At 37.6% G+C, this 144,179-nt stretch overlaps 1 protein-coding gene across 3 annotated transcripts; it reads left to right on the top strand.

Annotated features, from left to right (window-relative positions):
* The first annotated feature begins 49,415 nt into the window (after positions 1 to 49,415).
* Positions 49,416 to 140,402, top strand: UGT8 (UDP glycosyltransferase 8). Of its 3 annotated transcripts, XM_017680643.3 has the most exons (7): positions 49,416 to 49,986; positions 69,348 to 69,389; positions 73,986 to 74,809; positions 128,453 to 128,595; positions 130,116 to 130,192; positions 132,675 to 132,894; positions 137,809 to 140,402. In XM_017680643.3, exons 3-7 carry the CDS (start codon positions 73,988 to 73,990, stop codon positions 138,170 to 138,172), a joined length of 1,626 nt encoding a protein of 541 aa, XP_017536132.3. In that variant the 5' UTR covers positions 49,416 to 49,986; positions 69,348 to 69,389; positions 73,986 to 73,987; the 3' UTR covers positions 138,173 to 140,402. The 3 variants fall into 3 exon arrangements, with proteins under 3 accessions (XP_017536132.3, XP_036857089.2, XP_017536131.3); XM_037001194.2 differs by lacking the exon at positions 69,348 to 69,389 and having other exon boundaries at positions 49,416 to 49,908; XM_017680642.3 differs by lacking the exon at positions 69,348 to 69,389 and having other exon boundaries at positions 49,431 to 49,986.
* The last annotated feature ends 3,777 nt before the right edge of the window (positions 140,403 to 144,179 follow it).

The following is a 144,179-nucleotide window of genomic DNA, read 5'->3' as shown; positions in this document are numbered from 1 at the left end:
GTTTGGTTAACATATATGTTTGGGTTAACGTCTGGTGTCTCTATTCTGTTCCACTGACCTGTGGCTCTGTTCTTGTGCCAGTACCAAATTGTCTTGATTACTAAGGCTTTGTAGTAGAGCTTGAAGTTGGGGAGCGAGATCCTCCCCCACACACACTTTATTCTTCCTTCTGAGGATTGCTTTCCCTATTCAGGGTCTTTGGTGTTTCCATATGAATTTTTGAACAATAGTTCATTGAAGAATGCTATTGGTAATTTTCTTGGCTAGGAAGAGCCTGGGATGAGTTTCCATTTGTTAGTGTCCTCTTTAATTTCTCTTAAGAGTGTCTTGTAGTTGTCAGGGTATAGGCCTTTCACTTCCGTGGTTAGTTTATTCCTAGGTATTTTATTCTTTTTGATGCAATTGTGAATGGAATTTTTTTCATGATTTCTCTTTCTGCTAGTTCATTATTAGTGTATAGGAAAGCAGCAGATATCTGTATGTTAATTTAATATCCTGCAACTTTGCTGAATTCAGATATTTGTTCTAGTAGTTTTGGAGTGGAGTCTTTAGAGTTTTTTATTTACAATGTAATGTCATCTGCAGATAGTGACAGTTTGACTTCTTCTTTACCAACCTGGATGCCTTGTATTTCTTTGTTTGGTTTGATTGCCATGGCTAGGACCTCCAGTAATATGTTGAATAACAGTGGGGAGAGTGGGGATCCCTGTCTTCCTCCCAATATTAGAGGAAAAGCTTTCAGCTTTTCACTGTTAAGTATGATGTTGGCTGTGGGTTTGTCAGATATGGCCTTTATTTTGTTGAGATACGTGCCCTCTATACCCATTTTGCTGAGAGTTTTTATCATGAATGGATGTTGAATTTTGTCAAATGCTTTTTCAGCATCTATGGAGATGATCATGTGGTTTTTGTCCTTCTTTTTGTTGATGTGGTGGATGATGTTGATGGATTTTCGAATGTTGTACCATCTTTGCATCCCTGGGATGAATCCCACTTGGTCATGGTGTATGATCCTTTTGATGTATTTTTGAATTTGGTTTGCTAATATTTTGTTGAGTATTTTTGCATCTATGTTCATCAGGGATATTGGTCTGTAGTTTTCTTTTTTGGTGGGGTCTTTGCCTGGTTTTGGTATTAGGGTGATGTTGGCTTCATGGAGTGAGTTTGGGAGTATTCCCTCCTCTTCTATTTTTTTGGAAAACTTTAAGGAGAATGGGTATTATGTCCTCTCTGTATGTCTGATAAAATTCCGAGGTAAATCCATTTGGCCCAGGGGTTTTGTTCTTGGGTAGTTTTTTTATTATGCTTCAATTTCTTTGCTCATAATTGGATTGTTTCAATTTTGTGTTTCTTCCTTGGTCAGTCTTGAAAGGTTGTATTTTTCTAGGAACTTGTCCATTTGTTCAAGGTTTTCCAGCTTGTTAGCATATAGGTTTTCATAGTATTCTCTAATAATTGTTTGTATTTCTGTGGGGTCCACCATGATTTTTCCTTTCTTGTTTCTGATTCTGTTGATGTGTGTTGATTCTCTTTTTCTCTTAATAAGTCTGGCTAGAGGCTTATCTATTTTATCTCTTGGTTTCATTGATTTTCCTATTGTTTTATTCTTCTCAATTTTATTTATTTATTCTTTGATCTTTATAATGTCCCTCCTTCTGCTGACTTTAGGCCTCATTTGTTCTTCTTTTTCCAATTTCAATAATTGTGACATTAGACTATTCATTTGGGATTATTCTTCCTTCTTTAAGTATGCCTGGATTGCTATATACTTTCCTCTTAAGACTGCTTTCGCTGCATCCCACAGAAGGTGGGGCTTTGTGTTGTTGTTATTTGTTTCCATATATTGCTTGATCTCCATTTTAATTTGGTCATTGATCCATTGATTATTTAGGAGCATGTTGTTAAGCCTCCATGTGTTTGGGGGCCTTTTTGCTTTCTTTGTACAATTTGCTTCTAGTTTTATACCTTTGTGGTCTGAAAAGTTGGTTGGTAGAATTTCAATCTTTTTGAATTTACTGAGGCTCTTTTTGTGAGCTAGTATGTGGTCTATTCTGGAGAACGTTCCATGTGCAGTTGAGAAGAATGTGTATCCTGTTGCTTTTGGGTGTAGAGTTCTATCGATGTCTATTAGGTCCATCTGTTCTAGTGTGTTCTTCAGTGCCTCTGTGTCCTTACTTATTTTCTACCTTGTGGATCTGTCCTTTGGAGTGAGTGAGTGGCATGTTGAAGTCTCCTAAAATGAATGCATTGCATTCTATTTCCTCCTTTGTTTCTGTTAGTATTTGTTTCACATCTGCTGGTGCTCCTGTGTTGGATGCATATGTATTTATAATGGTTATATGCTCCTGTTGGACTGAGCCCTTTGTCATATGTAATGTCCTTCATTATCTCTTGTTACTTTCTTTGTTTTGAAGTCTATTTTGTCTGATACTAGTACTGCAACACCTGCTTTTTTCTCCCTGTTGTTTGCATGAAATATCTTTTTCCATCCCTTGACTTTCAGTCTCTGCATATCTTTGGGTTTGAGGTGAGTCTTTTGTAATCAGTATATATATGGGTCTTGCTTTTTTATCCATTCTATTACTCTGTGTCTTTTGATTGGTGCATTCAATCCATTTACATTTAGGGTGATTATTGAATGATATGTACTTATTGTCATTGCAGGCTTTAGATTCGTGGTTACCAAAGGTTCAATATTAGCTTCTTTAGTATCTTACTGTCTAACTTAACTTGCTTATTGAGCTATTATAAACACTATCTGGTAATTCTTTATTTCTCTCCCTTCTTATTCCTCCTCCTCCATTCTTTATATGTTGGGTGTTTTATTCTGTGCTCTTTTGTGTTTTGTTTAACTGCTTTTGTGGGTAGTTCATTTTATTTTTTTGCCTTTAGTTAGTATTTGATTGGTCTGCTTTCTTTGCTGTGATTTTATTTTCTCTGGTGACATTTATTTAGCCTTAGGACTGCTCCCATCTAGAACAGTCCCTCTAAAATACCCTGTAGAGGTTGTTTGAGGGAGGCAAATTCCCTCAACTTTTGCTTGTCTGGGAATTGTTTAATCCCTCCTTCATATTTAAATGATAATCATGCTGGATACAGTATTCTTGTTTCAAGGCCCTTCTGTTTCATTGCATTAAATATATCATGCCATTCTCTTCTGGCTTGTAAGGTTTCTGTTGAGAAGTCTGATGATAGCCTGATGGGTTTTCCTTTGTAGGTGACCTTTTACCTCTCTCTAGCTGCCTTTAAAACTCTGTCCTTGTCCTTGATATTTGCCATTTTAATTATTATGTGTCTTGGTGTTGTCCTCCTTGGGTCCCTTCTGTTGGGAGTTCTGTGTATTTCTGTGGTCTGAGCGATTGTTTCCTTCCCCAGTTTGGGGAAGTTTTCAGCAATTATTTCTTCAAATACATTTTCTATCCCTTTTTATCTCTCTTCTTCTTCTGGTACTCCTATATATTGTTCCTTTTGGATTGGTCACACAGTTCTCTTAATATTGCTTCATTCCTGGAGATCCTTTTATCTCTCTTTGTGTCACCTTCTCTGTGTTCCTGTTCTATGATTTCTGTTCCATTAACGGCCTCTTGCACCTCATCCAGTCTGCTCTTAAGTCCTTCCAGAGATTGTTGCATTTCTGCAATCTCCTTCCGTACTTCATCCCTTAGCTCTTGCATATTTCTCTGAAAATCGATCAGCATGGTTATGATGTTTATTTTGCATTCTTTTTCAGCAAGATTGGTTGGGTCTATCTCCCCAAGCTCCTTCTCAGGGGTTTTCTCTGTTAGTCTGGTCTGGATAAATTTCTTCTGCCTTTTCATAGCAATAGAGGTAGTTGTGGGGAGCTGGCATGTGGTCGGCTGGGAGAATGTCCCTTCTTGCTAGTTGTGGCCTTCCTCTCCTGGGAGAACAGCGACCCCTAGCGGCTTGTGCTGGGCAGCTGTGTGCAGACGGGGTGTCTGATTCTTGCCCGGCCACTGTGGAAGAAGCTCTGCCCCATTGCTGTGGGCATGGCCACTGCTACTATGGCAGAGTTGCACTGGAGGGGGAATGGGTCAGAGGCTGTTTATCACCATGAGGAGCCTCTGAGCTGTGCTGCCACCCAGGGGGTTGGGGTACCCAGAGTTCCCTAGGATTCCCAGCTACTGGGCTCATTGTTTCAGGGAGCTTCCATCCAGTTGTGGGGTCCCTGTCCTTTTAAGGTTTTCAAAAGGCACTCACTTTTCTTTTGTCCCAGGGGCACCAGCTGCGGGGACCCGTTCACAGGTCTTACTGTCCTGTTTCCCTAGTATGCAGCACACCACGCACTGTGTGTCTGCACTCCCAGTGCAGATTGCTAGGGCTGGCTATTTAGCAGTCCTGGGCTCCCTCTCCCTCCCTGCTCTGACTCTTCTTCTCCTGCTGGGAGCTGGGGTAAGGGGCACTTGGGTCCTGCTGGGTGGCAGCTAGTATCTTACCCCCTTCGTGAGGTGCTGGGTTCTCTCAGGTGTAGATATAGTCTGGCTGTTGTCCTGTGTCTGGTCTCTCTTTTAGGAGTAGTTGTATTTATTGTATTTTCAAAAATATATATGGTTTTGGGAGATCTCCTCTACTCTACTCACACTGCCATCTTTGTTCCACCTACCTATATATGTTTTTTAATGTCCATGCACATAAGAGAAAAAAAAGTTTTCACCAAAGGATAATTTCCAATGACCTAATTTACTGTCATAAGTTATTGCCAAGGGGTGGATAAGATTCAAGAATTTCAAAGATGTGCCTGTAAGTGGGAATTAGCTGCCTGGCACCCCTGACTGGAACAATCAGGGTTTCATTAGTTCTCCTTCAAGCTATGCCTTCTTTGTCCTTTAGAAGGGTCCTGTCTATTTTCTCTGAGTAGAGTTCTTGACGATGTCAGGGCACAGACACTCTTATAAAGTGACTGGATCATTTGAACCAAAAGCATGTTATTGTTAGCTGGACTCAAGGTTTGTCCCAACAAAAATGCTCCGTGGCCTATAGCAGCAGTACTTTGTGCTCTTCTAATTTTTGACACTGACCTCATGCTCAATAGACAAGAACTTTCTCCAGCCTCCTATAAATCCAATTGGCCATAGTGAAATGAGCACTTTTTTCCAGATCATGCAGTCATTTTTAAAAATACATTTAAATATTTTCTGTAGTCTGTTCTGCTATAATACAACAGTTGAAGAACTAAGAAATCCCCATTACCAAAAATTAAGTTAAAAACAATTGTTTTAGTGTTTTAGAAGGAAATGTATTAAGGCCTAGAGAATTTAAGAATGCAGTTAATTAAATAAAATTATTTACACTATAGCTATTTCAAAGGAGTTTTACTGCTCTTACAACATAGTCATAAAATTCAAACATCATTGATCAAGTCCAATTCAATTATAGTGCTCCTATTGTGCATTCTAACATATTTTCACATTGAAATAAAAGGTCCTCAAGTTAAACAACTTTTTTCATACAAATGAAAAAATGCAAAGTCTTTTCCTGATCTCTGCTAATTCTGGATCTTGCTTGTTTATAACCGATATCATTAGCATAAGCAAATAAATAAATAAATAAAGTATCAACCTAATCACTTGAATCATATCTAATTCTGGTAATATAAGATATCCTACTCTGACACTCCTGGTGGGGCAGTGGCAGGTAGCTGACCCTCCTAACTACAGCAGATGCTCTTATTCCACAAAAAGATGAAATAAAGGAAAAGGGTGAAATAAGGATAGAATAATAAGGGAAGCATATTAAATGGAAAACTTGGAAGAAAATTTTCATTTGAATTCCAATTTGATTGGGAGAAGGGATATATGTGTGTGGAGGAGGGCATTAGTAGAATCCAGAAGGATGACAACCATTCCAGAGCCCCCAGGGGGAAAAAGAATACATCTTTCTAAACAATAACGACTTAGGATTCAAACACCATTATAATTAGCTGGCACACTTTTAAACTTAGAATAAAACTATGTGTCAGTTTTGAGGGAAGTGTGATAGGGACTCTCCTAGCACAGAATTTCTAGACTTCTGTTGATCCAGAGATTATCTAAGGATATATTGGACCTCTATCAGCAACTCTATGCTTTTATACTTAGCTTGAAGATGTAGAAGAACTGGACACACACACATACACTCAAATACATTTTTTTTCATAAACTGTTGCCTCACTGTACTTTGCTAACATCCCTTCATTGAAAATATAAGATCACTTATTACAAAATACCAGGAACAATTCTTATCTCTGTAGTTTAGAAATTTAATGATTAAAAATAAAAGTTAGTGAAATATTTTTCCAGAGGAAGATTACTCAGTGTCATCCTTTTAAGTCATACATTGTCAGATCACAAGGAGGGGAAGCTGCAGTTGGCTCTGACCACTAATGAAATGTTCTCCTTTATATTTCACACAATTCCTATAGTTGGAATTTATCTCTTTCTATTACAACTACGGTGTAGATAGTGATCAGCTAGCTGGTGGTTTTCACCTTTATAATGAACCATCTAAGTATGTGGTCACCTGCTGTTAAGCTACTCAGCTTTCTTCAGGCTTCTTTCTTTGTGCAATGCCCTTATTGTCCAACTCATGTAAATGTATTTGTGGCCACATTTAAAGGTTGCATGAAGTATATAAGAACCCAAATTATCTTAATTAGCTTTCAAAGAGTATATATTTTTTTATTGAATCAGATTTGGCATACAATATTATATTAGTTCAAGGGGTATACACAGTGATTTAATAATTATATATATTTTGATGTTCACCACAATAAGTGTAGTTTCCATCTGTCAACATACAAAGCTATTACAATATTATTAAACATATTCCCTCAGCTGTACTTTTTATCCTCATGACTTATCTATTTTATAATTGGGAGTCTGTCCTCTTAATCTCCCTCACCGATTTCACCTTGCCCCATTTACCCCTCCCTAATGACAACCACAAGTTTGTTCTCTATATTTAAAAATGAATTTTCTGTTTTATTCATTTGTTTATTTGTTCATTTGTTTTATTTTTTAGATTACACATGTAAGTGAAATCATACAGTTTTTGACTTTTTCTGACTTATTTCACTTAGCACAATACATTGTAGGTCCATCAATGTTGTTACAAATGACAAGATTTCATTCTTTTTATGGCTGAGTAATATTCCGTTGTATATATGTACCACATCTTCTTCATCCATTGATCTACTGATGGACAGTTACATTGCATCTGTATCTTGGCTATTGTAAGAAATGCCACAGTAAGCATAGGGATACATACATCTTTTGAAGTTAGTGTTTTTGTTTTCAGGTAAATACACAGAAGTAGAATTACTGAGTTATATGTCACTTCTGTTTTTAATTTTTTGAAGAACCTTCACTGTTTTCCATAGTAGCTGCCCTACCTCACATTCCTACCAACAGTTCATGAGGTTTCCCTTTTCTCCATATCATCCCCAACAGTTGTTATTTCTTGTCATTTTGATACTTGCCATTCTGACTGCAGTGTGATAATATCTCATTGTGGTTTAGAAAAATGTCTATTCACATCCTCTGCTTATTTTTCAATTGGATTATTTGAGTGTTTTTTTTTTTGGTGTTGAGTGGTATGAGTTCTTTATACATTTTGGATATTAATCCCTATTGGATATGTAATTTGCAAATATATTCTCCCATTACTAGGTTGCCTTTTCATTTTGCTGATAGCTTCCTTTGTTGTGCAGAAGCTTTTTAGTTTGATGTAGTCCCACTTACTTATTTTTGCTTTTGTTTCCCTTATTGGGAGACACATAGCCAGAAAAAAAATTGCTAATGCTGATATTCAGTAGTCTACTGCCTATGTTTTCTTTTAGGGGTTTTATGTTTCAGGTCATACATTTAGGTCTTTAATCCATTTCCAGGTCATTTTTCTGTATGGTGTAAGACAGTGACCCATTTTCATTCTTTTTCATTAGTTGTCCAGTTTTCCCAGTACCATATGTTGAAGAAATTGCCTTTTCCCAATGGTATATTCTAGCTGCCCTTGTCATAGATTAATTGACCATGTAAGTATAGGGTTATGTCTGGGCTCTCTATTTTGTTCCATTGACCTATGTGTCTATTTCTGTGCCAGTGTCACACTGTTTTGATTACCAAAACTTTGTGGTACAGTTTGAAATCAGGGAGTGTGGTACTTCTTCTGGCTCTGCTCTTCTTGAGAAAGAACAAAAGCACATATTTCTTTTAATAATCGTTTAGAAGAAAAATATGTAACAGCTCCTTTGGACTGGATCAAGGGCAAAGGGATAAGAGGAAAGTTTTTCCAGTCTGTCATGGCTTCTTCAAATTCAGGATCTTCCTGACTTGGGGACCTGCACTGTATGCCCAATGCCGACTTCCAGGTTCTGGAGGGAAGCCTGTATCTTGGTGGTGCTCCCAGCTGTCCCAGAACCCTGGCAAACACAGGTCGTCCTCAGTAAATTTTCAAATGAGAATTGTCTATGGAGTTTTTTAATTTCTCACTTATCTTTATTCTCTTCTCCATCATATTTTACACCTCAGAAACCCATGTTCTCATGTTAGTCCTCATTCATCCCCCTTATGCTTATGTCACCTGTCAGAGGCTACTATGAGCTATAGAATTAAAAAAGGAGTAACAAACAAGATAGCTAATTTAATGACTACCTCATTCACTATTGCATATTCTAAAGGCAAGTGTGATAAACACAAATCTATTGCTTAGCTCAAAATAATCAGATTTAGAGGTTAGGTTTTAGACAGAAGTATAAGCAGGTGAAGAAACATCCCAGAGAAAGAGTCATTTTCCTAATCCCTTAAACTCTACCGCATAGCAGGTTCTGATTTCATTTGGGCATGCATTTGGCCCTGCTGGGAGAGCTACCTGACTTAAAACTAACGTGTGGCTCTTATCTATGTCATCACTATGTTAGTTAATTTAAGCAACATTCTGGGAATCAGGAACCCCATTAATCTCTGGAACATCCTCTTGAAGCTCTAGCCAGAGAGAGGATCTTTTGACCAAAACAGCTCTTTTGGTAAGTCTATGAGAATACTAATTTAGGATTACGGTGAAATAGGCCGTGGCCAAGATGGCCAAAGCAATTATCTATTTATAGTTTGACATTTAATACATGTATTCAGGCAAGTGCCCAGATCTAAGATGCACATTCAGGCACCTCTCTGGGCAAAGGGGAAGTAAGTAGATTCCTGCTTGGGAAGAAAATGGAAGGATGTTTTACAGATTAAATTGAACAAAAAATAATTGTAATTTTAAAAACTCAGGGTGACATGACTCATCCAAGAAAAGGTGACTGATGAACATTTTGTAAAATTGGACACTAAATCACTAAGAGGCAGTTCGTATAACATAATAGGTATGGTCATTCTCTGTTAGATAGAAATGTGGTGAGATAGGACATAAACAGTAATGTGATGCAAGGGCATATGTAAAACTGACTCTAATCAAATAGAAAACTGAAAAGTTAGCAGGAATGGCTTCTCAAAGGGTATTGATGAAGTCATGTAAAATTAATCTTACTCTAAGAAATGATTGATGGATGACAGGTGACTGATAGGAGGGTACTGTGTTTTTAAAAATGCCACAGTGACATCTGACAACTTAAGTGGTCAAATAGAGACTATGGGGTAACTCCTATCACTATTTAACTTTTCATGTTGTCAAAGTCCAGGACAATATGGTACAATGGGATGGACATGGCAGCAGGCACTGGAAGACTTACGTATCATAAGGTTATGGCAGCTCACAGTCTCTCTGGATTTTAGGCACAGGACTAGAATGTGTATGTTTTTCAGCTCTATAATTCTATGATTCTGTGAATATGATAGACATGAGATCACACCAAAACATACTGGCACAAAATCAAAGAATTTTAAATGAGTACTTCATTGTGGTAGAGAATAAATTTAAAAATGTGTTTTATTTGTGAGTTTTATTCTCAAGAGTTTTCTAATAATAATTAGGAATTCCTTGATATTTTTATTTTCCATCCTTTGTCAAAAGAAAACCAAATATATGTTGCTACAAAGCTAAGAAATGTGGTCAATGGATATTTGAAATAATTGAGTCTTAAGCCCATTCTGGGAGTTGAGTTACCTGCCAGGGACCCAATCTCTGCCATCAGAGAGAGAATGTCTTCATCTGTGTGATCATAAATCCTGTGTAAGGAGTCTTGGGGAGCATGGAGGAGTAGAGAGATAATGTTCATTTCCTTTTCCTGCGTAGAGATGCCTGTCCACTTGGCCTGGTCTGGCTAGCTTTTACTAGGATAGGGAGAGCTTTGGGGCTGGAGAGCGAAAGCAGCTTGAGAGGGCCTCTGCACCTGTGGGACAGAAGCAGCTGGAGGAGCCCTTCGCTCTCGCCCCATCCCAGTCTGCCTTCCCTGTTAGCATGTCAGGACCAAAAATACTTACCAGCACTGACATGAAGGAACTTACAGGCTTGGGGATAAAGTGACTCACCACATGCTTAACATCAATCCAAAATTATCACTTCTAAAAACACTATTGAGAATTTAAAGAACTTTCTTGATCTATTTTAAGATAATTTTTATCAATGTAGTATAGCTTAATGCATAATAGTTCAACTCTTATTTGGAGTCAGATTCCCTGGCCTCAAAAAGCACTTCACCATTTACTTGAGCAAGTTATTGAAACTTCCTATGCGTCAGTTTTCTTTTTGGTAGAATGCCGATGAAAATATGTATCCAATAAGATGGCAGAGAGGATAAAAGGAGTACTTAGCCAAGTGCCTATCAGAACACTAATATTTATTAGTAACTATTATTATTGTTATTACATGTTATGTAAAGCCAACTCTTCGGTACAGATTTTTATAACTAAAAACCTAAGGCAGCTGGGAAATGTGTTCATAAAATCTGAACTCCACTAGCATTTCTTTTCTTTTCTTTTCCCATTTTATTTACAGTTGCAGTTAGTCAGATGTACTATCCCAGAAATCTTTCAAGATTCTAATTGTTCTCAGTGACATCTACCTTTGTGCCTGTCATTCAATTTTCTGTAATTCCCCATTTTCTCTCTCTTATCAGTGTTAAGCAAAATTGTGAAATGGATGAAGTTAACAGATACTAAACAGAACCCCATTATCTCCAACTCTGAATTATAAACTTTAAGTGTTTCTCCTTGCCTGTATTGAAGTATCCCCCCAAGAACCTTCTAATGGTATCATGTGGATATTTCATGTTATTCTCTGAATTATTATAAAAACTTAGCTAGTATGTATCTCTTAGAAACCTGTAACTATAAAGCTTAACATTTCAAGCCCTTTATTGTATAGATGACCATTTAAGCCCCCCAAGGAACTAAGACTCTCAAAGTCCCACAAATATTTTCCAGCTAGTGCTGTGATAAAATAAACCTCAGATTCTTGTGGCTTTCCCCATTTCTCTTCTTAATTCACGACCTGTTTTCTGCTCCTATTCATGCAAAGAGTTTTTAGCGGTGAGTAGGAAGCTCTCTCTGGCATTAACAAGTCAGAAATGACAACATTCCTGTGAATTCTTTCCTAATAGGTACAAGATTAGCCTACAAGAATGCATGATGATTTTGACATCACAGTAGGCAGGGTAAATGATAGGTTCGGATGCTGATAGCATCTCAGGACCATATAAATTATTACACACAGGTACTACTTACTCCATCAATGTCATTGAGCAAATTACCTTTGAAGATAAAACATGTTCCCTATTTAACATCAGTTCCTTCTAGCATGGTATTTTACATGAGCTTTACAAAAGACCCTGTTAAGACAAGCTAGTTCTAAATTATGGTTCTACTATAATTTTTCACTGCAACTAACTCTTTTGGGTAATGTTGCTAACATATATTGTGTGTTGATAAAGGCAACAAATCATTGTATCATTTTAGAATCATGTCCTCTTTTACATAAGCTTCTATAAAGACAGTACCTGGATTGCTATTTACCTTTCACCTACAACATCTTGCTAACAGTAAAAAATTTTCTGAAAGGGGGAAAAAAATGGAATGAGAAATGTGTTCACTCCTCTGTTCTTCAGAAAGAAGAACAATAAGTATTTCAGTAAGCATTTAGAGCATGCCTGTGACTCTCCAGGAATTGTGGTCTATATATATTTTAACAAAATATTCTCCTGTTTGTGAAGTAGCTGATAACCTATTAAGAGAAACAGAAAACATCAAAAACTACATGTAACAATATGTTAAAGGTACAGATAATCATGTAAGAATAGAAGTGTGTCCAAAGTACAGTAAGAGTTCAAATGGGGGGCATTTAATTCAGACTGTAAGCACCAGAGAAGCTTTGCAGAGTAGGTGACTTTCACCGAATTTGTGTGTGCATGTGCATGCATGCGTGTGTTAGGAGCTGGCTAGGCACAAAAAGTAGGAACTCATTCTGAGAACAGGAAAACAGAACATAAGCAGTGTCCATGAAAGTAACACGGGGCCCAGTGGTTCTAGTGTCATGTTAGATGCTCCAGGATGGGATGGAAGATGAGGACAGTAGAAGGAGACGAGAATCTATCTCATCAGGCACCCACAGGTCGATGGCCGGGCATGCAGCAGTGGAAAGGGCAGTGGGTGTTGTGGATCCTTCTTGCCGTCACTGCAGCTCACTGGTGCCACTCTCACCTGGGCCTCATTTCCTCCATCTCCAGGTGCCAGGCAGCTCCTTACACACTTCTGTGCAATCTCAGTGAAATGTCCTACTTTAACACTATCAGTGGCATTGAAAAGAACCATTATCAACTTATAGGTGGTGTAAATCCCTAAGGTTTTTAATCACATTGCTTCCATTCTCTGCACTGTGTGCATTCTTCATAAATGTAGGTTCTTCCCTGTCGTTTTGGTAATGCAAGCCCACTGTGACTAAGGTCCTATTAATATGGACCCAACATTTGGTTGGCCCTACCTAAATATTAAATATTAATGAGAGCAGATGAAGTAGAACAAGAACAAGAAAGTAGTTAAAATGGATCCTAACAGATTCCAGTGTGTTAGAAAAATAAGAGGAAAAAGTGAACACTTCTTACCAAAATATAAAATTGAAAACATTTCTAGGAAAGTAAGAGCTATTTAAAATCATTAGTTTTGAGCTGAAATCCATTAAAAATATACAACAAAAAAGATAGATTCCAGATGTCTTTTATACTGATACTGAGAGTGTAAAGTATGTTTCCCTTATGATTCTGATTTTTAAACAATTCTCTATGAACACACTAAATCACGAAGTTTTATTTCTCACTGTTTCAGATAATCTTTTAGTCAGGTAATGAAGAGCACATGGTACAGGAAAAGAATATATATATATATATATATATATATACACATTTTAATTTTCGCTTTTCTGAAGCCCCATTGCACATTTCAGGCTGCTTTAATGAGAGTCCTTGCACTTAACGCCTCTGGTTGCATTCCATCCAAGACAAAGGCATATTTTAGGGATGTACCTCTCACAAAGAGGTATTGATGGGCCAGGAATCAGAGTTTGGACAAACGAACATTTCATTATAACACAGCCTAATTGTTAAAGCTCTTCTTAATGAAAAGAATAAAAATTTCATTAGTCATCACAGTAGCTCAGCACAAACTCCTCCTCTTTTTCCCCACAATGCAGAGAATGAATGGCAGTTTTAAGTTTATCGTTGAATATTTTGGAACCTTTGGCTCTTCCTACTTTTGCTCCAAGTGCACTAAGAAGTACTTTAGTAACAATTATGAAGTAACTTTGGTAACAATTTTAAGCTAAATGCTATGGATGGAATTGTTGAAAAAAAATTCTCAGCAGTCACAACCAAACGTACTTCAAGTTAAGAGCTGCCTGGAGGCCCTGGTCTTCTATGTTTAGGGTCCTGGATAATTTTTTAGGATTCATAGGACCATCCTGAGGTTCAAGTAAGATAATGACAAAAGTGCTTTAGAAACTGTAAAGGTTTTATAGATAGAAGGGAATAAAGTGGACATTGGCAATCCTTATCTCTACGCAACTTTTAACTTGAGCATCTTCTCAGCTTCTCCAGGAGAAATATGTACTGATCACTGCCCTGTGTGTAAAAACTGAAACAGGGAAGTGTGAGATCCAATGAAGATCCCTGATCTGGGAATCAGAAGTCCTGCCTAGTATTAATTAGATGATAATGGCCACCTGCTGGAAGCTCAGTGTGTCTCAGCAGCAAAAAGGTGAAGGTTAGATAAGGACCACAAACGTATGGCTATCAAATAGCCCTTACCCCTGAGCAGGCACAGCTAACTGGTCAGAGCAAAGCTGCTGGCTTAAGCCAAGGTATGGTCGTAGAGCCTCTGCCCACATAGTAACCCAGGGAAAGTTGGCTTTATGTTTAATCCTATTTGACAGGCTGGGACAAGATAATCTTTCAAGGTTTCTTTCTTCTAGGCCTAAGAAACAATAGTTGCCATCTGTGATTGTAGATAACTCATATTGCTCCTCTGCTCAAAGTTTTCCAGTGGCTCAACTTTTCATTCAGAACAAAAAACAAAGTCCTTATATCTCACCTAAGGTGGCCTCCCTCCCTCATCTCCTACCCCTCTCTCTCACTCAACGTGCTCCAGTCATACCGGCTTACTGTTTGTTCCTCCAACATGCCAGGAATGCCCTTGTGTCAGAAACTTTACAATTGCTGTTCCATCTGCCTAGAATGCTCTCCTACATATCCATATGTTTATTCCCTTATCTTTCTCAAGTCTTTACTAATCTCAACCTTTCAATAGTCTGCACAGGAGATGGCAAACTACAACCCATGGGCCAAATCTGGCCCCTTGCTTGTTTTTGTAGTGCCCACAAGGTAAGAATGGCATTTACATTTTTAATTGACAAATATATAACTCAAGTGAAGAACTTCTGTGACACATGAAAAATTACATGAAATTCAAATTTTGTCATTCACAAATAGAGTTTTATTGAAATACAAGCTGTTTTTGTGTTAAAATGGCAGAGTTAAATAGTTACGGCAGAGATCTTATGGTCCACAAGGTTTAAATATTTACTATCTGGCTGTTGATAGAAAAAGTTTCCCAACTCCTCAGATAGACTTACCAAAAATTGCCTGATTCCCTTTCTTTTCCTCTCAATTAAAAAAATTAAAAATTTATCACGTTATACCATATTACATAAATTTTTTGTGTATTATGTATATTTCTTGTCTGTCTATTAGAGCACAAATCCCATGAGGTCAGAGAATTTTATTCATTTTATTCTGTGATTTATTCTCAGTACCTGGAACAGTGTCTGGCACATAGTAAATACTTAATAAATATATTTTAGAATGAATTATATGGAGACACTTACATTAAGTAGAAATAGATTTGATGGAGAAGCCAGAGAAGGCCTCTGGGGAAGGTGGTATTTGAGTGGTGAAGGACAGTAAGGACTTGGAACAGAAACCATTTTTCCTAGAAAGGATACTAAATAAACAAAGAACACTTGTGTAGAGTAGTCCGAACATAAAGTAGAAACCATGAGGTGGGGAGGTGGTAAAAAGTAGGTTAAGCCTAGATGGTAGAAAACCTAGAATGTCTGATAAAGATGTTTGTGTTTAATCCTATAAAAAAGCTGGATATTTTAAGAAGATTTGTCTTATAATGATTATGATATACAGTACAGGCTAGGAGTGGGTAAAAAAACAGAAGAATTGCAATAGCCCAGATTCAGATTTCTAAAAATTTAGCATTGGATAGTGGCAAATGGGATGAAAAAGAAAGGATGCTGGGATAAGGGAGGGGGGACCAATGGCACCTTCAAATATTTTCATCCTTGGTGAGAAAATGTCACTATCAAAACTTGAAAGCAGAAAAGAGAGAGCATTCTTTGCAAATAAATCTGCATCTAAGTCCCATGTGCAAGATTTCTGTATATTTATGCCACAGAGAAAGCATAGAAAACCCCAAACCTGGCAAAAGAAAATAACTAAACCAATGAGGTTTTAGTAGAGTTAGATTAGTTGAACTACTTCAGAATGATGTCAGAATAGGTTAGTCTGCTAGACTTTCAAAATAATTTGTGCCATTTGTAAAATATATGTTGAACAGAGATCATAAATCCAAAAATCTATGATAGTTCCTAAAAAAATTTTGTAAGAGTAGTAGCATGATATACATCTTAAGTGAAAGAACAAAATATAATTTGATTTCATTTATGTAAAATTGTATATGTATTTTTGATGGGATTTTAAGCTGTGTTTTCTTCTCCATATTTTCTTTATTAGTAGAAGGTATTTGCAATGAATATATTAATTTTTTTACAATCACAAAAAAGATATAAAACTTTTATATATTGACTTATAAGGAAATGACAGCAAGTTAGAATTACAGCAAAACATTTGCTCATTTGATTAAAAAAGACTTGTGTGCATACCAGTTATTTGCTGTGAAGTGAATTCATAGTTAACAAAGTTTGAGATAATAGTGTTCAAATAAGCCGACTGTTAAATACACTTAAGTATTTTTTTAGTCTAGTAAGAATAGCTAATGTGACTGATTAAGTTAAAGTTATGGATTTTGGAAATTAGACCTGGGTTCAGTGCCAAAATAATCACTTGCGACTTGCCTTGTCTTTAAAGTAGGGATGACAATCTTTTTTCAAAGTGTTATTCAGTGGAGTTAATATGATATTGGATATAAAGCACATAACCTACTGAGTAGCTATTCCAAGGTAGCTGGTTTTGTGAAGAACTGGGTCAGTACTAAGGTAAAGTACAAAGGATTCAGAATTTGAAAATTAAGCTACATTTATTTAATGTCTCACTCAATTTCTTTCACTTAATGCCCTGAATGGTGCTAGGTGCAGGGGAATACATGTCTTATCAAGGTCCTGCCTGGATTTTAAGGAGTCACCAACATGCTTAATAAGGTGCTGCAGATGCCACGGCTCAGCTCCTACAGGGCAGAGAATTCACACCAGGCCATACCCCAGTGGAAGTTCAGCAAATAAAACCATGTGCTTTTGTATGCCTGATGCTTTTCACTAAAAATATATGTAAAAGTACTTCTATTTGGAGGTTATTTATTCATTCACTAGTTATATATTGAGCACCTTCCATTTTCAAACGTTCTTCTTGGAGCTAGCCTTCTAACAGTGAAAACAAACAAGATTTCTTCTCCCATTGAGGTTTTAATCTAATAAAGAGAGAAAAATAAATCAGGAAACAAATATATAGACAATACCAATTCAGTTAGTAGTAAACACTATAAAAAAAATGAAACATGGTGGTGTGACTAACTGGGCTAATTTAGCTTAGGCAGTTGAGTGAGGCTTCTCTGAGCAAGAGATATGTGACCTAAGACCTAAATGATGAAACTCCAGTCATACAGAGAAAGAAGATTTGGAAGAAGAGAATTCTAGGCTCAAGAAATAGCTAATACAAATCACCTAATAAAGGAACCAATGTAATCAGTTCAATAAACAGAACTGTTTACCAGTATGGTTGGAGAAACAGGGGAAGCAGGGGAAAGCTGTGAAGTCAGAGATGTGCTCTAAACTATAAACCCAAATATAAGGTCCTCAACATAGCAGAAAGTTATAGAGAATACTGACATTTCTTAAATCTAGGATTTAATACAGTGTCCTAGAAAACTCTATCTAAACATATAGTTCATTTATTTATTCAATCAGCAAATATTTGTAAACAACAAGTGCAAAGCCTTCAAGAAACTTAACCCATAGGAAATCTCAGATATAGACACTTGGTGTCTGCAGTTAACATCTAATGAAGCAGGAAAAGGTTACTTGTAGCTGTGGGCAAATTCGAGAGTTCATGGTCAAGGTGGGTTAAGTGGTAGGATTTAGAAAGAAAATGAGATGCTACTGAAGGAGCACAAAAGGATTATAGGAAATAGCATGAATAAAAGCATAGATATAAATTTTTTAAGCAATAATTGTATATCCAAAATGCTTATTATAAAACATCTTTGAGTTTTAAAATTGAACATATCATTGTCAAAGCTCAACTTGACCTTTTCATATTTTTGTCTCCCACTTTCCTTAGCAGGAAATTATATGTATATTAATCAGAACTCTGGGAGCCACATCACAGGTCTTCCGGATGCATTGAGCAGTAGGGCAAGAAGAAATGAGTAGGTCTTTTCTCCTAACCTCATTGTAGAGTTGCGCTGGACTTTCTGCACAGGAGTAAAGTGCAAGAGGAAGGGTGAAAGAGTGAGGGTCATCAGCTATGGAGTTCCACAAGGTTCTGGAGTATCATCAAGGCTACAGGTCACTGGGGCAGCCCTGGGCTCACCAGGCCCTGTGAACGAAGTGAGGTTAAGGAAATGGAAACTGGTTTATTTGTATGGATTTGTTTAATCTATTCTCAGTGGGTAACATGACTTACATTTGTGACACACTTAGATTCAGAAATGAGGTCATTAGATCATTAACTTCATTCTACCCTTCTCAAAGCACGGACCTCACCCATGAGCCCACTTATGAAGTAACCTTCCTAAGTCTTATTACCTGTCTCTGTTGTGCCTCCTCACATTCACAAAGTTACCTCTGTGTTTTTTCTCTGGTATGTTAAGTTTGCAGTGGGTTCTTACTGCAATACTTTAGATTGATTAATGTGTGATCAAACAGATGATAAGGATTTAAATTTGCTGATCCCTCATGGATGGGGTGGAGCTGCTGATGGTTGTCAGTAGATACAATAGCTGAAGACAGAAAAAGATATTTATAATAGAGACATGGTTTTTAGTTCCTAAGTAATAACTCCTTTAGATCTGTCCTTTTACACAACTAATACCCTCTTGCTATTGTTAGGCACCTATTATATGTCAAACAGTCAAAACAAATAGGGTTGATGTTTGGGCAAATTGGACAGAGAAAGATTTTAACATTTAATCTTCTAGAGGTAGTAGTAAGGGCAGAGTTTTTATGACATTAGTTCCCTAAAATTTTCTCTCATTCTCCCAGTGGCAGCAATATTCTTCCATTTATTGTTCCAAGAAGTGTTTATTGACAACCTAACTTAGTAAAGGATAGCCACAAGTTAAGGATCCAATGTGACACAGAAAAAGGAAAGAGAGAATCCCTACATCACAGGACTACAGAAAAGTAAAGAGTACAATACAAACAATAAGAAAACTGCAGAGGACAGAGAAGCACCGAACCCTGGTTTTGGGTCTCAGAGCTGGCTTCTTGGATGCAGTACCATACAGGCTGAGACATAGATGAGCAGGTGGTAGTGAATTGACGGAGAAGGAAGAATCAGTTTCATAGATGCAGAAACACAGCTCTTTTCAGGAAAGCTATGGCTGTAGGTGTCAGGACTGGGGTCCCTGGATAAACAATCTAAATTAAGGCACTTATAATACTCTTTCAATGTGACTTCTAGTTTTCCTACATGACACTTAACACAATGTGTAATTCCATGTTTATATGATTTTAAAAATGTTTCTCTTTCCATTGTCTGTTTTGTTCACCCCACTGTTTGGCACACAGTAGGCACTAAGTATTTGTTGATCAACAATCAGGTAAGAAGAGAGGGAAGGAATAGCAGAAAATACACTAGAGAGGTAGATGAGAGAGATTAAGCAAGGCTTTCTTGACCATATTAAAGAGTTCTTACCTCCCTTCTAAGAGGATAAAAACTAGAGAAAAGATAAAGCTACAGTTTGCGTTTTAGAAAGACTGTTTTGACTACAGTGTAAAGAATAGATTGGAAAAGAGCAGGAGTTAATCTGTGAGTTACTTAAGCAAACAGAATATACCATTGGGGATGAACACGAGAGACTGTTGGAGAGAAATCAATAAGGCTTGGTGTTTCGTCAGCTAAAAAGGAGAAGAATAAAGTGTCACAGGTTCTGCACTGGGCAGCTAAGTGAATTATGAAGAAAAGCAATCTTTAGTCTTTGTTTTTGGTGATGAGAGAACTGATAGACCCTTTTTTGAGCCATATTAAGCCTGTGATATTATCTAAGAGATGTCCAAGAAGAAGTTGGATATATACCTCTGAAGCTTATCAGATAAATTTTGTAAGTCAATAGAAATATATATAATAAAGTTGTCTTTCACTGATGCAGCTGAAAGCACTCTTGCAAAATCTGCTTCCATGGATAAGCTCTTAAAAGTCTCTCTGCCAGGCTGATCACAAGCAGTCCATAAACTGACAAACTTTGGGAAAAGTCACCCAGTCTTTTTCAGCATTATAAAGGCCAAGAGGACAGGCAAGCCAACAAAGCAACAGCTGGATTCTCTAGGTCTCTATATCCCAGTTCAAAGTTCACTCTTGCAGCAACTTGCTGGGCGACGATTCTCCATCCCTGTTTTGTGTGAGCCTCTTTGAGTGAGACACATACAAAGCAGGGAATCCCTCTATGCATCATTATCCTAAAACAACTAATCATGTTATTCTACTATTTACACAAACAACCACCTTCCACCTGAAATTTAAACTGCTTTTCTTATTTACTACTTACCAACACTCACTTCTCATTTCAGTTATGCTCTGTGAAGTTTGGCAGAAGAGGACTGTATGTGCCTTGGATATTTTTTGTTTAATTGTTTTAAAAAGCAGTTTAACTAGTCGGTTTGTACTTATTTATAATACAAGCACCTAAGCATGAACTGCTCTTCATCCTATTTCTGACATTTCTATTCAACCAACACCCTCTGTAGATAGTTGGTTTTTGACCCTTACCCTATAGTGTTAAGATCAACAGTAAAAGCATGTTCACAGTATAAAAATAGAAAAGGAAAAGATGAGTGACATGTGTGTTGTGCATTGGGAAGAGGAATATTTTGTCAGAAGATTCCTGAAGAGGTTTTAAAAGTAAAAATGGGTTTTCCATTTTTCCAGGTAGACCTGGCAGAGGGAGCTACATAATCTGTATGGGCAGCATGGTGTTAACAGTATATAATGGTTGTAGGCAATAATAAAGGACCCCAAATGTCATGGTAAGGGTTGTGGAATTACCTTAGACAGTGGTGAGTTAGGAAAGAGTTTGATGCCACAGAAAAAATATGATCCAACTTTCATTATAAAAAGAGCACCTTGCCACCACTAGAGATCATAGACTGGAAGGCAGTAAGGCCAAAAGAACTGTTAGGCCATTTTTCATGGCATTCATGTCTACACAAAGTCCGAATCCACTACACTACTAAAACCTTGATCTCTGAGATGTGTTACCATAACCTCCTGCTCTTTAAAGTCTCCCCGTAAACACAGCCTTCATTATTTGTAAGGATCAAGAGCCCCTTAACCTTTCTTCCTTGCTCAAGCCTGTTCTTCCTTCTTGGCTTTACTCCTTTCACTATGAATCCTTCAATGCATGGAGCCACATCTCAACGGTACACTCACAAATGCCTCAGGTTCTTTTGGCTCCTTGACCTGAGCCGAACCTTTTTGCCAATCGTCAGTTCAAGATACGCTCCACCCACCAAATACACCAGTCCCCTGGCAGTACACAATGTTATGAAAACCATGCAGTGAGATTATCTTTCTGTTGAGCCTTCAATGTTACTTTCCAATCTTTTTACTCATTCCTATCTCTGTGTTTTCTAATTTCCCACACTTGGAAGTTGTATAAATCTCTCAAGAGGTTTGTTAAAATTTTAGATTCCCAAACCAGACCTAGAGAAACAGAATCTCCAAGGAAACTTGTATTTAAAAATAATACGTATCCTAGTTGATTCTTATAATCTGGTAAATTTAGGAAACAATACATAGATAATTCCATGATTTCCAAATAGCAATTCCTCTGAATTTATTTCACAGCTTTAGAGCTACAGTTCAGCTCTCCTTCCTAGTGTGTCTAAATTTAACACTAAAACAGTGAAACATCATTATTTTTTATTCTCTTGTAACATTCCTTTATCCATTTTCCCTTTCTGCCCCTCTTCCTTTCCAAGCCTAACCCGTTTATTATTGACTTTTCTCTCCACTGCATTCATGCCAATTCCCTTCATTTCATGATGTCCAAGACACTGAAAAGAATAGTCTTCAATTTATATTCACCTTCCCTGCTGACTTTTGTCTTAAAGAAAGGTATTATAATCTATTGTTTGAAATGTTCACCTCTCCCCTCTTTGGTTCATTTCTCTCCATTCTGATCACTACTTCCCACGGCTACTTGATAAAGTATGAAGTCTTGCTCCAATTGGCACCTTCCACCATTTTTACCCAAACCAAGGAATTCAGGGTCATCTTTTCATACTATCTCCTTTCCTTTGACCTGACATGCTTTTACCACCTCCATCTCCACATACAAAAGAAACTCTTTCTAACCTACAAGAACAAGTGACAAATCACCCTTTTTGCGGAGCTATACCTGCCACTCCCATGGTCCATTTCCTCTTGGGTCCCCCACTGGGAAAACTGTAATGCTATGTTTATATATGTTCATATGTTTAGTTGACAGGTAGTATCCCTTATTTTTTATATTCCCATGCCAGATACTGAATATTCACTAAATATATGTATTGAATGAACAAATGAAACAAACTACCTCCTTAATTCTATTTTGTACCTTATAATCCTGTGTACCATTCAGATCAAACTAGCATGAATATTGGTTTCTTAATATGTTCCCTTACATTCCTTACTCAATCTGGAACATATTGACCATCCCTGACTTGCTTGCTGAACTCTGAAGGCAGCACCTTCTTTATCTCTAAGTTAAATTAAACATGAGTATTTTTCCATGTGACAGATAATGCTGTTTTAGTGAACCTGAATCAACAGTGCTGGATTTAATGGTAGAAAATCAGATTTAAAATTTTCTATATTTCAACTCCAATACTACTACTACCACCACTGTTTTTTGATCATCTAATATACACCAAACACTATTCTAAGTGTTTTTCATGTGTCACTAATTTATTCTTTATAACAACACTATGATGCAGAAATGGTTATTATCCTCTTTTTATAGAACAGGAAATTAAGAGACAATAACTTGTCTAGTAAAATGATCTAGACCTAGAGAACTAGGATTTGGATCTAGGCATCCTACCTCTAGAGCTCGAGCTTTTGACTAAGAAGTTGTATGCTATCCCCATTTGCTAAGTCTGTATAAACAAATCTCATGCTTAAACAAACTGCCCTCAAGCAATATATAAATAATTTTATAGTTATCATTTGATAACTATATAGGACTCTCAGTCACTTAAGGATAAGTATTATAACAATTATGAAATCTGTTGGAATATCTTATGATTGTTCAAAAAAGGGAGTATAACTTTATTTTGGCATGTTTATTACTTCACAGAAGTAATTCTGCATGATGATTTTAGGACATGATAGAAAAAAAGTATAGATAGGGCTTCCTGCCCTTAGTGCTACTTTTTACACTGTTTTAAGTTGTTTGGCGCGAAGAAGTGGATCCAAATCAGCAAAGTATCCAATTACGATAAAAATCTGGTCTGATTACTGTGGAGTCTATCACCAGATGTTCTTAATGATGCAATTATTCCCCCCATTTTCTTTACCCGACCTACTACAAAACTTTTCTTCCTGCGGCGTCCTGTGTTATATTTGCCCTTCATTTGATGAGACCAAATGAAACTATGAACACAAACTCAAATGTGGTTACTGGGATAAAAGGTTGCCTTCCAAAATGCACAAAATGCAATAAAATTAATTGTAATTTCTCATAGAGAACCTTAGGACACCAAGGAATATATACCAATTGGAGAAATTCTTACCTAGATGCAAAACAGGCCATTCACAGGAACGCATACCCTGTTCTTAGAGTTTTAACATAACAAAGTCTGTAGTAGAAATGAGATGAGCAGAAATAAGAAAGCAAGGGTCAAAAAGAAAGTGAAATCTCTTTAAAGGCTAGAACACAGCTTAATAAACTTGCTCACGACTTATCTTAAGATTCAAGGGGATGGGAAGATAAGAAAGCTATTCAAAAGACACATCACAAAGACTTTTAAATTTTTCTGCATCACAAGAAAAGTGCCATCCTCTTAGCGCAATATTATCTATTTGATGTTTTTACTTCTCAGAAGTGAATAAGAAGCATATTAGATTCCCCTAAATTACTAGAGTTTGGAGTGATTAATAACAACTAGCTGAAAGATGAGTGGGTTGGAAGAGAAGACAGACAAGGATGGGGATGTAGAGTCTGTGCAGAGAGTCCTAAGGCATGGAAGCCAGGCACTGACTCATAGTGTGACTTGAGGCAAATCAGTTCATTTCTTTGTTTCATCAGTTTCCTTTTCTTTCAAACATAGCAGTTACATCAGACTAGAGGTCTCTGTGGTCCAAACTCAGATCTAAGGTCTTAGGATTCTGCAAAATGATTACAGAACATGATGGCAGAAATCATAGTGAAGGATTCCTAGAATCAAGCCACAGAGTTACTCTAGTGTCTATAGTGTAGGTTATCATTGAGGTATTTTAACAAGTAACCCTCTGCCTTCTTCGATACAGTTTAAGACATGTTCCACTGTTGTCAGTGGAATATATATTGCGTTCCAGTTTATGTTTTCTGGACAGAAGGGTGGAACTTTTTCTCCTTGGGAACAAATTGTTACACCTTGCTATTTTTTTTAACATTTTTTAAAGGTATTATTGATTTACACTCTTATAAAGGTTTCACATAAAAAACAATGTGGTTACTACATTTACCCATATTATCATGTCCCCACCCATACCCCAGTGTAGTCACTGTCCATCAGTGTTCTACCTACCTTGATTTTTAAAGGGTTCAGTGGAGATGAATAGCAAGCTTAAAACAGGAAGAGCAATTTTAACCCCACACCCTAAAAAAAAATTACCTTTTAAAGAAGCAGAATTGCACCACATTTGTAAAGTGGCAATAAATCTTATTAAGAAAATAAGTTGTCGTTTGTGTGTTAGTCCTTATTGCACAATTTAAGGTTACAAATGCTATAGTGTGTGTGTATTTAATGCAGTTGTTTTTATTAAATGCAGTTGTCTGTGACAACTAAAAGTAGGCAGTTTGTGCTAAAAAAAGAATCGGCAACCTCACGAGAATCCTATTTTCTGCACTGTATATTATATAGTCAAACAGGGATGGTTCTCTCTTAAACTAATTTGAAATAGATCCTTGAATACCAAATTAATAACTTCCAAACTTTGTGTTTGCAAGAATCACCTGGAGCTCTTGTTAAAAATACTGATTCTTGGTCACCATTTCCTGACTTCTGAAATCAATCTCTAGCACAGTCACTCAAACTCCTGTTGCACACTGGGACTATAGGTGAGCTTAAACAATACTCATGTCCGTGAAGTAAGTCAGACAGAGAAAGACTAATACCATAGAATTTCACTTATATGTGAAAGTAACCCTTCCCCACCAAACAGAACTCACAGATAAGGAGAAGAGATTAGTGGTTGCCAGAGATGGGGTGGGGGATGTGGTGGGTAAAACAGGTGATGGGCACCAAAAGTACAAGCTTCCAGTTATAAAATAAATACATCATGAAGACATAATGTATAGCATGATTGACTGTAGTTAGTAATACTGTGTTGTACATTTGAAACTTGCTGAAGGAATAAATCTTTCAAGTTCTCACCACAAGAAAAAAAATTAACTGTGTGTGATGATGGATGTTAACTAGGATTATTGTGATCATTTCACAATTTATACAATTAATGAATCATTGTATTACACACCTGAAACTAGTATGTTATCAGTCAATTATATTCTAATTAAAAATAATTTTAAAAGATTCAAGACGGTGGCGTGAGAGGTGAGATAGAGAACTCCTCAAATCACAAATAGTATGAAAATATAGTTCATTAATACAACTAACCCTAAAACAGCACCAAGAAAGGCTGAACCAGACAGCATACAGACCTCACAAAAGAGCAGACCTCACGAAACAGGGTAACATACAAAGCTTTAATCTGGTGGGACCCAAGCCCTTCCCCCACCCCAGTTCACTGGCGGGAGGAAGAGCAATGGAGCAGGGAGGGAGTGGAAGCCTGGGACTGCTGAAAACCTGGCCCTGGAGATATACTTTGTGAGCAGAAACCTGTATCGTGCTGTGCTCTGGAGGGTGGAGCTGGGACAGGCAGAGTGCTTGAGAGACAGAGATTCTGGCCGTTTGTGGAGGAGGGGATCCACATCCAGTCCCACATCCAGCTCTGTGTCAGAGGAAAGGCAGATGGTTTGAGAGGCTTCCTAGCAGGAATAGGGTTGCTGAAGGGGTGGGATTGCACAGAGTTTGGTGCGTGGTAGAAGGAAGAGGTGGACAAGGTTGTCTGGGTGCACTCTGCCAAGCTGATTGGGAACTTTGAGGAGCTTCAGGCACTCCATTCCCCTGGTTGCGTACTCAGCTCTAAGGCCCCCCACTGTGACATTCAGCCTGCTGCGCCTTCCTCCTGGCCTGCTGGTACTGGTTCTCAAACTGGCAGTCACTGTGCTGGCATCAGGCAAGCCAGAGGGAGGCACTGCCTACAAAAGCCAGAGATGCAAAGCAGAGAGGCTTACACCTGTGTGCTCGGCATACTGGCTCTGACACTGGAGACAGGCACTGCAGACAGAAATCAAGGAACAAATTTTTCTTACCCCCAGGCACAAGCTCCACTCCCCTATGACCCCCAATCTCACTCCAGGGGCTGAGCAGCTCCAGGGACTGTAGCTTCTGGGCACTAGTGCACACCACACAGAAATATGAAATGTCAACAGAATATGGTTCAGACAAAAATCTCACAAACCCCAGAAAAAGGGCCAAATGAAACTGAACTCACTAATCTTCCTAAAAGAGACTTCAAAATAAAAATTATAAACATGCTTATGGAGGTACAGAAAAATATTCAAGAACTCAGGAATGAATTTAAGTCAGAGATTCACTCATTAAGAAATTCCATATCTGAAATGAAACCTACTATGGAGGAATTTAAAAGCAGATTAGATGTAGTAGAAGATATGATAAATGGAATAGAAATTAGAGAAGAAGAATATAAAGAAGCTAAGGCACAAAGAGAAAAAATAATCTCTAAGAATGAAAGAATATTAAAAGAACTGTGTGACCAATCCAAATGGAACAATATTCGCTTTACAGGGGTAGCAGAAGAAGAATAGATAAAAAGGGATAGAAAGTGTCATTGAGGAGGTAATTGCTGAAAACTTCCTCAATCTGGGGAAGGAGATAGTCTCTCCTGCAATGGAGGTACACAGATCTCCCAACACAAGCGACCCAAGGAAGACAACATCAAGACATATAATAATTAAAATGACAGAGATCAAGGGTAAAGGCAGACTTTTAAAAGCAGCAAGAGGGAGAAAAAAGATCACATACAAAGGAAAACCCATCAGGCTAACATCAGACTTCTCAACAGAAACCTTACAGGCCAGAAGGAAGTGGCATGATATATTTAATGCAATGAAGCAGAAGGGCTTGGAACCAAGAATACTCTACCTGGTAAGGTCATCATTAAAATTTAAAGGAGGGATTAAACAATTATTAGATAAGCAAAAGTTGAGAGAATTTACCTCCCACAAACCACATCTGCAGTGCATTTTGGAGGGACTCCTATAGATGGAAGTATTCCTAAGGCTAAATAGGTGTCACCCAAAGGACAGACAAAGAAAACAGAATATGATTCATAACATATAAAGAATAGAGAAGGAAGAAAAAAAAGGGCAAAAAAAGAAAGAATCTTTAGGTTGTGTTTGTAATAGCATACGAAGTGAGTTAAATTAGACTGTTAGATAGTAAGGGAATTACCCTTGAACCTTTGGTAACCATGAATCTAAAGCCTGCAATGGCAATAAGTACATACCTATCGATAATCACCCTAAATGTAAATGGTCTGAATGCTCTAATCAAGACACAGAGTCACTGAATGGATACAAAAAACAAGACCCATCTATATGCTGCCTACAAGAGACTCACTTCAAACCCAAATACATACACAGACTGAAAGTAAAGGGATATAAAAAGATATTTCATGCAACTAATAGTGAGAAAAGAGCAGGAGTTGCAGTACTTGTATCAGACAAAATAGACTTCAAAACAAAGAAAGTAACAAGAGACAAAGAAGGACATTCATAATGATAAACGGGTCAGTCCAACAAAAGGATTTAACTATTACAAATATCTATGCATACAAAACAGGATCATGTACATATGTGAAACAAATACAGAATTAAGAGGGGAAATAGAATGCAATTCATTCATTTTAGGAGACTTCAACACACCACTCATTCCAAAGAACAGATCAACCAGACAGAAAATAAATAAAGAGACAGAGGCACTGAAAAACTATTAGAAAAGATGGACATAATGGACATCTACAGAACACTCCATCCAAAAGCAACAGGATACACATTCTTCTCAAGTGCACATGAAACATTTTCAAGAATAGATCATATACTAGGTCACAAAAAGAAACTCAGTAAATTAAAAAAGATTGAAATTTTACCAACCAGCTTCTCAGATCACAAAGGGATGAAACTAGAAATAAATTACACAAAGAAAATGAAAAACCCCACAAACACATGCAGGCTTAATAACATGCTCCTGAATAATCAATGGATAAATGATCAAATAAAAACAGAGATCAAGCAATATATGGAGAAAAATGACAACAATAATTCAACAGCAGAAAATCTGTGGGACACAGTGATGGCCATGCTAAGAGGGAAATATATTGCAACACAGGCCTACCTCAGGAAAGAACAACAATCCCAAATAAACAGTCTAAACTCATAATTAGTGAAACTAGAAAAGGAAGAGCAAAAGATGCCCAAGGTCAGTAGAAGGAGGGACATAATAAAGATAAAGCAAAAATAAATGAAATTGAGAAGAATAAAACAATAGAAAGAATCAATGAAAGCAGGAGCTGGTTCTTAGAGAAAATAAACAAAATAGATAAACCCTTAGCCAGACGTATCAAGAAAAAAAGAGGGTCTACACACATAAACAGAATCAGAAATGAGAAAGGAAAAATCACTATGTACACCACAGAAATACATAGAATTATGAGAGAATACTATGAAAAATTATATGGTAAGAAACTGGATAAAGTAGAAGAATTGGACAACTTTCTAGAAAAGTACAACCTTCCAAAGCTGACCCAGGAAGAAACAAAAAATCTGAATAGTCCAATTACCAGCAAAGAAATTAGATTGGTAATCAAAAAACTATCTAAGAACAAAATTCTTGGACCAGATGGTTTCACTGCTGAATTTTATCAAACATTTAGTGAAGACCTAATACCCATCCTCCTTAAAGTTTTCCAAGAAGTACAAGAGGAGGGAATACTTCCAAACTCATTCTACGAGGCTAACATCACTCTAATACCAAAACCAGGCAAAGACACCACAAAAAAAGAAAATTACAGACCAGTATCCCTCATGAACATAGATGCACAAATACTCAACAAAATATTAGCAAACCGAATTCAAAAATACATCAAAAAGATCATCCATCATGATCAAGTGGGATTCATCCCAGGCATGCAAGGATGGTACATTTGAAAATCCATCAACATCGTACAATACATCAACAAAAAGAAGGACAAAAACCACATGATCATCTCCACAGAGGCTGAAAAAGCATTCGACAAAATTCAACATCCATTCATGACAAACACTCTCAACAAAATGGGTATAGAGGGCAAGTACCTCAACATAATAAAGGCCATATATGACAAACCCACAGACAACATTATACTTAACAGAGAGAAGCTGAAAGCTTTTCCTTTAAGATTGGGAGCAAGACAAGGATGCCTACTCTCCCCATTTCTATTCATCATAGTTCTGGAGGTCCTAGCCATGGCAATCAGACAACAAAAAAGAAATAAAAGGCATCCAGATTGGCAAGGAAGAAGTCAAACTGTCCCTGTTTGCAGATGACATGATTCTGTACATAAAAATTCCTAAAGAATCCACTCCAAAACTACTAGATCTAATATCTGAATCTAGCAAAGTTGCAGGATACAAAATTCATACACAGAAATCTGTTGTATTCCTATACACCAACAATGAACTAGCAGAAAGAGAAATCAGGAAAACAATTCCATTCACAATTACATCAAGAAGAATAAAATACCTAGGAATAAACCTAACCAAGGAAGTGAAAGACCTATACCCTGAAAACTGCAAGACATTCTTAAGAGAAATTAAAGAGCACACTAATAAATGGAAATTCATTTCATGCTCTTGGCTTGGAAAAATTAATGTTGTCAAAATGGCCATACTACCTAAAGCATTCTACAGATTCAATGCAATCCCTATCAAAATACCTAGAGCCTTCTTCAATGAACAAGAGCAAATAGTTCTAAAATTCATATGGAACCACAAAAGACCCCAAATAGCCAAAGCAATCCTGAGAAGGAAGAATAAAGCAGGGGGAATTATGCTCCCTGACTTCAAGCTCTACTACAAAGCCATAGTAATCAAGACAATTTGGTACTGGCACAAGAACAGACCCATACACTCATGGAACAGAATACAGAGTCCAGATATAAACCCAAACATATACAGTCAATTAATATATGATAAAGGAGCCATGCATATAAAATGGGGAAATGACAGCTTCTTCAACAGCTGGCGTTGGCAAAACTGGACAGCTGCATGTAGGAAAATGAAACTGTATTACTATCTAACCCTGTACAGAAAAGTAAACTCAAAATGGATCAAAGACCTAAATGTAAGTCATGAAGCCATACAACTTTTAGAAAAAAACATAGGCAAAAATCTCTTGGACATAAACATGAGCAACTTCTTCATGAACATATCTCCCTGGGCAAGGGAAACAAAAGCAAAAATTAACAAGCGGGACTATATCAAACTGAAAAGCTTCTGTAGAGCAAAGGATATAATCAGTAGAACAAAAAGATATCCTACAGTATGGGAGAATATAGTCATAAATGACATATCCGATAAGGGGTTGACACCCAAATTATATAAAAGCTCATGTACCTCAACAAACAAAAAGCAAATAAGTCAATTAAAAAATGGGCAGAGGAGCTGAACAGACACTTCTCCAAAGAAATTCAGATGGCCAACAGGCACATGAAAAGATGCTCCACATCGCTAATCATCAGAGAAACACAAATTAAAACCACAATGAGATATCACCTCACACTAGTTAGGATGGCCAACATCCACAAGACAAACAACAACAAATGTTGGTGAGGATGTGGAGAAAGGGGAACCCTCCTAAACTGCTGGTGGGAGTGTAAACCAGTTCAACCATTGTGGAAAGCAGTATGGAGTTTCCTCAAAAAGCTCAAAATAGAAATACCATTTGACCCAGGAATTCCACTCCTAGGAATTTACCCTAAGAATGCCGGAGCCCAGTTTGAAAATGATATATGCACCCCTATGTTTATCACAGAACTATTTACAATAGCCAAGAAATGGAAGCAACCTAACTGTCCATCAGTAGATGAATGGATAAAGAAGATGTGGTACATGTACACAATGGAATATTATTCAGCCATAAGAAGAAAACAAATCCTACCATTTGCAACAACATGGATGGAGCTAGAGGATATTATGCTCAGTGAAATAAGCCAGGTGTAGAAAGACAAGTATCAAATGATTTCACTCATCTGTGGAGTATAAGAACAAAGAAAAAACTGAAGGAACAAAACAGCAGCAGACTCACCCAAGAATGTTGTTAGTGCCACCCAAGAATGGGCTAACAGTTCCCAAAGGGAAAGGGACTGGGGAGGATGGGTGGGAATGGAGGGATAAAGGAGATAAAGGGGCATTACGATTAGGGCACATAATATAGTGAGGGGGGACACGGGAAAGGCAGTATATACAGAGAAGACAAGTAATGATTCTATAGCATCTTACTATGCTGATGGACAGTGATTGTAATGGGATATGTGGGGGGGACTTGATAATAGGGGGAGTCTAGTAACTATAATGTTGTTTAAGTAATTGTACATTAACGATATCAGAAACAAAATGTGCAGCATGCCTGGCATGTAGAAACAGCTCCACAAATAAAATAAAATAAAATAAAACAGCAAGCAGAATCTCATACTTTGGCTGAGCCCTGGAGATTCTGATTCACTCTAGTATGGCCTGGATATCTGGATTTTTAAATGCTTCCTGGGTGATTCTACAGGGCAGAAGAAGTTGGGAACCACTGACTAAAAAGGTAAATCCAGGAACAGTCGCTTTGCAGAGTCACCCAGGTAATTCTAATCATCAGGCAAGTTTGGAGATTAATGAAATTCAGATGATCATTTTCAATTGGAATTATCATTTTCCCAAGATGTCTTCAGAATCCAAATGGATTTAATGTATATTATCATCCCAGCCTCATATCACACCTATCTTTAGCTAGCTAGTCTTTGAAGCAATGGTTTCGTTGCATTAGAGCTTCCCAATCAGTAGTTGCTCTTAAAAATGCAAAACAAATGCTTGAGCCACATCTACTGAATGGGAATCTCTAAAGGTAAAGTTCAGAAATGTGCATTTCTAACAGGCCTCCTGAGTGATTCCCGGGTACAGCAAAAGTTGCCAGCTACAACTTGAGTGCAATAGGAAGCAAGAGAAACAATGAATAGTAGGAGCCCAAAAGGCTGATATTAATATCTTGTTCTCATTTCCTCCCAGTCACAGCACATTACAGAGTGAAGCTAAGCCACACTGTTGTAATACTAAAGAAAGTTTTTGAAAAATGTTTAGTGTGTGCCTTGTGAGAACTATACATATGAAAGGAGCTAGATATGACTCATGCAACAAGGAAATCACACCCTGTTATTCCACAAATATAGCTGACTACATTTCAACATTTAGGTTTGGGGGACATTGCCTAAAATTAGGAAAAATAGGGTTATCAGCACATAGTCACTTTATAACCCTTTGATCTTGCCTCTTTGAGGTTTCCATGTAGCTCATGAACTTGAATGGATAATGAATTCATTTTCTAGAAAAAAAATATTAAAATTTTGATTACTATTATCCAGTTGTATATTGAGGTGTTTTCTTATTTTTATCAAAGAACCCTGCAAAACTCAGAAATTAATGACCTGAAATTAAATGCTTTTTATAAAAATATTCATTTGCTTAACATCTATTCACCCTGCTAGACTCATATGATGCACGAACTGCATGTTTATCTTGTTTGCCACTGTATGACTAGCACTTGGCCCTGGACTGAAACTATAAATGATTAAAATATTTGATAATCAAATGAGGACCATATATATCACTGGTTGAAAATTCTCCTGTAAAGAAAATGAAAGTGACTATAGCCATGATTCTCACCTGACCCTGGTTGGCTTGCTCACTGAACATGTGTGGGCAATATGCTATTATGGACTCTATATAAAGAGCTCTTTCCAGTGCTCTGGGCTGCATGACTGCAGGAGAGCAGAGGCTGGAGTGGTGGCAGTGCTGAGAGCAGAGACTGAGGCAGCTGTGGGGCCAGAGGACCCCAGAGGCAGAGACTGGCTTGCTGTATGCAGACTTGCTCTGAGGATGAGATTCTACACTTGACCTGCCAACATAAGAATAAAGATGGATATAAATCCTTTCACCCAAGGGCATTCCGTTGTCATATTTCAGTCTCAATGAATCAATAGTGAACTTGCCCAGTGCTGAAACCCATTGGCAAGACAACTGGTGACATTAGCAGGATTTGCTATAGACCAAAGAATGGAACAGGCTGCCCTTAAGGAAAGGGGTAATTCTGCAGGCTTCCCCTATGGATGGGGAGACATTGAAAGTTCCCCAGTGGACATGTGGTCCAAGGTGGCTTACCTCCTAAAGGACTGGGACCCTCCCCAAGACTGGGAAGGGGTGGAGGCAACACCTGAGGCAGTAAAGTTGGCCTTCAGCAAAACAGGGAATTCCTTAGAAACACAGGGTACCCGCGAGGCAGCAGGAACCATAGGTTGGCTTTTTCTCACAATATTGGGAAAGGCCATAAGGGAGACAGATGTCCTCCTACACGAGAAGAAGAGCATGAGAATATGAACTGTGAGGTGCTGTAGAGGAGGCAAAAAACTTGTTGATGACTGAAATGGCATCACTATGAGGTGCTGTGGAAATGGTAAAGAATGTAATGGTAACCGAGAAGCAGCAACCTGAGACTGCAAGCTGCATGGTGCTGTGGGGCAGGTGAAGGACATAGTGGTGCCATTGGTCCCACAGATGAGGAGCTGAGGTTTTACAAGCAGGTGGGGGTGGAGGTTGTGCTGGAGGCTTTGGCCTCTCCTCTGTTGAAAGCCCACATGGTTGTAGTAAAAAAAATAAAGATGCAGCAACTGCAGGGTCCTCCAGGAGAAGTGCAAACCCCTCCCCAGGTCATGGAGCACTCTATGCTCTGCCTCTATACTCAGGCTGAGCTGGTAGATTTGGGCTCCTGATTTCAGCAGAAGCCATTGGAATTGATACCAGCTTGGCTGCAGCATCTTTGGGATGTAGGCATTTATGGAATTTATGGAATTTATGGAATGTCTGGGTTAGAAATGAGAAAACTGACTCACTCTGCCCTAAGGCAGTGATTGCAAAATGTGCATCACACCCCAGGCAATTACTCTCTCCTCAACCAGACTCTGGCCACGCTTATGATGTATGGCCCAATCAGGGTGATTTACCATCCTCCCCGACTAGCTGGTAGACATATGCTGAGCTCCAACAGCTGTTACGGGAATTAGACATGAAAAATGCCATCTATAGTCTAGAGAATTATGACCCAGATGAGGAGGCTTTTACTGAGGGAATGAGAAATGCAGTGCTTCAAATGGCTTCCATATCCCTCTTTGGGCCCCTAGTGGCCATTTTTGCCCCTCAGTTAAGGCAGTCCGTAAGTGAGGTTACCCATATGGTAGCAGATTTGGGAGAGACTGAAGCAATGAAAGCACAGAAGGAAATACAGTCTGCTACTCAGAGGGAGAGTTTAAAGGGCCCTGTGAAGGTCATGAGGACCCAGATGTCAGTTGACTTGATAAAGGCAGGATCAGACAGAGAGAAATTGTATGGAAAGTCAACAAAATCTTACTGGAGCTGCGGCAGCAACTGAAACCTGAGCAACAGTTTTGGCAGTTGGCTAAAGCAAGGACCAAGAAATGAAAGGCAGAGACAAAACCGTAAGACTGGCTTGTGTGTCTGCAAGACTTTTAGGTAGAGAGGTTGTTGAAGCCCTACAGGGGCTGGAGAAGGTGGGTATTGTAAGGCTTGCCAGTGTCCTTTTGGTTCACTAAAACATGTGTCTTATCGCCCTTAAGGTTAATGTCCCCTAAACTCTGTGTGGATTGGGCACACATCCTAGCAAAAACTGCTGCTTGCTGGGTGTGCACTCATGACTCATCTGAGTAGAACTGGTTTGAATACAGTTGGGATGACCAATTGGTGGCAATGATCTCCTCAGGCTTGAAGGTTATTATAATTTCTGTTACCTGTTTCATAATCTCTGTTGTTTTTATATTGTTGTAGCCTCTGTTGTTGTGGTGGAATTCAGTTACAATGTCCAGCTTTCTTGCACAGGGATCATGATGGAAGGTAGAGGGTGCACAGATTGTGAGGTGAGAATCCTGGAAGGGTGGGGTGTGGAGAAAATTGAAAGTTCCTACGGCCTGGATTCTCATCTGGCCCTGGTTGGCTTGCTCTCTGCACACATGTGGGCAATGCACTATTATTGACTCTATATAAAGAGCTCCACCCAGTGCTCTGGGCTACACAGCTGTAGGGGAGCAGAGACTGGAGTGTTGGCAGTGCAGAGGACACAGACTGAGATGGCTGTGGGGGTAGAGAGGCCCAGAGGCAGAGACCAGCTCGCTGCTTACAAACTCACTCTGAGTGGATGGGATTCTAGTGATTGACCTGCCATGGTGGAAATAAAGATGGGTATAAACCCTTTCACCCCAGGAATGTTCCACTGTCATTTTTCAGTCTCACTGAATCAAGAGTGAACTTGCCCAGGGCTAAAACCCAATGGTAAGACATCGCCATATATGAAAACTTGAAAAAATTTTCAAATATGCTTACAACTGGAAAGGAATGGAAACCAGTAACAGCGACAGCAGCAACAAAGTAGCAAACTTGGAACTTGGAAATACAAACTCACAGATCTCCTGTGGAATTTATTCTGCATAGGAAGCAGAGACATTCTAATTATCCATTTTAGATTTGAAAAGTGATGACTCACCATCCTATCACCAAACATCTCAAAGTCCAAAGTAGGAGAAGGACTAGTTGGTGATTTCTAGCTTTATATTAGCTGTATATTTAATATTAGCTGTATAATACAGCCCTCTATCTATATCTATATACAGATACTAGATATAGGTAGTTGGTTATTTAACTAACAAGACATTGATTTATATATATCACCATATTAGAAGTGAAAAGATTAAAGAAGTGTCTGTGATTGCGTGACCAACAGTAAATTTAAATTTGACAGTTTGTAAGCTTTATAATTTGTGTTTTTGTTAATTTCTTTGCTGTTTTTTATTACTATTTAGGAAATAATGACAAGTTAATGAAATTCCAGGTAGGGTAGTACATTGATACGAGTATTCTACAGTAGGTAAGAGCATTGGCTGGTAGACTGGCCCAACTCTACTTCCTGACTATCACTTAATATCTGTATGACCTTGTATGGGTAAAGATCCAGTCAGGGGAAAGAACAAAATTAGCTTGAATATTACCTAAGTATAAAGTTGTTATTTATAATTGTGTATAATTATGTAAATGAACCAGAATTCTAGTTTTCTCAGAGGTTGCAAGTGTGAGAATCTGCCCTCTTCCCGAATACTGGGGGAACAAAGTGATTGAGTTATCTAAATTTAGAACGTTAGAGGCAGGGCCCGGAGGGCATGGGCCCTGGACTTCTGAGGAAAGGGGCTTAATAAAGCTGGTTCTGCAAGTGTTGGCCAACTGCCCACTGGATTCTCATGCAGCTAGACAAAGGGCATGTGCTGCTGGAGTGAGGAACCCACAGGGCTAATGCCACAGCATAGGCAAGCACGCGGGACGAGAAGCCTACAGGACACTGGGAGGAAGTAGCTAGGAGAGAGGATGCCCCTTCTTCCTCCTCCAGCCTTGCAGTCACCCTCTTGCTCCTTCCTGGCAAAGCCTTGCATAGACCCAGCTGGAGAAGCAGAAATGTGGCTTCCCTGTCTCAGACTCACAAAGCACAGATGAGAAGAGCAGTTTGAAGCTGACAGATAAGTTAGTGACTGGCACCAGAAGCAGAGTGAGAAGTATTGCATGGTAGATAACAGCTGGAACTGGTAGATTGCCCAAATTTAGTTTCTGACCCCATTACTTAATAGGTCTGTGATCTTTCATTCTTATACTTGGTTGGTAATATTAATTTGTCCTAGGTATAAAATGGGAACAGTGTTAACATCTTGAAGTTGTGAGAAATAAATTAAAAAATGAGATAAACTGCTTAGGCATAGATAAGTGTATGACAAATGGAAATTATTATGAATTTTGTTTGCACTATGTAGCAAGATAGTATCTTGATTCCTTTTAAGTAAAAACTAATGACTATAGTATAGACCAGTGGTTTTCATCTTCTAAGACTCCAATATGTGGGAAAGCTTGGGTTCATACTAAGATACCTGTAAATTAATATGCACATTTCCAAAGGAATCTGAAATTGTAGATTTAATCTACAATCATTCATTAATTCATAATTTTCCCATTATGTATCATGTCCCTGTCATTACAGAACTTAGAGTTTAGCAGAGGACAGAGACAATAAGCAATTACAATAAAGTAGTATATATAAAGGCCAGGATGAGGAAGATAGGGATATAGTAGAGATGGGCACCCAACCTCAAAGAAGGCTCAGAGGATATGTTCCAGGGAAGAGACCTGAGTAGGCTAGCCAGGCAAGGTTTGCAAGAAAGAAAGTCACTCCACATACTTTATAAAATTACAAACAAGCAAAAGGTTTGGCACTATTAGGACAATGGAAAAGCTAGCATTGAAGGAACATATTAAAGAAGATTTTCAGATTGCACAGTGAGAATATTTAGTCCCATTTCTTGAAAGGGTTTGGACAATGTCATATGCTTTTTTCAGTCCTCCTGGTCTGCGAAGGATCAAAATTCAATATATTTTTGTTGGGAAGAACAGTTCTATAGTTTTATATTTTTATAATTCAGTGTGTCTGGTGAGATTAGTCCTATCACACACTGAGGTCTTGAATTATCAGATGAGCACCTTGACCTACTGTAACAGAGGTTATGAAGTTGGAAAAGAAGTGAACTGTGTTCTACTAATCCAGTTAATAATAACCCAGTTTATCTGTCTATGATATACTTTCAGAATTCTGTAATCTCTATATACTAATACACACAACAGTTATGGGGTCATACTTCAAAAACCAGATGCTTCAAAAGCTGTTGCATTACACTTTTTTCCTCTGGTCCTTGGTTTTGACTGTCTACTGTGTTACAGAGATAAAAAAACAATTGCTATGAATGTCTTGGCAGACCTATCACTTCTGTGTGAAATGACTCTAGACATTTCTGACTTCTCAGAATTGAAATAACAACTTAATTATAAAAGATAAGTTAAATTTTTATGTTTAATTTTCATACATGATGCTATTTGTTGTACAACATCATTAGCCAGGAAACCTAGATCTCTTAGTTCAACTCTAAACCTTCCTTTATTGAGCTCTTATTCTCTGAGCTAATAAGTCCTACTTTATCTTGGACCATTATTTTTTTATAAAATACATATGATATTTATCATCAGTCTGCTTCCAACAATTCTACAAATGATTAGTAAGACGATTTCAAAGTGGGCTGTTGTTCTCTGGGGAGATTAGCATTAAATAGGAGAATACATTTATATGCAATGAGAAATTATGATAATCCTTTTTGCTTTGTGTACTCTTTGTTGAGTAACAACACAGTGTTTTTATAATATTCTATATCCAGAGGGAAAGGTTGATGGGCTATAAATGTGTCTATACATGTATGTATGTTTTGAGCAGAAACTAGCATGGGGGTGAATAATAGAAAAACAGAGATTCTTTGATGTCTTCATTTTAACAGAGACAGTATACATATGCAAAATAAGGCTAATCATAGCATACACAGAATAACCATAAATTGCCTAATAATTAAATGAGGAAAGAGACTCAAAAAAGGAAAACAATTTTTTCCAAAGTCACATAAATAGAGAGATGGCCAAGAGAGGATACTTATCTCCTAGTGTAGTCTAAATCAACAGATAATAAGCTTGTGCTAATCATCCTCTTTGAGAAAAATGGGAGTAAAGCACAGTTCCTTGGGAACATATGATTTAGTATAGTTTCCAGCTTTTTATACAATTATACTCTATTAAGGGAAGCAATTTGAAGAAAGGCATGAACTGAAGGCCCTTGTGATAAAAATACATCACTTGAGACACACAGAGTGATGTGTTGTGTTATATATTTGTACATGTTATATTCCTATATAAATGGGAAAGTTAAAATAACTCGTGGGGAAAACAAAGCAGGGAAATGCAACTGGTGGAAGGCAAACAAAATTCGTTATAGGGAGTTTTGCACTGAGGTAGGATATTCATCAAATTAATATAAGCACAACACACCGAGATACTATGTCAGTTATATTTTCAAAATACATAATCATATTTCATTATTTTATATTCACTGGTTCTTATTGTGTAGTGAGTTAAAGATAGGAGTAGCTTCTGCACCTAGAAGGCTCACTCATATGCAGATAAAAGTCTTACAGTATAGGTCACTGCAGATGGGTAATGCAGTGTTACTAGGTGAATCCTAACTGGTACAATGAAAGAGAGCAGCAGCTCTTGGGTGATCACTAAATGGCATTATGATGATGCGTAAATATTGTTTATTCCAGAGCCATCAGAAACTGAGGTATAGGCTCCCCTGAGAAAAAATCTAACATAAATTCCCTAATTTTGATACAATATATGTCTACTGGTATCAATGAGTATTCTCAATATTACATCATGATTTTCACATCACAAATTTTTGGTTCTTTTTGTTTATTTGCCATAGTTGCTTTTTGTATCTTTCATTACAACCATAAATCCTGCATCAGTATTGCTCTTTGGATTCCTCTTTACTCTAGAAAATTTTAAGTATTTATTTCCCCTAAGTATATCATGTTATAGTTTTCTTTCAGTATTCACTCAACAAATACTTAAGTGTATGTTTCTTTGTGTGTGTAAGGGGAAGTTCGAAGATTTGGAGTCAGATACAAGAATAGAAAGGTATAGTTCATGCACACAAGGTACTGATATTCTAATAGGAATTTGGTGTGTATGTAAATAAGTACAGATCATATTGTCAGAGGAAAAATCTCACCGAAGACCTACGGGTATAAGAAGGAAGGAGAGCTCATTTCTGGAATGCTTCCTGATGGAGTTAATAGCTCAACAATGGTTAGGATTTTTTTAATGGAAATGGGGAAGAGTATGGTCTATAACTCTGTAATAAAAATTCTCCCACACAGCACATGTCCATAGCTTGGAGACTGGTTTTGTGGGAGTGAAGATTTTACGAAGGGATGTAGTCAGTTTGGCATGTATCTCAAAGAGCATACTGAACATCTGCAGCTGTTCCCACTTCTCTTTATTCTGTTTCTGCTCAACTGTCTAAGAAGTTGTTCTGTATGAGTTTTTATCATATCATGAAGCTTTTGCTGAATTTTAGCCCAGCCCAGCAGGCCCTGTAAGTGTATGTTCGGAATGGAAGAAGCAGGTCTACTTTCCTCTTTCTCAACTTCAGACTACTTTTGGGAAGTTATTTGTTCTTACCAGATTCTTCTAATTTCCTAAAATTCTTTATGATCCCCATGGAAATTCAAAATGTCAAAGACTGGAGTAACTCATTTTATCAGCTTGACTCTGGCTGTATTTGAAATTATGTGAAAGCCAGTGGTGTCAGGAGCTGTTACATATATTTAGATATGATTCAGCTGTCTAGGGAGTGTTTTCCCTTGGGGCTTCTGATACTAAGCAGCCATTCATTTATTTCTCCATTTAAGACAAGATTTTTAGCATACCATGAACCAGGTAGTGTTGTAGGCACTGAAGATGTAACAATGACTATAAAAACCAAAGTTCCTCTTCTCATGGAGATTAAATTCTAATGGTAGCTACAATTAGCTTAAAAGTAAATTAGTTACCAAAGTCAGCTCAAATGTCATTTAGTCAAGAAAGATTTATCAGCCATTTTTTTTCAGTCTCTGTTCCCATATTAGTGTGTTAGTTCTCTGGTTTTTCTCTTCCTCTATAGCAGTATTTGCTGTTCTCTCTGTCCCTGTTTTTTCTGTCTCCGTCTTTCTTCTCCTCATCCTTTTCTTTTCCTTTACCCCCACTCAGTAACTTGTGAGGTACTTGAGGGCAAAGACCAATATCTCATCATCTTTGAATTTAAAGAGAATATATTCAATAGAGGTTTATGTGAATGAATGTAGGTAATGTTTGGTATACACTATATTTGTGAGAACTTTAGAAGCGTCCTCACCAACATCTCTTAGTCAATGTGTCATGGATGTCCAGTGTGTGGATTTTCTAGACTAAGAGCCAAACTTGAGATTCTAAAACACAGCATGGAGCTTTGATGATAGATTCTAATTAGCAATCATCTTTGATGATAGATGTTGAATTAGTAAAAAAAAAAACAAAGAAACCTTAGCTTGAACTTCTGGTCTATAAAACACACACCTTTTGAAATACCATTGGAGTGAAATTTAGGGAATGGCTCCAAATGTTTAATGAGGATAGTTCACTAAACTGAGAATTTCGAGAACTTAGTGCTAACACAATGATGCTATGTACTGGCTAATTGTAGTCATGCAGCATCATATTATTCTTTATTCTATTTTGGCATCAGAATTTGTAGGATGTATACATGAAGAACGTATTTTCCAGAAATGAAATTAAAAATGAATTGCAAAAGAACATGGTAGTTAAAGAGTCTACCTCACTTCATCATGCTTAATATATTGGGGAAGAAAAACATTTAAAGCCTCAGTAGCAACAACCAATGAGACTAACTCTGGCTTTAGTTAATCTAGAGTCGGCGTTACCCAAGTTTACTGTATCAAGACTTAGTAAGACTAGGAAAAAACTGACTGGACTGCTGAAAATCAATGAGAAATGAATGCATTTTTCCCCCATGTAGCAAACATATAATTTCCTTAGAAAGTGGAAAACATTCTCAGAAATGACATTTGGTGACATGTATCTATCAGAGATTCTAGAAAGTTCTCTTATGTGGTACCTCACTTAATCTTTCCAACAACTCTGTAAAGCAGTTATCACTTTGCCATTTTGCAAGTTGGAAAATGAGGCACTGATCAATTGTGTGTTATACTTAAGATCACACACATCTAGCAAGTGGCAGTACCAGACTGAAATTCTGAGGCACATTTCAAGGGAGAGTTGCCTAAATGAGGGAGCTTAATATAAAGGGAGGCACTCTGGGAGACAGAGCAAATTACAAAAATCAGTTCTGACAACACACCATGCTGGTAAGTGGGGAACTGTAACCCTTTTGTGTGGAGGTGATTCTCTTCTATGAAACTACCAGCAAGTGGGTAGAATGTTTTAAGGAAATACTTAAGGGGACAGGATTTAAGGAGAAAAGAGGAAGTAAGAAAGAATGTCCTATTCTTTTAAGAATGTATGCTTCTCATTAACTTTACATGGCATGGTACAGAATTAGTATTTCAGCAACAAATTTTAATGCTATTTAGTATTAATGGAGGCTGATTTTGCAATCCACTGCAATTCTCATTACCATTTTAAGAGTTTTAAAAAATAAGTATTGTAATTAAAGTACAATTACTACACTGCCATTGTTCAGTTATAGCTACAGAATCCAAATCAGAGTTAATTCCAAGATATTTCAAAGAAACTTGTAATCACAATTTATAATGATCAATTTAAGAATTTCTATTATCTTTGAACATTATTAGAAATGGCAAAAGCTTACAATCAAAGTACTGTAGTTTTCTCACATGTAACATGCAGGATAAAAATGAATTCTGAAATTTGGCTGAAATTCTGAAGTTAATTTTAAAATTAGGAGACTTTATTTTTGCTACCTTTAAAATTTTGAATAATTTTTGATGTACTGAAAGCTTGAGAAGATAGTTCACAGAGCTCCCATTCAATCCACATTTCTTTCCCTTTTTTCATGTTCTTGGGATATGACTGCTTTACAATTTCAAAAGGAATTTATTTTGACATTTAATATATGTTATCCTTTATGCTTGAAGCATGCAAAAATTTGCGCTTGAAGTCTTGCGGTTTTGTTTTACTTTCTTAATAGAGTTCTTCACATGCCTTGGATTTTGACGCACGTCGTATTCTGGCTGGAGAGGGGTGCCGTTCTGCTGCTGGTCTCGCCTTTGCTAATAGTTTTCAGGGGCGTAGAACAGCTTTCACCTGGCATTCCTGAGCCACCAATCCAAAATCAAGTTTTATAACAGGATTTTAAGGCTCCTGCTCTGGGGAGACACTGGGTATCTCAAAGGTCCAGCCACTAGAGTCACCTTTACTTGACCTGATTCCTAGTTTTGAGTCCTCACACATCCTTATAGCTAACTGCTTTCTATGCAGTCATTGGGCCATTTTATCAGTCTCTATTCCTATGCGTGGGAGTCCTGGCCCAGCTCCTGGTTTCCAGCAGTGAACTTGGCCTTAACCCATTCCTGTATGGCACACTGAATTAGGTCTCTATTGCTGTGTAACACATCACCACAAACTCAGCAGATTAAACTCACGTTTATTATCTCACAATTTTGTGAGTTGGGAATGTGAGCACGGGTTAGCTGGTCCTGTGATTAGGGTTTCTCAAGTCAACAATCAAGGTGCTGGCCAGGCTCCCTTCTGAATGGGGAAGAAGGAATTTTAAAGTTCATTCAGTGGTTGGCAGAATTCATTTCCCTGTAGCTGTATGACTGCGGACCCCAATTTCTTACTGACTGTTGGTAGGAAGCCACTCTCAGGTCCCAGAAACTGACCCTAGTTCTTTGCTAGAGGGCTTTCCCAACATGGCCAATTATTTCAGTAAGCCTGCAAGGACTGTCTCTCTTCTGAGGGAGGGCCCAGTTCCTCTTTTGAGGGTTTTCACTTGATACCCTTCAAGTCAAAGCCATGCCAGATAATCTTACTTTACACTAGCTCAACATCAACAGATTTGGGGCCGTAACCACATATGAAAAATCCCCTTACTTTTGCCCCATCTAGTGGCTAGAAGGAAGTCAAGGCCTCACCTACACACAAAGGGAGGGAATTACAGAAAGCATGATGCCAGGGGGTGGGAATCACTGGGTGGGGGAGGGAAGTTATCTTGGTCTATCTGCTGTGGGCACCTTTAGTCCCAGGACCACCATCTGTGTCCAGTCCCAGAAGTCACAACCCTTAGCTCTTTGCTTTGCTTATCTGTTCTATTTCTGGGTCAGGAAGATGTTTACCTTGTTTCTTGTTCTTCCATGTCTAATTGGTGCGTTTTTAAATTTTTGTTTTATCAGTCATCAATTTTTGTTTGAAACAGAGTGGTTATGTAAAAGTATAAGCTCATGATGCCATCTTACTCCAACTGTGTTTTTTAAAATTTCTACTTGGTCAAGGTTAGGATGGGTTTCTGAAACCCTGGGTATATTTTAATGATGGGGAAGCTGGTCTTGTAGAGCGAATTTTTTTGGGTATGAAAAGATAGAGAGTTGGTAAACATATCTAGGGGCATCTTTTAATTAGCCATTACATTTTAAACACAATTTTAAAAGTAGTCTCTATCTAATTACGTATGTGTACCCTACCTGACTTACCTTTTTTATGAGATACTCCTTCAGACTCCTTCAATTTATTTACTACACCATAGTTCTTTATTACACAAAAATAAGAGAGGCAATGAGCGAAAAGCAAGGCAAGAAAAGAGATATGCAAAGCAGGATTCCAACCATGTAAGTGTAAGTAAAATACATCCAGGTAACATAATAAGTCTGAGCACTAGGGGCAAAGTCCTTAGTGTTTATTGTTTTTCATTGATACAGAAATCTACTTTTTTTTCAGACCTTGGGAGGGTCAGGCTTAGGGCCGACATTTATGAACAAACATTACTTAACAGTTTCCTCTGGGAGCTAGAGCCTAACTTAAGAAAGTGACTAGGCACTATGATTTTAAGGTAAGCACGTGAAAAAGAGTCACAGATAATACTTGCACCAATCTGCCAGGGAAAGTCCCTTACTTCTTCTATGAAAACAATACACTTAGTTCTTTATGTTAAAAGGCAGAGGCTATAATCCTAAAAAAGAATTGTGCATTCTGGTGGTCTTCCTCAGCCTTTCTAATAAATGCAAGTTTGACTATGCAGATAAGTTAATGCTTACTTTGGGAAGCACAGAGACCACGGTACCAAGGGGATGTAATACAGGTCAAGAAGTTTTGATATGTTAGAATAATGTTCAGTGGATCTGAGAGCGGCTGTAGAAGGGTGATTTAAAAAAAGAGGAAGATTAGCATCTATAAAAAGCATAAAGTAGATATGATGAAGATGACCTCATTTACCTAGTGCTGGAATGTTAAAAACAGTTAGTATTGCCTGGAGATTGCAATGTATTTAGGTCAAATAAATTATGGTGCTGTAATTGTAATATATTATGAAGCTCTTTATTCCCAGGAGGCATTATAGGCTAAATATTGAAAGGCTGTAATAAGTAACACCTGTAAAATGGGTGGAAAAGGAAGTTAGTATGGATACACCTTACTCTCCTTTAATATCTTGGTTGGTATCACTGACAGAGACTCAATATTGGTCTATATTAATCCAGTATAGCAAACTTTCCAGTTCTGAAAGGCCAAAGGGTGTAAGACAGATTTCTTATTTCCACAGTTTTCTAACACTATGAACAGGAATCATCATGAAGTTTTGGAAATCATTTGAGAAGATTTAACTTCTGAGGTACTAGATTGGGGAACAACATTTCATTGATGACATTTTCTAATCATGAAAATAAATATTGCTTTAGAAGTACATATTGAATAAGCAACAATGTCTTATTTGATTTTAATAGTCAAAATTATTAAAAGTATAAGCTTTTTTTTTTGGCATGCACTGGACAGGAGCTTTTCCTTCAGACAATTAAAAAAATATATCTTTGATGAGAACCTAGAAGTTGTCAGGCTATGTAGCCATTTCCACCACTTCCTCAGTTCCAGAAATCCCTTTGTTCCTTCCATCCTTTTGCTTCAGTACAATTTGATCCACACACATTTTCTAATGCAGTCTATAATGCATAAGATAGAATTATGATGAGAAATCATTTTGCACATATCAAAGTTATGAAAATATAATTCGTATAGATAAAAATGTAGAGCAGGCACACACAAGTACAGAGTGTTTAGTTGAAACAGAAAGCAAGAGCTAATGTTTGGATGACAATAAAAGATAATGCGAAAGGAAAATGGGTAGAGCAAAAAAGAAAGGTGAAGCTGTGATGGTGCGCCCGTTTGTATCTTACGGACTTTGTGCACCACCTTCATTCGGCTCCTCTTCGTGTTCCAACAAACAGGGAAAGGCAGAGTCCACAGGAAACAGGAATTAAAATAATGGCAAAGATTTTAAATCAGGCAATAGGAAATTAAGCCCCTCTTATCAGGAGGCATCTTCACATTGTGGCTTGCCTACTAAGCAGTTGTTCTGAGGTGAAAGAGGAGACACAGCAAGGGTGTGTTGGGTGCTTCTTCAATTTCAAGGCTTCCTCAAATGGCCAGCCTGGATGGATGTACTTCAGCTTTTTCTCTGACCAAAATTTACACTGCACTGTAAAATCTAGTCTGAATAGCTCGAGTAGTTCAGGGCATGATCTTTGCCTCAGATAGATTTCCATTCCATTCCCAGTTTTTCAACTTTCCAGCTGTGAACTTGGAAAAGTTTTACTCCTCAATATGCTGCTATACTACCTTCAAGAGGGAAAAGAATAGCACCTACCACCAGGATTTTAATGACTGAGATCACTCTTGTTAACTACTTAGCATTGTGCCTGGAATACACTTTCAAAACTTAAGTAGAAGCCATAATAATCACTATTATTATTATGGAAAGCAGCATCAAATTAGACCTAATGAGTGTTTGTGTACAATTCAGGCTATGCTTCTCAGAGCTTCAAAATGGACAGTCACATTTCAAGGGAATTTAGCAGAGCTCCAAGGCTTGGTTCATGAAGCCAGTGAGGGTTTCAGTCATGTAATGCCCCACTGCAATATATTCAAATATTTGGGACTGTTAACAAAGGGGTATTGAAATGTACAAAATCTTCCCATGACTGAACTTAAATCCACCTAGCCTAATTCTATATTATACGACCTACATTACATGGTCAAATGACACAAAATTATGCCATTTATAACTGAAGTTCAATTCTAGGGAGGCTGGTTCCAGAGATCATGGTTAATAATCACTAGGCAAAGCTAGTATCTCTCATAGGTTGTTTATTGTTTTCCAATGAAATCATGTGGGCGCAAGTGGATGAAGAATCATAACAAGCATTTTTTTTAAATTAACAATGAGTATACTGATATACGTAGCCTACAGAAATGATGAGGAAATTTTGATATCATACTCTACGTTGACTAGAACTTCCTTACTACAGATATGCTGTCCAAATCAACATCTATAAACTAAAGATAGGGAGATTTTTGTGTGAATCTGGATGGGAGCTTGGGAGATGGATTAAATATGCATTCTACCTAAAGAAAAGTAGCACATGCTTTCATTATTCACTTTAGCCTGTCATTAAGTCAATAATATTCAGTGCTGTTGGTAAATTTTGTTAGAGAGAAACTTACCATTCTTTTATAATTTCAAGTTCCAAAAATGAAATTCAACTATTTATATTTAATTATTGACTTGTCTTAAGTTGTGCAATGGCCTTTGCGTGCAGAGCTGTGAGAAATTCAATAATCATATAGAACCTGTGGAAGAAAATAGAGAGACCATAGAAACAATAAACATGGATATATCCATGCCTAATATAGTAATATATTTTCTACCCAAGAGTCTAAGAAAAATCTTCTATGATGGTCAGTTTGCATGATTTCATTAAGAAAAGGTAAAAGGTATGTGATACAAATTTTAGAAGTATTTTAATAAATTAAAAAAAGGTTAAATTCTAATGATTTTTTTTAACCAAGAATTTACATACACATTACCAAACGCTTGCAATTCCTTCAATAGCTTGATGCTTGACGCTTGACGCTTGAGATATCAGTTTTTAAAGTAATGCTTAAATTGTCTTATTCCTGATGGTTATCCATTATGTTCAATTATTTTTAAGTTTTCCTAATGTAATTTAAATAAGAAATATAGGGAATAGTAAACTTAGGTCAGATACAAAACCTGGGGAAGTATATACCCTGAGTTTTTCATATTTGAAATTTCTAACCTGCAAAGGAAGGCCCATTCTTTTTGAAATCGGCACTTGAAAAGACTCTCCATTCTTGATCATTCTTTAGTGTATGGACTTTAGTCTCGGCACTTTTTAAACACAGAAACACTAATACAGTGAGAACAATGGTGTATGTTATTGTTTTTTCCCTATTTATCAAGTAATAATATACACAATAAAATATAATTTTCGTTTTCTTATCTAAGGACAGAAAATATCAACCTATTTCTGAAATTGGTTTGGAGCAAGAGGGGAAAAAAAGGCTGACTTAGCAGTTTTTGATTCCCAGGGTTTAAATGCTTAACTTTTGGGTGGAGTGTTGCTTCTTCGCTTCTGGAGTTTATGCCCGACGTTGAGTTTTGCTTTTGTGAAAGTTCAAACAAACGGTTCCGCTCATGTACATATATTTATTGAATACAACGCCAGTCACGCTCAGAGGAAAAGCGAACAACATTATTAGATTTTCCTGGTTCCCAGGAAGCTCACAATCTACCATGAGACTCTTAAAGGCACTGGCCTCTCAGATGTGAGGTGACACAGGAAGGCCGCTCCAGGAGGCCTAGGTGCAAAATCGCTTCCTGGCCGGGAAGCCAACTAGGCAAAGATCTGCTGCTGGCAAACACTGATTACTCAGGATAAAGTCGCCACAGACTCAACCAAGCAAAGCATAAATGGCCCTTTAAGCACGAGCCTGCGAGGAAGGGTGTTACTGAGCCCCGCAGCCCAGCTTACTTTTTCCGGGTTCCCTAAAGTCACATTTTCTAACGCTTTCCGACTCACGACGCAGATGCAGATCACCTAAACCTCCTTCCATCCCCCCTCCCACCCTTCTTTCGCATTATCTCCTGCACCTCCCACGTCCAAGTTCGACTTTTTAAAGGGTTTGTGTGGAGAGAGGTAGGCTAGGAAGCTGGGAAGGTGAGAGAAGGCGCACTACCACCACGCAGATAAGCGCCTCGCTGGCACGCTTTAAAAAAGGCGGGCACGGGGAGCAGACGGGTGGCAGAGCGAGCACAGGGCAAGCCTCTCAGGGGGAGCGGGGGTGGGGCCACGTGCCAGTCCCAGGGTTCCCAGTTCGTGCGCGACCGAGGGCCCGCGAGCGTCTCATCTGGCCCGCCGACCGCCGCTCCGCAGGCGAGCATCCTAGTCCCAGCCGGCTGACCGCGAGCGCGCGGCACGAAGGCGCGTCCGCATCCGTGCCCCAGCAGGGGGAGCACGAGGCGCTCGAAGCACCAGGCGTATGATGCGAGGCTGAGCGCGTGGCACTCGCGTCGTGCCCCGCTGAGCCAGGCGCGGTAGGAGCGGGGAGCGCTGCAGCTCTGCTCGCTGCACGCGGGGCGGGGCGGGGCGGCCGGCAGCAGGGGGTGCAGCGGAGGAGCAGGCGCGCTGCCGCCCGAGGGAGGGCCCCGTTAGAGCTTTGCCACCAATTGTGAACCCAGAGCGTCCGTCCTAAGCTAACTAACTCTGCAGACTCCCTCACGCCCCCAAACAACCGGAGGTGGCGACATCCGATCCAGCGCACAAACACGGGTCTCCTCTGTCCCCGGATACAGTTACGCGGCAGACACGCACTCACTCAAACTCACGCGCAGCAGCCAAGAGCCGAGGTAAGCGAAGGGACCACGCCGCTCCAGCGGATGAAGCGGAGCGGGCCGGGAGGAGGAGACGGGCGTTGTTTGCTGGAGGTGAGTGCTGGGCGAATGGCTGCGATCCAGGGGCGGGGGGTGAGGATCGGAAAGCGCAGACGTGGTCGAGCTGAGGGAGTTTAAGAGTCTAGGAAGTTGGCGGTGGGGTGCGTAGTGGAGAGAACGCCGGGGGTTGGGCGGAAAGGAGATCTTCCCGGGATTTCCCCGATCGTGCTCGCACTCCTTTCCCTCCCATATGTCACTGGCTTGAGGGTCCTCACGGGTTCGTGCGTGCCGGCGCAGCGGTGGGGGGAGAGCCGGGCACGGGTCTGGCTGAAGACCTTGTAGCTGGCCCTGGAGGGATGGGCACCACTGAGGCCCGAGGCCGGAGCCGCGCCTAGGCGGGGATGAGGAACTGCGAGGTGCTTCGGGACGTCTCCAACTCTCCTCTACCTCCATCCCTAAGGGGGAGCTAGAGCTGGTGCGTTGGGGGTGGGGAGTGTCTCGGGGCGCTACACACACCTAGTCACACACTCTGGGACCTTCCAGCACCTGCGGGGCCCACATGCTCACCCGACCCCCGGAGTGATCCGTGGTGGCCGGGTCGCTCCCAGGTTCCCACGCGGATGAGAGAACCGAACGGCGTGTCCTTGGAGTCGAGCGCGGGGTCGGGCCGCCGGGGCTGGAGAGGAGATGAGAAGGACGCGCCGCGTGAAGTAGGGCGCCTTCCACGGGCGGGAGGAGCGGCGAGGGGGCCTGAGATGCCTGGTTTGGGTTGTAGAAGGCAAACCGCGTCGTGCAGGGCGACGGGGCCAAAGGACAGTGGCAAGGGAGTACGCAATCATTAGGTGTAAACTCACTGATTTAACAAGGATTTATGAAGTTGAGTACGGTGAATGTACCAGTCTGCATCACTTCTTCAGGTAAAGGACCGCCTCTGTAACTACTGCTGGTTTCCACCACCTTTTAAAACATGGGGGTGCTGGGGAGCAGTGAAGGTGGGAGAACTTGAGAGGTGGAACTTGAGAGTCCCGCAGACTAACTCCGAAAGCTCAATTGTGTTAACTAGCCTTTTCTCAAGGGTGAGAGGTCGTATTACAAGGGGACGGGTGCGTGGAGGTCTTAACCAGGTTTGACCCCAAGTCACCTCTATTATTAGTCAATGTTAGTTAATAGGGAGAGCCGTGCATTTCAGAAGGGTTCTACCCAGAAAAGATTAAGAGACACACACACGCACACGAAACAGCTACTCTAAAACCCTCCATTCCCTCAGGCTGTCACCATGTATAATGAACTTTTCAAGATTAATGACATGAAGGTGTGGCCGTTTGGCAGTATGCCAATGTTGTTTCTGTGTATGGTAATTTCATACACAGAAAAGCCATCACTCAGAACTGGTGTGGCTTTCTTTCCACCTATCCCCAGAAAAAAAATGACTGCCCTTTGAGGGAAGCATAGGAAGTACTTTTTAAGTGGTATTTTATTAGTATTAGGAGTAATCACACTTTGTTCCCTGGAGACGTTTAAATTAATTGAAGCATCATGCACTTTGATATTATATGGTAAACGAGTCCAGAACTTTGTGATCCTAAGTCAGCGTGTGTTTTTTCTATCTCAGAAAGGAAATGGGAATCAGTGAATGAAGTTTACTCCTATAGAAACTTTTGGTAGTTTGAGGTTTTGCTTTGGATATGTATCTCTGTTTTAGAACTATTTTAGGTAATTCCAGAGGGAAATACTTTAGTATTGTTTGATTGGCCTGCCACTTATTGTTGTGTGATTTAGTCCTGCTGGAATGTTTAAAACTACAGTGAAGCATGGTACCCTGATAATAAGTAAAAACTTGGTAGTGTATTAGTACTTTGTGCCCCACTGAGTGGAAACTGTATTTCAGACTCTCTCTGGGTAATACTACAGTAGAGTTTCAAACTCTTAAATCTAAAGTTTCCAGAGCTTATGCTTGTTGTAGTAATACCTAGTACATAGTAGAATAAGTAAGTAAATGGAGTAAATACATTTGTAACAAATGTTATTTTTTGTATAATCTATTTTTCATGTAAAGATTTGACAGTTCACATTTAATTTAAATTTTTAAAACATTTTATGGTACCTTATAAATAACCATCAGCTTAATTACTATTGAATATTGATCACAAAGGAAAAAAATAAGCACACTCTTATTCTCAAACTCCTTTTCGAAGTTATTTATGTGCTTATTTATCAAATAATACTGATTTGGTTCTGTATAATTCAGACTAGATTCCCAAAGTACACAGGAGAATAAGAACTTCGGGTTGTTTATGTTTATATACATATATAAAATAGTATCTCACATATTTTACACCATCAGTGTTGTTGCTTGTTTACATAAAGCACATTTTATGAGAGACTTGACCCCTGATACCATTAATTGCTAAAACTTAAAAAAAATAAATTGGCTGTTAAAACAAGCAATTTCTAAAAGTTAAACTTGCTCTCCTCAGTATGAGTTAATTTTTTTTTTAGATTGTCTTTTTTGAGCATGAAGTCATAAAGAATTGAACAGTGCTAATCATTGAGGTGTATAGAGCTGTTTTTGTTTATAACAAATGGTCTCAGCCTACATAGTTGAAATACTAGAATGTAGACAGAAGTATTATTCTTTCTATGGTTTTTCCCAGTCCTCTTTCTGTTCTGGCTGTTACCATTTTCTACTTTTGTCAGGCTGTGAGTAGGCCCTGCTGCTATATTATCTGTTGTGTTTTTTAACATGAAATGATGTGGGCTAGCGCCTGAGTATAAAGGCTATGGACATTGTGACAGATACTTGCTTTTCTCATGCTTTATTTCTGGGCTGGACTGTGAGCTCAATGGCTGACATTCCTAGAATGGTGGCTGCTATAAAAATGTTTTTTATTTGTTTATTTTTTTAGTAGAAAATATTGTCTATGAGATCTTTAGAAGGGTGTCTTAATTTCAGACAATCTTCTGGAAAATCCTTGCTTTTCTGAGAAATTGAAACAGCCCTTAAAAAAAGTTAACTTTTCTTATAGTAGGTCCATAACGTCTTTGTTTAGTAATATGTATGATGTGATATTTTACATACCACTAGATTCTGCCATTGAAATTCACTGCCATATATGATGTTGGTAATATTTCCTTACTGTGGAAGCCAGGAATAAGTATGATTTGATAATTGTGATAACCTGCTTGAGGCTTGGTCAACCTTTTCAATATTCCTTTGCATACCTACCTTTGGAGGAGCTACATAATCACATTAGTTCATATAAAGTAGTTTAATTTAGTCTTGGAACAGTAGGAATCATGTCTTCCTAATCTATTCACATTCGTTCTTTTATTCAACAAATATTTATTAAAAGCATGCAATGCATCAGGCACTATGCTCTTGTGCTCTGAGGATACACAGACATTTAAGACCCTGGAAAGGTTCTGGGTTTAAGAGGATTAGATAGATAACAAATTTGTTACAGTGAACACAATACAGTGCCGTGAATTCTGTGAGTGCTGTGATAGAGGTATGTGCAGAGCACCCTGAACTGGCATTTGGAAGTAGCTGGTTCTACACGGGGGCAGGAGACTAGATAGGCATCACAGAGAAGACGACACAACAGACCAGTGTAGGCAGAGGCAAGATCAGGGAGGGCTGTTCACCATCCCAAGGAGTATGGATGAACTTTCCTTTTAAGATTATTTCAAACAAAGGATGACATGATGAGAAGACAGCTCTAACAGTCTACAAGGGTGGCCTGAGGAATGTGAGACAGGAACAACTGTTTTGAAGGTAACAGGGTGATGGTATTAGAGAGATTGAAGACTTTACACCCAAGCGGTAGCAGTGAGATGAAGAAAACTGTGTGATCACACAGATGTTGAGGTGGAAGAATGTCTTGCATTAAGTGAGTGATTAGATAGGGGTGCTACAGAAGGATGGGACAGGACTTTAAAGAGAGGGAGGCTGGAGGAGCAAGGATGATAGAGTTCAGTTTTGGACATGTAGAATATGATGTGCTTATAGAAAATCCAACTGGCGGTGAGTGCCTGATGGATCACTGCATAGAAGTTCTGAGTGGAGAGGTCTGAGCTAGATAGGAAGGCAAATAAATGTGCAGCCTGATTTAGCAGTTTTTAACATATAGGTTGGTTGTAGAATAAAAGAAGTCAGGTCTTCCAGGGCTGGTACAAAGAGTAAGAGGGAAATAGAGACCTAGAGAGATCCTAAAAATTAAGTGTTGGGTAGAAAGATAGGGAGCAGTAAAGAATGAGAAGGTACAGAACGAAAGACAGGAAGAGAATTAGGGGAAAGCAGCCTTTTAGTAGTTGAAGGAGGAAAGTATTTCAAGAAGTAAGAGGTCAGGTAGTAAAATGGGGAGTATTAAGACAGTACTGCTTCTGTCCCTGACTAGCTATGTGGCCTTGAATCAGAATTTAGTTCCCTTTCTTCATCTACAAAATGAGGATCAAAGCACCTACTTCATAGGGCTACTGTGAGGATCAAATGAGATGAAGTCTGCCAAGCTCAGTGCCTGGAAGGCTATACTAGTTTGTGGTCATAGATGCTAGGTGTTTTTATGAGAAGCAGAATTTGGATTTGGTGATGAGGAAGTTTGTAGAAACTTACTGCTTTCAGCAGTACTCGCTCTCAGGTCTTGGGGAGGGTGATTAAAAGATACATTTAAGATGAAAACGTCATCATATTTATAGTCTTTGGGAAAGAATAGAGGTTGCTGAAGGTGGAACAGAGAAAGCCATTGGAACACATTTCTTAAGGTGAGGGTCGGGGCTGCATCAAGAGCTCTTAGGAGATGTTATGTTAGCTTCTTCTGGAGACACGATGCTCCTACCAGCCTGGAGGGATCAGTAGCATACAGGTTGTATTTTTTCAAAGCATCTGTTAACCAACTCGTAGACATATTTAATATCTTGTTGAACAGATTCTTGGAACTCTAAGTGAACTCTAATTTCTTAGGTAATCTATTAAAAACAAAGTATGCATTTCAAAAGACTGAAAACAAAAACAACAAAACAATGATGGTACTAAAACTGAAAAAAATTAAATATTAATGATTCAGATGGTATTTCCATATTTTATGGGGGTCCAAGACTGTGAAAAAAAATTATTAACCTGTGTAATAGGGGAAGGACTGATTTGTAGATTTTTTTTTTAAATTGAACTTGTAGTTAATATTGAAAAACACCTACTTTTTCCCCTAGGATTCTATTTGGATGAAGTAATGCCTTATATTAAAAATCTCAAATTAGGTTTCTAATTTAATATGTCTATGGATTTTTTACCCTGTAGTTCATAAGTATTTTGAGAAAATGTTTACATCAGTGAACTGGTTTGGGAACCAATCCACAATTGAACAGTGCATATTGTTTACTAATTGGTTATAAGGCATATTGGTTATTAATTGATTAGAAATGATATCTATTGTCTATTTAAATTCAAATTAGAACATCTGTTTCAATACATACAAGTTGTTATACACTAACAATCATTTGTTTATAGAGCACATAGAGTAGTACATAGTTTTTAGGACATCCAGTAACTGTTTTTTGAGTAAAATGAAATAAGATATTCAGTATTTTGGGGTGAACTGAAGTCTACTATGTATGTAGATTTTAATCTTTGATGATATCTTTGTCTGAAATTTTCTAGCCACACATTTTCCTATCAGGACCTCTCCATTTTAGTGCTGAGTTTCAATGAGTTTTAGTGCTGAGTTTCAACTCCCTCACAGTATATGATCCTATCTTGCAAAGATAATGATCTGTGCAGGTGATTTATAGCTTAGGACTTCTGACATCTCCATGTTGTATATTCACCAACTCAATTTTAGGCCGTGTACTGTCCTGCTCAGCACTCCCGTACAGAGATGACAAAGCCAAGCTGAAGTTGGCTTAGACGTGAGCACCATACTTAGCTCAGCATTCAGGAGTATGGAGCCAGAAGGAAAGGAAATTTTAGCTTTAGGAATGGCAGGGTATCTAGGACAACCTAGGTCAGTTCCTACTTTGGCTGGAATTTATGTAAATATTATAGCATGTGGATTAAATGGAAAGAATGTATAGTTAGGAATATTTCAGAAATAGTATGTGTTTTGCTCATAGTTTGTGCTATTATTTATAAACTTCATAATCGAAGTCATCACTGTATTGGCTTTATTTTGAAGGCATACTCAGTTCTCTTTGACAGTTTAGATAACAAATCCATTTGCAGGTATTCTAGTTCACTGAATACATTTACATTATAGCTGATTTGGTTAATATTTGCTTGATTTTGGAAAATCATTATTATAAAATATGTGTACAATTATTTTGCACTTTTCAATTCTCTGTTGAAGAAATTTAATACCTGAAATATTTTCAAGACACTAAGCTATAATTTTTTGGCTATTATATTGGTTTCACTTGCTTTCATAAATAGTAACCATGGGGCTGATTTTCCTCCAAGTGAGACATTTTAGTTTAAATAATATGTTCCCATGAATTTAAACAATTTTAAGAAAAGGAAGTAGAATAAAGTGTATAAATGTGCTGTGTATTCTATATGTTCCTGAAAAATTTCATAAAATTCACTTTTTATAAATTGAATTGTATTTATAGAATTTAAAATTTTCAAAGCATCCAAAGAAAATAAGGCAAAATTTTAACACTTTTTAGATGTAGGTTGTAGGTATGCAGATGTTTGTTCTATTAATCTTTATATTTTTCTATATGTTTGAACTATTTTACAGTTTAAAAAAACGTGGACAAGGATTTTAAAGCATTTCATACCCTAAATGTACCAGAGACTTTCCTATTTAAAGCAGCATCAAAGTAAATCTTTCTATAAAAAGAATCCTATCTTGACCCTGTTTTGCAAATTCAAATTCTCCTAGTTGTACATAAGCAAACACACACATCAACAATACTTGGGCACGACTCTACCACATTTTGAATGTAGTTACATCCACCAGAATTATTTAACCTTTAAATTTAAGCTGAAGGCTTAATCTGATTCTTAACCTCATCCTCATCATAATATCCCTTATTAAGAAGAGAAGGCCTGGACTGGGATAATTTGTTTTGCTTAGGAGCATGGGATGAATGATTCAGTGGCCTGTCCTCCCGGCTTAGCGGGAGCCACTCTTAAGACTGGGTGGTTGGTGCTCAGTCCTAGGCTCTTCGCTGTTGCTCTCTTTATGAAGAAGGTTAAGGCCTTGGGCATTCCATAGCTTTTGCATTTGTGCTACTGTATCTGTGCATTTGTACTCAGCGGCCAATCAGGAGAGTAGAGCTGGAGGAAAACTAGTCAAACAGGTTTGCTTGTCTTTTTAAAAGGGGGGAAAAAGCAGTGAAATTTGTGGATAAGGTCAAGGCTGAAACTGTTTTAAGAACTATTAATGCTAATCACTGACTCATTCATTCTCCTGGTTTTGAAAATACTTTAGTCCTTTGTGAAGATATATCTTAATGGAGCTAGAGTGAGTTGTAAGGGAAACTGGAAGGAGAAGTAAATAAGAAATAGGAATTGTAATAAGGTGGACAGAGGGAAAAGCAAAACAATAGTGGAGGAAATAAAAAGACCAAGTGTTTCAATGTCCCTTCTGTGCTTTGTATAAGCTGGTGTGTGAGAGCAGGAAACCGTGGTATTAATCTGACAAGGAGTTTTAAGTAAAGTGAACAAGCTCCCGTGGTCTTCAACATCCCTGACAGGAAACACCCTACCAGGTCAGGGTTGAGGTTTACTAGGAGTGGTTGGTGTGTTGGTGGTAAAATGTATTTCCTGTCTCCAGCACTAACTTTGCCTTGGAAATATTCAATTCCCTTGAGCAATAGTAAAATATTAACATTCAGTGCAGCTTTTTTGTAGTTTACAAATCTCTTACACATTTTATCCTCATTCTTCCTGTGAGCTTGTCCAGTAGGTAGTCACATTTTGCAAACCATTATTTGGGGGTGCAGGACTCTTAAGTAACTTCTGGAGACCGCGGGACAATCTGGGGGATTTGATGTTGGGACCCTGCTTTCTTGCCTAGAGTAGTGACCTGGTTCTGCAGCTCACCATCTGCTGGAACCTTGATGCCATTGAAATGGCCTTTATGTAGTCACTCTTTAGTCCCTGCCACACACTTCTTCTTCCCACTTACTGAGGTCTTCTTGCCCTTTACTTCTGGAATGGTTATTCCTGCTCATGGATTGGATCTTTATCTATAGATGATTCACAGGTCTGTACTTCTAGCTCTGCCCTCTTAGGTACTCTCTCAAGACCTCAAGTTCCCAGCTCAGCATCTAAACTGAGGTCTGACACCATCATTTGCACCAGTCTTTAAAATAGAGACTTTGGCATTATTTTGGAGTCCACCCTCTCCTCTATCCCTTATATCTAGTCTGGTCCCTAATGCCACCAGAATCGTTTTCATTAAGACCCTTTACACACTGATGTTGATGCTTCCCACTCCCCACCTGCTGTCTTTGTGCAGTCCCTGTCCCATGACCATGTTAGTGCCTCCTCCTCACCATCTCCTTGGTGGTTGATTCCCTCCCTTCTCCACTGGTCAGATGTCCTTACTGGGACCCATCTGCCTCCCATGAGCACCATTCACTAATTTACCCAGGGGAATTCCCGACTTTCCAGGCTCTTCGTGTCCAGCTGCACTCTGATCATCCCTATTTATTTCCTCCAGCTCCCCAGCAGGATTGCATTTATCCTTGCAGGCATTTGCTTCAGGATATGCTCCTACCTGAATGGTCCTTTTCTCCTTTGTTCTTGCAAATTCTTAATCTTCAAGGTTTTGGTACTCAAGTCCCACTTCAGACTATTGCTCCCCAATCTCTTGTACTTTTCTTTGACTCTCATTTTATGTATGTTGATAATCCATTAAAACTTGATTATGTTGATTCTCCCTCTAAGGAAGTATGAGCTCTTTGGACTCACTCTTTGTTTCCCCATAATGACATAGACAAACATACTGATCAGAAATAAGATGTTGAAGATGTCAAATATAATAGAATGGTACCTTTAGTGACTTATAAGATAGCAAAGGAGGTAAGTTCCCCAGTTTTCTGTATGTAAATTGATGCTTTTTTCCTTTTGATTTTTCTTAAACTCTATCATTCAATCTTCAAATGCTCCCTTTTTGGTTTTTAAATGAAATGTTCTTTATCGACTGCTGTATCATTTAGTCACAACAGAAAAAAAAAGTGTGATCTGTAGAATGGTCATATTATAGGTTCTTTGAACTCTATATATTCCCTTTACCTCCATCCCCCACCCCCCACCCAGATAAAATCTTTTATACCAAGATATTCAAAGCACTAGCCCAGAGTTCTTTTTTCCCACTTCTCTGTTTATTTCCTCCTTTGGTAATCGCCAAAATTCTTTCAGAATGTCCCTTCTGGGCAAGGCAGTAGGAATAGGAGTATATATATATATATATAACATATTATGAGTAATATAGACTAAATATGTGTAATAATATGCTATATATTATCCTATAAATTTTATATATATTATATAATTTAGGAATAGGAACAAGCACATTTTAAGAAACCTCTTCGGGAAATAAAAGGGAAAGAAAAGGCTATGTAAGACTGTTAATAAGAAGGAATGCCTGGCTCTCATTTGCCAGTTTTAAGTAATTCTTGAGAGTATGGAGAGGTAACTGTTATTTTGATCAGTTAGACTTTATCAGAGCATATTCTTTGAAATATACTTTTTGTCCAGATTTCCAGGTGATATAACATATGCAGAAGCAAAGGCCCTCTGGCTGTCCTCCCTCTCTTTGCTATTCCACTCTTTTTTTCCTTCCTTCCTTTCTCTCTCTCTCTTTTTCTTCCTCCCCACCTTCCTTTCTTTGCCCCTCCTTCCTTCTTCTTTTCTTCCTTTACTCTCTTTTTTCTTTCTTTGTCCTCTCTTAACATCTGTCTGCCCTCTTGGAGATAAAGCCCTTGCCTTTGGTGGCGAATCAGAGGAGGATTGTCTTACAGATTGGAGTGGTATTGGGTAGAAGTGGAAAGACAGGGGTCTGTCCATCACTAGCATAGAGTCTGGCCATTTTATTCAAATCATTCTGTATAGAGGTTCACCAGCTTCTATATGGGCCCTAAATGCTTTGTGCTTTCTCATTAGTTTTTCCAGTAAAAATAACTCAGTATATCATTTTGATGCTACTCAAATGCATTCCTACTTCATTCCTACTTGTCCTGCGCTGCCCCAAAGGGCATGAAAGGGGAGACATTTTGAACCAGATGTGTTGACTTCCTGGAGGTTTGTATAGTGAGCATCTGTAACATATAAGAATTAATTTAATCATTGCTCAACAAGCAGCCTATTTTATGATAGAATTCTTTTATGGTGATTTTTAAATCTGGTATAAAATTTAAATGTTTTTTGTATAAAGATTTAAGAAGGTCATGACTAAGGCTTTTTAAAGACTGTTGTTTTGATTTATGCATCCCAGAATTCAAGAAAAAGTCTATCTATTATCAACATATGGCAGTGGCAACTCTGAAGGGTCTTTATATGGTACAGGTAAGATATAGTGCATTAGGACCTAGGAAACCGGACTGCTAGTTCCGACTCTGCCAGTGAGTAACTGTGAACCAGCCAAGTGATGCTCGGCAACCACCCCACTGAAGGCCTTGGTCCTTTCTCTACAAATGAGAGGGTTTGAATTCAGCTATCTTTAGTTTGTAAATTGAAATTCTAGTTTTCTTTAAATGAAAATGCATATCTTAAAAAATATTTGGTATCATTTATAACAAGTATGTTAAGTATCAGTGTTTAAATATGTTTGCAAAACTAATAATAATGACAGTGAGATACAAAAGATTTCTCTGCATTTGCTTCATTATGCTGAGCATCAGGTATAATCATGCTTAGAAGACATAAAAATACATTTTTACTTGTTAGTAAGGGAGCTTCAGAGAAATGCATTCTGCCTTTCTGAAGAACTGCCAAAATCTTTCTTTTCTGGGGAATAATTTAACTTTTCTGTTCTAGCTAATACTCCATGACAACCTTTCCTTAGAAATTATACTGGCATTTCATAAGACAACAGTTGGGAAAGTTTATTTAGTCACTCTGTAGGACTTCTAAGGAATTGAGTAGGGAAATATCCTGACTTTTTTTAGTTTTTATTTCTTGGGGGTTATATTTGGCCAAAAAGCTTTGGTCCCCAAAACTGTTAAAGACATCACATGGGAATTTATTTTGTGACTCTTAGTAAGGTTAATGTAGATAATGTTAAAAATCCAATTAAACTAGTGATATTAAAGAAAAGATATTACTAGTAAGTTAGGGAAATAACCCCATGATCTATTGTGATCCTGGTTCATTTCTTAAACCTTAAGAATCTCTAAGTAACGTGTTTTGAAAAGCAATTTCCCCCATATGTGAATTTGTCTCATTGTGGGAGAAGATGAAAATTTGATCTGGATTTCCTCTCATTCACTGGTTTGCTGTGGTATTCCATTAATTAAAATCCCAATAAAAGAGATATATAAAAAGCCTTAAGGAAACATTTTGAAACATTAACCATCTTTTTTTTTTAAGAAAGCATATACCTATCAGAACTTAAAGCCTAATACAATCTTAGTTAATGATTAATGAAACTTTTCTCATTTGTTTAAAGATGAGATCAGAATTAAAACAAAGAATTTCCTTATTCTTTGCTGAATGTAATCATGTGATGCAGACACATGGAGATAACTGGTACCAAGCTGCTCTTGAGGAGATGTGGAAAAAGAAATCCACACCTTATTCTTGTAGAGGATATGTATATGTATTCTCTCTATATATAAAATAGATATATGTACATAATATATATATATATATATATATATATATCTTAAAGCTAGGTATGTAATAAGGGTTGAAAGTATTTAATGCCAATGTTTACATTATTAAAAAAGAAAATTTCAGTTTTTAAAATTGCAAACTTTTATCTCTGTCAGTAATTCTCAAAATGGTCCCTGGTCCAGCAGCATTAGCATCATGTGGGAATTTGTTAAACATGCAGATTCTTGGGCCCATCCCAAGAATCTTTATATGGTACAGGCCCAACAATGATTCTCATGCATGTTAAAGTTTGAGAACCACTGATCTATAACGCTAAATATAGTCAGTTCCATTTTAACATATGATGACAGAAGTTCTGATCATTTTAGGGACAAAGGAAAGATTCAGTTTTGGTGTCAAAATGCTTCCCGGGTTACCACTTTACTGATTAGTTTTTATAACTGAAACTTATGTTATTGTATTCTGTTTACTAATTGGTTATTTAGACAAATGCAAGTATTTTTACTTAAGTTCAAACACACACACACAAGCTCCTCAGTTTATTGAACAAAGTAGCAACAAATGGATTGGCTCAGTTGTTTACTTTTATATATTTCACTATGACTTTGTATAATTGTAGTCCAGTGGTTCTCAATATTATGATCACTTGAGGAGCATTTAAAAAAAGTAAAAAAGTACCAAGACCTAGGCCTCCTCTCCAGAAATTCTAGTTTAATTGACCTAGATTGATGCCAGATATTCAGGCATCTCTAGTTTTAACAAGCTCCCCGGGTGATTATATTAGGTAGTCAGAGTTGAGAGCCACTGGAATGTAACCATATGTTCAAAGATTGGCTCGTACCGTATATCATTTCCTTAAATAAATTGTATTTTAGGTCCATTAGGTCCTTTCATTATTTTAAGCAAATTGTTTCTTATGCTTCTGTGATCAGAAAATAATTTGTTTTTCAGTAGGCAATTGGTATTGTTGACTGGTTGGCCATGTTATTGATCCTGTTTTATTGTTCTTATTCTACCTCTCGGCTCTACTCTGACTCCCTGTTTCCTTAAAGTGCAGCAGTATTCCTTATCACTAGAGAGCTTGTTAGAAATAACTAACTTGGGGCCCCACACCTAAGATACTGAGTCAGAATTTGGATTTTAACAGTAACTATGAAATTAGGCACAGAGAAATCGAGTGACCTGGCCAAAATTACAAAGGCTACTAATTTGGGGATCCATAAATACATGCCATATATATATATTTTTTCTTTCATTTATGACATCACTTAAAATGATATTATTTTAATAATATAAACAACTTGAAATGTGATCTACCTGAGAAGACAGTCTTAAATTACCCAAATATGACACATACACAGAAAACCAAAATTTCCAGTACACATTGACATTTAAATGATCTGAAGTGATATTTATAATACTTTACCAATACACTAATATTTCAAATTATCTTAAAATTTGTGTAATTAAGTGATATGGGAAAGTTGAATATTAATTTTAAATTAAATGAAAAGGGAAAGTTACCGCCGTGTCCTTATAAATTACTAAAACTGTATTCATGTGCCCCTGAGGGATCACAGGTACTTTGTACCAGGACATTAAAAAAAAAAAAGGGATTATTTGTTTATTCTGAGTTTGTCAGGATCAGGCCTGGGCATTATGCTTTTCTGAATTCACCAGGACAGGGCTTTGTGTTTCAGTTCCACTTGTCCATTATTTGTATTTGTACTTCTGTTATTGCACAAAAGGATTAAGTATTAGTTCCTTGTCTGTCCAAAATCTCCAGCTGCTTATTAAAAATGCAGACTTGGTTTTTTTTCCTCAGCTTCATAAAAGTGTGCAGTGTGCTGAAGAGACCCTGGAAGCTGCCTTTTTAGTAAAGCACCACAGGTGATTCTTCTGGCACAAACATTTGAGAACCATTTCATGAAGTGATTTAAGTTTTTTGGTTTACTATAAATGTCATCACCATTGTCAAGCATTAATTGGATACATATTATAAACAAGGTGCCCAATTCAATGTCTGTAGCTATTTATATCATCCTGTTTTTCTCTTCTCTCTATTTTCTTGTGTTGCTCTAACCTTCCCACCCTGATGATTTCAGGGATGTGCCCCAGGCAGGCCTGAGCCAGCTCTCACTGATAAGCAAGTAGCATTGAGTTTCCCATTACAGCTTCACCACCTGTACTGTAGATGTCTGAAAGGAGATAGCTGCAGGTACTGGCAGCATAGATGAGTGGTTAGTGCCTCCAGCTTTGCATGCTACAAGAGCAAACAACAACAGAAACATTTTTTACAATGTTTCCTTCAAGGTGAAGTTTTCTGCATGTCTCTTGGCAGTTATCAAAGTCCCAGATGCAGAATTGCACTTCTTGAATGGTATTGCCAATGGTTTATTCCATTCAGTATTTTGTATATATAAAGAAAAGTTCTGCTTCTGTGGGATTTCTACAAATTTATATTAGTTTTATTTTCTTTAAGGTGATATGTTAGTATAAGGAATGTAGTAATAGAATTTTTTCCGTTATGCCCTTTTTCACTTGATTCTGTTATTAGACAAAAATATTTTCAAAAAAGCAAAAGTGACTGTGTTAGAAATTTTGATTAAAAACTTTTGACAGTTAGCTTTGGATTATTTTATTTTGTGAAATTTGTAAAGTGGAACCAGATTTCTTCCTTTGCATTCAGTATATTCCAGTTGTATTTCTGTAGTTAAGCTGTGCACTTCCATACAAATAAATAAGCTTCTTTAATTCTATTGAATGAATCAAAAACTAATTTGGTGAAGTTGCAGATATGAAAATCTGAGACTCAACCTGTCATTATTTTTTAACTGCTGACAGCCAGCCTGAGTTGTTTTACTCCCAATGTGGGGTTTTTACCCAGATTGCACTCTTAATTAAAGATGCCAGACTATTGCCAGATCACCAGTTTTTGCAAGGTGGAGGGCTCATTAACCAACAATAGCTTGCTTTAATTTGAAAAGCTGTCTCCTCATCACGGCACCCCAAGTCAAGGTGTTTCCATTTCACAGAGTGATTTTTGAGGATTCCTTGCATTTAGTAGTTTACTTGAAAATATAATCATATTTATTTCAGAAGAGAAGGTTTTGCCTATATATGAAAGATAAGTGTTTAAACCTGGGCTATTTAACAACTCTGACACAAAAGCAGAGTTTTCCTCCTATTTGCCCATGGTTACATCTTTTTCAGTTTTACTTTCTTCCTTTCTATACGTGGTGGGATAAAAATGGGTTAAAAATGGAGAGAAGTTCTGCAACATACTAGATCCTAGATCTTGCTCAAGTTCAATCCTCCTCAATCTTACTCTCTCTATAAATGGGAACAACTCTTTTTGCCTTTGAATGGTCTCTCAGTATAAAATGAGATGAAGCGCAGGAAGGTACACAACACATAATAGAGGTCTTTTTAAGAGCTTCTGTTGGTAGTTTTAAGTTAGGACATAAATTCCAAGCTATAGGATGCCTGGCTTCTTCTGGTGTGCCCAGGACTTTCCCAGTTTTAGCACTTCAAGTCCCATATCCTGCAAATCCCCTCAGTTCTGGGCAAACCAGGATGGCTGGTCACCCATGTGCTTGAGTCAGAGACTGAAAATAACTGGCTTCAAAAAGGCAGTTTAGTTGCCTCACAGATGTGGGCATAATGGACATAAGCAGGCAGGGCTTATATTCTGGGCCACACTGTCAACCCAAGTGTCTTTGTTGTTACACCTGGTTTATACTTCTGCCTGCATGGTCCAGGATGTTAATCATTACCATGTCCTCATTCCAGCCAGCAGGAAGGTGAAAAGTGAAACCTCTAAGGGCATAAGTTAGAAATCGTCCTTATCACTTCTGCTTCTACCTCATGCCCATTTACTTGAACTTCCTTAGATGGCTCAAACTCTAGCTCCTGGAGAGGCTGGGAAATGTCTGAGTCTTTTTGACTTTAAGCCAAGCTGAAGTAGAAGATTCCATTACTAGAAAAGAGGAGAAACTTACGACAGTCATCTCTTGTATGCTTATGTATGGCATTCCCCAAATTCCAGCTTCCTGTCATATACTTGTTGCTATTTAATCTAATGGTAATTTTCTTGGTTGCTATTTACTCTAATGGTAATTTATGACATTGCAGTGAGTGTCTAAGAAGTTAACAAATGAAGAAAGACCTCTGGCCTTCAGGAAATGCTGTAATGAAATCTATACTTTGACTTGTTACTTTCTTCCTCCAGCTGCATGTAGACCCTTACCCGAGAGATTTTCTCCTTGATCTAGATGTATGACTAACTTGGGTGCCTCAGACAAAAGGTTTTGATTTAGAATTGTGTTCATAAGTAAGACCATTGATAAACTTACAAGTTCACTCATTTAAAATTAAAAAAAAAATGGGGTTGTTTGTGGAAGTGCCTGTGGTCCAGCTACATATCCTGGTTCAAAATCACTTACTACATGGTGACCCAATGGGGTTAAAACAGTAACCAACTTTTACTAAAATCTCTACCCGTAGGGCCTTAAATTGTGTTGGAAGGATACAGAAAATAAATTTTTAAAGTAAAGTTTATATAAATTAAAATCACTTGTAATGATGCCCAAATAGGCTTTCCTTTGGTGGGTTGCTTTATTTTTTATTTTACTGGATGATATTTTCCAAGGCTTACCTGTAGACAGTGCTTTGAAGAGAGATGAAGTTCTTCTAGCAGTATTTCATATAGTTCCAAGTTGACCTTTGGTGGCAGTCAGTTATGACTGATATATTTTCTCACGTTATTGCCATACTCATAACACTAAAAGTGAAGGCAACTTAAAAGTACTAAGAATTTCAGCTGTTTGCCAGACTACATAATCTGCCATGAGACTAAATCATCCACTTCATGTTTCTAAATAGCCCAATTCACCGTGTACAGACTTGATTTTCAATTTCTCATGAGCTGTTTTTTGGTTTTTCTTTTAATTCAAAAACGCTTTAATTCTTGCTGAAAATGATAGATGTGAATCGCGATGGTAGGCTGTCATAACCTCAATTCTCTCCTGTAGTTTTTATTATATGCTTGCCGTTTTTTGCCTGTGTAGTTCATCCTCGTGTGCTTTCCAGTTCAGGGTTATTAATGATCTATCCTCAAAAAGGAAGAGCCAGAGAAAGAATTCTTTCATGTGGTGGCCACAGGTGATTCCTCCACATTTTCTTTTTCTTTTTTTTCTTTAAGTAAGTAGATGGGAACAGCATTTTAAAGTAAGGTTGCCAGAGGTCTAGTATGGTATTAGGCTCTGGTATCTTACACTCTTGTTTGAAAAAATGGGAAAAACAAGTGATGTATAAAGTCTGTTTTCCATCTTAAAAAAAATCTCACTAGTAAATTGAGGTGAGCCTGTGTCCAATTTCTGTCTATTTGAACCACTGATGCTTAGAACTGGAACAGTATAGCTAATCTAATTTTTGTTTGATGCTCTAGGGGTTTAGAGCCTTGGAGCGGTCACTTTTGCAAGTGAGTGCTTTGGGTATGCAATACGTAAGTGAGGTGCAATCCCAATAGCCTTGTTGTTTTGCCTAAATCAGTTCACATTTGAATACTGACTAGCTTCCCTATATGGTTGGGGTGGGCGCACTTAGTAAAACTCGCATTCTTTCTTGTCTGGAATGCAGGCATGGAAATAATTTTTAGTATAAAGAAGAAAGGGTTAGCTTATAAAGAAAATGAAATATGTTAGGAGTCTTTGAATATGGATCTTCTTCAGTATTCCAGTAGTGGGGTCCAGTCCAGTAACAGTAGCATCTCAGAAGCCAAAAGAGGATTTGGAGGAGGAGGGGTTCTGTGTTGTCTAGTGTTAGAAGCCCAGTCAGATAAGTGCTGGAAAGGAGAGCAGTGAGTGCACATCGGGGGGTATTAGTGCCCTTGACAAGGAGTGTTTGGGCAGAGGTGCAGGGAGTCAAGGGCCCACTGTGACCATCTGGGGTGTAAGTAGAGCCCAGCAAATAGAGATTGCTGTTTTAAGAACCCTGATACCCATGGGAGAGTGAGAGTAAGGTGCAGGTCAAGGGGGGTGTAAATTGAATAAGTATGTTGTAAATATTATGTATTTTTGGTAGAAAACTTCAAAAAATCCAGAAATACAAAAATAAGAGAACAAAATCAATTTGGCAATTCAAACTTACTACTGATAACAGTTTGATATTTATTTTGTTGTCATTATCATTTTGTGTATATATATATATATTGTTTATTATATATATATATATATATATATACACACATATCATTTTCTTAATCTTAGGAGGATGTTATTATATTAGAATTTTTTTAAACATGGTTTTTGATGATTCCATAATGTTTCATTATAAAATATACTATACTATGATTAATCCTCTACTGCTAGATTCTTAGTGATTTCCAGCTCTCTGCTGTTGGAAGTGAATGCAGGGAACATCCTTGGACATGTGTGTCGGTATTTCTGATTTAGAGTAGTTTCATGAATGGAAAAAAAAATGTGCCAGCTGTTTTTCAGAACATTGCACCAATTTACATTTTTCAACAGCTGCCTAAGACCGTGGTATATCTTTGCAAAGGCTGAGCATTACCAGTAAAAATGATACCTTGTTACTTTTATGAAAGAAAAGTCTGGTGGTTTGTTCATTTGTTCAGTCATTTAGCAAGTTTTAAGCTCCTTGGACTACCTGGAGATCAAGTGCAAACTGCGTGTATGGGTGTGGCTTATTCAATGACCAGTGCCTTTATCTAGGGTACACGGATGAGGAACTGTATGTTACTTCCCATATACCAAAATTAGCAGGGTTTTCCCCAAGTTATCAGTTCTAATCCCTCTTCACGCAGATGACCCACTCTATCTAGAGAATTGGTCTACATTTTTATTTTTGTGAGTAAATGCAGTATGTCCCTGGGGGAGTGAAGGGAAAATGGGATAGATGTGGAAAACTGGCAGAGGGAGCTCCTCATGAGAGAGCTCTTCCTCTTGATTGCTTGCTCTGCCCAACTCTTATTCTCAGGGTGTGTGCACTTGGACTCTTAGTTGAGCTGGAGCAGTTTTCATCTCTGCTGCAGGCTTCTCCTCTGTGTTTTGGGTTATGATTTTCTCTGTTCACTTTTATACCTCAGTAAGTTATTCTTAGAATTTGTTTTCTAGACATTTGTCAAAAATCCATTCCACTGATGATGTAGCCTCATCTCCTCATGCTAATTCTCAGAGATATTAGTTATTTGTTCTCTTTGGTATTCTTTGGAGCTTTGGGGGAAGGAGTAGAAACACTGTGCTCAGTCAGCCATCTTGAATTGGAAACGTTTGGTCCAAATGTTCCAAATAATTGAAGAAATTTAATGATTATGTAATTGAATCTAATAATATTTGTAGTAGTGTTTTTTTTCTTTGCTTTGTGCTCAGAAAGATTTTCTCCTTCTAGAGATCATTTAAAGCTCCACATTTTTAATGGCTTTGTTAAACAATTCTGTCACACACAATTCTATCTGAAGGTAAGAAACTTCAGGTAAAAAGCTTAGTGATTTTGTTTCTCAAATATAAAGCCAATTTTTAACACACCATATTGACTATGTTGTTCCTTCCTCATCTACTTGTTGTATTTACTTGACCCCAAATCATGTTCATATTTATTCAAATAATTCTTACAGGCTACCTGCTCTGATCCATTGATTTTGAACTAGGATTCTTGGGTGAGTTTCATAGTATTTTAATTGCTTTTTAAAATAGGTTTTAATATTTACTTTGCTGTCCCACATCATTACTGTTTCTTTATAAAAAGTGTATTCTGTTTTCTTGCCTATTCCAACAAATGAATGGGTATAATTTGGTCAAATTACAAAGAGAGAACAAAACAAACCATCAGGTGGGATTTTGAAAGGAATTTATTCAAGTTTATTTATAATGGGAAAAGATTGGCTTTTTTAGAATATTGTGTTCTGTTAATATAATATTTCTGTACATTTAGTATTATTTATATGAATGTATCTTCAGGGAAAGTCTTGCCATACTTAATATAGCAAACAAATATCCTTCCCAGTTAATGTTAAAGGTATCTTATGTACTTTCTTATTATTGTGAATGAGTACTTTTTTCATTACATATTATTTTTAAGTAATATTCTTTTAATTAAGAGAACATGTTCACTGTAGAAAAAGTTAAAATCCCTTATAATTCACATTTTCCAGAAAGAAAAAAAAAACACTGCTCTTTGGGTGCTTATCATTCTTATGTATATATATATATATATATATGGTACACACTATGTATATTGTTTAGTAGACTAATTTTCAGTCAGTAGTAAATGTTGATTGTCTTTTCATGCCATTAAATATTATTTTACATATTATTTTAGTGGCTGCATTGTATGAATGAATGAATGTTTATTTAACCAGTCTCCAATCATTGAGAATTTAACATATCCCCAAAGGTTTGCGATTAGTAACAGTCCTCTCCTGCCCTAAATAATGACTTCATGAAAATGCTCGTGGAAGTTAAATAATCTATTCATATTGCAGGTGTTTTTCTAGGATATCATTTTCCATTTAATTTTGTGGATAGTGAATTTGATACAGTCTCATCCATTTTTTAATTGTCTGGTTGACTTTCTTTTTATTAATTTAAGTTTTTGTTTTTCAGCTCGCTTTCAGTTTTTTTCTTAAATTCATGAAGTCCATTTTTGTAGAGTGCTTTTAGGTCTACAACAAAATTGACTGGAAGTACACAGAGTTCCCATACCCCTTGCCCCCACATATTTATTCCTTTCTCAGGTATCAACATCTTTCACCACAGTGGTACATTTGTTAAAATCCATGACCCTACATTGACACATCATTATCTCCCAAAGTCCATGCTTTACATTAGGGTTCACTCTTGGTTTTGTACCTTCTGTGGGTTTGGGCAAATGTATAATGACATGTATCCAGCATCGTAGCATCAATACAATAGTTTCAATAATAGCCCTAAAAATCCAATGTTCTGTCTGTTCATCCCTACCTGTCCTCACCACCCCCAACGCCTGATTTTTTTACTTCTCCTTAGTTTTGCCTTTTCTAGAATGTTATATAATTGGAATCATACAATATGTAGCCTTTTCAGATTGGCTTCTTTCACTTAGCAAGGCGCATTTAAGTTTCCTCCCTCTCTTACCATGACACAGGCTCATTTCTTTTTAACACTGAATAATATTCCCTTGTCTGTATGTACCACAGTTTATTTATCCATTCCCCTACTGAAGGACATCTTGGCTGCTTCTAAGTTTTGGCAATTGTGAGTAAAGCCACTATAAACATCCATATGCAGGTCTTTGTGTGGACATAAGTTTTCAACTCCTTTGAGTAAATACCAAGGAATACAGTTACTGGATCATATGGTAAAAGTATGTTTAGTTTTGTTAAGAAACCAACGACCTATCTTCTAAAGTGGCTGTACCATATGGGGCATTCCCACCAGCAATGAATGAGAGTTCCTGGTACTCCATACCCTCTCCATCATTTGGTGGTGTTAGTGCTCTGGATTTTGGCTCTTCTACTAGGTGTGTAGTCATATCTCATTGCTGTTTTAATTTGCATTTCCCTAATGGTGTACGATGTGGAGCATTTCATATGCTCAATTGCCATCTGTATATTTGCTTTGCAAGGTACCTATTAAAGTCTTTGGCCCATTTTTAAATCAAGTTGTTTCTTATTATTGAGTTTTAAGAGTTCTTTGTATATTTTGGAAAAAAATCCTTTGTGAGATATGCCTTTTGCAAATATTTTCTCCCACTCTGTGGCTTGTCTTTTCATTCTCCAACATTATTTTTCTGAAAAAGTTTTTAGTATCAATGAAGTCCAACTTATCAATCAGTACACTCTGGGAACTCTGGACCAGCAGTAATCTCACCATTTGTTCGCAGTTGTGTTACACATTTTGTTATCCACCACAATGATGTTTATGAGATTAAAGTGATGCTGTAGTCCTTCATAATTAACTTTGAACATCAGAATAACACACTTGTACATGTGACACTTCTTTGTTGATGATCAATATTTTTTCATAAAGACATAAGATTTAGTGGACATTATTTTTAGAAGTTATTTTGCCACATGAATATTGGTATTTCTGAGTAGTTACCTTGAGAATCTATATTACAGAATCTATGTGTTTTTTCTAACATTATTTTAATATGGTAGCCCTTAGTACTAGGTTAATTGAAAATTTAGTTCCTCAGTCATGCTAACCACATTTCAGCTGCTCAGTAGTGGCTGCTGTGTTGGAAGTGAGGGTGTAGAACGTTTTCAGACATCACAGAAAACTACTGGACAGTGCTATTCTAGAACTCTAAAAGTTGTGCCTTTAAAAATATAACCATTTTGTGTGATTTCTTTTTACTTTGTAGTAATTATTGAAATAAGATCTAAATAAAAGAGTAAAAGAAGAGACCCAGTGAAAAAAATTGTTTCCCTACTATTATTTTTTGTTTTGTTATTCATTTATTTATTATGGGTAAGGTAATAGTTGTAGCTGGGCTGAATGAGCTGAGTTGAGTGTGCCGTCTCTCAAGTGGATGCGGAGTACCACAGGCAGAACGCTGCCTCCCATTGGCCCATCCTTCAGTGTGTCTTCCTGGGTGTATGAACAGGGACAGGCAATATCAATCACAGGAGTGGACAACAGCTGCTGAAATGACTGTTTTGCATAAATCTCATTCCTGGAATTAATAACATGTCTTCTTAACATCCCTGATTTTTTCTTCCTTGGAATCAGAAGGACACACCAGAAAGGCACATTGGAGAGGCAGTGAGAAAGAATAAAAGTTCTGCAAAGTTTTCTCCAAGATGGGCTGCTTAATTTTCTTCCTTCATTGACTTTGTAATAAACTTTACTTCATTGTCATAGACAATGTTTTTTCCAAGTTTATTTGTTAAAGCCCTCAAATTCAAGCAACATTTACCATAGGCTTTTATATGTTTATAATATGCATTGCTTCTGTTTACAATTAATGTTACAGTGCCAGTTCATCTAGAAGTAGTTTGAACATTTCCCTGGTCTGAGAGAGGGAAGCTGTACCTGGAAGTAGAACTTTTTTATTTAGTTTAATCTTGATATTGAAAGAATTTATCATTTGCCTGATATTTAATTCTTTCTTCTTTCCTACATTTTTTCTTTAGGTTGCAGTGTTTGAATGTTGAGAAGATATAGTTGTTAAAACTGCATTTAAATGGTGGGCATTTTTACAAGTAGGAAGGTTAATATATGATAATGAGTAAAAATAGATAATGATTTTGATAATGTGCATATAAATTTATTCCTTGAAGTAAAAGTGCCTGGTTTGCATGGCTACTCTATTTGGACATATATTTAGAGTCTAAGTAAAAATTTTATTTGGTAGCATAGGTGGAGTTTGCACACTGTATGGCCCCACATGTAGTGTACTTATTTCTAAAAAATGATAGACGTTGACTCTAATTATTGTACATAACCCATCAGAATGAAAGAGTAGGAGAAGTGTTAGCCATCAAGTGTACATCCATCATCTGACTTGCCATTTGCACCTGAGTTATAGGTACAACATAGGAAATGTGGTCGGGGACATACTCATTCATCATTCACCTCTACTGTAAGCATTTACAGAGATCCAGTTAAACCCCTTGAACTTTCCTATTAAAAGTTTCTCTTGTAGATAATGTCCTGAAATGAATCAGCAAATTACATAGAGATAAAATTATATACAGAGAGAATCTATATTACAGCCTACTTAAGTGTATTTAGCTAAAGAGGACACTCAGATTAAAGAGCATTTGTCATGTAGGAAATATATTTTCTATAGAACTGCTAATTGAATTATTTTCTAAAACATATTCTTTTTTTGGTATGCTTTGGTCATAATTGGGAACGTAACTGCTATGGTAAAATGACTTACAAAGAGACACACACATATGCTGATATACCTGGAAATCAAAAACTTTGTTTTTTAATCCTGGGGTTAACATTGCTATTATTCAAGAAGATCTTTTTTTGTCCAGTCTTATAGATTATATTTTCGAATTCTAAGAGATGTAGTTCTGCATTATTGATGCAGTTGTGTGCTCCAGAACGGACACATTTTTAATTAATTTCAGTTCATGTCAGTTTTGCTGTCAGTTCTTTCACAAATACAAAGGTAATTATACTGGATAATTTTTTAAAGTGCACCATAGACAAAGAATTGTATCATCGGATACTTTGATAAAAAGTCTTTTGTGATTGTTGTTTTGAATGGCAAGGATTTCATGCTGTTTTAAGTCTCTTTCTGGTTGTCATTTCAGCTATGAAGTCTTACACTTCCTATTTCATGCTCCTGTGGAGTGCTTTCGGGATAGTGGAGGCTGCCAAAATCATCATCGTGCCGCCAATTATGTTTGAAAGCCATATGTACATTTTCAAGACACTAGCCTCAGCCTTGCATGAGAGAGGCCACCGTACAGTGTTCCTCCTCTCAGAAGGACGGGACATCGCGCCATCTAATCACTACAGCCTCCAGCGCTACCCAGGGATATTTAACAGTACCACCTCAGATGCTTTCCTGCAGTCCAAAATGCGGAATATTTTCTCTGGGAGACTGACAGCAGTCGAACTGTTTGACATATTGGATCACTACACAAAGAACTGCGATATGATGGTTGGCAACCGCGCCCTGATCGAGGGTCTGAAGAAGGAAGAGTTTGATCTGCTGCTGGTGGATCCTAATGACATGTGTGGATTTCTGATAGCTCACCTTTTAGGGGTTAAATATGCTGTATTTTCGACTGGCCTTTGGTATCCTGCTGAAGTGGGTGCTCCTGCCCCATTAGCTTACGTCCCAGAGTTTAACTCACTCCTCACAGACCACATGAACTTGCTGCAAAGGATGAAAAACACCGGCGTTTACCTCATTTCCAGACTAGGGGTCAGCTTTCTGGTTCTCCCCAAATATGAAAGCATAATGCAGAAGTACAACCTGCTGCCGGAGAAGTCCATGTATGATTTGGTCCATGGCTCCAGCCTGTGGATGCTGTGTACCGATGTAGCACTGGAGTTTCCAAGACCCACTCTGCCTAATGTTGTTTATGTGGGAGGAATCCTAACCAAGCCGGCCAGCCCACTGCCAGAAGTAAGGTTTGCTGAACTCCTTGGTAATCTTTTCTAAACATAAAGGTCAATTTGTTAGTTTTGATTTTTGGAAGAGATAGGATTGGTTATTGTTGGAAAGCAAATGCTACTCAAAAAGTGGTTAAGACACAGAGTCTACCAAGGTCCCTGTGTTTGTGGTGCCTCATTCCCCTGGAACACATTCCTGCTTTAAATGAGCATTTCCGTAGTGCTGAGAGGCCACTCTGCCATCTGGTCAAAAAACTGACAGGGAAATAGATTTTTGATTTTGTGGAACTGTAGTATGTGAGGAGAACATAGTTAGATAGTTTTAATGAGTGTAAGTGATTTTCTGTTAATTAAAGAGAGCTCCCTCTGTTCTCACCCAGAGAGGACAATCACAAGTCTCTAGGCCAGATTCAGTTCAGTGAATTCAAAGAGATAGAAACCGTGTGACTAGAGGTTCTTCTTCCACAGTCATAACCACTAGAAAGTTTACGTCCAGCAATGAAAATAAGGTTGTGGTTTCCATCAAACTAGGGAGCCAACCAGTTTTAAGTTAGTAAGCAAATGTAACTGTTTTAAGGGAGGCATGCCCCACTGCAATTTAATTTCAGAGGTGGAATTCATTGCACCTGCCCCAAACCTTGTACTCTGTAAGTCAAACCTAAGTCCTCTGCTGGCTGAGCTGTCAGCGAATCCCTGGTGTTCTGTTCCCCAGCCTAGTTTGTTTTCTTTTTAGCTCCCTCACACTCACAGGAGCCATGCTTGCATATCTGTTTTTGTAGTGTGTTTTCTAACTTCAGGTTGACTCTCTGCATTTAATCTTAACCTCTGATGGCATTCACCCAGAATCGAAGAAATTTAGCTATGATTTTCTTTATTGAAATTAACTCTAGTCTTGAAATTCTAGAAGTAGTCACTCACAACTCTGCTCAGTTGTTTGTTTCTAGCTCTGGTCACTGCATATTAAAAATTCTGTCAATGCCTTGATGTAGAGTATATCCAGATTTTCTCATATAGCCATCAGAAAAAGGCAATCACTGGGCAGAATTTCCTCTTGAGGAAGTATTGGGACCAGAATATACAACCTGTAGACCCTTCTAACACATCCATTATAAGTGTAATTAATAAATAATACATTGATATATTTCATGTGACATGAAAAAATAAAACTTGCCAGATCTTTCTTTGGCCCATACAGCCCTAGCTGTTGAAAAGGATACCCCTGCTGGAGGCTATTGAGGGCACAATTTCCTCTGACATCAACTGTAAAGGATGGGGATCAATCTCAGCCTGTCACAGCCATTTATGACTTTATCCAAGCCCATTTTTGAATCCTCAGTATTCTCTACCAGAGTCACTGTGTGATGGTGACTAAGGTAGCTAAGATCAGATTTTAGAAGCGGCTTCTAAAAGACTTGGTAAGTAAATCTGTCATTAACGGTCATTCATAATGTCCCACAGATCAAGCCTCTTCCTTCCAGGTCTTCCCCTTTTCCCAGCCAGGATGCTGCCCATCTGCCTGCTCCTCCTGGGTCTTGTTTGCATTCTGTCTCCCTTCTTTAGTCACCTGGTTGAAGAAGCAAACCAGTGGTGAAAAGACATCTTCTGATTGCCTTTTTGTTCCCTTCAGTCCTGATACATTTTTCTTTAGTTTCAGCAACTTGAAGCAGTATATTTTAACAGAATTTACAGTACAGAATTATTTTTTATGCTTTGTTTTATGTACTCTGTCCCTTCATTAAGGTACATGGCATGTGAGAAAGTTTCTCTTTTTTCCCTATAACCCAAGTTCATCTTTTCCACCATGGGTCTCTTCACCCACTAGTTGCACTATTTTGTTTTACTTCTAAGTGTATTTTAAGTGTTTTTTTGTAGCCTCATACAAACATTATTAGTCAAAATGTTTTCTGATTTGCCATCATTTCTAGCTTGACTCTGGCTTGATCTATTTAGTGGGCATCCTTGTTCTCTTTTCCTCTTGGCTTTTTGCAATGACTCCTTTGAAAATGTGCTTTTTATTTACAGTAATCATTTTGACTGTGCTGATTAGATCACACACATGCACAGATACATATGCGTATGGCATGTACATGTGTTACAAGGTGGGCCTGATAAGCATATTGTTATTGAAAGTCTATTAGATTATAAGTGTGAAGGGTCATTTTCATTTCAGAGTGCCATTTACAAAGCTCTTCAATAGCAAGTATTTTGAGGAATGGTGTGTCTTATTCTTTCAGATATTCCTTACTCTGGTGAGGTTTTATATGCTTAGGAGGAAATTCTTTACTGGAATTTCTCTAGTAGATCTGATTGATATGGTATCTCTTTATATGCTTAGGAAATTCTTACTAGAATTTCTCTAGTAGATCTGATTGTTATGGTAAATGGTACTTTAGGATTCTACAAGTCTGTGAGTTTCTCAAATGCCTGTATTATTTACAGGTCATGGTGTGACTCTAAAATGCTAGGGCCCAACAAGCGGCTGCTTAGAACACATGATTACTAATAAATGCTTAGTTGTTAACTGCCATTGTAGCTACATGGGAATGGATTAGGTTTTCCAGATGTCTGGAATGATTTGACACTGGAATTTCATTTCACAACCTGTGATGAAAGGCTAGAGAAAATTTCTGAAAGACATTTTTTAGAAGCTTTCATAATATGTGGGCCTAAAGAAACTCTAGATAGCATCTAGTTCAGCTCCATTTACTTAATTTTCCTTCTCAAAATATGGAGAATAATCCATTCATCACATAGAAGATTCAGAGAGGTTGAGTGTCTTGTTCAAGACACACAGATAGTTTGTGGTGCAGCCAAGTGAAACGTGGATTGTTTTGCTATTGATTAGCTATTTCATCAAGATACCTGTATCTCTTGTCATTCATTTTACTCACACATTTATCGTTTATATGAAACTATGCAGAGACAACAGTTTCTCTAATATTTATTTGATAACTCAAAGATTGTAAGGACTTTATGAGACTCAAACTATTTGGACCCTTACTTATGTTTTAGAGATTTAATAATAGAAATCATCCAGAATCTAATTACTTTTTGATAACAGAGTGTTTCCTTGGTATAGAGTGAAGAAATTCTATGCCTTGATAATAGAATTATTTTTAACATACATGTTAGCAATATGACAAACTTATTATACTATTTACTACCTGGCTGCCTATAGTAGGAGTCCTTAAAATGTGTGGTTTAAAGGGGTGGAGATCTGGGTTGATTGTATCCATATAATGGCTCATCTGCTCTTTCATTGCAGGTGCTGGAGAACATGGATACAAATTTTTAAAAAAAAGGTTTGCTCTCACCAGGAAGGAGGTCTGTAAACAGATCTCTCATTAGGTCCTTCAAGTATTAAAATTGAATGAAATAATATCATCTGGTAATGAGTGATTGTAGCTTTTAGTAGTTTTATTAGGGAGTAGTAACAATAATACCACTAAAGAAGAGCACATTAACTTAAGGAGTTATTGCTTATTAAAAGTAACATGTTTCAGGTATAATTTTTAGATAATTTTCCATTGGCTGAGGTGGTCTGACTCTGCCAGACAGTCGATCTCTGCCATGTTTCTGCTTCTGCAGCCATGAACTGTAATTGCGCATAACAGATTGTACCTTAACTACTGGTTTTCCTCACTACTGTCTCCCTAACTAGAGTGTGAACATCAAAGGATGAAAACCCTACTCATTCACCTTTGTACCCTAAGTACCTTGAAAATGATAGGTGCTCACTAAATGTTTAAAATTAAATGAACCACATCAAATGGAGATAGTTGCAAAAAAAATAGGTGATTCAGTTAGTGTACAATTTGTTAACATTATAACCATTATCTATTTATTCCAAATGCGTGTCCACCTACCACCCTAGCCATTAAGTGACCAAACATTTCAGGCTAAGTTATTTTATTGAACTAGAAGAGCTACCTAATCTTAGTGATCTTGAGAAAAGGAGGTCACCATTTATTATCCAGTTGATGAACTTAATGGTCTGTGGTGGGTTTCAAATGTGCATATGAACAAGAGTAGTAATGCAAGTCAGGCCAGCTGCTGCTTCCCTGAATGATTTGGGGTGGATTGGCACTCATTTGGTATAACTTAGCAGTGCTTTATTGCCAGGCTAAGAGTAGTAAGATCATTCATTTCACCAATTGTAGAGACATTTTTAATTTAGGGAAATACAGTCCTGGGGAGAGAGACAGGCAAGATAAGAGATACACATAAGAAAAGGCATGAGGCCAAGGACAGGCTCATGAGATACTCACTGTTTGCCATTTTGTCATTTGCCAGAACTCCCTCACAGAGAAAAGTTTTGGAGAAAATGAGACAACATTGACCAACAGATTAACAATTTGTGATTAGATCAGGTAATGAGACAATAAAATCAACAAGCAACACAGTGGCTTTCCGTATTCAGTTTTCATTGACTCACCAGAAGTCATTTCTTACTATTATGTGTGGTGATGGAAAGCTGACTACCTCAGTAATGAATGAGGGTCTAGGCTGAGAGTGTCCTTGGGGCTAAGAGACTTGTTCTAGAATTGCAGCAGATGTGGAAAATGAGGGGCATTTTAATAATATGTTACATACAAGTTAACTCATGAAATGAAAAGCTAAAGATGGTATTATAACCACTGTACCATAATGTCCACTTGAAAATAAGTATCATTAAATCAAAATATGTCCTCTGTAGATGGTTCCTTATTTTGGATACCATCACTCAGAAATAAATAATGTCTTACAATGTCTTTATCTGCGTAGTACTACTATATTGGGAACTATGTGATGAGCAGAAATTTGAGAACTATAATGTTTGGAACAGAATAGTGATTAATCCCAATTAATAATATTCTCCACAACACGATAGTTGAGCAGAAATGATAGATTTCCTTTGAGAACTCATTAATGTAAAATGTTGTTGCAGATATTTCTTACAGAAGTTTTGTAGGTTGATTGTGCATTTTGTCTTTATTTTGTAGTAAGAAACCATGTTACCTTGGTAAGTGACTTGGTCCAGGAAGTAAATCAGGCACTATTGAAACCATCAATAACTTACTGTTCACTTCACTGATACGGAAATTTTCTAAGCTGCACTGAACTTTTAAATAGCTTATCAGTTTCTTCTGTAAACATTATGGGCTCACAAGGATTTTGTGATAAAATAGAAGACCCAAATATAATTGAAATTGCAGAGTCTGACATGATTTTTAAACACCTTCCTCCCTCTGCTATTAAGTATTTAAGCTTTAAGATGCCCTACAGAATCGTTCATTTAGATACTAATTCAAAACAATGGCGATGATAGGGGAAATATTTTTAACCAATCATTTTTACAAATAGTAATTTTCATAATTAAATTACTGTTGGCACTGGTGTTTTGGTATCATACTCTTCACAGATACCCTCCTTCCAAGCCACACTGTTCTATTTTTGAAATTAGAATCTCTGCTGTCAGTGAGTTGGTCAGATTGCTTCCTGAGTGCAGATTCTGATGGAGAGGGTGGAGTGAGCCCACACTTCTGAAGTTAGTGTCACTGGGGACAAACCACCTAATTCATGGTTTTGCTTATGGATCAGGAACTCCTGTTTCTTCAGATGAGCTTCAGTTACTGAATCACTGTCGCTTGCTGTCCACGTGGGAAATGGAGAGTTTCAGGGGCGTAGGAGGGTGGAGGACGTGTCTTCGGCTGCACCTCTACTTATTTTAGGAGCAGGCACTCTGTGCTTCTGCTTCCACCTCGGGAATGTTTATTTCTCTTTCCTTCACCCTCTTTCTCCCCAAAGTATAAAGAAAATGCCAGTTGAGATATGTGGGCTTTAGACCAGCTGAATGTCTTAAGAAATGAGCAGAAGCTGGCATGCTTATCTTCTCAAGGGCGAGAGAAGAGAGCGGCGTTGTGACGGTCTTGATGGCTGGCCTCCTTGGGCTCAGTGGTTTTGCCCTTAAGTGGAGGAGCTGGGACTCCAGCCCTTTCTAATGGCTCCGACCCCCGCTAGTCTCCTGCTTCTTTGCTTCCCATTCTTAAGGGAGCTTAGGGGAAACTCCAGGCAAATGACTGCCTGCCTTCCAGCCAGAGATTCTACCCAGATTCTCCTCCACACACAGTCCCTCTAACTTGATTATTAGATTAGATAACTAGAAACCTCAAAAAAAAATGTTTTAAGGTTTTCTTCTCAGACCTGGAGTAACCACTCAGTCCGTATCCTGACTTCTCCCACATCTCTGTAGTTACTCTCTGTCTTCTCCTTTCACCTTTAGTGTTGTTTAGGTCAGCATGCCATGGAGTTCTTGTTCAAATGTGGACTGTAGAGCCATGTAATGAGTCTGGGATAGACCTACTAATTTGTAACCAGCACCCAGGTGAAATGGATGCTTCTGGTCAGAGCAACAGCTACACTTTGAGAACCAATGATGCAGATTCAGACTATCCATGTGATTCCTAAATTTTAATTACATTATGTAATGTATTTTGTATACAAGATATATAATTTTTTTTTCATATTTGATCATTAGAGGCCTTCTCTTTTTTTAGTAAATCATTTTCAATGTAAGCTTTGTGTGTGTGTGTGTGTGTGTGTTTCAGGTGGTAGAAAAGCCCAGGGTTCGATTATATATCTGCAGAACTCATTACCTTATAATTCTATTTTGTGAAATTAAGATGCTATTGAATTATCAATCCTTGCTTTAAGAAACAGCTTTAAACAGAATGTCCATGTGAGCCTTATTAATAATAGGGGTAAGGCTTTCAGAACTAATACCCTCAATTCTTCTCCCTATTTTTATTCCTCTACACTATTTTCCTTCATTTTTTAGAACATTCTAAAACTGTTTTTTCTCATGTTAATATACAGTATTAAATAAAAACAGTCTTTGATTTTATAGTTATATTACATAAATGCCTGTTTTTAAAACTCCAAGAATTTATATGCTAAAATAACTTTTTTCTTTCTACTTTTTATTGAAATATAGTTGATATACAATATTATATTGATTTCAGATGTACAAGATAGTGATTAGACAACTATATATATATATATATATATATATATATATTTTGAGAGGGTATCTCTCATATTTATTGATCATATGGTTCTTAACAACAATAAAATTCTGTATAGGGGACTCAATGCACAATCATTACTCAACCCCAAGCCTAATTCTCAACAGTCTCCAATCTTCTGAAGCATAACAAACAAGTTTATACATGGTGAACAAGTTCTTACATAGTGAATAAGTTCTTACATCGTGAACAGTGCAAAGGCAGTCATCACAAAAACTTTTGGTTTTGATCATGCATCATGAACTATAAACAATCAGGTCAATTATGATTATTCGTTTGATTTTTATACTTGATTTATATGTGAATCCCACATTTCTCCCTTATTATTATTATTATTATTATTATTATCATTTAATAAAATGCTGAAGTGGTAGGTAGATGCAAGATAAAGATAGAAAACATAGTTTAGTGCTGTAAGAGGGCAAATGTAGATGATCAGGTGTGTGCCTATAGACTAAGTATTAATTCAAGCTAGACAAGGGCCTTAAAACATCCACGGATGCAGAAGATTTGACTCAAAACGGGGGGGTGAGATTCTAAGCCTCACCTCTGTTGATCCCCAATTTCTCACCTGATGGCCCCCCCTGTGACGGTGCCTGTCTTAGGTTGTTCCTCCCTTGAGGAATCTTACCCGTCTCTGGCTAACCAGTCATCTTCCGGGGCCATACAGGGAAATGTAAAGTTGGTAAGTGAGAGAGAAGCAATATTGTTTGAAAAGGTTAGCTTTTTATTTTTTTGCAGATTTATGCCCTGTGGCTTCTATGCTCACCATTTGTCCTGAGGTATCTTTACCACTTGGAAGAATCATGACACTCGGTAATTTCGATATGAGGCACGAATTCTACTTAGGGGTTGTAATTTTGAAGGAAGAGGAGAAGCTATAGAAGTAGAAGATGGAAGAAAACATGGGAAGTTTGATTATTTCTTTGACATATCTTCTTGTAGTGTAACATAAGCATGTATAGGTTTTAAATTACTAATTAAATTGCGTGCACACATTAACATAATAGGAATACAGCTACATAACCAAAGCAGACCTACAATTACCAGCCATATCCAGTGAAACCAAGAAAACCAGTTAGGCACCTTAGGCATTTGTGAAAACTTATCTATGATATGGTGGATATTGTCCAACTGAACTTGAACAGTCTGAGAGAAATCAGACAAATTAAAACAACCCATTCCTGGGAATTGTTCACATCCCATATGTTCTTTTAATGGTAGATAGTCCATAGTCGCAAAATTTTGAAGCGCTGCAGCTTGCACTTCACCTAATTCTTGGTTGAGTTCCAACAGTATAGATCCAGTCAAATTTGTTGTTTTACTGTATGCACAGGCCAGCTTAGGTATCTCCTTCTTCATTCCAATGGCAAGTCCAGGAACCGGTGGGATGAATTCAGCTACAACTGCAACAGCACCAGGATCTTTGTTGAAGTTTTTTGATGATCATCTTCTGGAATGACTCTTCCAGAGAATGTTGATGTTGGAAGTTCTTCTTCATATTGTATCTTAATTCGTTTTCTGGGTAGCCAAATTAGGCTTTGATCCTCTGTGTAAACACAAACAAACCCTTTGCCCACACTTTGATATGCCCTTTATACCATTGTGAAGAACTTATTGGAGATCACCACACAGGAACTGCTTTTTTTTTAAAAGAAAGGAATATTATCAGAAAAATGTACTTCCATAGCTGATCATCTGACACCCGTTAAATGATCAAAATTAAAGATATTTAAAGCATGCATCAATCGGTGATTTGCAGTTAGTTTTATACTGTCAGGGAGTAATCCCCCTTTTCTTTCTTTTTTTTTTTTGTTATGATTAATCTACAATTACTTGAAGAACATTATGTTTACTAGGCTCTCCCCTATACCAGGTCCCCCGCACAAACCCCCTAACAGTCACTGTCCATCAGCATAGCAAAATGTTGTATAATCACTACTTGTCTTCTCTGTGTTGTACAGCCCTCCCCTTTCTCCCACCCACCCATTATGCATGCTAATCATAATACCCCCTTTCTTCTGCCCCCACTTATCCCTCCCTACCGACCCATCCTCCCCAGTCCCTTTCCCTTTGGTAACTGTTAGTCCATTCTTGGGTTCTGTGATTCTGCTGCTGTTTTGTTCCTTCAGTTTTTCCTTTGTTCTTATACTCCACAGATGAGTGAAATCATTTGGTATTTCTCTTTCTCCGCTTGGCTTATTTCACTGAGCATAATACCCTCTAGCTCCATCCATGTTGTTGCTAATGGTAGGATATGTTTTCGCCTTATGGCTGAGTAATATTCCTTTGTGTATATGTACCACATCTTCTTTATCCATTCATCTACTGATGGACATTTAGGCTGCTTCCATATCTTGGTATTGTAAATAGTGCTGCGATAAACATAGGGGTGCATCTGTCTTTTTCAAACTGGGCTGCTGCATTCTTAGGGTAAATTCCTAGAAGTGGAATTCCTGGGTCAAGTGGTATTTCTATTTTGAGCATTCTGAGGAACCTCCATACTGCTTTCCACAATGGTTGAACTAATTTACATTCCCACCAGCAGTGTAGGAGGGTTCCCCTTTATCCACAACCTAGCCAACATTTGTTGTTGCTTGTCTTTTGGATAGTAGCCATCCTTACTGGTGTGAGGTGATACCTCATTGTAGTTTTAATTTGCATTTCTCTGATAATTAGCGATGTGGAGCATCTTTTCATGTGTCTGTTGGCCATCTGTATTTCTTTTTTGGAGAACTGTCTGTTCAGTTCCTCTGCCCATTTTTTAATTGGATTATTTGGTTTTTGTTTGTTGAGGTGGGTGAGCTCTTTATATATTTTGGATGTCAAGCCTTTATCGGATCTGTCATTTATGAATATATTCTCCCATATTGTAGGGTACCTTTTTGTTCTATTGATGGTGTCTTTTGCTGTACAGAAGCTTTTCAGCTTAGTATAGTCCCACTTGTTCATTTTTGTTGTTGTTTTCCTTGCCTGGGGAGATATGTTCATGAAGAGGTCACTCATGTTTATGTCTAAGAGGTTTTTGCCTATGTTTTTTTCTAAGAGTTTTATGGTTTCATGACTTACATTCAGGTCTTTGATCCATTTTGAATTTACTTTTGTGTATGGGTTTAGACAGTGATCCAATTTCATTCTCTTACATGTAGCTGTCCAGTTTTGCCAGCACCATCTATTGAAGAGACTGTCATTTTGCTATTGTATGTCCATGGCTCCTTTATCAAATATTAATTGACCATATATGTTTGGGTTAATGTCTGGAGTCTCTAATCTGTTCCACTGATCTGTGGCTCTGTTCTTGTGCCAGTACCAAATTGTCTTGATTACTGTGGCTTTGTAGTAGAGCTTGAAGGTGGGGAGTGAGATCCTCCCTACTTTATTCTTTGTCAGGATTGCTTTGGCTATTCTGGGTCTTTGGTGTTACCTTATGAATTTTTGAACTATTTGTTCCAGTTCGTTGAGGAATGTTACTGGTAATTTGATAGGGATTGCATCAAATCTGTATATTGCTTTGGGCAGGATGGCCATTTTGACGATATTAATTCTTCCTAGCCACGAGCATGGGATGATTTTCCATTTGTTAGTGTCCCCTTTAATTTCTCTTAAGAGTGACTTGTAGTTTTCAGGGTATAGGTCTTTCACTTCTTTGGTTAGGTTTAGCCCTAGGTATTTTATTCTTTTTGATGCAATTGTGAATGGAGTTGTTTTCCTGATTTCTCCTTCTGTTGTTTCATTGTAAGTCTATAGGAAAGCCACAGATTTCTGTGTGTTAATTTTGTATCCTGCAACTTTGCTGTATTCCGATATCAGTTCTAATAGTTTTGGAGTGGAGTCTTTAGCGTTTTTTATGTACAATATCATGTCATCTGCAAATAGTGACAGTTTAACTTCTTCTTTCCCAATCTGGATTCCTTGTATTTCTTTGTTTTGTCTGATTGCTATGGCTAGGACCTCCAGTACTATGTTAAATAACAGTGGGGAGAGTGGGCATCCCTGTTTTGTTCCTGATGTCAGAGGAATAGCTTTCAGCTTCTCGCTGTTCAGTATGTTGGCTGTGGGTTTATCATATATGGTCTTTTTTATGTTGAGGTACTTGCCCTCTATTCCCATTTTGCTGAGAGTTTTTATCATGAATGGATGTTGAACTTTGTCAAATGCTTTTTCAGCATCTATGGAGGTGATCATGTGGTTTTTGTCTTTCTTTTTGTTGATGTGGTGGATGCTGTTGATGTATTTTCGAATGTTGTACCATCCTTGCATCCCTGGGTGAAATAACTTTTTTTACCTGCAGTCTTATATCCAAAATTTAACAACAAATATTATGCCTTATACTCTATATAATATTCTGTAAATGTTCACTACTGATTGACATATTATAAATATAAAAAAAATGAGAAAGAGGGTTTTTGGTTTTTAGTATCCAAACTTTTTGTTGGCTTACTTATTCAGGAATTATTTTTATGCTATGAGAACCACTCTATTTTCTACTTTGAAGGTATCTCTCTCATATGTTTGCAAACCCTGAGCATGCACTTAAGCAAGCTTAATTCTGGTCCCTGTCTGATATGCCCAGTGTGAACCTGGGGCAAAGACTTGCTTTGTAATGGGTATTTTTTTTTTTTTGGTAGCAAAAGAACAGGAGAAATAGGCAAATTGAACTAGGCATTGAAGTAATGGGACAGAGTTTTTCAGGCACTTCTTATTCAAGAATGTCTTCTAATGCCGTCTAAAATCAGAGGTGCAGAAAACTTCTCCAAGCACAGAGCCAATGGAAGGTCATTTCACAGGACCTAGGGTTGAGAGCTGAAGGGCACTCACAAGCCTGTTCTTCCTCCATTACCTGTCCTCAGGGACAGGAACTGGACACCAAAATAAAAATGACAGAACTATTCAGACCCTGGCTTTTTATGGATGATGGCCTGTATTTTAACTGTGAACACAAAGCAATGGCTGCCCACACACCTTTGTGCTACCAAATAGGGCACAGAATTGACCAGCATGGGGTTCCAATAACCCCACCATTTTCTTTCAGGTTTTTGTCAAGGTATATTTTTGTGAAGCAACACTTATTGCTAATATAAGAACCACTTTAAGTAGGAGATTCAAGAATTCTGATTCTATCAGTGTAAATATATTTAGTTAATCTAACAAAGCATCCATTCTAGGATGTCCTGTGAGAGATAAAAGTTCTGTGAAATGAGAAAGAGAGAAGGAAGGCGGCACAGAGAGGCAGATAACTTTTCCAAAGTTTACTTCACAGAAGAGTTCCTATGAAATGGTCATTTATTGATAAGTACACTATTTCCTATGAGTGCTTTATTCTGACATGGTGGCTTTTAAGGAGAGTTATGGTGTTCAAATTCAAGAGGGGAAATTATTTAGAGGAAATTTCCATGTAGAGGAAATTATGTACTTTCCCTCAATTCTCCTCTGCTTTTTTCTTTTCTAAATATATGACATAGTAAAAGTAAACTTTATCAAAGTAAGCTGGATTGATTTTATACTTCTTGAGTATAACAAATATTTAATAAGCATCTGTTGAATTGTTTTATACTCAAATCAGGAGAAAAGTCCTTTGAATAGAAGTTGAAAAAATTTAATTTGCATAGATCTTTAAGAAAAATCCTAGGTGCTAAAAAAAAACTGGCAACTTATCAGAAAGAGAAATGGAGGAAGCAAAACTCTTTGAGAGCAGGAATCCCAGCTCATCTTTTATATCCCACCCATTTTCATACCTACCACAGCACTTGGCTTAGTATAGGCCTTCATACGTGTATTTTGAATGAATGTAATTTCAAGTTGTAAAAACTGATGGATTCACCCAATTATTTTTTTTTCAAATGAGATTTATTGAGGCATACTTGACATTCAGTGAAATTCATACTTTTCTATGTACAATTCTATGAATTTTGACAAATGCACATAATCATGTAATTACCATCACAATCATAATATGGAATATGTCCATCACCCCCCAAAATCCTCTTGTGTCCCTTTTACACACATTATTTAAGCTTCCTCACTACTTTATAGGTATTCACATTTACTATTCTCATTTTTTTTGCAGAAGAGAAGCTGGGGCTAAGAGCAGCTGAGTAACTTACTCAGGGTTACACAGTAAGTGGCAGCACTTGGATTCCAGCCCAACATCTGGTTGATTCTAAATCCTATGATTCAAGCACTCTACCATATTTACTATTTTGCTGTATTCTATTTCTTCAGCATTATATTTCAAATTTCATTACACAGAATAGCCATAGAGCTGTGACATTAAGAGGAAATTTAAATGAAACTTTTTAAATTACTAAGAATGGGGTAAATGAGTTATGAGATAAATTTTATGTGAAGTTAGGGGTTGCACAAGATGAACAGCAAGCACATTTTCAGTTTTTGAATGTGGTAGTAAACATTTCAGTAGTGGTGAGTTGTTTTTTTTTTGGTATCATTAATCTACAATTACATGAAGGACATTATGTTTACTAGGCTCCCCCCTTCACCAAGTCCCCCTGACATACCTGTTCACAGTCACTGTCCAACTGCATAGTTAGATGCTGTAAAATCACTACTTGTCTTCTCTGTGTTGCACAGCCCTCCCCGTGTGGACCCCAACATTATACATGCTAATTGTAATGCCCCCTTTCTTTTTCCCCACCCTTATCCCTCCCTTCCACCCATCCTCCCCAGTCCCTTTCCCTTTGGTAACTGTTAGTCCATTCTTGGGTTCTATGATTCTGCTGCTGTTTTATTCCTTCAGTTTTCCTTTGTTCTTATACTCCACATATGAGTGAAATCATTTGGTACATGTCTTTCTCCACCTGGCTTATTTCACTGAGCATAATACCCTCTAGCTCCATCCATGTTGTTGCTAATGGTAGGATATATTTTTGCCTTATGGCTGAGTAATATTCCATTGTGTATATGTACCACATCTTCTTTATCCATTCATCTACTGATGGACATTTAGGCTGCTTCCATATCTTGGCTATAGGGGTGCATCTGTCTTTTTCAAACTGGGCTGCTGCATTCTTAGGGTAAATTCCTAGAAGTGGAACTCCTGGGTCAAATGGTATTTCTATTTTGAGCATTCTGAGGAACCTCCATACTGCTTTCCACAATGGTTGAACTAATTTACATTCCCACCAGCAGTGTAGGAGGGTTCCCCTTTATCCACAACCTAGCCAACATTTGTTGTTGTTTGTCTTTCCGATGATGGCGATCCTTACTGGTGTGAGGTGATATCTCATTGTGGTTTTAATTTGCATTTCTCTGATGACAAGAGATGTGGAGCATCTTTTCATGTGTCTGTTGGCCATCTGAATTTCTTCTTTAGAGAACTGTCTATTCAGGTCCTCTGCCCATTTTTTAATTGGATTATTTGCTTTTTGTTTGTTGAGGTGTGTGAGCTCTTTATATATTTTGGATGTCAATCCTTTATCGGATCAGTCATTTATGAATATATTCTCTCATACTGTAGGGTACCTTTGTGTTCTATTGATGGTGTCCTTTGCTATACAGAAGCTTTTTAGCTTGATATAGTCCCACTTGTTCATTTTTGCTGTTGTTTCCCTTGTCCGGGGAGATATGTTCATGAAGAAGTCACTCATGTTTATGTCTAAGAGGTTTTTGCCTATGTTTTTTTCTAAGAGTTTTATGGTTTCATGACTTACATTCAGGTCTTTGATCCATTTTGAATTTACTTTTGTGTATGGGGTTAGACAGTGATCCAATTTCATTCTCTTACATGTAGCTATCCAGTTTTGCCAGCACCATCTGTTGAAGAGACTATCATTTCCCCATTGTATGTCCATGGTTCCTTTATCGTATATGAATTGGCCATATATGTTTGGGTTAAAGTGTGGAGTCTCTGTTCTATTCCACTGGTCTGTGGCTCTGTTCTTGTGCCAGTACCAAATTTTCTTGATTACTGTGACTTTGTAGTAGAGCTTGAAGTTGGGGAGCGACATCCACCCCCCACACTTTATTCTTCCTTCTCAGGATTGCTTTGGCTGTTCGGGGTCTTTGGTGGTTCCATATGAATTTTTGAACTATTTGTTCCAGTTCATTGAAGAATGCTGTTGGTAATTTGATAGGGATTGCATCGAATCTGTATATGGCTTTGGGTGGGATGGCCGTTTTGACAATATTAATTTTTTCTAGCCAGGAGCATGGCATGAGTTTCCATTTGTTAGTGTCCCCTTTAATTTCTCTTAAGAGTGTCTTACAGTTTTCCAGGTATAGGTCTTTCACTTCTTTGGTTTGGTTTATTCTTAGGTATTTTATTCTTTTTGATGCAATTGTGAATGGAGTTGTTTTCCTGATTTCTCTTTCTATTGGTTCATTGTTAGTGTATAGAAAAGCCACAGATTTCTGTGTGTTAATTTTGTATCCTGCAACTTTGCTGAATTTTGATATTAGTTCTAGTAGTTTTGCAGTGTAGTCTTCAGGGTTTTTTATGTACAGTATCATGTCATCAAATAGTGACAGTTTGACTTCTTCTTTACCAATCTGGATTCCTTGTATTTCTTTGTTTTGTCTGATTGCCGTGGCTAGGACCTCCAGTACTATGTTAAATAACAGTGGGGAGAGTGGGCATCCCTGTTTTGTTCCTGATCTCAGAGGAAAAGCATTCAGCCTCTCGCTGTTCAGTATGATGTTAGCTGTGGGTTTATCATACATGGCCTTTATTATGTTGAGGTACTTGCCCTCTATACCCATTTTGTTGAGAGTTTTTATCATCAGTGGATGTTGAATTTTGTCGAATGCTTTTTCAGCATCTATGGAGATGATCATGTGGTTTTTGTCCTTCTGTTTGTTGATGTGGTGGATGATGTTGCTGGATTTTTGAATGTTTTACCATCCTTGCATCCCTGGGATGAATCCCACTTGGTCATGGTGTATGATCCTCTTGATGTATTTTTGAATTCTTTTTGCAAATATTTTGTTGAGTATTTTTGCATCTACGTTCATCAGGGATATTGTTCCGTAGTTTTCTTTTTTGGTGGGGTCTTTGCCTGGTTTTGGTATTAGGGTGAGGTTGGCTTCGTAGAATGAGTTTGGGAGTATTCCCTTCTCTTGTATTTTTTGGAAAACTTTAAGGAGAATGGGTATTATGTCTTCTCTGTATGTCTGATAAAATTCCGAGGTAAATCCATCTGGCCTGGGGGTTTTGTTCTTGGGTAGTATTTTGATTACTGATTCAATTTAGTTGCTGGTAATTGGTCTGTTTAGATTTTCTGTTTCTTTCTGGGTCAGTCTTGGAAGGTTGTATTTTTCTAGGAAGTTGTCTAATTCTCCTAGGTTTTCCAGCTTGTTAGCATATAGGTTTTCATAGTATTCTCTAATGATTGTTTGTATTTCTGTGGGGTCCGTCATGATTTTTCCTTTCTCGTTTTTGATTCTGTTGATGTGTGTTGACTCTCTTTTTGTCTTAATAAGTCTGGGTAGAGGCTTATCTATTTTGTTTATTTTCTCGAAGAACCAGCTCTTCATTTCATTGATTTTTGCTATTGTTTTATTCTTCTCAATTTTATTTATTTCTTCTCTGATCTTTATTATGTCCCTCCTTCTGCTGACCTTAGGCCTCATTTGTTCTTCTTTTTCCAATTTTGATAATTATGACATTAGACTATTCATTTGGGATTGTTCTTCCTCCTTAAATATGCCTGGATTGCTATATACTTTCCTCTTAAGACTGCTTTTGCTGCGTCCCAAGGAAGTTGGGGCTTTGTGTTTTTGTTGTCATTTGTTTCCATATATTGCTGGATCTCCATTTTAATTTGGTCGTTGATCAATTGATTATTTAGGAACATATTGTTAAGCCTCCATGTGTTTGTAGCCTTTTTGCTTTCTTTGTACAATTTATTTCTAGGTTTATACCTTTGGTCTTAAAAGTTGGTTGGTAGGATTTCAATCTTTTGAAATTTACTGAGGCTCTTTGTGGCCTAGTATGTGGTCTATTCTGGAGAATGTTCCATGTGCACTTGAGAAGAATGTGTATCCTGTTGCTTTTGGATGTAGAGGTCTATAGATGTCTATTAGGTCCATCTGTTCTAGTGTGTTCTTCAGTGCCTCTGCATCCTTACTTATTTTCTGTCCGGTGGATCTGTCCTTTGGAGTGAGTGGTGTGTTAAAGTCTCCCAAAATGAATGCATTGCATTCTGTTTCCTTCTTTAATTCTGTTAGTATTTGTTTCACATATATTGGTGCTCCTGTATAGGGTTCATTTATGTTTATAATGGTTATATCCTCTTGTTGGACTGAGCCCTTTATCATTATGTAATGTCCTTCTTTATCTCTTGTTACTTTCTATATTTTGAATCTTTTTTGTCTGATACTAGTATTGTAACACCTGCTTTTTTCTCTCTGTTGTTTGTATGAAATATCTTTTTCCATCCCTTGACTTTTAGTTTGTGCATGTCTTTGGGTTTGAGGTGAGTCTCTTGTAAGCAGCATATAGATGGGTTTTGCTTTTTTATCCATTCTATTACTCTGTGTCTTTTGATTGGTGCATTCAGTCCATTTACATTTAGGGTTATTTTTGAAAGATATGTACTTATTTCCATTGCAGACATTAGATTTGGGTTACCAAGGGTTCAAGGTTAGCTTCTTTACTATCTTACTGTCTAACTTAACTCACTTATTGAGCTATTGTAAACACAGTCTGATGATTATTTCTCTCCCTTCTTATTCCTCCTCCTCCATTTTTCATATGTTGGGTGTTTTGTTCTGTGTTCTTTTGAGGAGTGTTCCCATTTAAAGCAGGCCCTCTAAGATACCCTGTAGAGGTGGTTTTTGGGAGGCAAATTCCCTCAACTTTTGCTTGTCTGGGAATTGTTTAATCCCTCCTTCATATTTAAATGATAATCATGCTGGATACAGTATCCTTGGTTCAAGGCCCTTCTGTTTCATTGCATTAAATATATCATGCCATTCTCTTCTGGCCTGTAAGGTTTCTTTTGAGAAAGTCTGATGATAACCTGAGAGGTTTTCCTTTGTAGGTGACCATTTTTCTCTCTCTGGTTGCCTTTAATACTCTGTTCTTATTCTTGATCTTTGCCATTTTAATTATTATATGTCTTGGTGTTGTCCTCTTTGGGTCCCTTGTCATGGGAGTTCTGTGTGCTTCCGTAGTCTGAGCAACTATTTCCTCTCCCAGTTTGGGGAAGTTCTCAGCAATTATTTCTTCATAAACACTTTCTATCCCTTTTTCCCTCTCTTCTTCTTCTGGTACCCCTATAATGCGGATATTGTTCCTTTTGGATTGGTCACACAGTTCTCTTAATATTGTTTCATTCCTGGAGATCCTTTTATCTCTCTCTGTATCAGCTTCTATTCATTCCTGTTCTCTGGTTTCTATTCCATCAATGGCCTCTTGCATCTTATCCATTCTGCTTGTATATCATTCCAGAGATTGTTTCACTTCTGTAGTCTCCCTGCGGACATCATCCCTTAGCTCTTGTATATTTCTCTACAGCTCTGTCAGCATGTTTATGATTTTTATTTTGAATTCTTTTTCAGGGAGACTGGTTAGGTGTGTCTCTGTGGATCTTTTCTCAGGTGTTGTCTGAACTATCTTGGACTGGACTAAATTTTTTTGCCTTTTCATGGTGATAGCGGTGGCTGTGGGCAGGTTGTGGGTGTGTCAGCTGGGAAAAGAAAGTCCTTTCCTGCTTGCTGTATGCCTTGCCCTTCTCCGCTGCCTGTGTCAGTTGCCCAGACTCCTGGAATAGCCACCGGGTTAATCCCCTAAGCTGCTGTGGGTGGGGTCTCTGTCAGAGCAGTGCAGAGCTCTGTGATGAAGTGGTTGGCATGCCAGTTGTGCTCCTCTGTGATAGCGGTGCCCCTGCCAGGCAGCTGTGTGCTGCCAGCAGCCTTTGGGTCTTGCCTGGGCCGATGTGCATTGGGCTGGGATTCTGGTCTTCTGCTGGGAGCACGGCTGCTCCCTCTAGCACTGCTGAGGTGCACGTGGGCCTCTCCCCACGCGGACCTCTCCCGGGCTCCTCTGGTGCCACTGCCCCCAGTGCATGCGGGCTGCACCTGGGCTTCTCGGTCGCCACCGTGGCAGGCTCTCACAAGCCACTCCCACTCCCCTCTGGCGCCACCGGCGCATGCGATCCGCTCCCGGTCCCCTCCGGCGCTGCCACCCCGGCATGCGCTGCCACTCTCCCACTACTGTGCCAGTGTGTCAGGGTCTGCGCCCATTGAGGAACAACTGGCAGGCTGCTTAGTGCTGTGAGGGGCTTCAGATCTATGCTGCCACCCCGGGGTTTAGAGCGCCTAAAGTTCCCTGGGATTCCCAGTGGCTAAGTGTGCCGGGACGACTTTGTCCAGCTGTGTGGTCCCTGTCTCTTTAAGACTTGGAGAAAGCACTCACTTTTCTTTTGTCTTAGGGGTGCTGGTTGCGGGGACCTCCCTGCCGATTTTGCTTTTCCATTTCTCTAATATCCAGCACCCCGTGCACCTTGCGTCTGCTCTCCAGGTGTGGATTTCTAGAGCTGGTTGTTTAGCAGTCCGGGGCTTTCACTCCCCATTCCGACTCCTTTCTTCCCGCCGGGTTCTGGTGTGGGGGAGTGTTTGGGTCCCACCTGGCTGCAGCTTGTATCTTACCCCCTTCATGTGATGTTGAGTTCTCACAGATGTAGATGTATCCTGGCTGTTGTACTGCCTCCACTGGTGTCTCTTTTAGGAATAGTTGTGTTTATTGTATTTTCATAAATATATATGTTTTGGGAAGGAGATTTCCACTGAACTACTCACGCCACCATCTTCCCGTGATCACCACCCAATTATTTTGCAAAAATGGGATAAAATTGCTTTTACACTATAGAGTCTCAAGCTTTTATCAGTGAAAAGCAGCTCAAGAGGCTTGATAAACGTTACTAAAACCTTGAGGCTAACTGCCAGAGTCCAGCTCCAGCCGAGGTGTGGGTCACGGAGGAAAGGACAGCGTCGGCGAGTGAGGAGATGAGTGAGGAGACAAAACACCCAGTTAAGGTTGTAACATCTCCTGACATTAAACGGCAGGGTCTTTATTTTTACATCTTTTTAAAGTTTACATAATGTTAAACATTTTTCTTTAATCATGAATAATAAAATTCTTTTCCTGTCAATCTACATAAATCCAGCTTGTTACCCTTAAGTAAATATCATCATTTCTTTTAACTTTCCCCTAGTCTATTGTGATTAGTTATTCATAAAAGCTACGTGCTAAGTGCTAACCAGGAATGGCGTGAGACAGTATGTGAGCTAAGTGTGTGGGCTATGATTTTTACTTTAAGCATGTAAAATTATATAAAGTTTAAGATATGTGTCTAAGGCTATATAAAGTTTAAGCAGGTTATATAAAATGTAAGCTATATGTCTTTTGGTTATTGGGTGTAACTATATTATTATTTAAATCCTATCCTACACATGTGGGTTGAGGCTTACATCTAAAGTCTAGGGATGGTCCTCCTATCACCCATTCCTCAACATTCCTACAAATACAATAAAAACACCTTATTCTTTCATAATATTCATTCCACAATTTCAGATGTGTACACTTTCCTCCTGTATCTACAGGCACTAGGGCCTTGCAGTCTTCTTTAACCTTTATATAATAACACTAAATCTGCTCTTACTACCTTACCATTAATATAATAATATTTTATCACAAATTTATTGTAAACTTTTATATATGGGATATTTATAAATATAAATTTTCTTATTTTGCTCATAAATTCTTTCTATGAGGGGGATACCATAGTTGTCTTCTAATATTATAAGCAACATAAGGGGGACCCTGGGCAGTGGGGACTATTAATCTTTATTACTTTGCTCTTTCATATAAATTTCTTGGAAAAATGGATTTTTCTATGGGGATTTTTCTAAGGCCCAGTTTACCATAACTCCTGGTTAATCATGTTTCAATTGTTACAAAAGGAGGAACAAACTGCATCTAGTTTTGAGAGGCCTGGGTTGTTCTGCCTCACTTATTTGTGGCAATATACCTGAAACAGTTGGTCCCATAACACTGCTTTCATTTCTGAAATTGCTGCTTTGATCAATATTTTGGGTTATGTTATCTACTAAAGGTAAATAAATCTTAAATACATAAGATTTCCCATATATGAGCCCAATCACCAACATCATAACTGCAAAAATGAGTGCAGGAATTAGCAGGGGCCAGCTATGAGGTTTCCTGTTTTCAGGATTCCTCCTCATGCCTGTACCTTGTCAAACAGCATGAGCAGCATGGCCCACGCCAGCTAACTAAATTCCTTATCTTTATTACTTTGCTCTTTCATATAAATTTCTTGGTAAATTCTTTACCATTTATAACCTTAGTGAGGAATAGCTCAACCTTCTTGACATTTTTGTTTTTCACTGCTAAGTCCTTTTAGAACTTTTTCTTGTGTGTAGGAGTGAAAAGTTTTTATAATTCACAAAGGGGTGGCCACTCATAAAAGGGACAGATTGCTATTTTGTTATATAGTCAATGCCTATTTATTAGGTGCCTGATGTGTACTGGGCACTGGGCAAGCAGTGGGAGGTGCAAGTCATAGTTTCTTTGTGTTTTGCCGCCTGTAGTCTAATGGGAGAAATGATTAATAAAGATAGACACAAATTTATAAGATGCATAATGTCAGTGTTGTAGTGCTGTAAAAAAAAAGCCCAACAGGATGCACTGCTAAAGAACCAGGAGTCTTCTCAGGGGAGAGAGCCCTCAGGAGAAGGTGGAGCCAGTCAGAGGAAAGAGCATTCCAGGCAATAAGCATGCCTATCCTGTGGTCAGGGGCAACTTGCATATTGAAGACCTAAGTTCGTAACGCTGAAGAACTGAAGGCACGGGGCTGGGGCAAGTGGCTCGGGTGAATGTTGAGAGCTAAGCAGAGATCATTTCTTGGAAGTTCTTATACATGACCAGGGGTTTGGGTTTCATTCAGTGAGTTTAAGCATGATTGGATTTGCTTTTAGAAAGAAGCACTCTAGTTTATGGAGAAAATATTGTAGAAGGGAAAGAAAGGAAAGAGGAGGACCACTTGGAGTGAATGTTGTCATAGCTCAGAACACAGGTGGGTTGGTGGGGGTGAGAAGAGGTATGATACTGCGTGCATTTGGGAGGTAGAGTTAACTGTGCAGAGGTGGATGAAAGGGGATTCTACAAAAACAGCAGGTCTCTTAGTTGAGTAACCAGCAGATGTCATTTCCTTGATGAGAAAGATGGATGGTTGAACCAGCTTTTGAGGGAAAGTTCATTCTTTAGTTTGGAGCATACTGGATTTTAGAAAACTTGAATATGTGAGTACAAATGTTAAGTTGACCTTTGAATATGTAAGTATGGAGTTGATAGGAAAGGTCAGGGCTGGGTATTCAAATGAGGGGTTTATCTTAAGGAGATTTAACTAATGTGGTGCAGATAAATGGAATTACTTGCAAAGAGGGATAGAAGGAGAGGAGGGCTTAGGTTTTAGCCAACAACACTGCCAGGGAGAGGCTGGATGAAGGAAGAGAAGCCTCCGAGAAAATGCTGAGAAGTCATGATCTAAGAGAGGCGTATCTGGGAAAAAGCAGTATTTTAGAATCCCAAGAAATGAGTGTTTCAAGAAGAAAGGTTACTAGTTAATGTTGCTTCTGAATCTGATGTTTCCATATGTTAGCTGGTGACAGATACACATGGTCCTACATCACTAGATAGTTTTACTTGTAACTAAGTAGATTAATAGCAACAAAAAGCTAAAGTCTGGCTCACCTTTAACTGTCCACTTGCATCTGCTCCGCCAGTCCACTGGTAAAGTAGAAAGATCACCCGCTGGCAAATACGTGTGTGAGGTTTCCCCAGTGAGGCCTTTGGGATGGTCACTTTATCTTTCCAGAGACCCAATTTCTTTATCACTAAATTGTGAGTGGGGTCAGTTGGAGTGGGGGATGATTGGACTGGTTTTAAGTTTCTTTCATTTAAGTGATGGTGTGAAATGGAACATTTTGACCATCATGCACCCCTTAAAATACACATATATTCTGAAACCATTTTGATTTCTGGTGCATTTATGTTGACAGAACCAAAGTCAACCTGACCTTTCTATGTAGGTGATTTTAAGTAAATAGTTCATAGAGGTGGAGACTTGCAGAGGATGGACAAGGGTTAGGTTTGGAAAGAGTTTGATTTTACAATTTATATATAGTGAGCTTTGATTTTCTAACAAATCAAGCAGTAATTAGAAACAGCATTACGATTCATAGTTTTTGATTTGTAAAAAAAATTTATTAAAAATTCAAACCATCATTTGGTTTTATTTTGCATAATACAGAAAAATGCATGTTTTGGTGAATGTAATTGAATTATCACTTTTACTGAAGGATTTTTTCTTTACACTCTTAAAAAGAATTTTAAAACATATCAAGCCACATACATAATTTTTCTTTGCGCTTTAGAAATTGCATCTGAATTTTAGCTTTTTGTGACAGAATTTGTGAATAAGATTTTGTAAATATGTTTCTTTTAAAAGGCAAAAACTGAAATTAATAGGAAAATGCTTAAAGCCTTTGCAAATTAGATTTCATTTTGGTGAAGTTCATACTTTCTTAAATACTAACAGAGTAGTAAAAAGGAGGAAATTCACCCCCTATGCTGTGAACACATAGATGCATGAAAATGTGGCTTATAAATAGAAATATCTAGATTGAGAATCATCAGTTATCTGAGGCGTTTAGCACTAACCTGTTTACTTTTGACAACGCCTACCAAGGAATGCATTTATTTTTTATTTTTATAATTTATAGTTATTTCAGACAAGTCTTCTATAACTTGCTTCATAAATAAAACTTCAAATGAGACTTACTGGATCTCTATGTCTTAAGGGGTAGAAGTTGATACTGACACATATAATTTGGGTCACCTTTCTGTTATGAAGATAGAAAAGCCTCCAGTGTTTTCAGCTATTTAAAAGTGTTACATATTTCCAAGAATAAAGTTACATTAAGTTTAAAAGTGAAGTTATTTATGTACTAGATTATGTACAATTTTTTTCAAAGGCAGAAAAGTTCATTTTTCTCAAAAATAATAGGCTTCCTATAAAAATGTTGAAATACAGTTTCTCTATACTTGCTTAGTAATAAAGTCTTTAAATTATGATGATTTAATGGAGATCATATTTAGTATGTTATAATGTGAGTTCAATTAGATGAGTTACTTACGATAGGCTCATTTGCTTTCTAGTCTAAATAGCTTCTCAACAGAGGTGGCAAATACTACATAGCTATTAGCTTTATTCACATATTCTATGTAATCACTGCTTACATTGACAACTTTTACTTCTTTCAGCTGAACAGGGCCTCAAAAGTTTTATATCCAGTGTTTGAGTACTATTGTTTTTCTCTTTAAAAAGTCAGTATTAGGCACTACTGGTTACTGCCAGCTGAAGCCTCACACAGCTGTGTACTTAGCATTTAATCATGCTGAGAATTGCTAATTAGAAGATCAAACTGGACAAAGCATACCCAGTGGAGTTGATACAATACCATTTTTGTTTGAGAAACATAAATAAATAATCTTTACACATTAGTGGTTTCATTAATAAGCATTTGTGCAGAATATGTAAAGCAGGCAATCTTTTAAGAAAATGTTTTAACCTGCTAGGAATATTTGTCAGTATCATCCTTTTACCAAAACCCATAATCTGAAATATGGCCAGCTTTAGTAAACATTTTCAAGGTTACATGTGGCCTTTGAATTTCAGTTTCTATTTTTCACCTTATTCAGCCCCCAGATGCCCCCAGTCCAGTGCCTCCTCCTCCTCTACTGCAAACACACATAAATTTCCTACTGCTTTGTGTTCACCTGAACCCTGGGGCCAGGAACACCACTAGAGCGCCCTCAGTCAACTTTACTCGGACTCAGGCTCGGACTGCCTAATCCTCCCAAATCTCCTTCTCCTTTTCTTGTTTTAAAACCACCTTATTTGTAAAAACGACGTGTAGATAGCTGTAGCAAAGATGAAGACTGAGAAATCATTCAGTGCTGTATTAATGGCTGATAGCAATTTAATGTATTACCTTTCTACGAGTAGTAAATATTTTATACTGAAGTCGGAGGTCTAGTGACAGTAAGACATTAGTCAGAAGACTCAGTATCTGCAGCTTAATTAGTCTGGTTAGAAAAAGGGAGGGTAGTGGTCCCAGGGGATGAGGGGCACACTCTGTGTGTCCTTAATACCAGTTCTTGTCACCCACTCACGTGGGTGATTATACTCTTATTAAAGTTTCAAGCCTTTTCCAGGAAGGATGTACTATAGCACCGGTAGCTTTTACAGCATCAGATCTTTTACAGTCATTGTGATTCAGAGGTAATAGGAATGCTACAAGGTCTGATGTGGTACTACTGTAATAGGTGCTTAACACTCCTTCAGGTCTGACTTTCCCTTTTCTGGTTTAAGGATTCAATAGGCCAGATAAGTATAATACTATATGAGAAGCTAAGATATGTGGAAAATATTTAAATACAGTGTGTGTATGATTAAATGGAACAGCTTTTGTTGAAACATTTCCATTTAGAAATATGCATTTGAGGAAGTACTGAAGTAATGACTGTGTGAAATTCAACAAGTGCCCACTTCTTAGTGTTTTCCTGTTGGTTTTAGCTTTTGCAGACTAACTCTGCTGCACAAATTCTAAATGATCAAACCTGTGTCCCTGTAGTAGCAGAGGAGACCTGGGATTCAAGAGACTGGAGTGAATCTCATGTCTGCCACTTACCTGTTTCTCACCATGTGCTTGTCACATGAACTCCCCAGGTGCAGTTTTCTTATTTGTAAAAAGAGAGGAATAATAATATTATTGTCTATATCAAAATGTTCATTGACGATCACTTGATATCATATATGTAAGTACCTATAAATTATAGAGCTTTATATACAAGTAAAGGATTATTGTAACATTACATAGGAGATTTACATTATGAATTTCAAAAAATAAATCATTTACTAAGACAAGCTGCAATTTTAAGAGAACATTTGGTGGAAATCTGAGTTTTAGTGCCATTTCTCTAACTCCAATTACAAACATGCTTTTTCTGGTAGTCTTATTTATCTGGATGACAAACAAGAGCTAAAAAGAAGTCAAAAAGACATTTGAGAAGCCAAAATGAATGCCCAAAATGTCCAAGAACAAAAGTTCATGTACTGGACTCAAAAGTAGATACCTTAAGATTCCTCAAGGGAGAAACAACCTAAGACAGGCACAGTCGCAAGGGGGCCATCAGGTGAGAAATTGGGGATCAACAGAGGTGAGGCTCAGAACCTCACCCCCCCTGCTTTGAGAGAAATCTTCTGCATCCGTGGATGTTTTGCTGCCCTTGTCTAGCTTGGATTAATACTTAGTCCATAGGCACACACCTGATCATCTACATTTGCCCTCTTACAGCACTAAACTATGTTTTCTACCTTTATATTGCATCTACCTACCACTTCAGCATTTTTTTAAAAATAAAAATAATAATAATAATAAAGGGAGAAATGTGGGATCAACATATAAATCAAGTATAAAAATCAAACGAATATTCATATTTGACCTGATTGTTTATAGTTCATAATGCGTGATCAAAACCGAAAGTTTCTGTGATGAATGCCCTTGTACTGTTCACCATGTAAGAATTTATTCACTATGTAAGAATTCGTTCACCATGTAAGAACTTGTTCGTTATGCTTCAGAAGATTGGAGACTGGCGAGAATTAGGCTTGAGATGGATTAATGATTGTACATTGAGCATTGACCCCCGTATACTGAATTTTATTGTTGTTAACAACCATTTGATCAATAAATATGAGAGATGCCCTCTCAAAAAAAAAAAAAAAAAAGTAGATACCTTTAGGCCTTCTTCACCCAGAGGTAATTTACTCTTATTTTACATCCAAAAAACACCTTGTTATTTTATTTCCATGCCCATCAATGATTAAAACAGCAAATAAATTTCTGAGATAGGCATGCTGAAAACAGTGAAAAGTGACAATTTAGTAACCTGACAGAAAAAGAGACTCTTCCAGAATAACTACAAAACGAATATAAGTAACTCAAAAAGCATAGGTCTTTTTGGGTCATTTAGTGTCACAAACCCTGAGGACAGCACTCTGATATAGTCACATGAAATATAATTAGGTTTGAATAGTAGATATTTATCCTGTATAATGAAGGAAGGAAGTTCATAGCATCTTTTATAAGTACTTCCATCAACAATAGGCCTTAGCTATCCTATAAACTAAAGGATTCAGAATGACACAATTCACAGCAGGCATCAGATAGTTATATTTATACTTAGGTTAAGGGATCCAGAAATACTTCATCAAGATGAGCCCAGTTTATTGATTTGCAAAATGAAGAATTTGAGCTAAACTTCAGAATTATAGAATAAAATATATAACCTCATGCATCTCTTCTACTAGAATAATGTTTTAAAACTCTGCCAGATTTCTTGAAATCAGTTTTCCCATAGAATATATATGATATAGATACAGAATGGCATGTCATACCTGTTCTGTTCACTTAAAAACACCAAAAAATGTCATCATCTGTCATTATAATTACACCATAAAATAATACTTAGAAATTTAGGTTATTTATTTAATAAACATACATTAGGCAATTTCCAAATCCATGGACTGTGTTAGCTCCTGAGAACAGAGGATTTAGCAAAGTACTGTTACGCTGTTCAGGAACTAAAATTTGGTGGGAGAGATTGATGTTAAACTTCAAGTCACATTAAATGACATTTGGAAATGCAATGGAGATGACAGGGACCTGGAGAGGGTGACATTAGAACCTAGGGATAAGAAACAGACAGGGTCCATTAAGAACTCTTTACCTGAGGGTCCCAAGAATATTCCTCAGTAGTTTTCTATCCCCAGCTTCTGGATCTGTGCTGTGGAAATGCTTACGGCGTAAGACCTTTACCTCTACCTTATAACACGACCCTCTGGGGAACCAGAACTAAATTCCTTGAAAGGAGTAGTAAAGAAAACTCCAGACCAGGCAAGTGTGGGGGGCATTTATCTGCTCCTCTCTTCCTGGTTCCCTTCTGCCCTCCCTACCTCTGACTCTCTTTTCCTTCTTTTGCCAGCCTTTCTGCAAAAATGTATTGAAGGTCACCATGTGTGGAGCATTATTCACTGTCCTATTTTAAAACTCATCTTTGACAAGGAGCAAGGATCTCCTGCTACCATTGTGATTAACATTTTAGGTCATTCTGATCTTTGGTTCATGTTAAATGTTCTCTACTTACGGGAACATTGGAACATTACCTTGTTCACTCCCACTAGCTGCTTGTTTGAGTAATGAATTCTCTTCATCCTTTTGCAATTTCACTGTTTTGCAGGTTTCCTGAAGTTTTATGGATCTGTAACCAGCATATCCACACTCAGGCCCAGCTGTCAATCTTAGATATCTTTTACTGCAGAAGCTTTTTCTGTTTCCATCCCAAACTCACTGAGGATTTTTAGGCCTCACAGACTTTACTAATTTGATGGGGATCTCAGCTGAGGGCATCACTTCATCCTTACTAAATTCCCAGTCCTTCATACCTATATCCTTGGTTTATTCACTCATTCACTTATTGAGCTATGTTTGTTGAGTGCCTACCATACGCAAGGTACTCCATTAAATGCTTGGGATGCAGAATAAACCATTACAGTCCCTAAAACTTTGAAGGATCTTACATGCAATCTATCAGTTTTATAGCCCACTAGTTCCACTTGTGAAATAAAGCCCCAAGTGGAAATAAAGCACATCCATTTTTGGCTCTCTGCCCCTCTCTTTACCAGAATCCATTCACTTACTTCATTCACTCCTCAACTCTGTCAGCAATACTTATTCAGAGCTAGGCATTATTCTAACTGCCATGGCCAAGTAGTATATTAACCATACCCCCTCTGTTAAAGGAACTGCAAGAGCCTGCCATCCCCAGACCTGACTTGTGGACACTCTGATGCCCCTAGCTCTCTAGTTTAACAAGGGCTTTCATATATCCATTGTGCCTAAGCACACAGTTGAGACAAAGATGGAATAGGATTATGTGCTTAGAAGGTGGTGCCAGGAAGAGCAGCCTTGCTGGACTCCAGTTAATTTGCAAGGAACAATCTGTGCCCTATAAGCTTTCCCATTTCTTTGTTTTGCCTTTTCTCACTGTTCCTTGATGTTTCCCATCAGGTCCAAGTGCAGTTACTTTTGGAATCCATCTTTACTGGGACTGGCCTAAGGAGGCCACCTGGTCCTGGCCTTAACACAAGGCAAATCTGTGTTTCAACCATGGTTTTATTATTACTAGTTTTAGGTTATTGGGCAAGTTATTTAGTTCCTCTGAGCCTCAGCTTGTTTATCCATGAAGTAAGAAAAATAATGCTGTTGTAACATGAACATGACAAATTGTAAGTACCTGGAACACAGAGACTCACTCTCCTTTGGTCGCTGAGCACGGCGCTGGAAGGGAGGTGGCGGATGCTTTACTGGATGCATGAAACCCAAAGTGTTGACTTCACTTTCATGGGACATTCTCTGCATTTTCCTTTTCACTGTTACACTCAGATTAGATTACCATCAATTAGATTGAGAATTTCCATATAAGACATATTAGAAAAGTTCTTAGGAAATTTTCTTAGAAACATTCCTCAGGTTCCTACTTCTGTAATATTCTTCGGGAGAAATAAATTCATAACTATTGTCCCCAGTAGATGTTAGCTGCCATCCAAAATAAATCAGTAAGAGTATTTTTAAATAGTATTAAAATAGTATTAAAGTAAAATATATATATATATGATGTCCTAGGGTCATATATTGCTAGGTTTATCTCAAAGATCTAGCCTAGAAAATATCAATAAAAGGACAGGATATTCTCACCTTTAAAGTGAAACCCTGGTTTTTGTGACAGTTTAATTATTGTTGTCAATCATAGTGTAATTTATTTGGAAAAATTCCACTATACTTGAGTGTCACTGTGTTCAAAACCTGACAGCAAAATCTGCATTTATTACATAAAATTAATAACCTTGAGAAAGGCTAAAGATGAAGTTTGAATTAATCATCTATAATGAATCTTTGTCAACTAATAATTGCTGAAAAAAGACCCACACAAGCCTATTATGGATTGCATTGCTGTCTTCATAGATAATAACGTAACTATAAAATACAACCTAATTATTAGTTTGTTCCTTCCCTTGCCTCCAACCATGTAAGAGATCTGCCCCTCTTTGCTCAATCTCACTTGTTTCTATTTCCATAAAGCAACACTTAAATTGGGATTATATTCAATTTTGGTCTGCTGACCATCCTATGACCTAGTCATAGATTCCAATTCATACAGGTGATGAGAAAGTTGTGTCATTATCTGAATTATTAGGTCTAGACATTTTTCATAATATAATGTTAGTTGAAAAGAAAAAAAGAAAGCATATTTGGAGTCTACAAACTTCTACGGATGTTAAACATAGGTTTATTTGTGTACGCTTATGTAACTGGGGTTATAATGAGATTAAGACCCTAGGTATATTGACATTATTTACTGTTTCATTAAATGAATAACCATGGAAGCAAATGATAGAAAAATGAGTGAGAGGGATGGAGAAAAAATTGTTAATTATTTTTAGAGGACAATTTAAGAGTAGTTTTAGGTTCATAGCAAAATTGAGATGGTACAAAGATTTCCTGTATATACCCCCTGACCGCACACATGCACAGCCTCCCCCATTATCAGCATCCCCCACCACAGTGGTACATTTGTTATAATTGGTGAGCCTACATGGACACATCATAGTCACCCAATTTCCATAGTTTATCTTCGGGTTCACTCTTGGTGGTGTACATTCTGTGGTTTTGGACAAACTCATAATGGCATGTATCCATCCTTACAGTATCAGACAGAGTATTTTCACTGCCCTAAAGGTCCCCCGTGCTCTGCCTATTTATACCTTCCCACCCCTCCACCCCTGGCAACCATTTATCTTTTTTCACTGTCTTCACAGTTTTGCTTTTTTAAAAATGTCATATGGTTGAAACCACATAGTCTATAGTCTTTTCAGATTGGCTTCTTTCATTTAGTAATACAGATTTAAGCTTTCTCCAGGTCTTTTCATGGATTGACAGCTCATTTTTTTCAGTGCTGATAAATACTGCATTGTCTTGAAATATCATGGTTTATTTATCCACTCACGTACTGAAGGATATCTTGGTTGCTTCAGAGTTTGACAGTTATAAATAAAGCTGCTGCAAATATCTGTGTGCAGGATTTTGTGTGGACAGAAGTTTTCAGCCCTTTCTGATAAATACCAAGGAGTGTGATTGTTGGGTTACATAGTAAGAATATGTTTAGTTTTGTAAAAAACCACCAAACTCTTTCAAAGTGCGTGTATCACTTTGCTTTCCCACCAGCAGTGAGTGAAACTTCCTATTGTTTCAAATGCTTTTCAGCATTTGGGGTTGTAGGTGAGTGTTCTGGATTCGCTCATTCCAGCAGGTGTGTAGTGGTTTCTCGTTGTTATTTTAATTTACATTTCCCTGATGACAAATGTGTGGGACACCATTTCATATGCTTATTTGCTGTCTGTCTATCTTTGGTGAGGTGTAAGAGGCAGTTCTTCGGTCCAGTTTTAAATAAAATGCTTGTTTTCTTATTGTTGAGTTTTAAGAAGTCTTTGTTTGTTATGGATAGTGGTCCTTTATCAGATGTGTCATTTGCAAATATTTCCTCCTAGACTGTGGCTTGTCTTATTCTCTGTTAATTGCCTTGTGCAGAGCATAAGTTTTTAAATTTTAATATAGTCCAGCTTTTCGGTTCTGTCTTTCAAGGATGGTGCCTTTGCTGTTTATCTAAAATGGTGTCACCACACCAAGGTCATCTAGGTTTTCTCCTGTTATCCTGTCTGAGTTTCATAGTTTTGTGTTTTACATTTGTGTCCTTGATCCATTTTGGGTTCATTTCTGTGAAGAGTGTAGGGTCTTTGTCAGATTCACTTTTTTGTGTGTGGATGTCCAGCTGGCCTAGCACTGTTTGTTGAAGAGACTGTCTTTGCCCCATTGTGTTGCCTTTCTTCCTGTGTCAAAGATCAGTTGACTGTGTTTATGTGGGTCTCTTTCTGAGGTCTCTATTCTCTTCCATTGACCTGTTTGTCCTCTCTTTTGTTAATACCACAATGTCTTGGTTACTGTATATAGTAAATCCTGAGGTCGGGTAGTGCCGGTCCTCCAACTTTATTGTTCTCCTTCAATATTATGTTGGCCATTCTGGGTCTTTTGCCTCTCTGTATAAACTTCAGAAGCACTTTGCTGATACCCACAAGATAACTTCCTGGAATTTTTATTGGGATTGCATCGAATCTATTGATGAAGTTAGGAAAAACTGATATCTTCAAAATTTTTATTCTTCCTGTCCACAGACATGGAATATCTCTTTATTTAGTTCTTTAATTTCATTCATCAGAATCATGTAGTTTTCCTCACATAGATCTTGTTTTGTTTGATTTGTAACTAAGCATTTCATTTTTGGAGATGCTAATTTAAATGGTATTGTGTTTTCAGATTCAAATTGCACTTGTTCATTGATTATATATAGGAAAGTGATTGACTTTTGTATGTTACCTTTGTATCCTGAAACCTTGTTAGAATCACTTACTAGTTTCAGTGGTTATTTTGTCAGTTCTTTTGGATTTTCTACAGAGACAATCATGCGATCCATGAACAAAGACAGTTTCATTTCTAATTTCCCAATCTGTATATTTTCATTTCATTTTCTTGTCTTGATGTATTAGCTAGGACTTCCAGTACATAACTGAAGAGGAGCAGTGGGGAGGACATCCTTGCCTTGTTCTGATCTTTAATAGGGAAGCTTCAAGTTTCTCACCACTAAGTACTGGTATTAGATGTGGGGTTTTTGTAGATAGTCTTTGTCAAGTTGAAGAAGTCCAACTTTATTCCTAGTTTACTCAGAGTCTTTGTCATGAATGGGTGTTAGATATTGTCAAATTTTTTTCTGTATAAATTGATACGATCATTCAATTTTCTGTTTTAGCCTACTGATCTGATAGAATATATCAATTTATTTTTTAATGTTGAAACAACCCTGCATGCATGGGGTTTTATTACATTTTTAGAACCTGTAACAAACAGATGCAGTTGAACTTGAAGGAATAGGGTCTAAATTTCTCCATTGTTTGAATTAGTCTTCTTATCTTCATTTCAGTCTAACTGAAAAACAAATATATAGCTGTTATATTTTTCCATTCATCTGTGCTCTGAAAGATAATACAACATGACTGATAACTTAAAAAGTCAATTTGAAATGTTATGAGATGAGATTTCATAGTTTTTAAGTACATGGAAATTCCTATTAAAAAGAAAAGATAAACATCAATTAAAGGAGGGGATGGTCTCGTTACACCTTTAAGGTAGTCGGTCTGGAAGTTAGTGCTACCTATAGGTTGAGTGATAATCTCCTCTTATTAAAACTGTTAACACGGTCCTCATGTATTTAATAGAATTGTATGTCAGGTGCAGCAATGGCAGGCAGAAAGATCATGAGCTTTTTCAGCTTATGTTAACCTTAGATTTTTTTCTTTTAATTGCTTATATCTTTGAGATATTGGGTCTTTGAGCTTGCAGTTTTCTCATCTGTATAACAGAAAAACTATCTACTTTATAGTGATTTTTTCAGTTTAGATAGGATAGTAGAGTGAGTAAAGCACATTATTTAATGCCATGACCAGCATATATTAGGCACACAGTAATCAGTAGCTATTAGCTTATAGCCAGATGAATGTTCTCTTACAATTTTTCTACTTGTAGAATGTATTATTTTCAATATTAGATTCTTTAGCACCTGTTCTTTTTGCTGACTTCTTATGTATATTTTGCTTCCTGAATTCTACTCCTATATTTTCACTTGAAAGAGCAGCTGTTAACTGACTCACCCAGCATGGACAGCTGAAATAAACTGGCACTCACCAAGTCAGTAAATAAAACTTCATTTATATATTTCTTCTCACTCACTGATAGCTATTTTAGTTTGTAAGTAACAGGACTTAAGTTTGCTGTTTGACTTTCTGTTGGTTATATGAGAAAAGAGTATACATTTCAAAAAACATATGGTTTTAAAGGCCTATAAAATGAGAAGCCATAGAAAAATAAATAAGGTAGAACTGTTCAAAGATACCGTTTTTCTGTTGAGTTTAGAGGAATTCTTTTTAATGCAAATTATGGTGCTTTTCTTTTGTGAATTATTATCTGTGGGTTTCTGAGGTAAGATATGTGGTAAATTGAACATTTCAATCAGAACAAAATGAGGAATGGGTGCCTCTTTAAAGGATTATTTTTCTCCTAGAGTGGGAAATCACTTTTGGGGAGCTTTGATAGGAAAACAAAAAAAACTTCTTGGTTCTTGGTATTTTAATGGTGTTCTGGTTTGTACAATTTTGGTTTAACATCCACAGTAAAACCTGTGAAAGGGCAGAGCCCAGTACTGAAGGCACACAGTCCCGTTTTGTCTGAATTTTTTATTTATATTAAGTCATAAAAACAATGTCTGGAGGCAGGACAGTGGCAGTGGCTTCAGTGCAGCTGCTGGGCGGTTAGGCGCTGGTATTCCAGCAGGTGGAAAGGACAGCAAACCTGAGTTTAAATTTTAATAGTTACACAGTACTGGTAAATGATAAAGCACCTAGGTAAGCCCTTTGAATTACAGTGGGGACAATTAGACAAGAACATCCTTGAAAAGAATTGTGCGGAGCCATATGGCAGCGGGAGGAGATGCTCATGTGCTTTGTGGTGGTCCGTTGGCTGCTGATAAAAAGGCACTGGTGGGCCTTAGAAAAAGTGTTATCACATGTTCTGAGTGAGTTTTATGTTCAGCTTTTAAACAGCTTCTTCAGGGCATCATTTAAGATTAAGACACTGTCTCACAAACAAAAAATAAATCACTCAAACCTTAATTCTGATAATGCTGTGCTCAATATATGGCATATACACAGCAGAGAAACAGAGAATCTCTTCTGGAGCATGAATGCATTTGTAATTTTTATGTTAGTTTCTCAGATGCAAGCTGAAATGTCAAGCGTGGTATGTAGCCGAGTTATAGAAAGGGAACCACTTGGCTAACTTAGGCTTTCTTTTTATTTTTTAAATGTTCTGTTGAAAACTCTTGAAACATATGGCATATCAAAAACAATATACGCATTTGGTAAACTCCTTCAATGCATCTTACTTGTTTCAGCAAATACTGGTGGTCCTTTCTTGGAATGTTATCTGTCCCTCTCTGTTCCTCTTTTTTTTTCCTCACTCCCATTTTCTGCAGATTGTTACAACCTCATGGGTGAACAATACGGAGCCTGCTAACCTGTTTCTCAGGCTTGCTTTACCCTTTGGTCATGGGGCCCTTTTTCCCTAAATCTAATCACCCTAAAAACAATAACTGATTAATCTTCCCGCAGTACAGCACTGGTCAGTTATTTCTCTCTTGACAAACTCTCTGTAGTTTCCTTATATTAATGGTCAGGTTCCAAAATCTGCGACTGGCGGGGAGGCCTTGTATCTTCCTAATCTGATTCCTCACTATTCACTCACAAATGATGCATGCCCCATTTTTAACATCACTTCATTTGAAAAACTCATCATTTTTCCGTCCCTCGAGTTAGGATATTGTAGGCCTTCCATAGACGTGCACTGAGTGAATGAATTCACATAACTTAAAATTTGTAGTGTATGCCTTTTAAAAATCTTTCACTGCCTGAAATGACCTATCTTTGTTTTCTGCCTGTTACAATTCCCACATCTCCTTCTTTCTTTTGTTCAGTGAGAGCTTACTTCATGTTGACACGATGCTAGGTGCTTAGTATCTGGTGGCTTGTGTGCTCTCCTTGTTGGTCCGCCTACCGAGAAAGTGGTGTGCTTGCTTTGGTTTGGATGTGCTTATGTTACCATTCTGACAGGTGCCGTTGCTGGCACTCATCACATTGCTAGTTATTCACTTGGGTCTTTATTATTCCTAACCTGGTTATTACCTCACTAAAGTCACACTCAGTTTCTACTACAATTAAATACTTATAAAACACTCCCTACATACAAGGTACAGAGGTACAGGTTTACTGTCTATCTTCAAGGACTGGAAATAAATAAGGAAACTTTGTGGGAGCAATTCAGCAGTGTTTACAGAGGAGAAATTTTAAAGAGCAAATCCATTAACAAGTCTAAGAATTGCTCAAAAATTGTTTGGGAAGCCATTGTAGAATTTCTTGAATGAGAATAAGTATCAAGAATTTCACTACCTCTTTGTTGGGGATGAACAAAGAGAGGCCACTCACCACAAGATACTATGCACCTAGACTGTGTCAACATGCAGTAGCTTTCATTGAACAAAAGAAAGAAGGAGACATGGGAAATAATCCCAGGGGTTGTCATTTGGTGCAGGCTTATCATGAAGAGGTGTAGTCTTGAGTGTTGTACAGACACCATTTCATTTTATCCTCATGCTTGTTAACTGACAGACCTGTGGAAAATATTCCAGCTCATGCATAATGTAGGCCTCTTGTTTATTATTATAGTTAGTTTATGTCAATTCAGTGTCTTTTGTTTGCCAGCTTGGGAGGTTTTCTACCCTGATGAATCTAATATTTAGTGAGTTCAGCCTTTCTTCTAAGTCCTTTGCTTATTTAGTACCTAGGTGTATATAATGAAAGATTCCTTATTTTGAGTCCCTATATGCATCTTCATTGTATGAAATAGAATGTCACTCTAGCATATTAAGCTTATTCTGAATGGATCAGTATGTGCTAACATCTACATGTTTTACTAATATTCAAAAGCATTTGAGAAATGAGAAGTATGCATTTCTTTTGCCTTTGGTGAGGAAGGAGGTCTAAGTGTCATGTACATGTATGGTCAGTAGTGTCATTTATATGTGACCTCAAACACAGTCTATTTTTTTATTCTTTATATTTTTTTAGTCAAACACTTAATGACTGGGTACTTAATGACTGATATTTAGGTTGTATGTAACAGTTCTGGAGAAACGCATTTTTTTTTTTAATATTGCCATTATGACCCAGAATGAGATTTGAAATATATGTACTTTTAGTCCAGTTTTATCATGAATCGCAATTAAATAAAAATACACTTATGAGGAAGAAGCATTTCATACATTGTTTTTATCTTCCTTTCAGCACTGTGAAGGGGAAAGTAAAATGCAGTCTTGGAGAATATAATATAACATAGTATCTTTCTATGGAGCAAGTAAAAGAAAAAATTATGAGCTACTTGGATAAATACATAATATTGCAAAATCAGTTTACATAACATTATCCATCTGAGAAACTTAAAATAGTCTTCACATTATCTCATAATAATACGTGGCCATGCTAACATTCTAGAATAGAGGGCCCTGGAATTTAGACACGCAATTCTAGCTCTGGTTCTGATTACCTATCAGTTCACATCATACTTCACGTTTTTCAGCTGTAAAATAAATCAGTAGGACAACATGAATTTCAGCTCTTCTTCAAGCTTTATGACACTGGGGTGATGTTGGTTTTTCAGATGCAGCTCCTGGTCACCAGGGTGCTAGAGGTTGGTAATATAGTATGGGTAGAGTATTGCAGTGTTAAAGCAACCCGAATGACCTAGAAATTAGTATTATGTTAATATCTTGCATCACAATACTTTGCAAACCTACACACCACAAAGTAATGACTTTGTTCACCTGGGTCATGCTGGGAAAGCCATATACAGTCAGCCATAAGTATGGACATTTATTTGAAGTCTCCTGTGTTGCATCCTTCTTCATGACTGTCATTTAGGGTTATGTTTTAATGCAGATTAACAGAAAACAAGTAGCCATACACAATGGAAATTTTTTTGTGTGTCACATAAAGGAAGTTCTAAGGTAGGTAGTCCTGGATGGGTGGCAACTCTGGGCCCTCAGCAGATATCCAGCCTTCTGTTCTGCACCCTGAGTGCAGATCTCATCCTCATGGTCAGGACGGCTGCTGCATTCCAGCTATTGCAAGACCCACTTAACTTCTGTTTACATCTCATTGTACAAGGCAGTGGCTAGTCACATATTCTTGCTCAGTTTCAGTCAAGGCTGACAGTCATCTTTACTTGGGCTGTAGTGTGCCCAGCTAAAAGTTAGGAATGGTTCCAAAGGAGGTAGAGGAAATGATATTGCTAGGCAACTAGCAGTCTTTCTTATAATGACATACCCTCATTTGTTTTATTGTAAGGAGGGATTTCAATGCTATTTATGGGTTAATATTAACATTCCAGGATAATGTATTTCTGTTATGGCTTTATAGTGTGCATTCCCCGGTACACGTTGGTATATCCCCACTTTGAAAAGTAGAGATTTACATATTGATTGTTTAAATTCAATAAACACTGATTTAAATGGCATGTTAATTAAAAGCAGCAGTGTTTGGGATCAGCGGGTTTTTTTGTTTTTGTTTTTGTTTTTGTGTTTTTAACCACACTGGATTGGTTTGCAGAGATTTTCCCAAACTGAGCTCACCTGGAGATTCTGCTTTTGCCCTGAGGACCTGATGTGTGTTGGGATCACTGATTTCCCTCTTCCCAGGTGCTGAATTCTTGCAGTGATTCCAGCTTTGCAGTCACACTGTTGCCTTTGGAATTGTATTATTTCAAAATGACTGGCAGTGAGCCAGCCTTGCACCCCTTTTCCTTACAAATCTTTTCTGCATGTTCTTCCCCTGGAGCATACTATAGTATTAAATAGCACTTGTTGGGTGATTTTCCACATTCATATTCCTCTTATGTATGAGCTATTTTTTAAAGGCTCATATGCTTTGAAGCAGTCCGTGTACTCTGCATACAAATTTATTAAGGTAAATTTGTCCATTTTTACTTTAAAATGATATGTGTGCATTCTTACATTTTTATGAAACAGCACAGTATTATGACTATGATTTCTATAATGTTTTTCATGATGTTATTTTTGACTTCTGGTTGTTTTTAATCTGTTTTGAGGGTTATTTTGTAAGAATCACAAATCCTATTACTGTCAGGTAGCAGGAACCCAGGATGAACTCAAACTCAGGGGTTTTGGGTTCTGCTATTATTATTATTTTTTTAACCTTTGAGGCCTCTGGCACCTACCTGGTCACTTATCATACTCACTTCTTGCTTTTCCATAGAAAGGATTTTTCCTTCTTAGATGTGCAGATTCTCTTTATATTCTATAACATATTTCTTACTGCTTTTTTCCATTGAACATGCCCTTTCCTTTGCCCAAAAAGTCCTTTTTCACTCTACCATTTTCTGTCTCTAATATCACAAAATTTCTTACCTCTTCAAAACTCGTTCTTGATTGATCCTGGAAAAATATGATCTCTGCTTTATTCATTATTTCTTCTGTACTTTTGTTCTCAGTTTACCCAGCTTTAGGCTTACATTTTCAGAGCTAATCTTTGGCATCAAACTTTGTCTTTATATAGCTCTCAATTAGGGGGAAAGTTTGTTTATCCATTTTTCCAATTTTTCATTCATTCTAGTGAATTCTGATCATTCATTCTTTGGATGATTGTCATACAAATTTTACTTTGGAGTCATATAGTAACATAAGTCACATATATCAAGAAAATGTGTGAACAATTTGACTTAAAAAGATTTCTTTTTGGTTCTTCCCATTTTTTCTCAGCTGAGAAGATTTGAAGAGTCCTCTTCTTAGAGGTATTACTTAAGCCTTTTTCTTTAGCTCTGTCTTTCTTATGTAATATAAAGGTCTCACATATTTTAATTTTATGTGAAATTTAAGACAGTTTCAAGAATAGAAATAAGTAAGGGCTGCTTTCCCGTATGTGCATCATTTCTGCTCCCATGCTGAATTGCTCTACTCTGGATTTCCTTCAAGTCCCCTCTGCTACAAACATCTCTCAGATTCGTAGACTCCTTAGGATACTTACCATTAAGCATTTGCAGAGAGATTGTTTGAACAGATGCAGCACACCTATCAGTTTCGGATACCCAGGAATGGGAGTAGAGAATGTGATTTTTTTTTTTTCTGAAGTTCGCATTGGAATAGGAACTACAGCTAATTTCTTAAGGCATCATCCAATGTCTTTTAAACTATAATTAATCCATAATATACCTGAAGTACTGAAGTGCAACTTGAGTTATCCTAAATTGCCATGTATAACAACAACCGTCTGTGAAAATAAACACTGATTTCAGAAAAAGAAGATCTACAAATGAACCTTTGGAATGAACCCATTTATAAGTTGATGGATGTTTGCGTGGGTTTGATTTAGCAAAACAATAATGAAAATATAATATAAGCTATCAGGTATGTATTCAGTGAATGTTTATCGAATGTACATGAGTTGTGGACAGTACATTGTTTTGGGTGCTTGAATATTTAAGAAATTTATAGTCTCCTAAAGATGACATTTGTATACAAATACTTTTATGACACATTCAAATATGAACAGTACTACAAGATGGATATAAAGTACTATCTAAGAAGAGAAATAAAGAATAAATTCTTGAGCTTGGCAAAATCAAAGATTCATGTAGAAGCTGGCTTGGAGGACCTTTGGAAACTGGATAGATGGAAGTACTCTAACGCAAGCATTTTCAGAGTAAACAAAGTCACCAGTGTTGGCAGGGGTGGGACAGGCTAAGAGAAGGTAAAGTCACTTAGTGTTGTTCAGTGTAGAAAGTGAGAAGCAGATTGGCCTTGAATAGTCAATAAAAATTTTAAGATTTTTCTCATTAATAAAGTTTAAAAAGCATAGTAAGAACTTGAGTATTGATGTTGATTATATTGGTTCAGATTGGATGGCGAACTTTTATGGGCAGGCCTGGGAATTAAGATTAAAACAAATAACGTGAGAATGCAAATGTTGGGCTGCTTATTGAAAGATAAACTTCTATTATAGGCTTTACCACGAGAATAGTGGTTAATTTTTTTTTAATGGAAGGAAACCATGATATTAATGAATTGCAAGAACTGATAAATCCAAATTTTAGTTCCTCAGGATTGCCTTAAGAGTATGACGATCAGAGCAGTACCTGGAGGGAAACTGAGGGGCATAACAACCCAAACAGCTTCTTGATGTTTATCCTTTGTTTTTATAGCCCTTGCTGGGCCTAACTAGGGTTTTTTTTTATTCTGATCTTCTTTTTCTCTATTCAAGCAGAGAGTGAGTTTTGTTTTGTAAATTGTCTTTATTTAGGGCAGTACTTGGAAGATTACACAGTCTAGCAGGCACTGTTACCATGGCTCTGCATGTTTCTGCCCCAGGTAGAAATGCTTTCCCTGAGGTGACTCAACTACTCATCCTAGGATCAATGCACCACTGCCTAGGTCCTCTGGGTCATTGGTTTTGTTGCATAGGAGGAGCTGTACTTCCTGAATAGCTGTAGAAATAGATTATCTGTAGGGGGAGTGGGATGGAGGGGAAGTGGTGGGTCAGTTCATAGTCTTCTAATCTGTATTGCTACTCACTGCCAGCAGACAGTAAAAGTAAAGCAAAGAATTCTCCTGCTTCTTCCTGGCTGCATACAGCATTCATGTTTGGCATGGAAAAATGCTAGAGTTAAAGGAAATATCCATGAAGTCATAGAATGTGATCTTATTGCATATTTTGGTGTTTGTCTAGCTTCATACATATTTCTTAGGCACTTGGGAGAAGCTGACTCAGGTGTAGTCTGATGCTATCATTGACCTGGAAGGATCTAACTTGAGTGATTTGCCCTGGAAATGATATGACCTCAGTTGGTTTTAGTCAGTTTCTGTATATCCTATTATTTCCTTTACAGAATTATAATCTAGAAACATCAAACATTGGTACTGTAGTATCAAAAAAGAGATTTCTCTTTGATTTATGAAGGAATTATTTAGTAGTCAAAGAAGTCTTGATATTTTAAATTCACTATCAGTGTGTTTCTAACCAGTTTTGGGACTATTGGCATGCAACTTTTAATCTCTTGCCACCACACTATTCCATTGGAAATTCAACTCAGAAATTAAGAGAAAACCAAGCTATAACTTAACAGAAATTTGACGTTAATGCATGTTGTGAAATTACTAGTTTCCAGGGTCTCCATTTCCCCAGCACAGAGGGTGGAAGCAGGACAAAGGTGAAATTATGTACTGCTGGGAGTGAAGCCGAGTCTGACCTGGACTGTGAGCTTCTGGGCAGGGAACCATATCTTGCTCTTTTGTATTCCTGGCACATAGAAAGTGACCAATTAAAGTTTAACTGTTATTGAATTATTGATGAAATGAATATTCCTTCAGATTTATTAAGGGCACTGCTTTCAGGCCCTGTTGACAATATCAGTGTACTTCAGAAGGGAATGTGGCTATCAGAATTATTTTGGAAATATACCAGGCCAATATTACATTTTCTCTATTGAAGTATGATGAGAACTACACCTCCATGGCTCAGAATTAGGTTATTTGGTATTATTGGTCCTCAATTTCATTCATTATCTTATTTTCTTGAAGAAATAATTTAGATGGGTTACACATCATAAAACAGGTATTTAGTGACCATTAATTACTTCCTATTGAGGAAACAATGCTGGGGACTTCAGGTGGATCTCTAAGCCTTATTTTTAAAATATACCTGTGAGTCTTGAGAAAGTAACCAAATCCTGAAGATGCTTTGAAATATGCCAGTTGTGAGAGCTGTAAAAACAACCTCAGTGACATTTAAGCGACCATTTATTATGTCCATAGAATCTGTAGGTGGAGAATTGACTTGCCAGTGTGTCACATTGTCTGAGGCCTGAGCCGGAAGACTTGAGAACCAGCAGCTAGAATTACCTTCAGGCTCAGTCACATTTGGCTGTTGGCTGAGACCTTAGTTACCACTGTAACTAAATAGAACACCTTCTTGTGGCCTCTCTGTGTGGCAAGGATTTGCTCATAGTGGGGTGACCAGGCATCAAGACTACATGTTTTATGACAGAGAAGCAGGAGGCATCTGTACCCTTTTTTAAGATCTGGCCTTGAATTCAGATCACATTACTCCTATATTATTGGAGAAGTCACAAACCTACTTGTGTTTAAGGGGTATGGACACAGATAGCCTCACTTGGGGAGTAACACAGTTCTGAAAGCACACTTGGGACTAGAATTATTGCCTTAACTGTTGCTAGGGAAGTACAGTTTGCCACACCGTATAATTCCCATGTCTTCTGCTAGAAGTTTTACATATGATTACTATTTTCTATCACACTAGATTGCTTTTACCAAATATGGACTACTTACCCAGTACCTTGTATCTAGTTTTTTAAAAAAATAAATTGTAGTTAAGTGTGTGAATCAGATGCAAAAATTGATGGAGGGAAGTTTAATTTTAAAAATAAAAATTAATAGATTATCTAGAATTTTTTGTATTTGCTAGTGAAGAGAATTACAGGTTTGTTAATATTTTGGAAAGCAAATAGAATTCATAATAAAATGAGGTTGTAAAAGGAATAAAATGATGACATCCTTCTCCAGCTCAAGTAAACAATGAATACTTACCTTCTAGGTAGTCTTTTCTGGTATCTTTTGCTATATGCTATTTGGCTTCTCTTGCTGTTAATTTTAATCAAAGTCATCTTATCTTCATTCAGACATACAGTAAAGACAGAATTGTCAATGAACTACCATTGTCCATTTCTTTATTGCTCTAACCTATATTATGTGATAAGACAGAGAATATATTAGAGAGATTTTATATGGGAATTTCTCAGTGGAAAATAATGAGCTCCAAGAAATATCAAAATTAATATAGTCTCCCTTTCTCAAACTTCCTTGTTTTGTATTATTCTCTTTTAGCCTAGTTTTGCTAGGCTTTTTTTGCCTGAATAGTGCTGAATTCAATGAGTCAGCCTCCAGAGATGAGCTCAGCCACTTCTGCTCAGCTTGAGGGTGGTCTGGGAGCCCGAGCATGGGATTTCCATGGAATTAAAGCCATCAGAGTAAGTTGGACTAGTTCTGGAGTCAGAGCAATGATCACTTCGAGAGTTTGATCAGGTTTGGGATCCTCTCTGAAGGAAGCAGATTGAAAATAATAGGTCCAAATTGGCCTTTTTGGGGGTTCCCTGGACTAGAACCGCAGGTATGTACATCCAGTCTCTATGTTCCAACTTAGTGGGTTGTGTTCTAATCAGTGCTGTGAGCAGAAATGTAGCTAACTTACCCTCAGAGTATTCAAGACCCAGAGTCTCTTTGTCTCACTCTTCCTTAAAATTTGCAATAATTTCTTCCCTATATTCTCTTTGGGAGAAAGATACAATAAAGAAGCCACTGGGGTTACCTGTTGTCTGTAACACTTGTGGGTTTACACCCCTTTATATAGTGGAGAGCTCTATAGAGCTCTATCTGTAGTCTAGTTTTCCCTCCCAGGTTTCATATGTCCCACTGCTTTCTGAATAGTTCCACTTGGGTGTTCCACAGAAATCTCAGTCATTATGTTAAAACATAAACTCTTCTTCTTAACTCCTCAGATCTGTTTTTCCATGTGTTTCTTCTCTTGATTAATTACATAATTATTTCAAGTCAACCTGAAAATCAGCCTAGAAAATCTTTCTCTTCACCCCTCACTAAATCTTTGGTCCTAATACTGCATCCATTCCTTACTCTTCTCACCAGCACCACCTGGTTTAGACCTTCACCTTGTCTATCTCTTCACTCTTTTCTCCCCATCTCTTCTGAATGTCCTATGATAATCTGTCCCTGCACAAATCTCACTTTATTAAAGCTGTTTCCTTTATTAAAGTCTGCCTCCATACTAGATGTGGATTTTTGCCTTGCTCTCTGTGTCTGTGTTAATTTATCTAATTAACTGAATGAAAAATAAAGCAGCATATTTATTATCTTTTTAAGGTTGTAGATTACTATTAGTCTTCTTAATTGATTAAAATAAATGAGTAGTGACCATCTACTATGTCTCACAACCTGGGAAGAGAGAAAGTCTTACACATAAACTCACACTCTACAGGTGATGTGGTAAGTGACCTGGGAGAGCACGACTCCTCTCACAGAGGAGAGCAGCAGAGAATAGTATCCTTCCTCAAGGTTTTCATAAATAACTGATATGAGGAGGAAATTGGAGGCACCAGAAGGCAGGCTGTATTTGGAAGAATGAAGAGTAGATAAGGTGCTGAAGCTGATGGGAGATAAAGGGAGAATGTTAGGTTATGGCCACATTGTAAACTCTCTGAGGACAGGAATTTTTTTTCACATACTCTGATAAGTCTCAAGTGCCTAGAAGAATGCCAGCTGAGGTATATAGCAGGTATTTGATAGTGTTTGCTGAATTAATGAATGAACTTTTAAACACACCTAACTTACCAGGACACTGTTTGATAAGCTATTTTTTGATAACCATGACCTTTTTTTTTTACCTAGCAGAACTTTGGACATCTAGCTGACAGTAGATTGTTTAGGAAAGAATGTTCCAGGATCTCCAGATCTGTATACTAGACTCAGATGTGCAAAGAAAATGTATGCCTCCTCTTCTGCACCTCTGTCCCTTCCCTCCACACCCAATTTGCTTGCTCTATTGGAAATAAACATGTTCAAATCTCATTTTCCCCAAACCTCTGTATTTGTAATTTCTTTTTGTACCGTAAGAAAGCTTCAGATGCCATTTTTGGATTGATTTTTCTTTTCTGGTAAGATTTTCATCTTTTTATACACAGTGACGACTTTCCATAGTGCCTTAGTCTCCTGCTATGATCATATCCACGAGACATCCTGACTGTGTGTAGTTTCTTGAAGGTCCTAAGAACCCTGAAAGCTTTATTCTCTTCAAAGTCAAATCAGGGTTTCAAGTTTTGCTTACTTCTTTTCATTGTAACTGTAAGGCAAACATTGAAAGTTTTATCAAGAAAGGAAAAAGATACTGTGGAATCTCAGTGGAAATAAATACACTCTCCTAGGTACTTATTTCATTTTCCTGAACGTCCACTGTGTTTAAGAAAAAATGGCATCTTCTGAGATTTTTAAAAATTAGAACCATCACCTTGACATTTATCACTTTATTGCATCTTCAGGTTAATTGTGGCTTAACCCCTTTGGATAATTTTGGCAATCACTTGAATATTCTGAAAAACTGAGAATTTGGTACTGCATAAAAAATGTTTTTTTTGTGTTACTTCCCATTTATGTATTTGTTTTAACCAGCTTTTTTTGAAGCATCTAAAAACTATGAACAGAGTATAACTAAGAGAAGAATATCTTGGTGCAGAATGACTTTTTTCCTGCCTTTTCTCAATGTGGCTTTCATTTCTGTAATTAATCTGCATATTGTTTATCAGATATCCTGTCAGGGAAAATAACGGTAATTTTTATTTGGCAAAGCACTTTTGTGTATTTTATCTCATTTAATCTTCATAAAGTCCCTGTGAAATGTTAACAGCTACTTTAGAGATGTGAAAGCTGCGCTTTGGAGAGAATGGGCAACCTGATTGAGATCATGTAGCAAATTGTGAAATTGGGGTTTGAGCCAAATCTTTTGCCAACCAAACCAGTAAAAACAAATGGTTGGACACTTTCATTTTGAAAGGTAATTTTTATATTTTCAATGGTATTTTTTGCTGTTTAATAAGTCTGTGTTAACTATCTTAGCAGTAGCCAAAGGTCACATTTGATGTCCCACAATATTTTAAAAACATTTTGTCTGAAAATGTTCATTATTATAGTACCTCATGGACTTTACAGAATGAATATGTCAATTCTCTGCAGCCCACCTGATCAGTGCAGAACATTCTTTATATCAGACACTTTAAAATGGGAAAAGAGGCCTATTGATGTTGGTGTTGGGAACAAGAAGAGAGGTCCCAGCACCCTCCCCCCTCTTCTGCCATCATCATTTCTGTGTAGGATTCTCTCACAGTCCGGGCATTCTTTGCCTCAGAATGATGGGCTTGACAAAGGATGCAGTGTTATTGGTTTCTCGACTGGCTGGTCCCCTCTCAACGTTCCTATTTTGTGGGGAGAGAAAAGAGTAGGTTTGGGTCACAGGTTGCCATCGGGACAGATGTGGTGCCAGCCACAGCAACCAGGTCTGTCTTGTCCTGCGGGTCAGCCCAGATTCTGACGTCCTCAGCATTAGGCCTAGGATAGAGTTGGCCTGTGTCAATCCAGGTGTTAGTTATTCTTTCATTGGTTCTGAAGTGATTATCTTTTTAGAATCTTCTTTTGTTTCTGGAGTTGGGACATATTTTATATTGGCCACAAGTGACAGGAAGTTTCTGTTTTTTTGTGGGGGGGGCACTAAACAAGTATATGCGGAGGGGTCACCCAGTGATTGTCTTTTCCAAAGTCTCAGGATCTTGCCTTCCACTCCTTTTAATATTTTCTTCCCTATCTTCCATTTCTCAATATCCATCATGTCAAAATATTACCTAAAATCATTCAAAATGTGACTCTTTGAGGAGCCACTGCTTTCCCAGTCTAGCTCTGGCACTTCCTTGGCTCCTCTCCAGCTGCGTCTCCTGTCTCAGGAGCCGGGCTCCTTCGCCATGAGCTGCCCCCCATGTGGGGGCATGGGAAGCCGGGAGAACATACTTCTCAGCGCCTTATTCTTCTACAGCCTTACTCTCACACAAGGCATTTGGTGTGTGATTACTCTGGGAAAGGATCTCACAGAACTAGGCAACAAACCACTGTGTACCAGGCCATGATCATAAAAACAAAAGCAAATACATTAACATACAGTATTTGATTATGATAAATACATTACCCATAGTTCCTCAATACACTACCTTTTCCCACTAAGGGCTTAAGACAGCTCTGTAAGAAGATAAAATGATTGTTTTTATTGTGCAATTGTCTTTTCAAAAGATGTGTGTGTGTGTGTGTGTGTGTGTGTGTAATTATTTTATAGTAAAGTATAGGTATATATCTAACTTGATTTATTGTACAGGAATGGAATTCCTCATAGTAATATAGTGAGAGATGCACCAATGACTGTTACTGGTGACCTGCTCAATATCTGATCCAATATTGTGATAATTTTGCTTTTATTACAGTTTGAACATGACAAGAGTTCCTCCCCTAGACAAGGAGCAGGAAAAACCATAGAGAACGGCTCTGGGTTTGGGCGTGTGATGGTAGTTGCAGCCTGGGAAATACTCTGCAGAGACCAGACATCCGTGCTCCATTCCTGCCGTGCCATCTACTGGAACAGTGTGCATGCAGTGCTGCCCAATCCAGGCTAGAGGATTGAATACAACTTCTAAACTCATGTAGTCTGTGAGATGAAATATTTATCCTGTACACATTTGCACAAAAACCCACATCACCCATAATAAGTGGCACTGCTAGTAATTGGCAGCTGATGCATTACAACAGAAAAGACTCCTTAAAAATTGTACTACATACAGGAATAACTAGTAAAATCCTCAGAATGAAAAATAAAGAGAGAAATCTGAACTGCCGATACTAAAATGTATTATAAAATAACACTAAAGAAAACTCTTTGGCACTGGCACGGGAATGACTAGATAGATCAGTGGAACAGAATAGAATTCAGAAGTTGACTGAGAGGGTGGCATTCAAATGAGGATGAGAGGAAATATTCAGTAGTTTTGAGAAGACTGCTAACCACTTGGTTAAAAATAAAAATAGATCCCAGACTCATATTTTCCTCCAAATAAAAATTCTGAATTGTGAAAGTTTAAAAATTAAAGAAATGAAACTATACAATTAATAAAAGAAAGTGTGGGTATTTAAAAGATAATCTCAAAGTGTGAAGATTTTGCTAAATTAGACAATAAGTCCAGAGGCCATTTAGGAAAAGACATTATATCCGTCTAGCAAAACAAACAATGTTGACAGAAAATTATAAAACAATAATTCTTAAAGGTAGTACTGTGTTCAGTATTTTTTTTTTTGAGAGGGCATCTCTCATATTTATTGATCAAATTGGTTGTTAACAACAATAAAATTCTGTATAGGGGAGTCAATGCTCAATGCACAATCATTAATCCATTTCAAGCCTAATTCTCATCAGTTTCCAATCTTCTGAAGCATAACGAACAAGTTCTTACATGGTGAACGAATTCTTACATAGTAAATAAATTCTTACATGGTGAACAGTACAAGGGCATTCATCACAGAAACTTTCGGTTTTGATCACGCATTATGAATTATAAACAATCAGGTCAGATATGAATATTCATTTGATTTTTATACTTGATTTATATGTGGATCCCACATTTCTCCCTTTATTATTATTATTATTTTTATTTTTAATAAAATGCTGAAGTGGTAGGTAGATGCAAGATAAAGGTAGAAAACATAGTTTAGTGTTGTAAGAGAGCAATTGTAGATGATCAGGTGTGTGCCTGTAGACTATGTGTTAATCCAAGCTAGACAAGGGCCTTAAAACATCCACGGATGCAGATTTCTCTCAAAACAGGAGGGGTGAGGTTCTAAGCCTCACCACTGTTGATCTCCAATTTCTCACCTGATGGCCCCCCTGCGACTGTGCCTGTCTTAGGTTGTTCCTCCCTTGAAGAATCTTACCCATCTCTGGCTAACCAGTCATCTTCCCGGGCCATACAGGGAAATGTAAAGTTGGTAAGTGAGAGAGAAGCCATATTGTTTGAGAAGGTTAGCTTTTTACTTCTTTGCAGATTTATGCCCTGTGGCTTCTATGCCCAACACTTGTCTCGAGGTATCTTTACCACCTGGAGGAATTATGATGCTCGGTAAATTCGATATGAGGCACGAATTCTATTTAAGGGTTGTAATTAGGAAGGAAGAAGAAAAGCTATAGAGGTAGCATATGTAAGAAAACATGGGAGGATTGATTATTTCTTTGCCATATCTTCTTGTAGAGTACCTTAAGCATGTATAGGTTTTAAACTACTATGTGTTCAGTATTTTTTTAAGTTAAAATGAATTAAATGAAAATATATTGACATCATCCAGTAGAGTATTATATAAACTAAAGAGAGAATAAGAACTGAAAATTTGAATTTATGTTTCTCTGATTAACCATGTGAGGCTAAGCATCTTTCCACATTTAGGCCATTTGCTTTCTTTTTTTTTTTTTAAGATATCAATCCTTTATTACATATATTGCAAATATTTCTACATCTACTGATTGTTCTTTTGTTTTTTTAAGTGTCTTTCATACTCCAGACATTTTATTGTTCTATAGTGAGAGGTGTCAGTCTTTTCCTTATGACCTCTGAGGTCTGAGGCTGGCTTAGGAAAGTCTTCTCAACCCAGATACAATAGAATTCTCTTTTTCGGTTTCCTTGAGGAACTTCATGTATTTTAACACATTTTGATGTTTTAATCCTTCTATAATTTATGTTAGTGGAGGGATCTAACTGTATTATGTTTCTCTGAAACAGTAGTGGATGACCTCTGCCCACATGATGAAAATACTAAGTTCCCGTCTGCACAGTACTCTGTCTTTGCCACCCTCATTGTCTCTCTTTTCCCAACATTGAAGACTTTTCTAGATGGCTCTTGAGTATAGAGTGCATTTTAATATGGAGAAGGGAAAACTCTTTCTGTGTTCTTTTTTAAAATATTCTTGGCCTTCTTGTGCATGTTGTTCTTTTCTAGGTTTTAGAATGTTAGACTCAGCTTTTCAAGTTCCATACAGTCCTCTTGGAATATAGGTTAGGAATGCATTGAACTTGATTTTATGAAAAAAAATTGTCATCTAAATAACAATGATATTTCTTTCTTGGCCCATGTTATATCTTTCTATTTATTCATCTTTTCTTTTTTGTCCTTCAATAAAGTTTTCTTCTTTTCTTCATGTACTTATTTTGTATATTTTGTTAGATTTACTCTACACTTAGATGTGTGTGATTTTTGTTGATATTGTAAATAAACTTTTTTTTTTCAGTCCAAATTTTTAATTGATATTTCACTAGGCACCAGTGCATTCTAAAGCACCTTTATCTTTAATGGCGTTAAGTTTCTGAAATTGGGATTTTTTTTACACTGAACCCATTTATTATAAAGGTTATTTTTTTGTTGATGAGTTGTTATTAAGTCAGTTTGCCTTTGTAATTGATAGGGTTTTAAATTTCAGAAAATACTACATGTGTGCAAGGAGGCAAGATACACCCACAGCCCCAGCCCATTGGAAATCTAGGCATACTTTTCATGAAGTTCCAATTCCACGTCTTCACCATGAAACCAGCAAATTAAATATCCCTTCACTCTCTGGCTCCTGCAGTTGTTCATGCTGCCTGAATGTTACCCTTTCCAGGCAAACCCAAACTCAGCCTCTGCTATGTCCATATAAAATATTAGTCACACACAGCATTTTGTGAATTTAGGCTGAAGTTCAGAGATTGCGGGGAAGGGTTACATCCAGGAGCAGCCTGGTGTCCCATATCACAGGCTCTACTCCAGACTTCTCACTTTCTTTCCTTCCCCTTCAACCCAGGTAACAACATTTTGGAATCACTTCGGGGCCTCACTCTCACTTCTAAGCCAAGTGTAGTGTTACCTTCTTAAAATACTGAGTCCTCTTTCTGAAGGGGACCATAATGAATAAAATTTTCTCTATTCCTTTACATATCAGTAAAGGCTATATGCTTGAATATATTCTTGTAAATGGTTAATGACTATTTAAGAGAAAAGCTAGAAAAGTAGATTTATGGATTTTATTTTATGCAAAACAAAGGACAAACAGCAGAAGAAGTATTTATTGCACACAGTTAGTTGAAACTCAAAGACCTTTTAAGTCCTTGGAAAACAAAATTTAAATAAGGTTATTACTGTAAGGCTTAGTATACCTCAGTGTAAACTTTTTGTAAATGGCATTGACTCTGAAAATTTTATCTTTAGAGAATTGGGTAGTAGGTGATAAATTATTTGAAGACAAACCATAGGGATAAAACACCATATGTATTCAAGTCATCCTACCATGTAGCATTTATATTTGTTTTAAGTACATCTGGCTTAGGACTCTACATAAAATAAAAATTTTAAATCAGTTTGCTCTAGAGTCTTACTTTGAATCCACAGATAAGACCATCATATTTTTCTTTCGCATATGTGATATATTCTTGGTAAATGTAGTAGAAAGAAGTTAAAAGCTTTAATCTAAAGTTGATATAGTCTCTCTATTTTTTTATATATATTCATAAATAGAGATTCATAGAAAATGAAGTGCTTGATAAGGTTTTCTTCCTTTCCAAATAGGTTTAGCCTGTTTTCCTCACTCAGTAGCTAGAAGGGTGCACCTCCTCCCGTCGTCACTCTCGGTCATTAGTGATATGATGTGGTCCCTTCTTCCCTGCTAAGACTGAACTAGTTCATGTAGATCTCATTCAGTGATAAAAAGAAAAGGAAAAAAGCAAAAATAAAAATAAAAGAGAAGACACAGGGAGGCCTGATGTTCCCTATAAATACTTAGTACTGAACTTGGTAGTGATGCCATTGTGAGGATACTTCTTACTGTGCAGTTGCCCCCAAATCAGGTTATGCCAGAAAATGGCATGGGATGAAAAGACCTTGGGTGACAGAGTTATTGCAGTAATTCACCCTGAACCAGAGCCCTGCAGGCTGTGTGAGATATAATTGTGACAGCTCACTCTGCACAGTATGAATACTGAGTGGGTCCATCCACTCTATATATCCGTAACATATCCATAGTGTAGTTTTCATGACTATCTTACAGCCATAGGTGTTGTCAATGGACAGCACATTTGTCTTCTTTACAGTGGAATGACGTGTCCTCAAAGTGCTGTGGCTTTATTAGTTTTCACATGGGGAACTGAAGCTCCTGTCTTTGACAAAGACTTATTCAAAGGGATAACTTGCTGCAAAAACAAGCTTGTGCCTAAAGAATAAAATAAAGCAAGGGGAGTAGCCCTTAAAGTGAACTGCTTTCATTTGCAGTACAAATCAGCCATACCGGCAAAAATGTGTTAATGAGTCTTCCTACAAAATGATTAATTCCTGCAATTTTAGAGTTCCCCTACTTTTAGAATTTAGCATTCTCGCACACAATGAGGAAGAGTAACCACTCAGAGATTTCCACAACTCCTGGATGCCTCACTACAGGGCGTGTGTGATTTCTGTTCTGCGTGAACTGGAGAAATATTTAGAGAAATAGTAAAACTCATTAAGCCTATGAAAATTTGGAACTCTTAATTCCTTCTCTTTCTCAATCATGTGGTACAATATGGCTCTTCAGAGGTAAAAATTATCAGGCTTAGACCATGATAAAATCAGCCCACCACTAAAATGTAAATCTCTCTGGGTGGGGGCCATAGGTGGTAGTTTTGTCATATATCCAACCCACATCTTTCACTTGCATTCTCATACAGATTTATCTCTTACCATGTTTTAGACATCAGTTGCAGTCTTTTTTTACCTCTATTTGAGATCTTAGTTCATTAACTACTAATTTTTATTGTTGTCACTTACTGATCTTACCAAATTAACTATCTGCCTTCCTTATTTCAGTTAGCATTGTCAGATGAAATATTTGTAACAAAAGCAGTTATTTAAAGGAAACTACTATATCCTCTATTTTCTAATTGTTTGATTACCAGAGAGCTATTTTAAAGCTGGGCTGTTGATGACACTGATTATGAACTATCCTGGTCTCTCATAAAATTAACTGCCCTATTTTGATTTACAGGATCTCCAAAGGTGGGTAAATGGTGCTAATGAACATGGTTTTGTCCTGGTGTCTTTTGGAGCGGGTGTCAAGTATCTGTCTGAAGACATTGCTAGCAAACTGGCTGGTGCTCTCGGAAGACTGCCCCAAAAGGTGATTTGGAGGTAAGGTACCAGTATGGATTGTTTTTTCACTGCTGAATTTCAGCAGCTCCTTGTTTAGCCTGCAGGTCCCAGGAAAGCACAGCACACTAATTCCTGGCACGATTAGCAGGATGCCTCTGACTTTTCATCTTATTGCTTAGTGTATTGAAATCTAGGGATTACTTTATAAGACTCTATGATGGATAAAGGGACATCTAGTCTACAGCATAGAAAAATGATGTGATGCAGAATGATTTATCCTTTTGGCAGATCATTTTTATGTCACCATCAGCTTTTTTTTTTCCTTTCTGTTATTCATTAACATTAAAAAAAATTTTCTTGTCATTGCATGCATTTCTTTATACTCCTTCAAATCAGTGTTGGAATGAGGTAAACCATAATGAATGAATGAATGAATGAATGAATAGGTAAAGCATTTCATGGAACATTTTGAGCTCCCATTGTGTCTCCTTAATAAATGCTTTGGATTTCTTTTTTTCTGAGACCAGACCTTTAAAAACACAATAACTTGCCAGTTAGCTCTGTTTAAAACAGACCCATAGATGACCCCAGCTTCCTTCGGAAGGCACTGCCATCATGTGTCTGTCTTGGAATTTCCAATTCAGTGTGTTCGGACCTGAACACTTTATTTGCCATATATTTATTTAGTACAGGCCACCACCATGGGGGCCTAGGAGTGGGGCAGGGAATGACATCAGCCCCCCAGCCTCAAGCCATTACAAGTAGGCTCTGAGTCATAGGAGTTTCTCCTTGATAACAACTGGGTAAGGATTAGCTCCTGCTTCTCTTGAGCTATGAAATAGATACTATATCTATATGAAATAGATACTATGTTTTATTCCAACCGTTCAGGACTTTTCCCTTTGCATTGCAGTCCTTTCGCATTTCCTCTATGAGGCATAGTCCAGAAACTACCCCTTCTGCTTTACCTTAGGACAGGTTTTCTTTTCAGTCCAGACTTGTTTGCCATTCTCTCAGTTGTTCAGCACCTTTATGGTTTATCTTTCTTTCAGAGATCAAGGCAGGAACCAGTCTAATTATGTCCTTTGCACGGCAGAACTGCCATTTCTGGGGCCAAGCTAGAAAAGTGTATTTTTCTGCTTTCTTTCAATTCTCGCACCCTCCCTTAGACTCCAGGTGTCAAGGGTTGGAGCTGTTGACTGCTCAGTGGCGGCCTGCCCTGGTCCTTCATGGTCATCTCCTGAGTACTGATAGAGAATGACTTTCTGCTATAGGTTTATTTGATTGCTTTTTCCCCCCATCTCTGTGTATAGGTAAGAAGAGCTGAAGGAAAATGGGTCTGCACACTGTAAGCAAGGTGTTTCTTATTTATCCCTCAGTCAATGCAAATGAATGATGAAAAAGAAAATCAAATTTTTGTTGTTACTGAAGTATTATTTCCTTCTTAAGATATTAACAGAAGATCATGTAACATTTATTTTAAATCTAACAGTTTAACCAGAGAGTTCATGCCAAGAGTAAAGATTAATATTTGAAAGATCCCATTGTCTGGTTTTCAGGTTTTCTGGAACCAAACCAAAGAATCTAGGAAACAACACTAAGCTTATAGAATGGTTACCACAAAATGACCTGCTTGGTAAGTCAGGGATGTGTGGGTTGGCTTTTTGATTTTAATTATGTGCATGTGATTTTTATACTTGAATGGTTTGTATAATATGCATGTCATTTGTAATAGAGCGGCTATTTTATCTAATATCTCAAGTCTCAGATTTCAGATCAAGAAATTGAATCTTTATTGGAAAGTAATTTGTAAAGTATAATCCTTTGGGCCCATAAATTAAAACTGTTAGACCAGTACCAATTTTAGTTTTCTAGAAAATATACTTCATAAACTATATAAATTAGCAGTGAGGTAAGTTATACCTAATTAGGCTAATCAACTAAAAGTAGTAAAATTAAAACAGCAAAAACATAGATTTGTGTGAAAGTGTTGCAGAAAGTGTGAAAGCGAAGCAGTCAGTTTTCATTTTATTTGGGTCATCTGTCTAGATTTTCCCCTGAATCACTAGGCATTTTTTAAACACTTTACTTCTTTTGATTTATTAATTTATTGGGATCCTGAGCCTCAACTCAAAATTAAAATAACAATTATGTATATCTTTTAAGATGTTTCAGTCTGAATAATTTAACTCTTCAGTAAGCACAGATAGTAAAAAATGTAAATTGTTTTAGTAATTAAATTTGTAGGAAAATATAATGCCATATTATCCTTTAAGATATTATTTATAAAGGAAATTATATAAACATTGATTTTTGGCAATACTGACCATTATCTGTTAAATAATACTAAAATGTAACAGATTATATAAAAGTGGATTTAAATTTTAAAATATATTCTTAAAAATAGGGCTTTGAAAGTATTTTAGAAGCTAAAATGACCCCTCCAAAGAACCATCAAATTGTATTTCATAAATGAAAACCAGTAAGAAATTGTCTTTATATGTGTAATTCCTTTTCACCTAGTTCATAAAAAATATTATTTAATAAATGATCAACCTGAGGAAAAAAACAGGGCTATTTACCTTTCTTGATGTTTGTATTATTTTTTCCTTTTCTTATTTATGTCTTGACTATTACAACTTCAGACATCCCAGAAGGTAGGTAAGAAGCAGGAGATTAAAATAAGGCATCTTGACCATGAGCTGCCTCAGTGCAACAGTGTGGTGCAGCTGTTTGGGAGCCTTGAGACTGTTCTCAAGGCTTTTTTCTGTGAGTCCACAGCCAAAGGCCCTCCTCACATTCATTATCTCCTCTCGGTTCCTCAGAACCTCAGCTCTCTACCTTTCGCAAGATTAGTGTCCTTTTTAACTCTAGGCATGACCTTTGTGGGTCTCTTTTGTCTTCTCACTATGACCAGAAGATTTTTCTAGGCTGGGAGGTAGGAACCAAATCAGCGTCTCTCCCTCCCTTCTTGCCATGGTCCCCCAGTCATTTGCTCTCCACGTGCCAGCTCTGCTTTATTTTTCCCTGCTGGGCTTGCTGGTAAGGTTTTGTTCAGAGAAAGGGTTTTGCTGCTAAAAAGAAAGTTGAAATCTAGTGGGAGAGTAAATTCCTTAGTTGGGCTGAGTTGAAAAGCCACCTGTGGTTATAGGTGAGAGATGCTGAGTGACCGACCCCACCAGACATCTGGGTGGGGGAGCCCTGGAGCCCCACTGTGACTGAGGTTCACCCACAGAGTCCGTTTTGTACTTGGAGTGTTTATGTTTAAAAGACAATATGTTTTTGCAAGCTTTAATTCCATTCTGGTCATGTAACATACTTCCTAAGTTTAACTTTCTTTGTCTTACACTTCTTTTGCCATCTTTCCATCCCTTTTATGAAATGCAGGCTGCTCATGAAGAGATCTGGGTTTTGAAATGCCTCATTATTTTTGATAAATTATCTTTCATCAAAGATAATTTATCATTTCTTTTATCCCCTTAACAACTAGATGTTATATAATGTTCCACCTCATACAACTCATTTTATAAGTGTCTGTCCCAACTTGTTTGTCTATGTAATATGTGAAATTAGACCCCAAAATTGGGAAGAAAAGATCCGACACAACCTGAGTGTTACAAATACTGGATACCATATTATGTTCCTCCTGGCACATAACTCTTCATGGACTTTGGAAGCGAGCCCCACAATTATTTTTTAGCAAGTGTGTTTGACTTTAATGTGGTTAAATGCTTGAGTAGCCAGAGTCTACTTTTAGTTGAATGTGGTTTCATCCTGGTAATTTTTGGCATATCTTACTTTTGACTTCATATTAATTATTGGCCATCTAAATAGATGCTGCTGGCCAACTGTATTTGTATCTGAGAGAAAGATGTAATATACTTCTTAAAGCTATAAATCTTATCTACTGAGAAATGGCTTTGAAAATTTGAGATAATTATGCATATATAAAGCACTTTAATTGGTATAGAGCAGGAATCAGTGAGATAACACCTTTAAAAATCCTGTACCTGAAATGTATGTTTATTATAGTGTCAACTTTTAAGAAATTCCTGGAAAATTCTTCCTGGACTAAGGAATACATGGTATTGTTGTTTTCTTTTTTAATCCTTTTTTAGGGCATTCAAATATAAAAGCCTTCCTGAGCCATGGTGGTTTGAATAGTATTTTTGAAACAATGTATCACGGTGTGCCTGTAGTGGGAATCCCACTCTTTGGAGACCACTATGATACGATGACACGGGTACAGGCAAAAGGCATGGGCATATTGCTGGACTGGAAGACCATTACTGAAGGAGAGCTGTATGAAGCACTGGTGAAAGTTATCAACAATCCCAGGTAAGGTATGAATTAATATCAAAGCAGGTGAAATATATACACCCCAACATACTGTCAATAGTCACTTACTGCCAGGAGGCTATCAATAAACCAGTTAGAGAAATATCCTTTGAATTCCTATGTATGATGGCTTATACATGTTTTCTGTAATTTGATAAATAAAAATAGCAATCATTTGGCCAGCCATGTATGACATTGATAGTATTCGGCCAGGATTTTCCAAACTGAGAGAGAAACTACAGTGGAACAATCACTGGATCCCTACAGTGTGTCAAATTCTGTGTCCTTGATCTCATTTTAATACTCATAGCTATGTCACAGTTTTCATTATTCACATTATAGAGTTGAGGCACTTGAGACTCAGATAATGTAAGTAATTTGGCCATAAATATACAGCCACAAGACTAGAATATTGAGCCAGGATTGCCTGATTCCAAAGCTCCGATGCTCTTTGTACTGCCTGGCCCTGGGTTTCCCTGCACCCAATATCACTGTAATACTGGCATTTATTTACTTAGGTGAATGACCAATCTGAATCTTTATATTCTTGAGTTTTTAAAAATTTCTGATGTGTTTTGAATTAATCCAGTTCACAACTGAGTCTCCAAGGGTGGAGAGCTGGCCTGTGCAGTTTTCAACAAAGCAGCAGTTTTCCCCATTTTTACGTGGCATTTAATTGATCTTGCATTTCCGATGACATTTGTGTTTGGAAGAGTGTGAGCTTTTTCTGCTTATGTCCATGAATATGGCTTAACACTGGCTTCAGAAACACTGTCATATTTTAAGAAACAACCAACAATCAGGAAAATTATTTCATATAGAATGACGTAGCTATCATAAAAAAGGCTGGCTTCAAGCATGCTGAGGTTTCTCACACTGCCTTATGTGGGCACGGAGGTGGCCTTCCTGCTCTGACCCCTTAAGGGTCCAGTGTCGTGACCGTGCCACCTGAGGTGGTTTGGTCTATGACCCACATGTATGTTCCCTTCCTGTATGTTCCATAGCTTCACTTTTATTAAAGTCTAGTGGTTTTCAAAACATGATGTTCTTATGAAAAATTATGTGTATCATACAGGCCTCTTAAGAAAGGTTTGTAAAATGCAGCCCTGAAGTACAGTTTTCTGGGGGGTAGTTGCTGACTACAGAGATTGGATTAGTTATACAGACAGAGCAGAAGGTTAGATTACCTACACATAATCAGCCCACCTGTATTCAGTGAGATATAAATAGGGTCAAGTTAGAGACCAGGCTATAGCCTTAGGTCACACTGCAATTAAATAACAACTAGATGGTCTTCAAGGATATGTAAGTACTTGACTTAATAATATTTTTTATTTGTGCAATGAATAAATTTATATCTGCAAAATATTCATATGAGATAATGAATTAATTGCATATTACCCTTAAAAAGTTTAAATATTAACAAGCTTTTGTACATTTAGGGGAGTAGATGTCTTATTCAATATAAAAATGACAATGATTGAGGGAGTTTGTTCTTTGCTAAAATTATATGTAAACATATGTATTATATGTATATATGTCAAGTCATTTATTTGTTTCAAATATATGACAATGTTCCATATTTAACATATAATAATTGAAGAGGCTCATTTGCTTCACTAATGTTGTATCCAAGATATTCTAGTTAAACCAGGTAATCTATATTGCTTAGGAAATATTACTTCTTTTTTTTAACACATACCTTAAAGGAAATCATCATACACATTAGACATCTTCTTCCTTTACTAGTTGTTTGGATTTGTTTAGTGAGAGCTCTATTTGGAATCCGGAAATTTTATCATTTTAAAGCAAGTTGTGGTGAAAGATTGGTAGTTAATCCTTATGAATTTAACACATATGGTTATTAACTTTTAATAGTAGACACTCTCTTATAAAATACCATGTACAAATCACACAGGCCCCTTACAAGGTAATTCTTTTTATTGAAAGGGGTTTTACCCAAAAGATTCCTAGGAATAGTTTAGAAGTGGTTTAAAGTTACCATTTTAATCACACCACTTTTTTTTTTCATTTTGCAACCTTCATATTCCTACTGAAAGAAATGTTGAATTGTACAGCAAACTGCTGAAAGGACAGTGCCACTTAACTCAAAGTTTGAGACCATTTCTAACACGGAAACTGCCTTCCCTTCAAACTAATCTTTTGGTGAAATCCCTAATATTCCTTCCCAGCTCATCCATAGACCTGTTACCTCTAAAAGGAGGAGACCTGGGAAATTTGACTGGTTAGTAAGTACTCAGATTTATGAGTCTGCTCCTGGGTAGGAGTGAGGGTTTGACTGACAAAAGAGTCCTTACTGCTCACATAAGTGAGGTCCAGTAAGACTGAGTCAGGACCAGTGAACCTCCTGGAGTCTCATGTGGGGCAGTCGGTGGTTCGGCGGGGCTAGAGGTTAGCTTCCCCACAGAGAATGTTGTATGCATGTGACCGACCTGTCTGTCATCTCCAGAGAATGGGCCCTATTCACAGGTACATTCAGGTACCTGAGGACAAGGTTGTTTTTATCTTCTTCTCCTTTGTTAAAGTAGAAGGTTGAATTTTATTTTCTAAGATACTGTTTCATTTCTTCATTTTAAAGATGTCCTTTTACTGTGTAAGAATTTCTCACAAAATGAAATAATCAAAAGTTACAAATTTACCTTTTGCCATCAGTTCGAAATAAATGATTACAAATGGTTACAAAACATGGTTAGGATGGCCTCTTAATATTTGGGCAAGGTTTTACATTTTTAAAACAACTGGATTTTTTTGTGTGACAGTAATTTTGTCGGGAAGCTATGATGAGGGAGGAAATGCGCCTTGTCTCTTCTTTAGTCATATGTTTATTCAAAATACAGGAAAACAAATTAAGATAACAAATTAACAAACATTTTACCATGTTCTTGGTTTCCTCACAAATGTTTCAACACATGATAGGCAATGTGGCTTAGCAGAAAGATCACGGACTCTGGAAGCCAGAAAACACTGCTAAAACTCTAGCTATGTCATTTAGCAAATGTACCATGTCGTTCTAATCATTTCATTGATTTCCTAATCTGCAGTATGGGAATAATAATAAATAATAACATTCTCTCATTTTCTCATCCTATGTGATTCTGTAGAAAGAAACCTTCAAGCAACTGCCTTGACTTGCATTTTCTCTCAGTCCTAACACCCTGCTGTTCACTGCTCTCAATTTTGTTCTCATATTTGTTAAAGTTTAATGGTTAGGGCTAGAACTAAGTCATACCCCTCCCGGCAAAAAGGTCATCAAATCAACACTTATATATCAGAGTAGACTTTTTGTTAGGCACTGATGATCCAACAGCTCCAGCCTCACATTTCCAGCTGCCTTCTGGTCCGTACCTTTTCATTATGACCCAAATTGTAATCGTTTCTCTCAGCCATTCAGTGTTCTGCGTTTCCGTGTCCTGTTAATGCCTACTATGTGAAGTCGCCAAGGTCGGAAACCCTGCAGTACATCTGACCTCTCTCTTTCCTTGGCATTTAATAAAGGCTGTTACCAACTCCTTGCCAGCTCCTCTGCCACACCATTTCCCCTATCTGTCTGATCCCACCACCATGTTGGAGGACAGATTCTCTTGGTCATTAATGTGGTCTTTTGAATGGTCTTCCCATCATCAGTTTCTTCCCTCCTTTAATCCTCTACCCAAAGCTTTCCTAGTTTAACAGCCTGTATCCCTGATCTAATGGTTCCTTGGTTCTAAGAATCTACATATTTTGTCATTCTGTACACCCACAGGCAGGACTCACCTTCTTCCAATCTAACTTCCAACCAAACAGCTCCCGTGCTATACGCTCTCTGCAAACGACTTTGGTCTGGGCACACTCTTGTTCTCCCACCTTCATTATATAGTTCACACTCTTCTCTTGGCCTATCATGTTTTTGCATCCGAACTTTTGTTCCTCTATAAGGCACAGCTCAAGGGCCACACCCTCCGTGGTGTGTTTGCAGTCCCTCCAAGTAGAAATTGTTTCTTATATCTGAACAACTCAAACTCTAATTACCAATCCATGCTCAAGGGGTGTTAAGGCACAGCTCAAGGGCCATACCCTCCATGATGTGTTTGCAATCCCTCCAACTAGAAATTGTTACTTGTATCTGAACAATGCAAACTCTAATCAGCAATCCATGCTCAAGAAGTGTTTGGCCATGTGTCAAAGATTGGCACACAAATGTACAATTACATGTTTACAGTAAAAATTTCTACATGATATTTTATAACTTTTTTTGATTATCTTCTTTAGCTGATTAGCCATTTAAAAGTGTTTTCTTTATACATACTTATATACATGCATACATATGCATAAACATGACACACACTACATATAACTTCATAGTGGCGTTCTTCATTTCCTTGTCATCTTTTTAATTAATGTAATAACCTTACACCACCACCTAATGTTATTTTGAATCAGAGCAAAATTTAATTTCATTGCTAAGAAAGGATATTGGGAAAAAGTCCAGCGATTTCTCCATCTCTCTCTTTTAGAATCTAATAAATTCACTCCTCTTCCTTGTTGAGAGTCATTGATAAATAGCATTTATAAGCATGTGGAGAGAAGAATCACATGTGTGTAAGAGAGATGATATAGTACAGAAAGAGCATGGGGTTTGGAGTCGGAAAAAGTTGAATCTGAATCTCAACCTTGTAACCATAATCAGGTTACTTAGTCTCTCTGGTTTTTATTTCCCTAACCTGTTTAAAATTTATTTTATTGTGTTAATATAAGAAAATGTACTTAATGCAGTTAACACAATGCCTGGCACACACTAGGTACTTAATAAAGGATAGCTTTTTCAATTTATTTTCCTCATTTTTAGATTGAGAGAGTCCTGATCTTGAACCTTGTATCTACATCACCATTCTGTGTTTTGCCTCTCCTCCATAGCTACCGACAGAGGGCCCAGAAGCTTTCAGAAATCCACAGGGATCAGCCTGGCCACCCTGTCAATCGGACTGTCTACTGGATAGATTACATTCTTCGTCACGATGGAGCCCATCACCTACGTGCCACTGTCTATCACATCTCCTTCTGCCAGTACTTTTTACTGGATATTGCCTTTGTGCTTTTGCTTGGTGCTGCCTTGTTTTACGTCTTCTTGTCCTGGGTGACAAAATTTATCTACAGAAAAATCAAAAGTTTGTGGTCTAAAAATAAGCACAGCACAGTTAATGGACATTACCATAACGGAATTCTCAATGGCAAGTACAAAAGAAATGGTCATATTAAACATGAAAAGAAGGTAAAATGAGCCAACAGCCCATGTGATAGGAACAAATCTGTTCAGTCATTGAATTGATATTGGTATAATTTAGTCTAACAACCACCAAGGTAAAACATCAGTAAACAATTCTAATACTTCCTTATCTGATCTTACTAACAAAATTCTGTGGAATTAAGATGGCTGTAAAAAGCACAAACCTAAAATGCAAAAATGTATTTTATTCAAATACTGATACAGAGAGTTTTCGCACTGAACCTTTTAGAAGCCTTAATTATTTAAATCAATTAAGTGACCATGTCAGACCTTAGTTTTAAATCTTGATATGTGTGTGTCCCAGATAAGTAATAGTTTCTTTCCTCTTTAAAAGGTTTGCTTATGTTTGTGTGTGTATGTGCGTGTATTCCCTAAGAGAATTTTTAGCTGGCTGCTTGTTACATTTGCTGAAGGTACAACAACATATTCAGGAAGGAAGTACAAAGACGGGATTCAAATGTTTCTCTTCTAGAATGTAATGTATGTGAACTCAGAACACCACCAACACTTTCCCCTCAAAACTGAATGCAGAGGAAGAAAATGAAAAGATAAATGGCACCATTTTTTGTAATTTTTTTGGCTTTGTTTTAATTTTTTGTCTTGTTTTGTTTGTTTTTCTTTTCTTACAGATTCTGGACACTTCTAGGGGGAAAAATGTAGGCATAAGTAAATGTGTAAATTGGCTGTCATATTTTACTTTTATTTTCTCCCTAATAATAATTTGACCCTGGGCAAAAATTTTCGCTTTTTTTTCTATTTCATTTTAATGTGTCACATTATGTTAAATGCATATTTAAGACAAAGCAACAAAGCTGACTTTTATTCAGAGTACTGGAGATGATCGCTTATAGGGCATCGTTAAAGAGGGCCATTATTTGAATGTTTTTGTAATTGTTTGATGGCTTTTCTATAGTGTAATTTTGAACATTAGGTGTTCTCTTTCCAAAGTTTTAACTTTAAAAACCAACTTCTTCATCCTTTTGGTTGTCTGGGGCACACAATCTTTATTACATAGGTGCCAACATTTAATTCTTTTAAAGGGAACATTTGCATTTCTTCACATGGTACTTGATTTGTCTGAGAGGTTTGAGATATAACAAATCAAACTTTACGTGATACGTCAGAAGGGACAGAGAAATTACACCACTTGTTTGTGAAAATGAGTTCCTACTTCCCTCCTCACTCGGACTACACCTCAGCAGCCTTTTCCAGTTATTGTGGCTGACATGGAGCAATGACAGTATTCATCTGAGACTAGGGATGCAAGTCACAGACATCATAAAATCAGGACCTCCCAGCTGAACCATTCACTAGTTGGAAACTATGAGTTTATTCCATGTCATTCTGTTTACTTGGCATTTGCACTACACATATTGAGTGTATGCTTTATTTATTCGTAGTTTGAAATCCCGTGTCTGACAGCTGAGAGTAGGAAAATGCAACATTTACCTAATGACATTCACTAACATGGGAAGAGTTGTGAAAATTCTAGAATGCTGTAAATCCTTGTCATACACCATGACATACAACTTCATTACACTCCCACCAGGAGCCACTCTCCTAGACTTAGAAATAATGTCACAAGTAAGTTTCTAATGTACAACTCAGACAAATGTACTGCTCTCTGAATACTTGAAGAAATGGTGTTATACATATAAGACTATTATACATTTTCACAATCTTTTAGTGTTGCTGATAAAAGGGAAAAAAAGATGCAGGCAATGAATGGTGGGATGGTAACAGGACTTAGAGTGTATGAATGAGTTGATTTTACTTTTTTGGAATTGGATGAAGTTGACAGTAAGCACTCACTGGATGATTAAGCGTAAATTAATCTCCACTGTGATAAAAACTTAATAAACATCATTTAAAAATAGAGAAATGTTGGAATAAAATTTTTATTCAGATTTTATTTCAAGCTATTATGTATGTCCAATATAAACATGTTTCTAAGATAAGTCTCCCAACTTTTATATGTGTATATGAGTATGAAAACAGTGTGTTATATGTGAGAGTGGTTTTTTTTATTATTATTAAACAGAGGGATTTACATCAACATGGATCTTAAAATTGTCCCATAATTAAGAATGTTGAGTGTAGGTATTTACTGATCATTGTTGTTTTTTTCCTAGTAAGCTGATTTTTAGCTAGTTTTGGTAAATAGAATGATTTAAAATTTTCCACACTTGGGCTAAATTCTCTAATAAAGTAAAGTTTTCAAGAAGGTATTTATTCATTTATTTTTTTAAAAAGAGCCTTTGCAAATGTTTCCATAGCTGGTCATCATCATCTCAAATGCAAATGAGAATTAAGACATGCATCCATTTTTCCCTCTAGAGCTGTAATTTTTAATATCCCTCCACATAGAGATGGGGCAGAATTTGGATGTCCAGGATTAGAGGAATCTAATGTTTGGACTAAAGCAATGGTTATTGACTGAAGTTGAAGAAAGCTAGAGATTCTCTCTTGAGAACATAGAAACTTTGTATTATAGTTTGGGAATAGTCTTAGACTCCCAAGTACTACATTTATCATTTTTTGGTAAGGTCTCCTCTGGTGTTTATCAACTAAGGCTGTGGGGGTACAGTCCTCACAGAGTCACCTCTAAACTTTACCCAACTATGTATTTTCTACCCTACCCCTAGACTGTAATACACAACAACAACCCACTCTGACTGGGCTGGGATCCACCAGATGGGATCCTCAGAGGACGCTAATTCAAAAAGCCTGTCCACATGATCTGATATCTACACCTGCCTTCCTTCTTCCCTGCTAGGAACCAGTAGCAGTGAGGCACTGCAGACTCAGGAGGTGGCACCCTGAGATTTCTTCACTCATTTCCTGCTGCTACCAAGACTGTAGGAATATTTGCTCTCAGATGACCTAATAGAGTCTGATAACCTGCCTAGGTGCCCTGCTTCCAGCTCCACATTGTACTTAGGCATTATGGGGCATAAAAATGCACTGAAATTAACATAAAAGTGGTTCAGTTTGTTGTGAAAACATCTTGTAGACATTGCTATTTATAAACAGTAAGTACCTTCTCTGAAATAAACAACTGCAATGAATTGAAGAAAGAATACTTATTTATCCACAAGAACTTAGATTAGAAACTGCCATGGCAAGGGGTGGTGGCATCCATCCAACAGTGTTGTCTGTCATGTACCAGACAGTATGTTAGATATCCAGGGAACTTACATGGAAGGGCAACCTCTCCTAAGATCTTGTTCTAGTGGGAGACACGGACACAAGTAATTATATGGAAAGTGCTGAAGGCTATAGTAGACATACGTGCAGAATACTATGGGAATATTTAGGAGGCAAGAAAACTTCAGAGAAGCCTTGGTATGCACCAGAGGACTCCACACTCAACTACTGGTTTGTTTTGTGGCCATTCATACAACTCCCATGTCATAGCTGCTTCATCAGGATTATCCTCAGAATCTTTAACTTTTAAATTCCTTATTTGTATAATAATGACCTCATAGGCTCATCATGAATAAACACACACACACATATTTACACTCGCTACTATACTAAATGCTTTTAAAGTTGTTTGTGTGTGCATTTAAAACACTTAGCATAATGTCCAGCACAGAATGAGCGCTCAAACCTGTGGGGTTCGTTCTGGGTACACTGACATCTCTTTTATATTTTTGGGCTTTCAGTTTTTGAAAGTTGTTTAAAAATTGTTTTATTCATTTATTCATTCACCAACCATTTGTTGAGTCTTCTGTCCACACAGTGGTGTCAGGTCCCTGCAGCGCCCTACAGGTGTCTTTGTTATGTTTTGTCTCCTCTCCTCATAGCTGAGCTCCTCACTGAATCCCAGAATGCTGCTAAAATTGAATGACTCCACTTTGCAAAGAAAAAGTTTAAAAGTGAGAGAACCAAAGTTAAGGTGACAAAACAACTTCAAGGGATGATTCAGTGATCTGTTTCACTACCAAAAGTATAGTTGATTCCATTTCCTTCTTGCTTCTAAGTAATTCAGCTAGTTTATAAATACAAAATCACATTAGAGAATGCTTCTTTGCAACTGGTATAATCAAAAACAATTTGAAATGGAAAACTTTTAAAACTTAAGTGACAGAATTTAATAATTGTATGAACACTATTAGTGAAAATTCTTCCCAGAATATGCATTAAAGAGTTTCCTTCTCATAGAATGTAAGATTTTTAGCGAGCTTTTAAAAACATGTTTCATGCAGAAATTTTTGCAGATATAAAAAACATGTTTCCAGCAAATTCTGGTTAGAAATGCCTTAAAATCCATACAATTAAAGTATATTTATACTGCCACTTTTCTACAAATTCTGCAAATTATTACAAGTTCTCAATCACTAAGGTGTTGGGTAGTTGACTTCGGGCTGGGCAGAGAATGGCATGGAAGCCCTCAAGTTTTCCAAATTATGGAAATCAAAAGGCAAACAATAATTACATTATTCACACTCTTTACTTCTGGGTAAATAGGACATAATTTAAGAAAGATATAATTAATATAGTCCACAAAATTACTAATGATATGCCTAGTTAGTGTAATAAAACCAGCAGTTTTTTTCAACAGGGCACTTGTGGGTAAAATTTTAACATTTCCAGAATATCTTGCCTGGCTTTAGAACATCTGCATATCAATAGGTGTTCAGTGGTGGAAAGAAGTATGGTTTTAGTGCATTTGCATCATTCATCAGGGGTGGAGAGAAGTTCATCTCCATATCAATGGATAATTACCTGGGCAAGGAGGGCTTATCTGTACCTGAGAGGTGACGGGGAGGACCAGTTTTGTTTCTGCTAGAGCAGGAAAGAGAGAAGGGCTCAAACTGCAGTTTGTAAGCAATAAACGGGTTTTAAACTTTATCTCTCCCTTTGACTGATTTTGGTTTTTAGAGGTATTTTTTCCCAGGATTTCCTCTCCCCGGACTTACACCTAGTGCAGTCAGTAGGATTCCTCTGAACCCCAAATCTGCTATAATAGGTACGATCTTTGGGAGGGCCGCCCCAAGAAATGATGGGGAGAAGTGGCACTTGTGCTGAGGGACATGTGCCTACACTCGTGTGGTCGTGGAGGCACCACCACCACTGCTGGCCACGCCAACCCTGGCCCCTGACCCGAGCCTAAGGCTACTGCTTCTGCCACTGCTGCTGCTCCTGCTGCCAGCGGGAGCCTGGCCACAACCATGGAAAGGAGCAGAGGTCCAGGTCACCTTGAAGCAACTGGTTGCTGTGTACCAGGCCTTGCTGGCTACAGAGCCCATTGCCGGAACAACTCCGACCAAGGCAACTCCGACCAAGGTAATAACCTCCTATCCAATTGCAGGATGGGTGTGAGACTAGACCCAAAGGCCACTAGTGGTGTGGCACAGGCATCTACCTTCTATCATGTTGTTTGGCAGGAAAATAGATATGAGCAGGGTGGAAAGAGAAAAAGGCCAGAAAGTTCACTAAAAAAGACCCAAAATTAATTGATTAAAGCTCAATAAGCGAAGAGCAACTTGGTCTGGAATATTTTAATATTTTCCAAATAAAGGAAGGTATCTCAGCATAGCCTCAGCATAGCCCGTCTTGATTGTGTTAACCGTGCAGGCCCAGCTTATTTCTTTGCCTTTACTTATATGCTGTTTTTTTCTCCTTCCTGCCCTAATCAAGTAGTTTGTAACCTAGGCAACTAATTTAGCATGCAAGCCCAGCCGTATACAGCATAGTAAAATGCAGGAAAGATTCCATCTTAAAGATTATATTTTAATACCCAAGAAGTTAAAAATGTATGATTCTTAACTTACTTTTTAGCAAACAGACAATAGCTCAGCCCACCTTGGGGGCTGGGCAGGCAGCCTGTTTGGCCTGCTCCTAGACTAAGACACCAGTACCCAGAGAGAAACCAGAGCAGGAACTTACTTGTGTTAAGTTAATTCTAAGTATTCAAAGACCACTTAACAAGTGTGCACCCCCAGCCCTTAGTCACATTCCTAAAGATCCTTAAAAGTGGGAACCCCCAACCTTT

Source organism: Manis javanica, chromosome 5, assembly GCF_040802235.1.
Source record: "Manis javanica isolate MJ-LG chromosome 5, MJ_LKY, whole genome shotgun sequence".
Lineage (NCBI taxonomy): Eukaryota > Metazoa > Chordata > Mammalia > Pholidota > Manidae > Manis > Manis javanica.
The sequence above is the reverse complement of the archived record's forward strand: the minus strand, read 5'-3'. Positions and strand labels throughout refer to the sequence as shown.

Excerpts from the sequence above, each read along its gene's own strand:
- UGT8 (XM_037001194.2), top strand. The coding sequence starts at position 73,988 with ATGAAGTCTTACACTTCCTATTTCATGCTCCTGTGGAGTGCTTTCGGG. Across the intron at positions 128,596-130,115 it reads CCCCAAAAGGTGATTTGGAG|GTTTTCTGGAACCAAACCAA; the intron begins GTAAGGTACCAG and ends TCTGGTTTTCAG. Across the intron at positions 130,193-132,674 it reads ACCACAAAATGACCTGCTTG|GGCATTCAAATATAAAAGCC; the intron begins GTAAGTCAGGGA and ends ATCCTTTTTTAG.